The 116,866-nt window shown below is 53.3% G+C and overlaps 1 protein-coding gene and 1 long non-coding RNA gene across 16 annotated transcripts; one reads left to right on the forward strand and one right to left on the reverse strand.

Moving 5' to 3' along the window:
* Positions 1 to 9,480: 9,480 nt before the first annotated feature.
* PALD1 (phosphatase domain containing paladin 1) lies at positions 9,481 to 105,327 on the forward strand. Of its 15 annotated transcripts, none has more exons than XR_011437387.1 (22): positions 9,481 to 9,577; positions 65,885 to 66,098; positions 69,003 to 69,105; positions 70,379 to 70,558; positions 71,780 to 71,944; positions 72,768 to 72,928; positions 73,139 to 73,214; positions 74,904 to 75,055; positions 75,386 to 75,485; positions 75,697 to 75,801; positions 77,657 to 77,752; positions 78,168 to 78,296; positions 78,785 to 78,901; positions 78,989 to 79,144; positions 79,454 to 79,636; positions 80,765 to 80,905; positions 81,115 to 81,186; positions 83,255 to 83,395; positions 95,611 to 95,706; positions 95,981 to 96,034; positions 101,418 to 101,573; positions 103,523 to 105,327. XR_011437387.1 is itself a non-coding variant. In XM_070263091.1 (21 exons), the coding sequence occupies exons 3-21, from the start codon at positions 65,914 to 65,916 to the stop codon at positions 103,673 to 103,675; spliced, it is 2,571 nt and encodes an 856-aa protein (XP_070119192.1). In that variant the 5' UTR covers positions 42,515 to 42,604; positions 52,522 to 52,676; positions 65,885 to 65,913; the 3' UTR covers positions 103,676 to 105,327. The 15 variants fall into 15 exon arrangements, 9 of the variants coding, with proteins under 9 accessions (XP_023500071.1, XP_023500057.1, XP_023500020.1 ...); XR_011437388.1 differs by lacking the exon at positions 9,481 to 9,577 and adding an exon at positions 27,906 to 28,196 and having other exon boundaries at positions 95,586 to 95,706; XR_011437386.1 differs by lacking the exon at positions 9,481 to 9,577 and adding an exon at positions 27,906 to 28,196.
* Positions 23,268 to 26,265, reverse strand: LOC138923585 (uncharacterized). Its single transcript, XR_011437394.1, has 5 exons — positions 26,191 to 26,265; positions 25,622 to 25,914; positions 25,374 to 25,506; positions 24,720 to 24,847; positions 23,268 to 23,679 (listed from the first exon to the last, which is right to left on the reverse strand). It is a non-coding gene; the product is annotated as an uncharacterized lncRNA (long non-coding RNA).
* Positions 105,328 to 116,866: the final 11,539 nt, after the last annotated feature.

Here is a 116,866-nt window from a genome sequence, read left to right on the forward strand (position 1 = left end):
TTCCAGGACACTGTCCAGAAGGCCTCTGGGAGCACCCCTGGCCTTATCTGGCAAGGCCCGTCTGGAGGGCTGGCCTCTGGGAAACTACTGGGTACCAGGAGTTGCTGGAACAAAGGTGAGCTCTAGATGAAGCCACACGGACCCTGCTTCAAATATGGAAGTGCTCTCCCAGGGAAGACAGAGGGTCCCCGTGACCTGACCAGGATGAAATACGGACTTCTCCATCGGAAAAGCGAAGTATTCAGCAGAAGCTAGAGCCTGGGGTGTAGCTCCCCGGGTGACCCTGGCCCTCACGAAGGGGACACTTGCGTGTCGTCAGGCTCTTGTCTTCACAGGTGCACAGCACCCCGGTGATTTCAGGAAAAGTGTTGCCAGTGCTGTCCATGTCCTGCAGTCCCTGCCCGCCGGGCAGTTACTCCAGGAGACTCGGGTTTCCGCTCAGGACCTCCCACTTCCCTCTCTCCGGGCTCTGCTTTCCTCATCTGCACAACAGTGCTCCTGGCCTGGCCTCCCTTCCAGGTGCAGAATCAGGTCAAAGCTGGAATTACCTTTAAAGAAATGTAAATCCCAGTCCGTTGTCTGGCCGCAGCTGTCTTCCTCAGCTCAGGAGGGCTCTTTCTCCCCCACCCCTCTGCCCTTTCCAAGCCCTGACAAGCACATTAGCAGCTGGCTGGCATTTACTGCAACACTTACTCTGTGCCAGGCACGTCTCGGCTCCTTTCACAGGATGCTGCCAGCTCCAAAGAACCCCAGCCATGAGCAGGTGTTAGACAATGGAAGGAGGCCCAGCCAGCTCAGCCAGGAGCTCCGAACCGGTGTCGGGGGAAGCCATCCCACCCAGCAGGAAGGGACCTCTTCTAGGAGAGACCCGGGTTGCAGACCCACACCGGCCACGGGACCTAGACAGCCTGCTCACCCTGCCAACTGTTCGTTCCTTAAAGTTGGGGACTGTTTTGTTCATCGTGCTCTCCTCGCAGTGCATGTCTTGGTTGGGCCCCAAAGAATCTTAAGTAAATAAATCAATGAATGGCATGTGTCCGGACTGGCCCGAAGGTAAGTATCACCTGGGCTGTTTGTTAAACTGTTGATTCCCGAGTCCCAATCCGGACCTTTCAGAGTTAGAATTTGGAGAGAGGGTTAGGTAATCTGTGTGTTTAACACGCACCCCTGTGAGTCTTCCCAGACAACTTTGAAAACCTGGGTGGGCTGGGTTACAGATTGGCACCCAACTCTCTGCGTTCAGCTTCCTCATCTGTAAGACATGCCTGGAAATACCTCCTTCCATACGGAGTAAATTAAACGAATGCTAAAATGGTTTGCAAGCTCTAAAACCTGGTGTATTTGTAAAGCCTTATGCATATAGGTATTATTATGGGTGCACCGTGGTTCTCATCTGACTTCCCCAGTCTGGGGCTCGCTGGCTCTGGATTGTCAGCCCCGGCCCTCTGCATCAGAGCCCCCGCAGAGGCACAGGCACCTTCACACAGTGAGAGATCGCCGTCAGTGCTGTGGGAGCCCCTGACGAGGACACGGGAGCACGTGAATGAAGAACACGAAGAATGGCAACACGGGAGGTACAGACAGCTAGACAGAGGTATGGGAGTCAGCCCCCCCAAAACCCAGGTCTCCGCAGTCCCCACGTGTCCTGGAATCCAGGTGGTCCCAGTTTAAACAGGGACATTTGGCACAAGCAGTCTTATCCACCAAGATTGGAGAAGGAACAACAAAGACGATATATTTACTTCCCATACAGACCAGACGCTTCTTGAAATTGAGGGTACCGCTCTATCCATCCTGTGTCCCTAGCACTATGTGTCACATAGTAGATGCTCGATAAATGTTTCAGTTAAAATGAATGATAATAACAAGAGCTACCATTTATTGAGCACCTAAAGCAATAGGCACTCTGCTAATGATTGCATTGATTTTATCATCGTCTGTACTTCAGGGCTTAGAGAACAGAGGCTCAGAGGGAAGAAGGTAACTTGCTCAAGGCCGCAAATTTACAACTGGAAACAGCCAGTAAGTGAAAGGCCAGGTCTGCTCGTTACCCAAACCCATGCTTTTAGCCCTATTGCTTCCCTATCAATGAGAGGGTGAACATGTGCCCTGTACAAAGACCTTAAAAAACTCTCAGATAAAAGTCTGGGCTTTCCCAGGGTCTGTGAGCGCAGACAGCTCGTTTCTGATGTGTATTGGTCCAGAGCTGTGTCGGGGCCTGGAGGTGCTCTCTGACCAGCAAGAGCGACTCTGTCAAGGCCCGGCCATCACTGACCTTTCTCCAGCTCTGGCACCCTGGAAGAACTCGAGTCTCTGTCCCCTCCTCAAGACAGAGGCTGACAGCAACCCTTCTCATTTTTCAGGACATTCATTCATCCAGGATGCATTTCCGCAAGAAGGACCAGAAGTGTCCTCTACCCAGGAAGGGAGTGACACCTTCTCACTTCCCCTGCCCCAGACAGACTGACCGACAGATTACCTGACCTGGGAGATAACCTTTGAGGGCCATCCCGGCTGGCTGGAGGGTGGGGGGCAAAGTCCCTTGAAGTTCTCGAATGCTTTCCGTCAGGCTGTTCCGGACCCTCCTTCGACATGAGCAACGTTATGCGGCGTGGTTAAGTGCCAGGCTCAGTGAGGTCAGGCTGCCAGGAGGCAGAATCTGGATCCTTCTCTGTCACCACTTGGGCACATTAGACCGTCACTTATCATCTTGAATCTTCTGCTTCCTGGGCTGAAAAATGGAGATAAAGGGTACTATCTACCTGACAGAAATGTTGTAAGTAGTCAATGTGAGTAAAGCGCATAGTGCATAGACATCTGGTCGTTTGTTTATTCATTCGTTGAACAAACCTGCTTATGTGGTGAGTCTAAGGCAGGTGAACTCCAAGTGCTGGCTTCTCGGGGAGCCAAGGGAGGACGGCTGTTGAGTTCTGCACATATTCAATGAGCATTTTCTATGTCAGGGTGACACTGGCTGTCTTCCCATGTATGTCAGCCTATCGAAGCCTGTGTGATCCTGTTCAGCCCTTGCTGAAGCTCTGTGAGGCATGTAAGGCATTTCAGAGATGGGGACACTGAGGTAGGGAGGAATTAAATAGTGTAAGTTTTGTAAGGGTGAAGGGCATCTGCTTTTTCATGTCCCTTCAGTGCCCAGCAGAGCTCCTGGCACACAGGAACTCACTAAATACATGTCAAGTGGGTGAATGAATCCCGTATTCATTGAAGCAGGTGCCCCGCACACCTCTCCCTGCACGTGCTCCTTCTGCACACAGCCTCCCACTGTTGCCACTTTATCCGCCTGCTAAACTCCTACTCAGCTATCAAGACACAGCCTAAAACTCGCCTCCTCTGCAACCCTGTCACTAGCTCCCCAGCAAGTGGGCCAAGCCCTCTTCAAAGTAAAGCATTGTAGAGCAGTTGTCTAAGCCTCTTCTGTCGCCGCCAGCAGACCGTGAGCTCCCTGGAAGCAGGGACGGCTCCCAGCTCGTTCCTCTCCGAAGCCCAGCCCCTGATTCATAACTGACTGTCGCTTGCTGTCCTCGTCAGCCTAAACGAATGACTGCGATGATGGAGGCAGGTCGAAGCACAGGCTTCTTTCTGGCTTCCATCCTCGGCACTCGCCCACCCCTTCTGTTACCCCCGCTGCTGGGCTTGGAGGCCGACACCCAGGGCCGAGCTGTGCTGTGTCGGCACCTCTGCTGAGCACACGTGGCTCTCCGTGATCTGGAGATGGAGACCCCGTACGGCCCTCCCCCACCATCCCCTGGCACCCCAAGGGCACTCCAGGCCCATGGAAACGCCTACCCTTCCCCAGAGTTCAAAGCTGCTCCTCCTCTGCCCAGACGGTTCAGCCCCCTCTTCCTTCACACAGACCACTCCTGTTCACCCCACAGACTCCAGCTCAAGGGTCTCCTCTTCCAAGCCTTCCTCAGGTGCTCTCCCTCCGCCTTCAGGCACCCTCCCTGCCCCATTCAGGCTCTGACCCAGCTGCTTTTTGTTGACGGGTTGAGGTCCTTGAGCCCCTAGTTGTTTTCCGCCAGCAAGCCTGGAGTGCAGTTTGCTGGATATTCTTCAGAGTGCTCGGCGAGGGGCCTGGCAAGGTTGCAAACCCTGCACCTGCAGCCAGCCTCGGCTGATAGCAGGGTTTTGTCTGCCTCCAGCGGTATTTTGAAAGGCTTTTATTTAAATTGCCAACACTGAAAATTCTTAAGATTTTGCATGAAATAGGTTTTTCATCATTTGAGAAGTGGAAAGGTCTGGGCCCTCGTTTCAACATGGCAAACGGTCCCTAATGCTGAATGGCACCTGCTTCCTTTAGGCAAGGTCTCTTCTCTAAGGTGCAGCTTCTTATGCCCATTTGCCTGTCCCTGAAGACAAACGAGTTTGAGACCCTTGCATGTGCTGCATGAGAGAAAGACACTGGAATCAGTTAGGAAACGCAGGCTCAGGAGTGTTTGGGTTGGGCTGCCCCGTGTCCTCCTCCACAGGGACTAACCCATGGATTGTGAGTACCTGGCCCAGGCTGATGAGATGGAAATAACCTATTGTTTAGTAAGTGCTTGCATCATCTGGTTGACCCCTCCTTTCACCCCTAGGGAGGACATTGGGTATTTACTCCCATTTTACAGGTAAGGAAACTGAGGCTCGGGGCGTTTAGCAGCTTGCCTGAGATGGAAGACCTAGCCAGGGGTGAAGCCGTGATGGACCCTCAGTCATTCTGACTGGATACTACCACGTCCCAGCACAGTCATTTGTGGCCTCCCTTGCACAGAGAGGCCCTTCCCTCTGACCCTGTCTAAACTGACCTCCTGCACTCTGTCACCTCACCCTGTTCCTTCATTTCCTCCACAGCACTTTCACGGTCGGAAATCCGCTTGTTTGGTTTGGTGCTGTTGGTTTATTTTGTCTGTTCCCCTCCCCCAGCACTGGCCTAAACCAGATTGCCTGTCTGTTCAGTTCGCCACAGAACCCCCAGCACAGCTCTTGATACAAGCGCTCAGAACATATACGTTGAATGAATACATTTAACCCAGCCCCCGGACTGGGGGACACAGAGGTAAGACGGCGAGGCTAAGGGAGGCACGTCTTGATCTGGTGGCCACCAAAAGGACGTAAACCCCTGTAGGTCACTAGCTGCTTCTGGTTTCAAGTTCTTCCCCCTCACTCTCCTGAGCATGTGGTGGGGTAGACAGTAGATGCTCAATATATGCGCCTGTCTTGGCACACCGATGTCTTAATGTCAGCAGAATGCCTTCTTAGTGCTCCTGGCTCCTTATGAACACGATTCATGTTATTGCGCCTTCTCTGTGCATCACTTACGCCACCTCTCACCGCCATTCTCTCTCGTGATCCTTGCAGGAGCTGTGTGACCTGCAGGGCTGGGAGCACCCTCAGGGAGCTGGTAGGGGCCAGGGCTGTCTAACTGAGTCTCCTACTCCCTGCAGCCCCTCCTGGGTGGAGCCGAGGCCTCACTTGTGGTTCCCACAGGGTCAGGAGGTGAAGGCTTGGCCTGGCCTGGGAAACAAACAGAGAGACCACCAGGAGGATGCTCTCCTCCCACCCCGGAAGCTTCTCAGGGATTCCCACAGCGCAGCCAGCCACCCCTGCCTCCTGCCTCCCACGTCCCCGTCTCCCCTCCACTGAGAGGCATTGGTGCCGAAGCTGAGCTGGAGTTGGATGACCCAGCTGAGCCTGGGGCTGCCAGAAGCCTCCGTGCGCGCGTGTGTGTAGAGGGCGAGGAAAAGAATCTGCACTCAGAACGAAGTGCTTTCTGTGGGAGTAAGGCCTGCTAGGGAGCGCTCACGGTGTGCCAGCACCAACCGTGCCAAGGGCTTGATATACGCCAGTAGCTCGGTGTTTCCCCAAACTGCTTGATCATAATAATCCCCGGGGCACTTAGTAAAACTAAAGGGAGTCCCAAAAGTCATAGTGCGCTTTTTCCAGTGCTTTTTTAAGCTTTAATAGCTTCAAAAGTATAAATGATAGAAACTTACAAAAACCACCCTTTGATAGTTTAATTATTTAGTTTTGTGAATTTTTAATAATAGATTTTTAATTTTTTTATTTCAGTCAACATGGCTATCTTCAAAAAACATTAAAATTAAAATTTCATTTTTCAACATTCAAAACAACCCCAATGCCATCGGGGGTGACCGGATAAAGAAGTCGCGGTGTACCTAGACACTGGAGCACTCCTCGACAATAAAAAGGAACGAACTGGTGCTGGATGCAACAGGACGAATCTTAAAATGATGGTGCTGAGGTCAAGAAGCCAGACGAAAGGTAGTATCTACTGTGTGATTGAATTTATATAAAATTCTAGAAAATGCAAACTAATGTTTGCAGACAAGCACATCGGTTGCAGAATGCGGATCAAGGTTGTCTGGGGAGAGGGGTGAGGGAGGAATTACAGAGGGGCACAAGGAAGGTTGTAGGGGTGAGAAATATGTTCATTATCCTGATGTAGTGATGGTTGGACACATACGACAAAGCTTACCGGAAAGTAAATTTTAAATATTTGCAACTGTTGTGTGTCAATTACACCTTACTAAAGCTGTAAAAATGAATGTAAGTGTAATAAACTTTTAAATTATAAAAGTTATTATTCAAAATTTGTAAAACTAAATAAACAGGAGGTTTAGATAATCAAACGTTGATGTTCTTTGTCAATTTGAAGCATTCGTATTTCTGAAATAGAAGTATACTTGATAGAATATACGTCTACTAAAGCTTAGAAGTGCACTAAACCCTTGGGACACCGAAGTCTTGTAGGTCTAGAGACACGGGACAGGAGCCCCTGTCTTCCAGCGAGTCTTACTAGGTAAGCTGGGAAACAGCATCATCTCTTTCTCTTTCTCTCTCTGGCTTCCCACAAACCCATGAGGTAGCTGCTTCTGTTGGCTTCTTTCTAGAGATGAGGTGTCTGAGGCGCAGAGAGGCTAGGTGACTTGCCAAGGGTCAGGCAGTTAGTTAATGGCAGGGCTAGAATTTGGGCACAGGCCTTCTGGCTCCAAAGCCCACACTTGGGGTAACTCAGGCAGGGTGGGGGGACTTGCATCTCCAAAGTCCCCAAGCCCTGTGCCCTGTTAGCCACTGACCATGGGGCTGGCAGGATCCCAGGCTGGTGCACCCCCCCTCACATCAAAGGGCCCCAGACTTCAAAGGCAGCTGGAGGGGAGGTGCACATACCTGGCTGGCTGTGTAGGGAAGCGGGGGAGGCTAATGTGATTAACCCTGACCCAGTGGGGTGGGAAGTGTCTTCCTGGAGTGGATAATTCAATGGAAGCATCTTGAATACATTCTCACCCAATACCCACCCTCAGAGCTTTTCATTCCATGGCTACTAACAGAACCTCTAGACCTGGGAATTAGGGTGAGATGGGGGCTGTGCCAAATGGGTGTCCATTCCACAGATAGAAAACGGGTTGGAAGCCAGCTGTTACCAGTTGTGTGCCAGGCATAGCGCTGAGTGCCTTGGACACGTGCCTTGTGCACAGCTGCAGGGAGCTGCTTTTGCCTTGTCTTCGTTGATAGAATTACTCCCATTTTACTGATGAGCACACTGAGGCTTGGACCACTTGAATACCAGCCCCGGGTCAAGTAGGTACTAAGCAGCCAAGCTGGAATTGGAGCCCAGGTCTGTTTGACTCTAATCCTCAGTCTCCATCCCGTCATTCAAGAGTGGACAAACAGCTGGGACCCCAGGGTGTTCTGGTCTTTGCTTCACTCTGGCATGAGGGCAGCAGGTATGAGGTAGTGCTGTGCTTGTCTGCCCACTTACCATGCTCACATCTTTGGGGAACAGGGACCAGGCAATCCAATGCTGACACAATGTCCCCATGATGTGAGATGAGCCCCCATTCCCTCATCCCGTGGCTCCCACATCTGTCCCTCATGTCCCAATCATTGTCCCACTAATCCTCTGCCCCATCGCTCCCCTGACAGAGGCTGCCATCTCAGAGCCAGAGGACCAGGTTATGAAGTCTGAGGGAGGCTACGTCCGCCCGCCCCCCGCCCCCCCCCCCCCCCATCTCCAGCCTTGGCCACACTGGCTTCCTTCCCAGGGGACATCCTGGCTCAACCTCCTTTCCAGCCCCCTCCTGGCTCCCAGAACCCTTGCCTTCCCCCTCCCTCAGCTCCCCTTTTCTGTCCCCACTGCAGGCTGCCCCTCAGAACCTGTTCTTTCCCCACTGGTGAGATCTGAGATCAATGACCCTTTTTCTGCCTGTATCTGCCTCAGGTGCTGAGCTGCCCCAGCAGGGCGGCAGGGATGGTAACTGAGATTCAGAGAGGCCGGCCCTGCGGGGGGAGTCCAGCCAAGGAAACTCCCTGAGGGCAGAGGGGGGAGGAGGGGTTGGCTTCAATTAGTAGCAGTTAGACTGTGGTGTGTGGGGAGGGGGGTAGAGGGGGAGGGGGCTGGGAAAACTCCTCTCAGCTCAACCCTGACCAGTGGGTGACCTTGGCCAAGCCGCATGGTGGCCTCCTTGAGTCTTGGTCTCCGCATCTAGGATGGTTCCCAGCTCTGTCCCCATACTTGGTTGTCCTGGGCTTGCTGGAGATCCAAGACCACGGGGCAGAGTGCTTTCTGACACTCAGGTCCTGCACATGTGGGCCTGGCAGCTTCTTCCTCCTCTGCTCATCCCTACCAGCTGAGAAAATGCTACAAAAATTTCTCCCTTAATTTGTGTGTATTGCACTTTTCTGAGTACAAAATTAACCTACATTCTCTGTAGAAAATTTGCATAGTATGTAACAGTACATAGAGGAAGAGAAAAAACTCCTCCACTGATCCTGTGATCCAGATGTGACTGCGTTAATATTTTGGGGTATGTCTCCCATTTTTCCCCCTTAGGCATTTATGTGCTCGTACATCTTTTACTCAGAAGAATCACAATGTGTGAACTTTTCTGTAAACTGCTTCTTTCATGCAAACTGAACATCTTTCTATGCCAATAAGCATCCTTCTCCACTATCATCTAAAAATAAATGTTGCTTATTTCAAAGACTTCCTCCTCCTCCAGGAAGCCACCCTGGATTTCTCCAGCCCAAATTGCGTCTTTCTCAGGGCCCTTACATCATTCCCCCTATTACCCACCTCCTCTTAGACTATGAGCTTCCAGGGTGCAGAAGTCTCCTCTGGCCGCCTGCACTCAGTGCCCTGTGTACAATAGGTGCTAATAAATAAGGCTGAAAAGGTACTTGTATCATAGAGCTTGCTTTCCCCAGGAAGGTTCTTATCCAGAGGTGACGGAGGTAAAGGAGAGGAGCACTGGACTTGGAGTAAAAGTAAAGCCCTTCAGCGTGCGTGCCTGCCTCTGGCTTTGCCTTCTTGACTGGGGAGAAGGGTAGTAAAGGGATGTGTGTGGGGTGGTGCCCAGGCCCGCCTGGCGCGGCGCCCGGGTCCAGCGAGGCGCCCGGAGGCTTGCGGAATGGCAGACGCCAGGGGCCGGGGCGGTGAGCGCGCCTGGCCGACGCCCAGGCCCCCGCCCCGTGGGAAAGCGCGGAGGGCGACCCGAGACAACTCTGCCAGCGCGCAGAGCAGGCTGCGGCGCGAGAGGACCGCAGGCCGAAGGCGGCGGTGAGTGTCCCCGGGCCGGGCGGGCGGGGGGCGTTGTTGCGGGTCCCCAGCGCGGCAGGTGGTGCTGTCTTGTCTGCTGAGCCCTCCACCGGGCGCCGCCCCGCGGGGGGTCCCGCCGCCACCCCCGGGTCCCGGACGCGAGTCCCGCTGAACAGGGGCACTCTGGGTGAGTCCCCGCCGGGGCCTGGTGTTCAGGGCTCTGGGGTCAGCTGGCTGTGTCCCCCTCCCCACTCCGGGCCTCCGTCCAACAGCCTTTCTCCTGCCGCTGGCGGGGAGGGGTGGCACGTGCCACCTGGTAAACTGTGGCGGCCCGAGGGTGAAGTTATAGCTCAGGGCCATGTGCAGAGCCCCCGCTGGTGCCAGGCTGGCGCTGGGGTGGGGGGCAGGAGGGGCAGCGGTCACTCGCGCCTCCATCGCCTTTTTGTGCTCCTCCGTGCTTCCTACGCCCAGGCTGCGCTGGGCTCGGGGAGCAGAGACGCTGTTCCGACCCCGGCCCCAGGGGCCCCTCTACCGCGGCCACGGCCGCAGTTCCTCCGAGTCCACCCGGAGACACACCCGTCAGAACACTTTGCACAGTTATCTCCTTTACCGCTCACGGCTCTACAGGGTGCGTACTGACAGGTGATGTCACTTGCTTGAGGCGGAGGCAGCCAACAGGTGGATTACCTTGAGGAAGCTAAAGTTTCAGACCCTTCCGAGGTCCCCAGCCCGAATTTTGTATTTGTGTTTTCGTACTGTTTTCCTTTAAAAGTCCTCTCCCCCAACAATATGAGGCTCAGGCCCCCTAACAAGTGACCTCTCCGAAGCCCGGGTCTGTCTGCTGTCCTCCCCACGCTGCCCCGGGGCGGGGGTGCAGCAGGAGTACTGGGCCGGGCACTGCAGGCCTGGCTGGGAGGGAAGGGCACGCAGACCCGGTCGAGGGGTGTACCTCACCTCAGCGCGATTCTTGGCTTTCCACGACTCCAAGTGGCTTGGCACACCTCCCCACCGCGCCCCGCCCTTTGCCTGCTGTGGAAGGAGCAGGCTTCTGCAGAGCCCTCGTGTGACCCGGGCCCCTCCCCGGGGCTCGGTTTCCCTCATCAGAGGAAGGAGTGGTCATTCCAGGAGTGACGGCAGAGATCAGGGTGAAAGGGGAAGGAGCCCACGGGGCTATGGAGAGCTGCTGGGTCCCGCAGCCTCGCCCGTGTCCCTCATGCTTCCCCTGACGCCCCTCCCATCGCGCTCACCACCGCCACCGCAACCCCCTCCAGCTGCTGCGTCTCCTCCTCACAGCCACGTTGTGATGGGGCTGCCCCCACATTCCCCGCCTCCCTGTCCCTCTTCACCCCCAAAAGTGCTTCCCACCTCCACCCCCATGGAATCTATCCGCTTTGGGACACTTTGTGTTGCCAAATTGGTCTGGCTCTGCTTGGCCTTGCAGCAGCCTTTGACATGGCTGAAAGGCTCCCTTACCCCTTGGCTTCTGTGCCACCAAACTTCCTTCCCACTTCCCTGTTCCCTCCTGCTCAGTCCTCTTGGACTCCTCCAGCGACCCCCCCCCCCCACTCCCCGCTCTGATGGCTCCCTTCCCTCCCTACTACATGCTTCCTCTGGCAGGGGAGGGGGGGTGGGGTGGGGGGGGCGTCTTGCCTGATGCTATGGTCCCCTGCCTTTCTCTACCCTAGACCTCTCCTCTGAGCTCAGGACCCCTAATCCACCTGTCTGTCTGTGCATCCCCCTTGGGCTCCCTCATGGGCATCTTGAGCTCCCTGCTCCGAGCGAGACTGAGCCCTTGCTGTGCTCCTTGCCCACTGTTCCCACTTCACTCAAGCCCCTCCCTCTACCTAGTTACTCAGCCGGGTGTCCTGATCCCTTCCTCCCCCCACATCCAATCCAATACGGCCCTGGCCCTGCCGAGTCTGCTCCTCTCTATCTCCTCTGTCTCCCCTGGTCCCAGCCACCATCCTCTCTCGCCTGGACAACTGCAACGGCCTCCTCACTGGTCTCCCTGCCTCCGCCCTGGACCTTCTAATCCGCTCCTCGCAGGAGCTGCTGCGGCAGATGGAACTGCAGCTCTTCCCTTTGCATTCGGGTCAAATACAAGCTCTGGAAGCCCTGGCCCGAGTGCCTCGTTGCTCTCCAGCTGCAGCAGCCTTCTTTCAGTTTCTGGAATTTGATGGGCTTGTTCCCACCTCGGGGCCTTTGTCCTTGCCATCCCCTCTGCCTGGAATGCCCTTTCTCCCACTCTGCCTGGCAAACGCCTCTTCAGTCTTCAAGTCTTCGCTTAAACATGAGCTCCTTGGAGAGGCCTCCCGCAGCCACCCTGCCTAAAGACGACCCCCTGCACTCCCTCAGAGCACCCTGGAGTGTCCCTTCAGAGCACTCATGTCAGCTGTGGTTATGTCTTTACTTGGCACTATTGGTTCACGTCTGCGTCTTCCACCAGCCTGTAATCGCCATGAGGGCTGCTGGATTTACCATCTGTGTTGCTCTGCATCCCCTGCTCTTAGCTCGGTGCCCGGCATACAGTGGGCACCGGGAAATACCTGTGGCGAGGGAGAGGAGAGGCTGGCCGCCGAGGCTGCCCTGCCGCCATCTGCCCAGCAGGTGGCCTCCCAGGGCAGAGCTTCGCCTCCAGAGCTGGGTACCCACAGCAGTCCTCAGATTCCAGGACAGCTCCCATCCCAATCCCGGAGCCCCCAGTTGGAGATCCAAATGGCAGGTGCTGAAGCCAGGCTGCCCTCTTCTGCCTTCCTGTCCAGAGGGCCCTCTGCATTTCTCTTGCTTCTTGGAGACTGTGGCTCTGCCTCGTGGTTATTTTTACCGTCTCCAGCAGGGGGCTAGCAGCAACTTGAAGCCAGAGGCTGGATGGAACCCATGTCTTTTTCCTTGGTGCCTGTGCAGAGCTCAGAAAACAAACTGAATGACTAGAGGGAAAACGAAATGATGCTGCCGTGGTGAGGCTGTGCTCCTAGTGCTTGACCTTAAGTCTTTGGAGCCCAGCTACCTGGGTTCTAATCCTGGCTCTGTTGCTTCCTATCTGTGACTTAGGGGAAGTTACTTAACCAGTCTGTGCCTCGTTTTCCTCCTCTGTAGAGTGGGCATAGTACGTACCTCATAGGATTATTGTGAGACTAGAATGAAGACATATATGAAAAGTATTTAGAATGGTGCCTGGCATATTATAAATGCTCTGTGAATGACGCGTTTTTATTGGACAATTTTTTACCCCCTACTGGAACTCCCCAATCCCAGATGCAGGAGAGACTGCCCACCGTTGCACTGGGCACAACTATGCGTGCTTGTGCATGGCACACACATGCACACTTACACAGGAAAAAGTGTAGGAACGATACGCAACTCTCCCAGCTGCAGCTCGGGCAGGCCACGGGCCCTCCCTCACCAGAACAGGGGAGTCCGCAGGCGCCCTGTCGCCTTCCTGGCGATGTGCCTCCTGCACTCAGTGCCCTTAGCTTGGCAGGACAGGTTGCCATGGCAGCGGGTGACCAGGCCTGTAGGCGGGGACAGTGCTGGCCCTGGCTGAGCTCTCTGGCTTTTTAGAGGAGGATGGCTTCCTGCCAAGACACAGGCCCTCCTGCTGCCCAGGAGTTCAGCTGGCTTGGGCAGCCATGGCCACACCAGGAGCCCACCACAGTCTGCCTGCTTGGGAACTGGAGGCTGAGCCAGTTGCTCACTCCTGGGCATTCCCCAGCCCTGGGCACATGACGCTTTTTTTTTTTTTTTTTTGAGCGAGGTTAGCCCTGAGCTAACTAGTGCCAATCCTCCTCTTTTTGCTGAGGAAGACTGGCCCTGAGCTAACATCCGTGTCCATCTTCCTCTACTTTATTTGTAGGATGCCTACCGCAGCATGGCTTGACAAGCGGTGCCATGTCTGCACCCAGGATCCGAACTGGCAAGCCCCGGGCCACCGAAGCAGAACGTGCACACTTAATCACTGCACCACCGGGCCGGCCTCCACATGACACTTTTGCCTGTTCCTCACACTCCACTAGGAAGGTCTGGCACAGGCCTTTCTCCACTGCCCCACAGTGAGCCCCCAAGAGTTCAGGTTGTGCCCAGCACATAGTAGGCCTCTCTTGCCTGTTCGTGGGGTGAGTGAAAAAATAAAAAGTGAATTCCCTCTCACCACCTGGAAGAGAGTACAGTTGTGAGACATAATCTGACCTGCTCTAGAGACGGCCTGTTCATCACACAAATACTTATTTAGTACCTACTGTGTGCCAGCATTGCTCTAGGTGGAGCCAAGATTTGAACCCAGATAGAAACGTTCCTGCTCTCATGGAGCTGACATCCTAGGAGGGGGAGAAAGACGATAAAGAAACAAGCCAATGGGCCACGGAAGATATCAGATTAACGATGGGCGCTGTGCTGAGAATTCCAGCAGGTGATGCAACAGCGAGGGGGGCAGAGAGAGAGAGAGAGGGAGAAAGAGAGAGGAAGGAAGGGAGTGGCTGCTGCAGGTGGGGGCGGCAGGGAAGGCCTCTGCAAGGAGGCGACATCTGCATGAAGACCTAAGTGGAAGGAAGGAAGAACATTCTAGGAAGAGGGACCAGCAAGCGCAATGGCCCTGAGGAGGGACCACAGTTGGCCAGTTTGAGGGACTGAAAGAAGTTAGGCTGGAACATAGAGGGCGAAGGGGATGAGGAAAATAGTACCGCAAGGTGCACTGATCTTAAAGTCAAACCTGGTGAATTTTCGCAGGTGCACATGTCCGTGTAACCCCTCCCCAGGTCAAGATACAGAACATTGCCAGCTCCCTCCCACTCAGGGTCGCCCCTCACCTGGAGGCGCCCACTCTTCTGACCTCGGTCATCCTAGGCTAGGTTTGCCTGTCTTGGGACTTCGTCTACTTGATGGAATCTTACTCTCCACTCTCGTTTGCGTCCGGCTTCTTTCACTCGCCGAGTCCGTGACGTTCACCCGTGGTGTTGCGTGTAGGGGTAGCTTGTTCACTTTAGTTGCTGGGGAGAATTCCCCTGTGAGACGATGCCATACTCTATTTATCCATTCTTCTCTCGATGGGCATTTCAGTTGTTTTCAAGTTTTTGGCTGGTCTGAATAATGCCGCTAGGCACATTATTGTACATGGAATGCCCTACAAAGCATGTCTGTGCTTTTAGGTATGCTGTGTATGCTGGTGGGGGGTCAGCTAGTTCTCCCCTTTCATTTTACAGGTGGGGAGACAGCCCCAGAGAAGGGAATGGACTTACCCCAAATTACCCAGGCAATCAGCGGCTGAGAGGTGACACTGCTGACACTTTGTGCACAGCAGCTTATGCTAGGCAGAAGGGTCCCCGGAAGGGAAGAGGAGAGAGAGAATATCTTTTGAGCATCTTCTGCATTTCAGGTCCTCCCTAGGTGTTCTGTCCCTTGCTGTAATCCTTAAAAGAGCCCCACCGGTCAGGTGTTGTTCTGCCTGTTTTACAGATGACGGGCGTAGCCTAAGAGATGTATTTACAGGAGTGGAGTCGGAACTCGGCAGGCCTGTCTGATTCTGAAGCCGGACCCCTTCCGTGACACACTGCCACCCAGGGCTGCAAAGCCGGAGTACAGAGCCCTTGGGGAGAGAGGAAACCTGAGGGGCTCCTTGGATCTGGGGGGTCTCCAGGCGGGATGGGGTGCAGCAGGAAGAAATGGCCCAGGTGAGAACAGACCCCCACTGGCCTGTATTTCCCTTCTGGAGGAGGCTCAGGGTTGAGTCAGCTCACCAGGCCTCAAGCCCCAGCTTGGTGGTTAACTTGCTGTGTGACCTGGGGCCAGGCACTGCCTCTCTGTGCCTCTGGTACCTTCCAGCTCTGACTTTCTGAGTTGGGTTTGGGGCTGGGAGTCTCCAGGCCTTCATTGACCTGACAGGTGTTCCTTGCTCCAGGGCTGCGGCCCTGGAGGCTGGAGGGGAGAGGCGGCTGTGGGACTTCCAAGATCACCCTATGGGGCTGTGTGTGGTCTCCACCTCCCACACACTGGTCTTCCTAGTTAGAGCAGGACCTTGGCCCACTTGGGACTTCTTAGGAAGGATTTTTTGTGTGTGTGGCAATTATTTCCTCCATTCTGTGGGTTGTCTTTTTCTTTTTTTAGTTGTGGTAAAATATGCATAACATAAAATTGACCATTTTAAACCTTTTTTTTAATTGCTTTCTGGTGAGGAAGATTGGCCCCGAGCTAACATCTGTTGCCAATCTTCCTTTCTTTTTCTCCTTCCCAAAGGCCCAGCACATAGTTGTATATTCTAGTTCTTCTCTATGGGACGCTGCCACAGCATGGCATGGTGAGCGGCATGTAGGTCCACGCCCAGGATCTGAACCTGTGAACCCTGGGCTGCCAAAGCGGAGCACACCAACTTAACCACTATGTGCCACTGGGCCGGTGCATCCCCACTATAACCATTTTTAAGTGTACAGTTCACTGGGTAACTACATTCACACTGTTGCACGACCATCACCACCATCCATTGCCAGAACTTATTCCTCTGCCTCATCTCCAACAGTGACTGGGAGAGACTTTTTTTAATAGTGGCTTTGGGAGGGGAGGTGGGGGCATCCCTCCCCGGGTGACCTGGGGAAGCTGTGAGAGGAAGTGAGGGAATGTGGAACAATCTGGTGAGAAAAGGCAGGAATTTACGGGAGAAACCCGGGCCCCTCAGGGGAGATGGGCATGCTCACCTCTGAGCCCCTGCCCCCCCCAGGGCTTTCCTGACCCCCTGCTCTGGGCTCTTTATTTCCTTCCTTCGGCCTCCAACTGCCAGCTTCCCCTCGCCCCATCCTGGCTTCTCTTTCTTTCCCCTGCCAAACAGTGGGCATGTTAACCACTTCACTGACTCCTGCCCGCAGCGGGTCAGCGCTGCACCCCCTTCAGAGATTTGGAGTGGGGAGTGGTGGGGGACAGACTGGGAACTGTGTGGGGGGCCCCAGAAGGGGATTTGTCCACAAGTTTCTAAACGTCAAATGTCAGCTGGGTGTGAAGTCAGAGCCAGGAGACCAGCTTCCTGGGGGGTAGAGGGGTGCTGAGTGGTGGGAGAAAGAAAGAAGGGTTTCATCACCATCATCTTGGCCCCCTTGGGAAAGAGCCCCCGAGGGGCCTGGAGCTAGAATAACAATTAAGGCCTGTTCTGCTCCTGGAGGTTCCCAGCGGCCTTTGAAAGCCCCGGGATGTTCAGCTGGAGAAGTTTGGGTGCATGGGTGTGAGATGGAATTTCTCAAATATGTGAAAGGCAGTCCGCCCCCCCAGGAGGAGGTCCATGTGCTTTGGTGGTCCCAGGGTGGAGGGGAACAGGACCGTGTGGGGACTGAGGCGGGTGACTGGGAAGTGGATGTCAGATTCGTGTGAAGAGAAGGCCCAGCGTGGTTCTGCAGGGATGTCTCCCTAGGGAGACTTCCAGCCTGGTGCCTCAGTTTCCTCCCACGTAGAGGGACGACCTGACTGTCTTGCCCGGAAGAGGCAGGTGAGGGGCATAGGGCAAGGTTTTTAAGGAAGCTCCCCTGCTCCGGGGCCTGAGCGTGGAGCCCCCTCCCCTGTGCCCCCAGAGGGGCCCCTGCCCAGGACTTCTTGTGGCCGTACTGCAGTGGACAGAGCACAGTAGGCTTCAGGTCGGGGGGCCGCCCTCGGACGAGTGACAGCACCACTCCGAGCCACAGCACCTTGGGAGGTGGGAGCGGCACCGACTTCTCAGGTTGGCGGAGAAGAGCCAATGTGATAATTTTGAGAAAGCCCTTGTAGCCCAAAAAGCACTTTATGGACCTTGGCTCCATGCTTGGCATACAGTAGGTGCCCAGGGCTTGCTTCTGAACTTCTTCCTTGTTTCCTCTGCCCAGGACCACCTCTTCCAGTGGAAGTGGCTGCCCTGCAGTGGTTGTGGGCTTGGCCTGGCCAGTCATACAAGCATTTACTAAGCTCCTAGTATATGCCATGCCCTGGGCTGGAACACAGAGATGACAATGTGTATTCCCCTGCCCACTGTTGCCTAGTGGTGGAGGGGACAGGCAAGTCAATGGGTCCTGCCAGGGGTGGCAGCCTTGAGGTGTGCTGCTCTGAGCTCCCTTCCAGGGAACCTGCCTCAGGATGCATTAGCTGACTGCCCCGAGCCAGCACCTCAGAATTCACTGCTGCCTTCATAGAGGCCACCATCTCCCTGGGCTGCTTCTGGCCACTGGCTGAGCCTGGGGCCCTTCCTCCCAACCCTCCTTTCTGCTCCCGTCCTTGCACAGGTGTGGTCTGAAGGCCCTCACCACTCACCCCTGCCCCCTGGCCCCTCGTTTTCCACAGGCATTTCCTCCGATTAACCTCTGGCACTGCTAACCTTGCCTTGGTTCTGCTTTCCAGTGGATGGGAACTCATGCGCAGTGTAAAGTGGCACGTGCACTGACCGAGCGGCGCCAGTGATCCCGAGCGGAGCCTTGCAGGCCAGGCTCTGAGGGCAGGCCAGAGGGGACATCAGCTGTCTCGCTCGCTTGCTGGAGCATGTGGGCAGCCAAGTGTTGTGGGTAGGGAAAGGCGAGCTTTGAAGTCAGGCTGCCTGGTGTGAATCCCATCTCTGCCCCTTACCAGCTGTGCCCTGGGGCAGGTTGGTTCACGTCCCTGAGCCTCAGTTTCCTCATCTGCTCCAGGAGGATAAGGTGACTCCTGCCTCCTGGGGTGGGCATGAGGTTTCAGTGAGTTAATGCCCATTAACTGTGGCAGAGTAAAGGCTCAGGGTCTCTCCTTGCTCCTTTGCTGCCCCCTCCCCTGAGGAGAGAAGACCGTGCAGGGGAGGGGGCAAGATGCCATCTCGGAACCCACTGCCTCTAGCCCCAGAAGGCACCTTGGATGTGGGGGTGTATGTGCTCCAAGGAACCTTGGCCGGCACACTCTTAAGTGAAGAGGAGTTGGCCTCACCTGGGCCCCTGCCAGCTGCAGGTGGGTGGGGGCAGCCAGAATCTTGGTAGAAGGGCCAGCAGCTAAAAGTTGATTGGCCTGTTGCAGCCGGAAGAGGCCCTTGGAGACACTTGGCCCTGTGGCTCCCAAACACCAGACATTCGACTGCTGCCTTAGATCCAGCCGGGGGCTCTCCCAGGCTCCAGCCCTGGGGGTTCTGGCTTAGTGGGGCTGGAGTGGAGCCTGGGAATCTGTGGTCCACCCCCTCCCACTGGCGATTCAAATGTATACACAGACAGGCTGGGGAGCAACTGTCCAGTCCTGGCCCCAGTTTGACCTGTGACTGCCAGGACAGTGAATGCCTGTCTCAGATGGCCTGGGGGGTGCCTGCGGGGCCTTCCAAGCCAGAGCCCCAGAGGCCTGCTGTTGCTGTGAATGTGCCTGTATGCCGTCACGCTTCTGAGCTTGCTTTGCAGAGGAACGGACTCCGATGAGCTGGGCTGTTTCCCTGTGGCTTCGAGCTGCCCCTGCCGCGGCTGGGTGCCTCCAAGACAGCAAAGGGAGGGTGGGGTGGTGTCTGTCCCTTCTGAGAAGCTGAGCTCTAGGTCATTAGGACAAAGAAGGAGACTGGGTCAGGCAACGAGTTCCTTATCTCTGGGACAGTCAAGCAGAGGCAGGGACTGCCCCCCTGGAGGAGTTTGTATAAGGAATCCCTCTGGATCTGGCAGGGGCGCTGGCTGGGCTCTCAGACTTTGTTTCTTTAAACTGCATTTCTTGCATCTATGCTATTCTGATGTAGGTAGGGGTGAAGTGGTATGATGTCTGGGGGTTGCTTCAAAATACTCCAGCAAGAACAACCAAAGGAAGGAAAAAGATAGCGGTAGATGAAGGACGTGTGGCAAGATCTCGATGACTGTCACATCTAGACGATGGGTGTATAGAATCAGTTTTACTATTCTCTACTTTTGTGCATATATAAGATGTTAAAAATAAAAAGACTTAATTATTAGAATGTGTCATAGATGCACGGGGTGAGAAATCCAGCCGCACACAAGGACGGTGATGGGAAGGTGGGTCGCTTCCCTCCCCGGCCCCGGGGCCCTTGAGGACTAAGCCCTCTTCCCAGCATCTTCTGTAGCCTTCTGGGATTGACCATGTGTAGACAAGTCTATGAGTTAAGTTTTCTTTTTATTATTTAGAAATAGATAATACAGGGGCCACCCGGTGGCGCAGTGATTAAGTTCGCATGTTCTGCTGGGGTTTGCCGTTTTGGATCCCAGGCTCAGATCTATGCACCGCTCATCAAGCCATGCTGTGGCAGGCATCCCACATATAAAGTAGAGGAAGATGGGCACGATGTTAGCTCAGGGCCTGTCTTCCTCGGCAAAAAGAGGAGGATAGGCAGCGAATGTTAGCTCAGGGCTAATCTTCTTCAAAACAAAAAAAAAAGAAAAGAAAAAGAAAAAATAACACATCTGTATGGAGCAAAATTCAAACAGACAAGAAGGTATCCAGTGAAAAGTTTCCCTTCTGTCTGTGGCCCCAGCCGCCCAGGTCCCTGGAGGCAACGAAAGTGACAGTTTACCTGTCCTTCAGAGACCTTCTATGTGTGGTGTGTGTGAGCATGTGTATATAATATATAGACACCCTTTTTCAGCTTCTGAAGTGCTAGAATATTAGAGAGTCTGTCCTGCAGTTTCCTTTCCTGGATCCCCCCATCCTTCCTCCTTACCTCCGCTACAGGGTTGGGTAAACGATTTTCCTTAGTCCATAGCACATTATTTTATCATCCTTATATGTGAGGCCTTTCTTTTGCAGTGTTCTCTTTATTTTCCCTTCATCTAATTCTTTTTTCTCATAGGCACCCGTGGTAGCGTGTTTGATAAATGTTTTTACATAGTGGACATATCCTCATTTAAAAAAACATGGTGTTTTTCTGTGAATATGCATTGTGACTTTTCCTCAATGGTTTTATATGTTTACTCTAGCTCTGTTTACTACTTTTATCCCAGGCAACTGTTTTCAAGCTTGCTCTGCGTTTTTGTGTGTGCGCTGATGGTTGGGTGTAACTGTTGGGCAGGATTCTGTGGTTGGAATCACGTGACTTATCCACTCCCCTAGGATGGATGCTGAGGTGGCTCCAGCACCCGCTGTCCTGGACAACACTGCCCTGACCGTCCTTGTCCATGTCCATATCCGGACTTTGCGCCCAGCTCTAGCGATCATTTTCCAGCCCCCCACATACATCTGCCTCATTTTTTTTTTTTTGAGGAAGATTAGTCCTGAACTAACATCCGCCGCCGATCCTCCTCTTTTTTGCTGAGGAAGACTGGCCCTGAGCTAACATCTGTGCCCATCTTCCTCTACTTTATATGTGGGATGCCTACCACAGCATGGCTTGCCAAGCAGTGCCATGTCCACACCAGGAATCCGAACCAGCAAACCCTGGGCCACTGAAGCGTAACGTGTGCACTTAACCGCTGCGCCTCCAGGCTGGCCCCCTGCCTCGTGTTTTAAAATAGCTGCATGGTATTTCTAGTTTCTGGATGTTCCACAGTTTAGCCAATCGTCTCTCTGTCCACAGACTTTTCAGTTGTTTTCCATCTTTCACCATCACAAACCATGAATAATGTGTGCAGTTGTCCCTTTGTGCATGTGTGAGCACATCTCTAGGCTAAATTCCTAGAAATGGAATTGCTGAGGCAGAGTGTGCATTTGTCATTTGGAGCCATCCTGCCAAAAAGCATGAAAGTATCCCTTTCCCACCCCTCAGTGAAGCTATCTTCTAGCACTAAGGTTCTTCGAGGCTCAGAGAGGGTGGGTTTCCTGGCTGAGATGATACAGCCAGTGAGTGTTGGCACTGAGACTAGAACTCAGGAGGCTAAGCCTGGGGCCAGTGATCTTTCTAAGGCACTTTGCCAGCTCTTCTGTGTCCCAAGCTTCATGGGACCTTCCCTGTAAGTCTGGGGGGCCGCGGCCTCTCCTGGAATGTTTCTGGTAAGCAAGCACTCCCCGCTGCCCACTGGTCTGGTGAAGGGTCAATCCAGGAGCTCTGCGTCTGGGGACCGGGAGCCCGTGACGTGAAGGCCTGGGAAGCTGCCATGTCAGGCCTCTGTAGCTCCCTTGACCCCACCCCGCCCCCACCTCCCCTTCAGCATCTTCATAAATGGCTCTGTCAGAGCGAGACATCCTTGGGAGCCTGAGTGGTGTTGCTTGGAGACAACTGGGCAACAGATCTGGGTTATTTCAAGGAAAGAGAGGGTGGGAGGGGAGGGTGACAGCCTGTTTACTCAGGGATGGATGGGCTCCCTGCTACAGGGTTTGGCAGACCACCCCCCCCCCCCACCCCCATTATTCCCAGAGTCCGGGGCCTGGGATTCGGCAGTGAGACCCAGCAGAAGGCCCCTGGGAGACGCATTCTGACGGGCAGTACGGGGCAGGGGATTCTTGGCGAGTTCTCAGGAGGCACGTTAAACGTGCTGGCTGGGAGGGAGGGAGGAGGTGAGGGCAGAGGGAGGGTGCCATCTTCTCATGATCATAGCAGCCACAACTACTGTTGTATATTGAGCGTCCTCTGGAACAGCTGTCTGTTAAGGGCTTTACATTTATTAGTTCATTTAATCTCAAAACCCTGTCGAGGTGGGCATGACTATCCCCATTTTATAGATGTGGAAACACAGGCTCAGAGAGGCTCAGAGACTTGCCTGAGGTCATACAGCTACTAAATGGCAGAAACTGAATTAAAACTCAAGTCTGTCTGATGCCAAAGCTAGAAATCACTGTACATGTTGCTAGAGTTGGCAGAGCCCTGACAGGACATCCACTTTCACCCTGAGCTGACCAGGAAGGTCATGCTGAGTGCCTCCCCCTGTGCTGTGCTCACCCAGCACCCTGGTCCCTCCTCCTCCCTGCAAGAAACATATGTCTCTGAAATGATCAGTTTACTTGTGTGCCTCTCCTGCAGGTGTGTGAACACCTGGGTGAGGTCTTGCTCATCTCTGTGCCTTGAGCACAGGGTCAGGAGTGTGGTAGATTCTTAAAGAGCGTGGAGCTCAGATGCCTGAGCAGCTCTCCTTGAGACAGGGGTCGTCACTGTCTCCCCAACAGCCCTGCAGGGACCGAAGACAGTGTCCTGGCCCTGAGCCTCCTCTGCTCCTGTTGGACAGCCCCAGACCCGTCAGCATTCTCTGGGGCCAGGGTGGCGGCTCCCTACCCTCCTGCTGTCTTCTGGGGGATTCCAAACCCACCTTCCTGGGCAGGCAGGGTCTGACCAGCCGGGCGTGCTGATGAGGTGGTGAAGGGTGCTGGTGGGGGGCATGGGGTGTCTGTCCCTGTGTGGGCTGGCACACCCCACTAGAAGGACGTTAACTCTTCAGGGCCCTAGCTTTTAGAGAGGACAGCTCGAACTGGGCTGGGCTGAATTGTGGGGTGGGGTGGGAGTAGGGAGCTGAGGGCAGAACGGGGAGGGGCGAGTCAATACGTGTGTGGGTCCTGGGCTTGTGTTGTAGTCAGCATTGTCCCTCAGCCTCCTCTGGAACCCAGGGCAATCTTACACTTTGTGGAACTTACCGTGGCCCAGCTTCCACCATAGTTATCCGTGTAATAAGGGTGACGATAGAGGCCACTGTGTGCCGAGATGGTGCTGCATACTTTGAATTCATCACTCTGTTTAAGCCCCATGGCCACCTGCTCAGGTAAGTGTCATCGTCGCCCCTTTCTAGATGAGTTACCTGAGTCTCAGAGACCTCCTTCATTTCTAAGGTAGCCCCAACAGTACCTTTTCCTCTACCATTCTGTTGTGTTATTATCTTCATAGCATGAATCACTCAGAAATGATCTTGCTCCTGCTTTTGTTTACTTGTTTATTGTGTTGTCCCCCACCCCAACTCCACTGAAATGTCAGCTCCATGAAGGTGGGACCTTGTCTGCCTCATTCACTGCTCAGGGCCTAGAACAGGGCTTGGGATGTAGAAGGGAGCTCTGTAAATGTTTGTTGACTGACTGAAATATTTGTTGCATGATTGAGCCAGGATTCTTTCTCCCTTTTCTCTCTTCTTCTGATGGAGAACTCTCCCTGTAGTATTTGAGGAATATTCTGGAGACGTAATCACCCTCTTCTCACAATTTCTGGACACTCTTCAGTCAGGCACTGAGTGGTGCTGGGGAGGGAGGGGAGGTACCCCTGCCCTTGGGGACGTCGTCATTCTGCACAGCATTTTCACATAGCAGGTCACAGGTAAAATCAGTTTTGCGCGCTGCAATCAGCAAAAACAGAAAGAAATAGGATAGGACAGATAAGAAAGCATCAGAATGCCTCACAGACCGTAAGGCTAAGCATTTTTTGTGAAACACACACATATTCATGTCTCTGTGTAGCTGGTGGCCCTGGAATAAAATTTATTTCTTACTTTGAATCTCCGTCAAAAAAGTTTGAACCTAGCGTGTGAATTTGGGAAGTGGGAGATGTCCTCTGTGGACCTAGACCCAAAAGAAGGTACAACAAATAAAGTTAATAATCCTGCCGATAATTATGATGCCGGTTATTGAACATACCAGTTATTTCTGTGCCAGGCAGGGTGCTCAGGTCCCAGGCTCCGCACAGAGGTGAGGGGAAGGAGCCCAGGACAGACAGAGATCCTGTGAGCAGATAGGACTGCCTGGAGGAGGTAGGACCTGAACTCAGCCTTGAAGAACCTCTGCCCTGGCAGGTGCAGGGCTGGGTCAGAGTGAGAGCTCGGTGGCAACAATAGTAACAATAGCTGCTGTCAGTGAGCTCTGGCTGAGTGCCAGGCACCCCTTTAATCCTCCAGACATTCCTGGGAGGCAGGAACTGCTCTTTGCACCATTTTACAAATGAGAGAAATGAGACACAGAGAAGCGTGGTGACTCTCAGGTAGGAATCACACGGTGGTAAGGATGCTGAGGCTAGAGCCGAGGCAGGTCCGGCCTGCTCAAAGCCTATGTCTTTAAGCTCTGGACCACACACAGAAGGGGCCTGATGAACCAGGGATGCTAGGTTCTGGAGATGGGGCAGTGGGCCTGGAAGGGCAGATGGCCACGGCAGGACACCAAGGCAGCCAGGGCAGATGGCAACGGGTCTGTGTTGGGACCCAGGCAGCAGGCATGTGAGACCTGAGGCTAGAGACAGCTGGGCTTGGGGAAGATGCAGGCCCAGGACAGCCATCCTGGGGCCCACGCAGGTCATGGGTCCTGGCAATCACATGGCCACGGGCGCAAGACCTGGCCAGCTCCCTGCCCTGATCTTGTCCATTCCTCGGGCCCAGGGTCCCCCAACCTGTGGCAGGCTCAGAGGGAGTGAGGAGCAGAGCAGAGCAGTCAGTGGGCCCGTTTCTCTTCCTTTGTCGAGTCTCGTGTTTGCTGGGTTGATCCCAGCTCCTCCGCCTTCTGGCGAGTCATCTGTGCCTGTCGGGAGATAGTTCTTGGCTTGAGTGTTCCCACAAGGGAACTGGGGGGTGCTGAACTTGGGAGTTCTCCCCAGAGCACCAGCACCTTGCCTGTTTGGGCGGAGGGAGCTGTGGATGGCCACAGGAGAGTCCCCAGGACCCCGAGGAAGGGGGTTACTCACTAGTCGTGCAGCAGCAGCTGGCCTGGTTTTGGACTGTGGTGGATTGTTTGTGTGTGCGCTACACATACATATACACACATGCTCACTTGTATATCCACACGCATGCCCACTGGACACGCACAAACACGCACATCCTTATTCACATCCCTGCAAACGTGAGTTCACACGCGAGCAACACAAGCACATATGTGCGCGCACACGAGTGCACGTTTGTACGGGGCCACCCATGGGCACTGGTGTTCTTCAGATAATAAGGTGGTGTTTTGGGTGCTGTGCGTGTGGGATGTGGGGTGGCGGTAGTGCTGGTGGGATGCTGGCTAAGTGGGTCCCGAGCCCTCTGGTTTCTGCAACCTGTTCTGCAACCTGTTCTGTGACCATCGATTCTTCCTCGGGGACTTTTGGGCTTCTGCTCTGAGCTTCTGGACCTCTCAGGGAGCTTCTGCAGCAGCCTGGGCTGAGAGAACTGGCCCCGCTGATTCTTCCCTCCTGCCCGGGGCTGGGGAGAGAGGGCACAGTGCCTTTTCTTGGGTGTACCTTGGGCTGCTCCGTGTCCCTTCCTTCTTCCTCAGTATCCAGCCCCGTCCCTCTCCCAGGCCCAGGGTGGGGCAAACCTGGTCCTGAGGGCTTCCTTGTGGTTGGAGAGGACCTCCAGCCCCAGGGCCGGCAGGCAGCCAGGGATGCAGGACTTGCTGCTCCAAGCGGGGACTTGGCAGAGCCTAGGACTGGGTGGGCTGGTGAGGCTGGGCACTGTAGTCTGGATGCAGTCTATGGCCCGTCCCTTAGACACCTCCAAGACCCCGGCCCTCTGCTCCTGGGGCCCACCAGCCAGCCCTGAGGCTGTCTGGCGGAGCCAGGTGGGCTGTGATGGCTGGCTCTCCCGAGGACATCTCTGTTCTGGGCTTTTCTGCTCGATTCAACAAGAACACCTACTGTGGGCGTGGTGAATACGAATGAATGAATGATGATGTGCTGGGCACTGTGCTGGGACCAAAAGACAGGTCAGAGGTCAAGTGTCATCCTCTAGGGGCTCAGTCTGGAGAGACAGACAGGCTTGGACCCCAGCATTTGCTGGACAGTGAGGGAAGGGGAGCAGTGTGTGTGTATGTGTGTGTATATGTGTGAATGTGCATGCATGTTTGTGTATGTGTCTCTATGTGTGTGTGCACATGCGCATGCTTACCTTAGTCCTGGCCAAAAGGGGGCATTTTTTTGGAATGCAGCATCCTCAGGATGGGGGTTGCATCACTTCTGGAATCTGACAGGGGGTGAGGTGGGTTATGGGGTTGTGGTGAGAAAAGGAAGGAAGGGAACAGTGCCCAGGATGTGTCACATACTACACCTGGCATCACCTGTCTCAGCTCCCCGGCTCCTCAACACCTCTTTGAAGGAGGACAGTCCATCTTATAGAAGAGGAACTTGGGGATCAGAGAGCTTATGTCACTTGTCCCAGATCACACAGCCAGTAAACCATGAGCCAATTTGAGCTTAGCTCTGCTGAACTCTGAAGGTCAGGTCTGCTTCCCAAGGTCACTCCTGGACTTTCTCTACTCTCCTCCTCCTCATACACCTTGGGTGGGGCAGGAGGAGGCCTGGAGCTGAGTGCGTCTTCCTTGGCTTGTTTCCTCATCCACTAGAAAAGGGATAATACAAGCGCGGATCTCCTGAAATCATCCACGCGAAGCACCTGAGACCTAGGTGCTGGAGGCGGGAAAGAGCGCCACAGACGACAGCCATTCTTTCTGTCTTTATTTATTCTTAGGGCTCCTGCGGTGGGGATGGGGCCTGCGAGTCCTGCGTGCCCCTTTCCCAGCCCAGCGCCTTCTGGCGCGACCTTGGACAGAGGGGAGGCCCCCTCTGTCTTCCTCCTGGGGAGACCCGGCCTCCACTGACTCCGCTGCAGCCTGACTCGGGGCGAGGCAGGTAGCGACAGGTGAGGAAGCAGGATTTCCGAGTGCGGAGGGGAGAGAGGGAGGAAGTGACTCACCGGCCACGACAAAGCCCATCTCCCCAAGAGGAAGCAGCGGCGGGAGAGGGAACGCGCGTGGGGCCCGCGGGGGCGAGCGAGCTGAGGGCGGACGTGGGCTGCAGGGGAGTCCGCCGCGGCCTGGCTGGGCTGCCGCACAGTGCCAGCCCCGCGCTGCGCGGGAGGCCCGGGCAGGCCCCTGTGGGGGGCGAGGATTGTGCGTGTCACCGCCGGGAGCTGTGGGGTGGGGGCAGAGGGACCTCTCCCCTCTCGAAGTTTCTGCCACGCCCTCTCCCAGTCGCCTCCGGGTGCTGAGGGGCGCGTTTCCCTGTGCGTCCAGAACTTGGGAGAAGCCCAAGACCCAGCGGCCAGCCTGCTCTTTAAGGGTTCACCCGTTGTTACCTGGGGTGGCTGAGGCCCAGAGAGGACAGTCACCTAGCTCAGCTTGCACAGCACAGTGAGGTTTTTTTCCCGGCGCCCAGACGCTTATCTCGGTCCCGCCAAGGCTCGGCCTGGCTTTGAAAAGCAGAGAAGGGAGAGGAAGGCCAGACCCGCCGATCTCCCGGGGAGCTGTAGTCTGGGCGGGGGTGTGGCGCCGAGAGTGTTTGCTCCTTTCTCCAGCCGGAGAGGCTAGATGTAGGGTTTGGGCATCTTCTAGAACGAGCTGAGCTAATGACAAGGGAAGGGGAACTGGCTTTCCAGACAGTCTCCCCCGCCCCAAACTTTTCCTCCCGGCGGAAGGTGGAGGGAGGAAGCGGGGCCCTGGAGGGTGGGGCCAGCCGTCCCCCCTCTGCCCCGGAGCCGCGGCTTTGGGATGCCAATCGGGACGCGGCTGGAGTAAGTGTGTCTTTAAATCCGAGACCCCCGCCCCTCGGCGGCGGGGCCGGGGCTCGGGCTGGCGGGGCGGCGGCGGGAGAGGCGATTGGCGGCTCGGCCGGGTCCGCCCCTCGGTGTGGGGGGCGCAGGGCGGCGCGCTCGAGCTGGAGCGCGCAGCTCCCGCCGCCGGCGAACGCGGGCTCCTGCTCTCTTGGCCTCGCCTCGTCGCGCCCGGCCTGCCCGCCTCCGGAGCCGCCTCTGCCCATGGATGGGCTGGGGACGTTGGGAGGAGCGAGCCGGAGCCCGCGCCGGGCGCGCCCCGCCGCTGCCTGACTCGGCGCCCGCAGTCTGGGCGCAGCGCGCCGGCAGCAGGAGCGCGGATGCCCCTCGGAGCCGCGGGCTGGCAGGTACCGACGCACAGGGACCTGGGGCTGGCTAGGGGAGGATAGATCCGGAGTCCTCTGGGTACTCCTAGCCCCAGGCTGCTCAGACCACCCTCTCCCCATCTCCCGGAGCTCACGCCTCCCTGGCTCCCGGGAGAGGAGCGGTCCTGCGTCCCCACCCAAATGCGCACGGGGTTGGTGCGTGGAAGAGAAGTGGGAGCTCACATATGGAGCAGTGAACCGTTATGGAATCGTTCTGGATGTTCGGCTCTGGGCTGCACCCTCCCCCGAGGTTTCTAGCTGACCGGGACTGGGGTGGACGTGGGCTGGCGACATCTCCACTCTTCACGGCTAGGCCTGGGGGTATGGCCCAGGAGCCGGGCTTCCTGTAAGGTGGGGGGAGGGAAGCTGTCTTCTGATCCCAGGGGTCCCCCTGCTCATCTTTAGGAGGCTTGAGGCTCATGGAACGGGGAGAAGTCCAGAGGTCCTGGTGGGTGCAAGCTTTGATTCTGGGCCCCGTCTGGCCCTGTCTGTCTGTGGACCCAAGTCTCTCGGGGTAGCCCCCTTTTTATTTTCAGAGATTTTCCTGAAGGGGCAGTGGCCTGTCAGAAAGCCGAGTGTGGTGTGTGGGAGACCTGCTGTGCAGACTCTAAGGTGGCCAGGAGGATTGGAACGTGTTCTTATCTCTTGAAGAGTCAGCGAGCCAGAGATGGAAGAACAGCTTCCTGTCTGTAGGGAGCTTGGGGGCTACACTGCTCTGCCAGCCCAAGGTCCAGGCACCAACTCCTTGGCTTCTGTGCAGAGTCAACCTGGACCCAGTGACCAAGCACCTCTTAAATGCCAGGTGCTGGGCTCTGCCTGAGGCCAAGGGGAGTGGTGGGAGGAGTTGGAGTGTCCTGCCCTCAGGTGGTTCAGCCCCATAGCAGAAGGCAAGACATGAACACAGAGGAACGTCACTGATGCAGGATTTCCATACCAGTCTGGGTTAGTAATATTGGTGCAAATGCCAAGAGGCTACCCTGATAACTGCTAGATGAGTGCCATAGGCTGGGGGATCTGGGATCCAGTTCTCATGCAACCATGTAAATCTTTTTGAAATGGTCCAGCTCCATACCCATCCTTCCTTGTTACCCTGCTGGTAGTGAGAACCTGTCAGCACCTCCCCGGACAGGCAGCAGCAATCAGGAGGTTGTGCTGCTCTGTGTGCCCCCAGCCCCACTCCCAGGTGGTTTTTCCTGCTGGTAGATTTCTGTAGAAACCCATTTGGTTTCTGGGGTCAGGCTGAGCGCAGGATGCTCCCCACCAGCCCTAGAGCTCCTGAGGTTTGGGGTCTAGATCCAGCATTATTGAAGGATCAGAGGCCAGTGGGGAGGAAGTCCCTACTTCCTTTCTGAAGAGCCTTTGTCGCTGGGGATGAGGCTGGAGGCCCTTAGCCAGACACTGTTTCCTGTGAGTGCAGACAGGCGCTCTCCCCTTGGCTGGCTGTGCGGTGTTGAGTTGGGTTGTTGGATGTGGCTGGGCTGGGCAGCACTGGCTTGAGATGAGTGGTACCTGGGGCAGCACTGACCTCACCTCTGAGGTCCTGCTGTGTCTGGGGCTCTGCTCCCACCCCCATCATCTGTGGTAGGTTTCTGTTTTTCTGGAACACTGCAGGGGGGGCAGTGTGCCTTTGCCCTTGGCCTTGGGTGTTATTCTGAGAGTGGGAGTTGCTGAGCTCACCCTACAGCCCTTGGCCAGCACTATGAGCATTTGGGTGGACGCATCCACCTGCCTCCAAACAAGTGGGGTCACCCAGACATGGAGGGGGATGCTGGTGCAGGCTGAGACGTGTGTGCTTAGGTATATGGCCACTTGGGCAGAGGCAGAGAGGAACCGGATACAGACGTGCATGAAGACAGACACAGGAGGACAGTGAGATGGGCAAGCAACCCAGGGGCACAGACACATGCAGGGGGCAGACAATGTTAACTCATAAACATGGATCACACCTGGGCCACAGACACAAATAGACAGATCTACACCATCGCAGGGATTTGAACTTATCCACACAGCAGGCAGACGTGTCCATGGGCAGACATACGGGCAGACCTACAGGGTCACAGATGTGGATGTGAGCTGACATTCATGGACTAAAGACGTAGAGCCACACAGAAGTGGCTCGAGTGCCTGGGCAGATGTGGAGTTGGCTGTGGGCTCCCTGGGGACGCAGATGTGGACATCTGATGAGTCACCCAGCAGCAGAGGCAGGACATGGACAGAGGTGGGTACTGAGATGTAGTCTGAGGCACACGCTCCCAGTTGTCCCTGTGACCCCATGTGGCAGCAGTGCCTGGCACTTGTCCTGTTTGGGGTGGTGGTGATACAGGCACTCTGTGGTGTGGCTTCATTTTTTGACCCCCACTATGGAGTTTGAACACCCCGAAGGGCTCAGTATCCTCTGCTTTCCTCTGAGAGTTGTTTGGCCTCCCCACTCCCTAAGTTACAGGGCTGCGCACATGCCTTAAGCCCCAGCAGGGGCTCCTTGAGACTGCGAGTCTCATCTTGCCTGCGTCTCCTTCCTGCGGCAAGTCCACTGAGTGGCCAGGGCACAGGAGGGAGCCCAGGCCTCAGGGGTTCTGGCGGGGAAGGGACAATCCCTGGGCAAAGAGTGAATGTGCTATTGTGTCTTTGCTGAGACCGTTGTCCTCTGCTGTGGACTGCCCCTCCTCCAGACCCTGGGCTTGCACAGGGAAGGGGGTCCCCACCTTCTGGTGACAGTCACCTCTCCTCTGGCCAACCTGGAGATTGGGAGTTAGCCCAGAGACTAGATACAGCTTCACACTAATGCACTGTGTGAGCCTGGGCAAGTTGCTCAATGTCTCAATAAACTCATCTTTAAGATGAAACTCTTCATCTTAAGATGAGGCAGTAACGCCTAGCCCTTGGGGACGTTGTGGGGGTTAAATGGGAGATCATTGGTGGAAAGCACGTGGTACTCATTCAATGGGGCTTTGATGACAAGCCCTCCCCTGTGGCCAGGACTCTCCAGAGCTGACTCAGCAGCCAGGTGCCTGCCCCTGGCAAGGCTGGGCGGGCAGGCACCTCTCATTTTGAAAGCTAGAGGGTTTTGTCCTTACCCCCCTGCCCATTGGCCACTCCTTGGCCCTGTGGGACCCCCACATACGGGGTCAGGAAATGACAGGCAGGGTGTGTGGAAGCTTGGTCCTGTCGCCTGCCGGGCTTTGGGAGGGGAGCCAGTGGTTTGCTAAGAATAGCCCCAAATCGTGCCTCTGCCTCCCAGTGGGCAGTTGTGGGCCTCCTTGGTCCAGGCCTGTAACTGGCGCTCAGCATGGGGATGGGCCTGGGAGCAGCAGGCTGGCTCTGGGAGGGGGCCCTGCCGCTCTTCCTAGGTCTTTAAGTGGGATCTGGGGAAAGAGAAGGCCTGGGGAGCACTGGCCTTTAAAATCTCTGAGGTCCTCTTCCACTCAGAACTTGTCCTGATAACTGTCCCCTTGACCATCTTCCCATCCCCTAATGGACCTCTGGTGATTATGAACACAGGCTCTGGAACCAGACCACTAGGGGCTGAATTTCAGCTCTGTCCTTCACTAGCTGTGTGTCCCTGGGCAACTCACTTAACCTCTCTGTACCTGATTGCTTTGTCTAACAGGGTTAATGACAGCAAACTCCTTTATACGAATGCCACCAGGATGGAAGGAGGTGGTGCGTGGAGAGCCCTTGGGGAAGTGTGTGGCTCATAGTAAATGCTCAGTCAACGTTAGGTGCTGCTGAATATGATTATGTTCTCCCAGCAAAGGGAGAGACCCGTGAGGCCAGAGGCCAGGGTGCGTGCACAGTGCCTCTTGGTGGGAAGGCACCAGGATGCCTCTTGATGTGGGTCCCTTGCCATTCCTGGCCCCGGGTTCAGTATGAGATGCAAGGGACCGCAGGTGAGTGAGAGCCAGCCTCTGCCAGGTGAGAGAGGCTCATGTGTACATTACACCATACCCCACCGGGACCTTCCCGGTCTGTGCAGCTATGGTTGGAGCTGGAGGGAGGGAATGGCTTCCTGGGTCTGAGGGCCTGCTTCAGCTGGGCTTTGCAGGTTGGCCAAGAGTTTTCAGGGGTGAGGGAAGGCTTCCCAAGCAGAAAGAGCAGCCTGTGCAGAGGTGTGGCAGCTTGGTGTGTTTAGGGAACATGAGCGGATCCACGGATCTGGGGAGGGGACCCACGCTTAGCACTTCCGGCCTGTCAGGAAAGAGCTTGCATGCTGGGCCCTTCTGTCCCTCCCTCCCTGGGCTCTGGGGCAGCCCAGGTTTCCCTGTTAGGATGCAGAAATTGGAGGCCCATCAGAATTTTGGGCCTTCGCTTTCCTTTTAGGAATCACATTTGCTGTCCCCCCATCCTCCAGAGACTCCCCCACCCTCTTATAAAGGCCTGCCAGCCCTCCCTGGGCTCCTCATTTTTGAGCTGGGGCTCCAGACTGCTCCCATGCCCATATCAACATGCCTGTTTTTGCTCTTAGCTAAGATGCCCCTGGGTTCATAGGTCCTCCTCCTGGGGAATGAGCAGATGCCTTTGAAACCTCTCCATCTAACAGTAGAATTCCTGGACCTCAGAAGGTGTTTTACATATTTCCTGTAACTGACATGTGGACTGGCTTTAGCTCTGAGGGGTGCCCCTGCGTGGGCCCGGGCTGGGGTACTCTGATGAGAGGGACATGGGGCATCTGGGCTTGTCTACGTGCCCATGGCAGGCAGCAGGGAGCGTCTGGGAACTGGGTGTGTTGCTGCTGACCCTGTGGGCTCCCAAGGAGCTAGGCCTTTCGGAAATTCCAGGAGGAGGAGGGTGTGGTGCTGGGAGGGCTGTGGGTCCATGGCTGGGCTTCCCACCCTCACCCATGAGAAACAGCCCCACTGCCAGGAGGCTGGGTTGGGGCCATGCAGAGGGGGAGAGGTGGGTACCCTCAGATGACCTTGGACCTTGCCAGCCTCTGCAGCCTGCTGAGCGCCGGGCCCTGCCTGTCTGCAGGCTGTGTGGCCTTTGTCTGGGCCCTCCCCAGAGTGGAGCACAGGGACACTTGGGAGTTTTGAAGATTCTAGTTAGAAAGCACAGAGGGAACTTCTCCCCTTTTCTGTTCCTTTTCCTGGAACTGTAGACTCCATGAAGGAGTTAACCCCCCTCCTGCTGGGCACAAAGTGGCTGGTGGACAAGTCCTGTGTGACTGCTGCTCTGTGGTTACTGAGTCCTTCCTCCTGGGGTCCCTGAGGTCCTGGAGGGTCCCTGCTGACCCTCAACTCCCCAGAGTCAGCCTCCATCAGAGCCCAGGGTCCTGGCTGGCAGGGCCTGGAAAACCTCATCCAGCCTGGATCTGCATCCTTGCCCAGTGCTGCTCCAGCCTTCTTCGTTTGAGCACTGTCTTGATGGGTACTCATCCCCTGCCCCATGGCCGCCCCGCCTGGTGATGGCGCTCGCGGACTTTGGGAGTCTCGTGCAGGTGCCGCGTAGCCAGCTCACTCCAAGCCCTGCTGGGGAGCTCTGGTTTCCAAATGCCCCAGAGAGAAGGGCTGCCCTGGAGAGGGGGCCCCAGAGTTGCAGAGCCTTTGGGGGAGGTGCAGAGCAGGTCTCTCCTCTCCTGGGCTCTGGACCCCGCCCCAGGCAGAGGTGGATCAGCCCCAGACTAGCAGTTGACTGCTGCCTCTGAATCCAGTTTTCTCAGCTGCAAAATGGGCCTAATATATTTTTCCCCGTCTACCTTAAAAATTTTTTGGGGGGGGCTGGCCCTGTTGCCGAGTGGTTAAGTTTGCGCACTCCGCTGCGGCGGCCCAGGGTTTCGCCAGTTTGGATCCTGGGCGCGGACATGAGGTGGCATCCCACATGCCAAAACTAGAAGGACCTGCAGCTAAGATATACAACTATGTACCTGGGGGGATTTGGGGAGATAAAGCAGCAAAAAAAAAAAAAAAAAAAAAAGATTGGCAACAGTTGTTAGCTCAGGTGCCAATCTTTAGAAAAATTTTTTTTTATTGAGGTGAAATTCACTTAACATAACATTAACATTTTATTTTTTTGTTACTTATTTTTTATAAAATTAACCCATTTTAAAGCACACAATTCAGTGGCATTGAGTACATTGACCATGTTGTGCAACCATGGCCTCTGTCAAGTTCCCAAACATCTTTGTCACCCCAAGGGGAAACCGACATCCATTAACAGTTACTCCTCCTTCCCTCTTCTACCTTACTTTAAGAAAAAGTTTCAGAGGCTGACCTGGTGGCGTAATGGTTGGGTTCACATCCTCTGCTTGGTGGCTCGGGGTTTGTGGGTTTGGATCCCCAGCACGGACCTATCCACTGCTCATCAAGCCATGCTGTGGCGGCGTCCCCCACACAAAGTAGAGGAAGATGGGCACAGATGTTAGCTCAGTGACAATCTTCCTCACATGCACACACACATGAAAGTTTCATTGAGGTATACATACCCTAAAATTCACCCATCCTCAGGGTGCAGCTGGCGAGTGTTGGTAAATGTGCAGCTGCCGCCCCAGTCGGTCTGAGACACTTTCATCACCCAGGAGGTTCCTCGTGCTCCAGTGCTGTCTGTTGCCACTCCCACCCCGGTCCCAGGTGCACTTACCTCCTTTCTGTCACTGTGGATTGCTTCTTCCAGGATTTCACATAAATGGGCTCACATAGTAGGTCCTCTTCTGTGTCTGGCTTCTTGGCTCAACGTGGTGTTCTTGACACTCATCCACCTTGTGGCGTGTTTCAGGAGTGCATTCCTTTCCTACTGCCCAGTAGGATTCCAGTGTGGAGGGACCACAGCTTGCTGCTCGCATTTCCTGTTGATGTGCCTATCCAGCTTTTGAGAATGTTTTCAATTTAAAAAGTAATATAAAGCAAATTATCTTTGTGAAAGATTCAAGCACAGTCATGCGCCATATGCCGTTTCCGTCAATGACGGACCACATATGACGGTGGTCCCGTACGATTAGCGCCATATGGCCTGGGTGTGTAGAAGCCTATACTATCTGGGTTTGTGTAAGTGCACTCTGATGTTTACACAAGGAAGAAATCGTCTAACGACGCATTTCTCAGAACCTGTCCCTGTCATTAAGCGGCGCATGACTGTAGAAGCTTCAGAGAGAGCGAGTGAAGTGTGAAACTCCCCTTTCCCCTCCTCACTTCCTCTCGTCACCCGAGGGAACGCTGTCAGCGCTTTGCTGACTGTCCCTTGGTCTTTTTTCCTGTGCCTCTAGGCGAATTTGCGGCTTTCCATTTGGGGGTCTAGATGGGGTCACAGTGTCCGTGGCCCTGGGCCTTGCTGTTTCACTTAGCTGTCGGTCCCGGGGAGTGTCCCCAGCACCACCATCGGAGTTCCCTGCACATTCCCTGGGGGCTGTGTCCAGCTGAGGGCTCAGAGGTGGGGCCTGGGCTGTGGGCACAGCTGTCCGTCTCTCCTGCCCTGGGGCTCAGCGAGGCTTTGGGGACAGGGAAGGAAGGCCTCCTGGAGGTGGTCAGTTTAGAGCAGGTTTCGGGAGGAGGGAGGCAGTGGAACCAAAGGGAGCTGCTGTCCTGGGGGTAGGCGAGCTGGTGGCCGGCATCTGGGTGGATGTGCACCCCCTGGGTGCTTCACCACCACCTCGCAGCCGCTGGCAGGCAACAGGGGCTTCCTCCTCCTGCCTCTGTAAAGTTTCGCCGAAAGTAATAGGCCCAGAGAGAGGCAGACTCGTTGAGTTGGCACAAGGTGGACCTGAGGACGCCCTTCTTGTTGCAGCAGAGTTGCTCCTGGCTGAGGCCCACTCTTCTAGGCAGTGTGCTTTGGGTCTCCCGAATGAAAGCCTGTCCTGCACGGTGGGCTTTGTGTGGGTGCAGGGTGGGGCTGTCTGTGGCCTCTGAGAAGGGGGCTGCTGTGCTCAGGTCTGCGTGCTCCTGGCTCTGCCCTGACCCGGCCAGTGGCTTACTGGGGCTCTGAGTCTGTGTTGTCATCCTTCTTGCCTTGACGTATGAATGATGCCATCGATGTATAAATGAACCACATCTCCCGTGTTTTAAAGTTTTTCCTAATTTAATAATTCAAAGTAGTGCCTTAATCCTCTTGTATGAAGCGGGTTCCAGGGGATAGGAATCCTGTGTTGTAGTGTTACAGGGCAGCCAACTGTGCACTGGGGGGTTGGGGGGGGGGGCGCTGTCTTGTGACTTAGGGTTTCATCATAGACTAGGGTTTCATACTGAGCCCTTGGGGACAGTGTGGGGGAGGGCAGGAGAGGGAGCCTGGGAGGGACGCTATGAGGAGGTGGGTTTGTTGATTTCTCCAGCTTAGTGCTGCTCAAACCTGGATAATATATTGACTTAGCCTTTTAATAATAGCTTTATCGAGATAGAATTCACATGCCGTACAATTGACCCATTTAAAGTGTACAACTTAGTAGCTTTTAGTATATTCAGAGTTGGACATCTGTCACTGCAGTCTAATTTTACATTTTCATCAACCCCAGAAGATACCCTGTACCCATTGCTCATTACCTTCCACCCCAGCCCACTAATCCACTTTCTGTCTCCATGGATTTGCTTGTTCTGAACATTTCGTATAAATGGAATCACACAGTGTGTGGCTTTTTTGTGGACTCCCTTTTGAAGCCAAAAAAAAAAAGCTTCACTTATTGATTTAAATTTCCTTATTAGAATATAACTTATATGTGTACAAATATAAAACTAGATGTAAGTGCCTAGTTATAGGCTTACATAGTTTTGATATGACTATAAACAAACATGAAATAAAACCAGAAAAAAACTAACAGCACCAGAAAGCCAACCCATTTCAAGTGAACGATGTTAGTTTGGAGGGGAGGATGTCGCCTGTGCTGATGGCGGAGAGCTGGGCGTCCTCTCTTTCCCCTGGCTCTGTTGCTGGAGCCTGCTCTGCAGAGAGGCATTAATAACGCTGGGCTAGCTGGATGGTTTGGGGTAATTCTGATTACTCACATTTGAGCCCAAACTACCAGTGAATAATCCCCAAATCTCTGTTTTAATGGAGCATTGCTTGAGGCCTGGAAAGCAGGCTCGTTTGATTGGAGATAAGGGCGGAACAGTGGCGTTATTGAAATCTGCATATTGTGGCTCTTAAACCCGCTTCTGTGGGAATCAGGAATTTGGCACAAAGAGATGAGCTTGGCTCAGTTCACGCAGATGCTCTCAACCTGGACGTGGTCCCGACTGCTAAGAGGCCAGGCCTTTGAATGGGGCACATCCAGGCTGCCATGGGCTGTGGGATCGCTCAGTCCCCACCCCACCCCCTCTTCTCCTCTTTGAACCACCTTTGTTTGTGCTGTGTGCGGTGAGGTCACTTGGCCGTGGAGGAGGAACCAGATTGTAAACATGGGAGCCAACTTGAGCCCCAAGCTGCACGGCCGTGCCGGCTCATGAAGGTCGTTCAGGTGAACAGGTATATGCTCATTATTCCTTTTTTTAATTGAGGTGAAATTAATATGATGTAAATTTAACTGTTTTAAAGTGTGCAATTCAGTGGTATTTAGTACATTTACAAGGTTGTGTAACCATCGCCTCTATCTAATTCCAAACATTAAAAAATTTTATTTTATTGCGGTAAGAACACGTAACGTGAGATCTGCCCTCTTAACACGTGTTTAAGTGTACATCATTGCTGTTGACTGGAGGGACAGTGTTGCACAGCGGCTCTTAGAGCTTATTCATTGTGCTTAACTGAAACTTTGTGCCTTTGATTAGTAACTGCCCGTCTTCTGCTCCCCCAGCCCTGACAGCCACCATTCCACTCTCAGTCTATGGATTCCCCATGTAAGTGGAATCATGCAGTATTTGTCCTCCTGTCACTGACTTATTTCACTCAGTGGACAACTGTAATGTCCTCAAGGTTCATCCATGTTGTAGCATATTATAGAATATCTTTTTTTAAGGCTGAATAATATTCCATTGTATGTGTATATCACATTTTCTTTGTACAACCATCAGTGGACATTTGGGTTACTTCCACCTCTTGGCTCTTGTGAACAGTGCTGCGGTGAACATGGAAGTGCTAATATCTCGTTGAGATCCTGATTTCCATTCTTTTGGATAAATACCCAGAAGTGGGCTTGCTGGATCAGATGGTAGTTCTATTTTAAATTTTTTGAGGAACCCCCATACTGTTTTCCGTAACAGCTGCGCTGAGTTGCATTCCCACCGACAGTGTGCAAGGGTTCCAATTTCTTCACATCCTTGCCAGCACTTGTCTTTTGTTTTTTTGATAATAGCCATCCTGACAGGCATGAGGTGATATCTCACTGTGATTTTGATTTGCATTTCCTTGATGATTAGTGATGTCGAGCTTCTAAAACCTTTTCATCTCCCCAAAGGGAAACTCCGTATCTGTTAAGCAGTCGCTCCTGATGCCCACCCCCACCCAGCCCCTGGTAACCACTAATCTGCATTCTGTCTCTGTGGATTTGTCTGTTCTGGATATTTCACATAAATGGAATCATACAGCTTGTGACTTGTCGTTCTGGCTTCTTTCACTTGGCGTAATGTTTTCAAGGTCCATCCATGGTGTAGCATGCTTCATTCCTTTTTATAGCTGAATGATAATATATTGTATAGAGATACCACATATTGTTTATCCGTTTATCAGTTGATGGATGTGGATTGTTTCCACTTTATGGCTGTTGTGAATAATGCTGCTATGGACATTTGTGTACCAGTTTTTGTTTGGAACCCTGTTTTCAGTTCCCTTGGGTATATACCCAGGAATGTAATTGCTGGGTCATATGGTAATTCTGTGTTTAACTTTTTGGGTTTAATATTCTGGAATTAGATAGTGGTGATGATTGCACAACATTGTGAACGTACTAAATGCCACTGAATTACATATTTTAAAAGGATGAATTTTATGGTATGTGAATTAAATCCCAATTAAAAAAAAAAAAAGGAGCTCACAGATCCTGAAGTAACCGTCTGTGGAGTCTGGCTTGAGTCCCATTCTCGGCTCTGGAGAGCCCAGAGTCCTGCATGGCCTCGTGGAAGCCTACCGGCTTCTGGGGGGGTGGCACGCTGGGCCTCAGCGTCATCCTGGTTTGGGGTGGCAGGTGGGTGCTGCCTGCCCCCTGCCTTCGCTCATTCCAGCCCTTTCTGGCTTCTAGACAAGAGGTGCTCACTGTGGAACTTGGTACCCTGGTTTTCCCTCCCGTGAAGCGGGCCTGTGGGCAGCCAGCCGGTGCTGACCTGTGCACCGGACCTGCCTCCCCACGGGAGCCCTCCCCCATCCTACCTGGCGCCCTGGGCGCCACAGGGCTCAGCACCGTGTTCTCTGTCCTCGCAGGGCTGCAGGGCCTGCTGCTTCTGAGGTGGCTCGGGACCGAGCCCGGCTAATCTGTCTGCCTGTTCTCCGCGCCGCACACCCGCTTCCCCTCGGTCTGTGTGTCTCTGTCAGTGCCGATCGCATCCCTCTATCGTTCAGGCCCAGCACCTAAGGCGTCCAGGGGCCTCCGTTTCCCTCACGTTTCAGAAGCGACATGTCAGGTGGTCCTGTTGGCTCCACTTTCAGAGTGGGTCCAGGGTGAGCCCTTTTCCTCGCCTCCCCCCAGTGCTGGCCCCAGCCTCCCGTGTCACTTGCGCTGCCGCAGTGACTCCTGATGGGTCTGCTGGCTTCTGCCCTGTCCCTCGACAGATTCTTCTCACACAGCAGCCAGGGTGACCTTGTAAGAACATAAATGTCAGGTCAGGGCACTTCTCTGCCCAAGCCCCCAGTGGCTCCCCATTTACTCACAGTGAAAGCCAGAGTCCTTACAGTGGCCTCAGGACACCCCCATCCAATACTTACCCCCTCACTCACCTTGCTGCACCCAAAATGCCTGCCTCATGGCTCCTTCCACACACTGGGAACACCCCACCTCAGGGCCTTTGCACGGCTTTCCTCTCAACCTGGGATGCCTTTCCTCCACAGAACCACATAGCTTGCCATGTCGCTTCCTTCAGCTCTTTCCTCAAATGTGAAGCCTCCCTGGATACCCTGTCTAAAATGTCATGCCTCATCTCCATAGCCCTTTTCTTCCTTATCACCTCCTGCTATGCCATATATTTTACTAATTTGTATAGGTTATTTCTGTGTCTCCAGCTGCTGTGTACAAGGCAGGAATTTTTGTTCTGTGCTGTCAGTGCCTAGAACAGTGCCTCACACATAGCAGGTGAAATTTTGTGGAATAGCTGCATGAAGAGGGAATGATTCAGTCCATTTTATAGATGAGGAAACTGAGTCTCAGAAAGGCTGACTATGGGGGCCTGCCCAGAGGCGCAGCGGTTAAGTGCACACGTTCCGCTTCGGTGGCCCGGGGTTCACGGGTTCAGATCCCAGGTGCAGACATGGCACCGCTTGCCAAAAGCCATGCTGTGTTAGGCATCCCACATGTAAAGTAGAGGAAGATGGGCACGGATGTTGGCTCAGGGCCAGTCTTCCTCAGCAAAAGGAGGAGGATTGGCGGCAGTTAGCTCAGGGCTAATCTTCCTCAAAAAAAGAAAAAGGAAAAAAAAAGAAAGGCCAACTATGAACCTGGTCTCATGACTCCCAGGCCCAGTGCTGTTTGCTGAGCCATAGTTTCTACCTTCTTTTCCCTAATCCCTGTTTCCAGGGACAGCCATTCTAAACCTCGTGGGCTGGAGCATTCAGATTTCCCCTTAGGAAGTTCTCCTTGTTAGCTCGAGAGCTGTGGAATTGGTGGTTACCTCCTGGCATTTGTGTGGAAATGATGGTAAGAGCCTGCCCTCATTTGTTGAGCTCTCCTTCTGGTTTCTGTGCATAATGCTACAACCTTTGGAAAAGTAATCTACTGTAGTTTTAAAATGCGTTTGCCTTTTTATGTAAGCAGTCTGAATTTTGGTAGCCTGTCCTAAAGAAGTGCAACTACAGGATGTAAGGCTTTGTGTGCAAAGATTTTGTGGCAGAGACCACACTGTCTCCTTTCAGTTCCTTGTTCTTCCCCTCCTCAGGGCATTTTCACGTCCTGTCCCCTCTGCTTGCCATGCTTTTTCACATGGCTGAAACCTTCCTGTTTTTCAGATATATGGCATAGGCCTTCTGTGACTGTCTTATCTAAAATATGTCCTTTTCCTACCTTCCTCATTTTCTATCTCAGCATCTCAGCCCCTTGCAACCCACATCACAATGTATACAGTGTGTCATTATTGTATTTCTTTGTGGACTCCCTCCGTCCCTCCCTCTCCTTTTCTCTCTTTTGTTAGAATGTCTGCTCCACAGGCCCAGGACCTGCCAATCTGGTTGACATGGTTGATACTTAGTAGCTATGTGTTGAGCAAATAGTGATACAATGGAATGGCCACTATTGAACAGACAGGGGTGGAGTTATATGGAATTAACTGGGAGGGGTGTTTGTGGTGTTCTGTTAAGGGAAAAAAGCTTATTGTAGAAGGAAGCTTAGGGATAGGCTTGGAGGGGGATTGGAAGGGCATAAATATTTTCTTTATATGTCATTGTTTGACTTGTGACAGTAAGTACACCTTTTGTTATAAAATATGTGGTCAACCAAAAAGTCAAAAAAAACAAAAAATCATATCCAGTGAGAGGGAGCATCAGGATTTGAACCTGGTCCTTCTGACTCCCAGCCCATGTTCTTACCCAACACCCAACACTTCCCATGGCCTTTCCATGTCCAGCTTCACTCTCACCTCATTGTAGTCATCGGAGGAAGGCAAAGGATGGGTTATTAGCTGTTTGTATTTGTTTTGTAAATTGAGATATAATTTGCAGACAGTAAATCAGGGCATGGTCTGATGAATTGTTGCGGATCTATCACCTGTGTAACCCATACCCAGATCAAGATACAGAGCATTTCCAGGGCCTGGAAGGGTCCCTGGGGCCCCTTCCTGACCCTCCCACACTCTCAAGTGGCCACGCCTCTGAGTGCCTTCCCAAGGATCAGTCTTGCTTGTTGTTGAACTTTATGTAAGTGGAATGATACAATATGAGCTGTTTTTATATGGCTTCTTTCTCTCAGTGTAAACCCTGTAGGATTCACTCATGATGCGCGGGTCTCAGCAGTTTGTTCTTTTTTATTGCTCAGTAGTGTTCCGTTGTGTGGTCGTACCACAATGTGGTCCTTTTTTTCCTGTAGATGGACTTTTGCCTTGTTTCCAGTTGTTAGAGATTATGAAACAAGCTGCCCAACACTCCCCTGTCTTTTTTTTAATTGTAAAATATAGCTACCATAAAGTCTACCTTTTCAGTGATTTCAAATTGTACAGTTCAGTGGCTTTAAGTCCATTCACACTGTTGTACAACCGTCACCACCGTCCACCTCCAGAACTTTTTCATCTTCCCAAACGGAAGCTCTGCCCAGTGACCAGTAGCTGCCTGCTTCCCCTCCCCGGCCCTGGCAACCACCGTTCTACTTTCTGTCTCTGTGAATTGGACTGCTCTGGGTGCCTGCTGTAAGTGGAACCATACAATATTTGCCCTTTTGTATCTGGCTTGTTTAAACACTTAGCATAATGGCTTCAAGGTTCATCTATATTGTAGCATGTATCAGAATTTCATTCCTTTTTAAGACTATAATTGTTCTTTTGATCACATTTTAAAGGCACCTCAGAATTTTGGGAGTGAGTGAGTGGGTCAGCTTGATGGTGGTAGTGGAATAAGTAATATTTATTCACATTTGCTGGGTGCCAGCCCTTCCCCTGTGTTGTCTCATGTAATCCTTACCACATCCCTATGAAGCAGGTTCCAGTATTGTCCTCATTTTACAGATGAGTGAACTAGGTTCAGGGAAGTTCAGTAACTTGGCCAGGGTCATGCAGCGAGTCATTGGTCACCCCAGGTGGGGTGCCCACTCACCTGACCGCACCGCCGGTGCTCCGTGGTCCCGGCCCTGCGCAGTGCCCAGGCTGGGTGCCAGCTTTTCTTCCCTCAGCACCGGACTTAGAGCCGATTCCTCGAATCCTCCTCGTCACCTCTTGGCGGCTGATCGGAGCTGAGAGTGGAGCTGATCAGTGCCAGCTGGCCCTGGGGAGGCCGTGCAGGGGCCCTCCTCCCTGGTCCGGGTCCGCTCTGGGTCCTGGTTTCTGTTGAAAGCCCCTTTATGGTGCAGCTTCCCTAGCTGGGCAGGGGTGGGCCTGTGGGGACATGGGCCTCCGGGTCCCGCACAAGGCTGGCAGGGGCCGCCTGGTGCAAGGCTGCCAGGGCCGGATGTCGCTGTTGGCAGGACTTTCCCTGAACAAACGACTACCAGGAGCTTTGGGATCAAAAGGATAGATAAACAGGAAGAGGGAGAAACTTGAAAATATTTTCCTTCCCCTCCTGCGCCCCGGCGCTTTCTCCTGCTCTTCCCTCGGCCGCTGAAGGGTGGAGGTGGCACAGCCCTCCCCCTTCCAGAAGCCGCCCGGAGCCCTACGGAGCCACGGCTGTGGGCCTTCGGTTCTAGGGCTCAGGGTTTGCTTTGCCTGGTGGGTTGGGCTGAGCCTGGCGTTCAGGGCCCGAGTGTGAATCTTGGCTCCGCTGTTTCTGTGCCGTGTGGTCCAAGCTGATTCGCTCAGCCTGTCACCGGGTCAGAATGGCCGTGGTCCACAGCTGTAGGAGTGTTGGGGATAACACGGTGTGTGTTCGTTCGCTGCATACTGGCTGTGGGTGCTCAAGAGGCGTGTACGGGGTTGTCTCAGTTGAGCCTTGCAGCCCTTCGGAGTGGGCATGTTACTGTCTCCATTTGACAGACGGGCAGCGCAGAGACGTTAAGTGTTTCTGTCAAGGTTACACGCTAGTGGTGATAGAGCTGAGGCTCACACGCAGGTGGGGTGTACCCAGCGCCCTGCCAGTTCATCGTCTGGCGCTGGTACCCACCTCGGCATGTGGTACTGTTGGTACTGTGAATTCCTTTCCCTTCTCTTGTACAGAGAAACTAAGTTGGTTGGGGTGATGGGGCAGTAGGGCGAGGCCTGCAGAGCCTTGGGCCTTAGTGGTCCCAGAGCAATATCTAGCCCTTGCTGAGGTGCTCCCCGCATGATACCTCCTCCGTGCAGCCTTCTTAGGGTGACTCATGGCATCGTCCTGCCTCTCTCCTACTGCCCCAGCCTGGGCAGCACATCTCACCCTGCAGAGCAACATCCTAACTCTCTGGCAGGGCCCCAAGACACTCGGGGTTCAGGCCAACCTCACCCCGTCCTCTGTTCTGGCCTCACAGTAGCTTAATACTTCCTAAGAGCTCTGAACAGTGGCAAGCATTTCTCTCTCCATGCTGTTCCCTCTGCAGAATGCTTTTCTTGTCTGTCAAATGATGATCACCCTTCAGGGACCACCTCAGTAGCCTCCTCTTCCAGGAAGCCTTCCCTGACTTCCTGACCCTGAGTTAACATCTCTCTCCTTTGTGCAGCTCGGTGTAGCAGGAAAGTTCCTGCAGTTCCTGCCCTGTTGTCAGCCTCTCTGAGTCTCACTTTCCTCATCTGTGGACGGGGGATGATGGGAGTCAGGGAGAGGAGAAGGCCTGGATTCTCCTCCTCTGGCCTGTGTGGAGTTGGCCAGGGCCTGGTGAAGCATGGCCCTCTCAGGGTTAACTCCCTGCCTTGCCAGGGGCGGAAGTGAGGAGGACAGAGTGTGAAATGAAGTCACTTCCCCGCCTGGGGGTCTGCCGTGTGCCTGGCCTTCCGCAGTAAATCCTGTTTCCTCCTTGGCCTCTGCGTGCCCACCCACTTCTGGCTCCCATGACCCTGAAGGTCCCAGCAGGTGGGGCTCCCGATGGAATGTTGGCCTGTCACTCATCCGGCGAGGTCACTTCCTGTCTGGGTCAGCTGTCCTCCTTTCCTGCCACAGCCTTCCTCTCGGGGGTTTCATGGGAATGATGGGTGCGGGGTTCGAGGGAGGCTGCCCGAGCTCAAGCCCAGTGCCAGTGCCCAGCCTGCACTTCACTCTGGGGGCACTGAGGCCCAGGGAGGGCGGGCACTTCCCTCCAGGCCACGCTCCAGGTGTGGGGACTCTGGCTGTCCCCTGGGGTCGCAGCTCTGAAGTATGAGGTGCGGACGTCGCTCAGCCTTTCTGGGCCTCCATTTCTTCTTCTCTGGAACCTGGGGGAGCCTGTGTGTCACATGTGCCCCAAGCACTGACCCGCTCAGGGCGGGACATCCATGACCTTGTTTAGCCCTCATTCCACTGCAGGGAAACTGAGCCTCAGGAAGGGGCCCCGGCCTCGGGTGGGGACAGCGCCGGGAGTCTATCCAGGTCTTTCTGACTCCGATATCCTAGTTTTTCCACAGGAAGCTGTTTAGCTTTCCATCAGCGACAACTCAGGAATGGCATTGCTCCCCTGTCCTTTCCTGTGGGTCATGGTCTCCTTGGGCTGTCAGTTTGGTATGGAACCATGGGTACTGGCATCAGAGGCTGTCCTGTGTAGGTCTTTTTCTCCTCCTCGTTTTTCTATCAATAGTATATGTTCATTCTGGGAAAATCAGAGAAATTGCAGGTATGCAGGAAGATTAGAAACATCAGCTGTGATCCCCCTTCGCAGCAATAGCCACAGTTCACCATTAATGTTTGGAGATTTGTCCTCCCAGACATTTTTCACGTGTGGATGTGTGTGTGTGTCTGTGCTTGTATACAAGAGCCCGCCCTCCTATTTATGGAGACCAAACTCTAAAATACTATTTGGTGTCTTTTTTTTTTTTGATTAAACATACAGTAGGTATTTTCCTATGTCAGTCAAGAAACTGCCCCTTCTTTCTTGTGAAACTTTTAAGTTGACATTTAACGTTCACAGAAAAGTACACCCATCACAAGTGTACAACTTGATGACTGGCCCAGGGGAGCACAGCCTTTGGAGCCTCGCCCAGCTCAAGGAACAGACTCTTTCCAGCACCCGGGGCCCCTGGGCCCCATCACCAGCCCCATTCCTCCTCCAGAGTTGACTTCTTCCTGGACTCCCAGCGCCGTGGACCAGCTTGGCCTGTTTTTGAGTTTTAGATAAATACAGTCACACAGTATTCGCTTATGTTGGCCTCTTTCACTCCACATTCTGTTGGTGACATTCATCGGACCGTCCGTCCGTTTTAATGACTACAGGATGACGTCCATGGTACATTCGACTCTGACTACCGTTGATGTGAAAGATGTTTCCAGTCTTTGACTAATGTAAACAAAGCTGCAGCGACCACCTTTGTCGCCATATCTTTGATTATTTCCTTTGACTCAATTGATGAAAGAATTGCTGGGTCAAAGGGTTGCACATTTTTAAGGTATTTTAGAATTATTGCCAGATTGGCCTCCAGAGAGCCGTGCCAGCTGACATCCTGCCAGGTGCGTAGGAGGGCGCGGATGCCCCACCCGCCCTGACTCCGGGTGTTTCATCCTGCAGTACCTGTGATCTGATGATAGACAACACGTGGCGTCTCATTGTTTCCAGTTGTTAAATTACAAGTTAGAGTGAACATTTTTTCTTGGCCATTTGTATTTCTTGTCTCTTGGTTATTTTTTTGTTTGTTTTTGATCTGTTTTAGTCTCAAGATGTACTTGTTTTCTCATTTGTTTGAAAAAAACACTCTACATTGAATATGATAAATAATAAACCTATGTTGAGAATATTTTTATCCAGTTTGCCATTTGCCTCGTAACTGTGGTTTTGCTGTGTTGGTTAGAAGCTGACCATGTTTTTGTAGTGTCATCTACTGAGATTTAACTGCATGTCTTCTCAGGCATTTTGTGTAGAAATGTCCGCCCTGAGGTTATACAAATGTTTGCTTGTCTTCTCCTCCTTCACTTCTGTGGTTCCCTTTGTGGCACGCCATCGTTCCTCCTTCTGCGCTTCCCTGGGAGTGTGATGTCAGGTGAGGGACCGCTGGAGCTTAAGAGCGTGCGCTCGGAAGCTTTCGCCACCTGTGTACCCTTGGGCAAGTTGCCGGACTGTGTGCCTCAGTGTCTGTACCTGCAAAATGGGAACCATGCTAGTAAACACTAACCGCAGTGTTACTGCGAGGGTTAAATCATAGCTATTTGCAAACTTTTTAGTCTCTGGACTCTTCCCTTTACATTCTTAAAAATTGAAGACCCCGAAGAGCTTTTGTTTATGTGGGTTAGATATATAAATCAATATTTACCATATTAGAAATTAAAACAGTATATTTAAAAACACATTTATAAATTCATTTAAGAAATGCCAATAGTAAACCCATTATATGTTAACGAGAATAAAATATTTTTCTGAAAAATAACTGTTTTCCAAAACAAAAGCTAGAGTGAGAGGAGTGGTGTGGTTCTGCAGTCTCTGGAACGTCTGGCTCAATAGGAGACAGCTGCATCTCCCGTCTGCGCCTGCGGCCGTCTGCTGGGATGGGTTGTTTCCCTCGGAGTGTGTGAAGACAGTCCAGCCTCACACAGAGGTGGTTGGAGAAGGGAGGAGAGTTTTACTGGCCTGTGGATATTTTCCTTTGATACTACATAGAAATTCGACAAGTGATAGTTTCTTAAGGGTTAGTTGAGGGGCCGGCCCAGTGGCGCAGCGGTTAGGTGCGCACGTTCCGCTTTGGTGGCCTGGGGTTCACCGTTTCGGATCCTGGGTGTGGACATAGCGCCGCTTGGCACGCCATGCTGTGGCAGGCATCCAACATATAAAGTAGAGGAAGATGGGCACGATGTTAGCTCAGGGCCAGTCTTCCTCAGCAAAAAAGAGGAGGATTGGCGGCAGATGTTAGCTCAGGGCTAATCTTCCTCAAAAAAAAAAGAAAACTTAGTTGAAATGTAGAATCCGAAAGCATATCAATGAACTTTTCGTCTTTCGTAATGAAACTTTCATATTTCATATTGGACTATGTTGTGATATGAATGGATCTTTGATCCAGATGTGGTTTTGTGACATCACACATCAGTCCTTGGGAAAATACTGGCTCACTGAGCTGTACAGATCTTCCAAATGTGGACACATTTCATTTCCTCACACCCCAAAGTTACGTATGTTAACGTATCACCATATCACTGCCAAGTCTTTATGTTTTGAGAAGCGGTCAGACTCACAGTGGCTGATGTAAGTTTTCCAAAATTCTATTTTTTCCCTTGAAAGCTCAAACTTTATCATTGGCAACAAATGCTGCCCGTTGTTTTCTTGAAGAGACAGGCTCACTTTATTAATTTTTGAGAAAATTTCTGCCAGATATCCAGCTCTGAAAAACCATCATTTGTCCGTTGGCTGTTCTTTCAAGTAACAGTGGTGTCCCCTGGACAGAGTGGCTGGTTCAGCCCACAGCTCGGGAGGGTGTTTCCTCCAGACCCCTGTCGTATCCAGGAACCAGCCAAGGGCACGTCCCATGTCATCACACAGAATATTCAAAAGACGTGTGCTCAGGGGCTGAGATTCGGTGAAATTAATCAGTTTTACTGCTTAATCAAGGACATTGTTAAATGACACTGCCCTATTTTGTCACTGTGAGTGACGACCAGTCCATTTGGGGCCAATGCTGTGTCTCTGCTGAGCTCCCAGCAGTTTCCCCTGCTGCGGCTTTTGTTCCATCAGATGTCCTCACAGTGAGAAAAGCAATGATGTCTTAGTAAGTGCTGAGAATGGTTTGGACCTTGGGGACCCCTGGAAGGTGTTGGGGACCCTGGGGCTCTGCGGAGCATGCTGTCAGCACTGTGGATTAGATGATAGGCGAACGGCCTTAGCACGATGTCTGGCATCTCTTGGAGTCTGGGATGTTTCACCTGCTGCCGCGATTGCCTTCTTCCCCAGCATGCCTGAAGGAACACAGTGGGGGAAGTGGGGATGCAAACCATTTGGGGTTAAAAACTCATCCTTTGTGATTTCAAATCCTGTTCAAGGTGCTAACGTGTTTGGTCCTCAGGAGTGAGTGAGGGGCTTAGGGGACTTTATAGGTGCCCCATTTTTCTTGCCCTTTTGGGAGACAGGGAGGGCATGATTCAGTGGGAGAGACCCAGGGGTCTCAGCCAGGCAACCCTCCTGCATGGGTGGGGTCTGCTTCTCAGACAGGGGACCCCTCAGCGTCACCCTCCTCACTTCCTGGCCCGAAGGGGCCCCCACAGCCTCTGGCCTCCATGTCCCTTCCTCATTAACCTTGTCAGCTTCGTGGGACGCAGGGGTCAACGCTCCCCTCCTCATTTTCTATATAGCAATCAAAACAGGGCTGTATTTATGGAATGCCTATTGTATTCTGGGCCCTGGGCTAAAAGTCTGCTCGTATTTTCTCATTTATGCTCATGACATGGACACCCGCAGGGTTGATTTTTTTGTTGTTCTTGAAAAAAATCTTCCCAATTTTGTTCATTCATGTGGCTACTTTGTTCCAAGCACTGGGATGCCGTTGAAGGCCAGCCCCAGCCCCAGCCTGGTGGGCCTCGTGGGGGACGCCCGCGGTGGGATGTGGTCAGTGGGGAGGTTAAGGAAGCCTTCCTGGGGCAGGGAGTGGGCGTGAGGTGGGCAGAGGGAGCGAGCATGCCAGGAAGATGTGGGATGGATGATCTGAGGCTGCTGTGTGGTCCTCAACCTTCAGCTGCTGCCCGGCAGAAGAGACAGTGGCATCTGTTCTGTCGCTGGAGGAAACTGACTAGGTTGGACCAACTGAGCGATGGCCCAGCCTTGTCCTTTGAGCTATTGGAAGGATTTGCAAAGGTGTAATTTCTCCCATCCGTAGACTGCAGAACACTCCACGCCCACCTCCCTGGCCTGCTAAGATGTACCTCTGCTTTATTATTATTTTTGTTATTGTAAATTGTTTGCAAAGGCCCATTACTATTATTTGCAGAGGCCTGTCGAGATGTCTGTTCCAGGGACTGTAAGAAATTCCCTTTGGCTGGAGTGTGGAGCAAAGGTGGGAGCTGGGGAGCGATAGGCTGGAGAGGAAGGCTGAGCCCGCTTGTGGGAAGTTGTGTATTGCCGTGTGGTTCCTCCTGAGTCTAACTGAAGTCTCCTGTGCTGAACTCTGTCTCCTCTGCTTGGTGTGCTTCGTCCTCTGGGTCAGGAGGGCTCTTCCCCGTCAAGGTCTTCCGTGGCCCTGGAAGGACATGCTCAGTGAAGCGGATGAGTAGGGAGGTGCAGGGCAGAGGGGTAGGAGACCCGTGGCCCCAGCCCTGCCGTCCACTGGCTCTGTGACCATGGGCAGGTCTCTGGCCTACTCTGGACCTCAGTTTCCTCTTCTGTAAAGTGAGAGGAATAGGACTAGGGTCTCAAAGGTGCCTCTGAGTCTAACTCTAAGATCCATGTTGGTGCCTGAAGGGGACTGATGCTCTCTACCGTGTCTGTGTGTGTGTGTGTGTGTTGCCCAGGGCCGGTCGGGGGCTGGTCTGAGCCCCTACACTGGGTACGGACCTGTAGGTTTTATCCCCCACCCCCAGCTCTCCCCTGGCCCCGCAGCAGGGACCCTGCACCGTGCTGACTTCCTCCGTGTTTGTTCTGCAGCCGAGGCAGATGTTTCCTGCAGCTGGCTGCTCAGCCTCCTGCCCTATTTTTAGCTCTATTGTTACCCGCCCTGGGCATCTGGCTGCCAGGGGTGTGTGAGAGGCTGTGGCCCTGGAAAGGGTACTCTTCCCTGGGTCCAGCTTCTTCTCTGCCTTCTGGAGGTTGCTGGTTTAAGCTTCCCAGTGTCTGTTGGGACAGTGAGGGTGGCTTCAGGAGACGTGGGATAGTGATGGGTGGATGACGCCGTAGAAAGAGCCCAGGCTGCAGAACCGGAGGCCTGGCTCTGTCGTAGTGTCATGTAGTAAACTCTCTGAGCCTCCGTTTTTCCATCTGCTAAATGGCTCACTAGCCCCTGCTTCTGCCTTTCTCATAGGGTTGTTCTGAAGCTGAAATGAGGTAGTGAATGTGAACTTGATTTAGCAAAATGACATTTGGAACCTACAAATATTGTGGGTTCAACCCTGTGGGGGCCCCAGAGGAGCATGGGATCCAGAGTGGGGAGATGAGGCGTGTACTTACCAGACACCAGGCCAGTGGGCTCAAGGCCAGGGTCATGTGGGGCACAGGCTGCATGCTGGAAGGCTTGGAGGTAGAGGGAACATTTCCACTGGACATTGGTGGATGGGGTAAAGGAGGGAGGGAGGGGATAGGGTTCCTGGTGGTGGGACCAGGGAGGGGGGCGTGGAGGCAGGAAGGGCCAAATGTGTCCTGGGAGGTCCAAGAAGTAAAGGGCCATGAGCGTCTCTGGCTGACAATGATGGAGTGGCTCTTGCCTAGGAGGTGCCCCAGGGTGAGTCTGGGGGCTGGAGGCTCTGCAGCCCCTCCTGAGCCAGCAGCCAGCACAGTAGCTCTGCCTCTGGCTGTTTTACACGTTGGACTTTCATGAAAGATCCATTTTTCACAAAGGGTTCAGCTGCTAAAGTGTTTGAAAGCTGCACGTCTTGTCCAGCCTCCTCACTTTCCAGATGGAAATCAAGTGTGGCTGGAGAGGGCTGTGCTGGACTCAAGCCCCTCAGAAAGCCCGCGCTGGAAGGGAACGTCACCGGGGCTTTTCCTGCCCCGCACTGTTGGGCAGCTGGGACGTGGATTAGCCTGGAATGTTGGGCGTGTGGAGGGTACATAGCGGGTGGTGAGGATTGGAACAGGGGTCTTAAATGCCAGGCAAGGGAGTCTAGACTGGAGGCTGCAGACGTGGGAGGGATGGGGTCCGATCCCAGAACTGGGTCATGATCCTTCCCAGCTCCTCGAAATGATGCTTCAGGTCCCTGTGATGTTGCTGGGGGTCAGAAGCGGGGTTTAAGCATAAGTAGGTTCCTATTGGCCCTCTAGGGTGCAGTCCCTGCAAGCAGCCAGGATGGTGTCAGCGGAGTCAGGGCCCCGGGTGGGGTCTCAGGAGACTGAGTCTAGGTTTCTGCTCACCTTAAAATGCCCAAATGCCCAAGTCCTTGGAGCAACGTCACTGAGCATGTGAGCATGTCCAGGTGCTCTTCACTCTGTTCTCCGCAGGGTCCTCCCCGCAGTGTCCCGCCCTCCCCTCTGCCTAGTCCCCGGCTGCGTGGAACCTGGAGATGGACAGGAGCATCAGGCTCTTTCGGGAATAGAATGAACGCGCTTCCCGGAGTTGACTGGCACCCTCCCCAGGGACTTTTACATTCCCCTCCTGCTCCTCCCTGAGAGAAGCAGCAGGCAGGGTCCCTCCCATCCAGATGACGCTGTCTGTTTTCCAGGGAGTTCCCTTGCTCAGAAAGGCCCTGAGAGGGACCTGGAGAGACTGCAGGTAGGGAGACTCTTGTGGTCTCTCTCTGCCCTTTTGGAGCAAGGGAGGCCGAGCCTCTCCTTGTGGTGTGGAACAGACACTTAGCTGCTGGGAACTTCCTAAATTTCCGTAGCTGACTCTGGGAAAGCTGCTGGGCCACTCTGTCTAGGAGCCGATGGTTTGAGGATTCTCTTGTGTTCATGTCCTCACAGTGGCCAAGGGCGATCTGAACCCCCGTGGCCCCGGCATGGGCTGGGCTCACTGGGTCCTGTCGTGGCTCTGTGCGAATGTGGGACCGCCAGCCCACAGTGCAGCCTGACTTTCACCAGCGGGGAAACTCGACATTCTCCCGCAAGGGGGGAAAGAAGTAAGTTCTGTCCTGTTGGCGGGTGGTGTGGGGTCACTGAGGGTCAAACCTAAAAATAACGAGTGTATTAGTCAGGATTAGATTTGGTTGTGAGTAATAGGAAAAGCCAAATCACAGTGGTTTACACTAAATGGAAGTTTGTTTCTCTGTCCTGTCCAAGTCCAGAGCTTTGCGGTCCAGGCCTGGTGTGGGGGTTCCACTCTGCGGATTTCTTGGGGAACTTGATCTCCACCACTCCTAGGGTGTGGCTTCATGTGCTCATGGTTCAAGATGGCTGCGAAACTTCAGTCATCACATCTGTGTTCCACGGGGCAGGATGGAGGAAGGGAGGAAAGAGGACTTGTAAGGATGGATTCCAGAATTTTCCTTATGATACTGCCCCTTATTTTCCATTATCTGGAATTAGTCACATGGCCCCAGGTAGTTGCACCCGAGATGGGGAGTGTAGTCTTGGCTCTGGGCGGCTGTGTGCTCAGCCAGCTGTCTCTGTCCCTCATCTGGTTTGTTTAATGAGGCAGCAGGGAGGGAGGGGGATGAAGGCCTTGTGGACGTTTTGATCAAATCTGAGGATGTTCTCAGGCCGAGAAGCTGGACCAATGCTTCAGGGATGGCAGAGTCTCACTCAGGGAGATTTCCTGGGGGGAAGGTCAGTCCTGCCTTGGGACTAAAAGGCCACATGCCCCAGGCCAGGAGCGGGGAACAGAAAGGCTTTCGAGAGCTTAGGAGTCAGCTCAGTGGCAGCCATCAGGATAAGGAGGGGGTCACCCTCTACTCAGGCTCAGAGCACGCTGAGGACGTGTGGCCTGTGTCTGGGCTGCTGGGCCTGAGGGAGAGACAGGCTCACTCAAGGAGAGTGGCCAGGAGGCTAGGGACTCAGAGCTTGGGGAAAATGAAGAGGAGCCGTAGGTGCCGTGACACAAGTGGACAGGATGCGCGACTGCAATTCTGCCCAGGACAAGGGTTAGACCAGCAGCGCCCTCCTGCACCAGGCCTCGAGTCCGCCGCTCGCCTCCCTGCCGTGGCGCCCTGTCGTGGCACGTCTTCAGTTCTTCAAGACAAGACAGAGACCTGGAGTTGTTTGAAATCCCTTGATCTTTAAGTACGGGCAGGCACTGATGGTGGAAAGTAACAGAGCTGCGAGGATCCAGCACCTTGCCCGTGAGCCCTTTGGGCCTGTGGACTACGAGCTTTCTTTCTCCAGATGGCGGGGTGGGGGGGTGGGGGCGGTTCTCTGGGTCTTCGAAGGGGAGCATGAGGGGAGAGCTGTGGAAAACTAGCTTCTCATAGATAGCTGAGCATTTTCTTAAAAATTTTTATTTTAAAAATGTTTGTTTGGTCCGGCCCTGTGGCATAGTGGTTAAGTTTGCACACTCCACGTTGGTGGCCCAGGGTTCACCTGTTTGGATCCCGGGTGTGGACCTATGCACTGCTCTTCAAGCCATGGCTGTGGCGGCATCCCACATACAAAACAGAGGAAGACTAGCTCAGATGTTAGCTCAGCAACAATCTTCCTCAAGCAAAAAGAAGAAGATTGGCAACGGATGTTAGCTTAGGGCCAATCTTCCTCACCACAAAAAACCTTTGTAATTCCAATTTTTTTTTTAAAGATTTTATTTTTTTCCTTTTTCTCCCCAAAGCCCCCTGTACATAGTTGTATATTCTTAGTTGTGGGTTCTTCTAGCTGTGGCCTCAGCGTGGTTCAATGAGCAGTGCCATGTCCGCGCCTAGGATTCAAACAGATGAAACACTGGGCCGCCTGCAGCGGAACGTGCAAACTTAATCACTCGGCCACAGGGCCAGCCCCTGTAATTCCAATTTTTTATTTTGAAAATCTCAGGCCTACAGAAAGCTGGAAGAAGAGTAGAGTGAAGGCATGTCCCTCCTCACCAGGTGCTGACATTTGCTCCATTTCTACTCTCTCTTTCTGTCTCTCTAAACTGTGAGAAAGTCGCAGACATCAAGATGCTTTAGCCTGTGTCTCCTAAGAGCAGGGACATTCTTGTATTCCCAATATCATTGTCACACTGATGGAGGTTAACTTTATTTATCTAACACACAATTCATACTCACATTTTCCTGCTGGTCCTCAAAATGCCCGTTATAGCCTTTTCTCCCCTCCCCAATCCAAGATCCATATGTACAGAGCTTCCTGTCAGGCAGAGCTGGCTGCCCCACTATGGGGAGCTCCCGAAGGGGGGCCCCCTGCCTGGAAGGAGGCAATTAGGGGTGCTGGAAGGGGCCCTCTTCCTTCCTGAGGGTCCCAAATTCCAGGAGCCTCTGGGTTCATGCTGGAGCATCTGGTGACAAGTGCCCAGGTCTTTGCTGGCTACAGAGCAGGTCAGGGCCCCTTCTCTGCCCCCACTGTCGGTGGAGCTGAGAGGAGGCTGTGTGCCCCCGACCAAGGGCAGGGGCCTCTCCTGCTGCAGCTTCCCCCAGCTCAGGACATCCATCTGCAGTGTGATGCCCCGACTCTGCTGCCCGCCCCCCCCAACCCCGTGCTGGCCCCTGTCTGCCACAGCTCCTCAGCTGGCCGCCTTTGTCTGCTCCCGGCTCCAAGCCCACCTCAAGGTGTCATCTCAGTGGTCACCATGATGACACCTCCCTGCTGGAACTCAGACCTTCAGAGGCTCCATGAGGTCTGCAGGCAGAGGCCTGGAACTCGGGCCACCGCACAGGCAGCCCACCTGCTGAGCACATGGCCGTGTTTCCAGACGCTCCTCCACTGCCTGTTTCTAACTTCTAACTTTCTTTTTCGGTTTAGAAAAAATAAAAACATTTCAGAAACATATAACTTAGCAGATGAAGGCCTTCTGCCGTCCAGACCCCAGACAGCTCTACCTTATTTGTTAAATTGATCTCATCCTAGTTCTAAAGAGAAGGAGGCTCAGGGGTAGAGGTTGTGAAGGGACTGGTCTGAGTGACCCGTAGCGACGTGAGGTGACGGTCACACAGCAGAAACCAGACTCTGCCTCTGCTACGCTGTGTAGCCCGGGGAAATTCACATCGCGGGCCCTGCTCAGCTGGTTCCTCATCTGGAAAGTGGGGGTCGTAAACCCTGTCTCACCTCCCTTGAGAGCTGTTGTCGGTAGTAAAGACGCAAAAACCACAAAGCCACACCCCCCCCAGGCTGTATGAAAGGAATGATGACTGGGAACTGGGCCGACAGTGGGTGGAGGGCACAGGCACGGAGCTGGAGGCGCACAGGGGGCTTTGCAGTGGGGTGATGGGGATGCCCTCCGTGAGTAGCTGTGACCTTTGTCCACTTTGAAACTATTTAAAATAACTATACTTTTCTTTTGTTTTTTAACGTTTCTAACATAATCATGTTCATTGTAGGAAGTGTATAAGTGATGGAAAAGCAAAAAAGAAGAAAATAGATCCACGCTCAGGCCCCATCTGAGGAATAAGTACTGTAATGTTCAAGTAAACATCCTTCCCGTCTTTGGTGCCTAATTGTTGTGTGCAGTCCTTAGTCGATCAACAAGGACCCAGGCAGGGTGGGGAGGTAAAGGGATGGTGCCGATTTGTTCCATCAGCATTATCTGTCTAGCTCCTCCTTTGAGCCAGACAGCTGTACAGAGCCAGGAAGGACACAGAAGGGCCCCTGCCGGGAACAGCATGCAGCAGGAGGGAAACAGGCTGTGGGAGTTGAGAGGCGGGGGGTGGGTGTGTAGTCAGGGAGGGCTTCCTGGAAGAGGTGGGCTTTAACCTCCAAGGGTGGGTAGAATGTGAGAGGGTGGGGAGGAGAGTAGTCCAGGTGAGAGGGGAGTGAAGTGGGGAGGCTTCCCCCACTCCCTCCTACAGAGGGCTGAGACCTGCTCCCTGAGGCCGGATATTTGTTCCTCGGTGAGTCCTGACAGCTGCAGATGCCTAGAGGTGGGTCGTCTGTTCATCTCGTAAATATTTCCTGAGCCTTCATCTGCTGGGCCCTGGGTGCAGTTCTGGTGCTGGGCCGCGATGCCGACGAGTCAGGCGCTATCCTGCTCTGAGGGAGTCCAGGAGACTGATGGTATCCGTGATCCTGTTGGTGAGCGATTCAGAAACAAAAGGGGCTCGTAAGACGTATGAGGACTGTCGGGGTGGTGTGGGCAGACAGCATTGCAGGGGCTCCGAGAGGCCTTTCTGGGGAGGGGCGTTTGAGCCAAGACAACAGGAAGGGGCAGCCACGTGACCAAGCCGAAGAGTGTTCCAGGCAGGGGGTGGCGGGCACGAAGCCTTCATGATGAGGGGGCACATGGCAAGTGGCGGGAGCGCCGTGGCGGGGGGCGGGGGTGTGAGTGAGGTCAGAGAGGTGGGGCATGTGCCCAGGGTGAGGGGTTTGGATGTTATGGTGTGATGGAAGGAAAGGACGTGATCTCCGCCCAGTGTCCCATTGTCATCCATGTTCCTGTGATAACCATCCCATTCCTACAGACTGAGGGGAGGTTGTTTCTCTGCTGCTGACAATAACCCTTAAGGGAGGCAGACAGGGTTTATGACCCTGCTTCACGGAAGAGGCAGCAGCTGAGCAGGGCCAGAGATGTGCCTGAGAGTTTTAGAAGGTCCTTCTGGCTGCTGCGTGGAGGGTGGGTCGTGGGGGACAGTAGGGAAGGAGGGAGGCCACTGGAGGCTGTTGTGGTGGGTGCAGTCAGGCCGGGGGCCGGGGCCGGGAGAGCAGTTGGACCGACTTGGGGCGCACATGCGTCCCTCTGTGGGTAGGGTTTGAGAGCGGGTGGAGGACTTGCCCAAGGCCCCGGGGCAGAGCTGGGCTCCCCTGGTTCCTGATTAAGGCCGGGAGCAGACAGAAACCTCCCTAAGTGGCTAAGTGAACAGAGCAAAACGGGGCGGGCTGTGATTGTGTCACTAGAGCAGGAGAGCTGCTGCGGCCAGCCCCTCTGCCCTTTGGTTTGCCGGGATGAGAGCCAGGGGCCCCTGCGCCCGCTTGTTCCCACCGCTCCTTTTATGGGCGGTGTCTGGGCCAGGCCCCTGTCCTGGCCACGGAGGCTCACATCTGGTAGCGGGTACCAGCCAGCGGGGGCAGGGAGGGCTGTGGAGGAGGGCAGGGAGGCCGGGGTGGGGGTGAAAGGAGGGGCAGCTGAGTTTGCGCCCTTGCTGTGTGTCAGGCCAGGTGGGTGTAACTTTACACACATTTACTTGTTCCCTTGTCACATGATCCGGTTAGGGAGGTGCAGTTACAGTCCCCAGTGTATAGTCGGGGAAACTGAGACTCAGAGAAGTTAAGCCATGCGCCCAAGGCCACACAGCAAATAAGTGGGGGAGATGGGAATCAGCCAGTTTTCAGCCTCGGAGTCCATGCTTCACAGACTCACTGGGTCCCCCAGCTCGGTGTGAGCACGTTGGAGCGTCACTTACGGCTTCTACGAGTCCCTGCTTCTCTATGTGTTCAATGGCAGTGCTCGCTCCGGCTTCCCGGGGTGTCCTGCTGCCTCGGACAGCAGTGATTGAGTTCTCCCCTGGAGCAGGCGTTGGGCTCAGCGCTGAGGACCTCGAGCTGACCCAGGGATGCCCTTGAGGACCACGGAGGGCTTGAGACTCAGCAGCACTGTCCAACAGAAATATAATGTGAGCCACATGTGTCATTTTAAATCGCCACATTAAAAGTAAAAAGAAATAGATGAGAGGCCGGCCTGGTGGCGTAGTGGTTAAATTCGCATGCTCTGCTTCAACAGATCAGGGTTCGTGGGTTCAGATCCTGGATGTGGACGTACATACTGCTCATCAAGCCATGCTGTGGTGACATCTCACATACAAAATGGAGGAAGACTGGCACAGGTTTTAGCTCACGGACAATCTTCCTCAAGCAAAAAGAGGAAGATTGGCAACAGATGTTAGCTCACGGCCGATCGTCCTCACCAAAAAAGAAACAAAGAAAGAAATAGATGAGCTTAATTTTAATAACATATTATTTGATCCAATCTATTAAAATGTTATTTTGACTTATAATTAACATAATACATTGTTAATGAGATATTTTACTTTCTTTTGTACTTAGTCTTCGAAATCCAGTGTATACTTTACACCTGCAGCACATCCTGACGTGGGCCAGCCACGTTTCAAGAGCTCAGTAGCCACGTGCAGTAGGTGGTTACCGGCTTGCACGGTCTAGCTCCGGAGTCTAACTGGTTGGTGACCCCACCCCCCTGCAGTGTGTGTTAACAGCTGGCTTGTGTCACACTCACTGTTCTGAGGACTTTACATACGTTATATTATTTAACCGTCACAACAACCCCACGAGAGATATACTGCTATTGGCCCCATTTCAAGGGCCTGGCAACTCAGGCCCAGAGAGGTAGCTTGGCCAAGGTCGCACAGCAGGCGAGTTGTGGCACTGGGTAGGAGGGTGTCACTAGAGGAGTGAGCACACTGGGACAGAGGACAGGGAGCACCTCTTGTTTTTAACAGGTTTATTGAGGGAAATTTCATATGATAAAATTCACCCATTTTAAGTGTGTGGTTCAGTCAGTGTTGGCGAATGTATGTAGTCGTGTAACCACCACATTCAGTATATGGAGCAGTTCCCTCCCCCAAAAGGTGCCCTGGAGGCCCGGTGTGGTTGGCTCTCCCGCCCCGACAGCCATCCATCTGCTTTCTGCCCCTATAGTTTGCCTTTTCTATGATGTGATATGGAAGGAGCTGTACAGTTTGAAGTCCTTGGGGCCTGGCCTCTTTCTCCTAGTGTGCTGTGTTTGAGGTTCGTCCATGCTGTGTACATCAGTAGCTTGTTCCTTTTATTGTTGAGTAGTATTCCACTGTGTGAGTGTGCACGTTTTATTCCTCTGTCTGCCAGTTGATGGCCATGTGGGTTGACTTCAATTTTGACTGTAATGAACACTACTGTTTGTACAAGCCTTTCTCTGGGTGTGTTTTCATTTCTTGGGTGGTTATGGGAGAGTGGAATTTCTGGGTCCTATTGTAAATGTATGTTTAAGTTTGTAAGAAACTGCAAAGCTGTCTTCCAGAGTGGCTGGTGACCTCACACTTCAGCAGCCAGATCTGAGAGTTCCGGTTCCTCCACGTCCTCACTTGATGTTGTCAGTCTTTTAAAATTTGTCATTCTAGTGCGTTTCTCTGTGACAAATGATGCTGAACATCTTTTTATATGCTTATTTGGCATCCATATGTGCCTTCGAAGCTTTTGCCGTTTTTTTCTTTCTTTTTCTTTTCCCTCCCCAAAGCCCCAGTGCATGGTTGTATATCCTAGTTATAGGTCATTCTAATTCTTCTGTGTGAGATGCCACTACAGCATGGCCTGACAAACAGTGTTTAGGTCCGCGCCCAGGATCCGAACTGGAGAACCCTGGGCCTCCAAAGCAGAGTGCGCAAACTTAGCCACTTGGCCACAGGCCAGCCCCTCTTTTGCCATTTTTTTATTGGACTTTTTTTAACATTGTAAGAGTTGACACCTCTGTTTTTGGTTGGGACTAAATGAGAGAATATATGGCAAATGCTTTGCAGTCTAAGTTCAACCATTTGGCCTTCCTGGTGCCCCCATCTCTGCGCTCAGGATCTCTGGCTGTGTCAGGCGGGTATTTGGACCCCACCCCCTGCCCCACCCTGGCAGGCACACCAATCACACAGTCTTGGCCGGCAGACCCTCATCTGGCTAGTATAATTACATGCTGGTGCAGCTTCAGCTCGACATTCCCCTGTGCTTCCCCTTTGCCTCAGGCCAGAGTCATTGTGGCCCTGGGTTCCAATCTGTCCTTGTGGCCACTTCCCTTATGACCTGGGGTGCATCATTTTCCCTCTCTGGGCCTCAGTTCCTTCATGTGTTGAAAGAGAGGGTTGGACTGGCTGATCTCCAGGGCTGTAGCCAGCTCTGAATCTCCGCTTTTGGGGGCCTGTGGTGACAGCCATTTGTGGAGGTTCCTGTGGTCACATTTTTCCCTGAGGTGAGGCTTGGGATTTTGCAAGAGGGTCTGGAATCCTGGTGGCAGTGAGGGCAGGAGAAAGGACGAGGCGGGTGGTGGCTGGGGTTGGTAGCAGACGTCCAGCTTTCCGCTTCCTCCCAAGAGCCAGACTCTGCTTTGGAAAAGCTCACAGGGTTTGACGAGCCTGGAGCTCGTGGCTGCTGCCCCACAGCAAGGACAGAGAAGGGGGACTTGAGCACTTTGGATTAGAGATGGGGAAACTGGGACCAGAATGGTGACGAGTCACTTCTACCAAGAACCGTATGAGAAGAAAGGGACTTTGACTCTGAGATGTTCAAAGCTGGGGCCTTAGGAATCAGCTCTTGGACCTCTTGCCTGTCCTCCACTACTCCAGGACCCAGAATGGTCATCTGCAGCCTCCGCTTGGCTTGAATACTGCCACTGACGAGAAGCTCACCACTCTGGCAGGCTGGGCGTTTCTGCTGTAGCATCAGGAGGTTCGTTGAGTTGGAGCTAATACTCCAGCTCCTGAAGTCTGATTCTTCTCTGGGAAACAAGGTCACCTCTCTGCCGAGGACGCCACAGGGCAGTTCCTTTTCTCTGAGGACTGACTGCCGTGAGTTTCCCCAGAGGCAGGAGAATGGCCTGTCTGTGTGTGGAACTTTCTCAAATGCCGTTATAGCTGCAGCCCGCATGATTCCATGGCTTCTTGGGTGGTCACTGAGAGCTTCTGTGAAGCAGGGCCTGGAGTCCTCGATCCCTCCAGGGGAAATGTGCGTCTCTGGCACTCCAGGAGGCTGTGTCTGGGGTGTTCTGGCAGAGAGGACAGTGAATGGGGGTCCCTGGACCCTGAGTGGGGGCCGTCCAGATCCCAGAGGGAGGGGAGAGTGTGTGGGGTGCTCTGCTGTCAGGGTCAGCTATGGAGAGGCTGGAAGGCAGCCTGAGGAGGAGCAGCTCCCACTGCTACCGTGTGCCAAAGGCAGCTGTCCCCACCCCAAAATGGACACGTGGGGCTTGGACCTCACAGGGAGGCTGGGTGCTGGCACTCAGTGGGTGCCCTGACGTGTTAGAAGCAAAGCAAAGGAGAAGGTGGGAGAGGGCCTGTGTCCTGGGGAATGCTCTTCCCTTAAAGCAGGGGTTCCTCTCTTTTTATTGGCCACGAGCCCTCTAGCAATCTGGGAGGAGCTCCTGGACCTCTTCTCAGAATGTTTTTAAATATACAAAATATATGGGATTTCAGAGGAAGAAAATTTTATTGAGAAAGCTATCAAAATACCAAAAAACAAATTGGTGACGTAGTAATACATCTCCTTAGTTATTATTGCATTAGCAAGATCGTCCATTAGGTAAATTAAGGTTCAATTTTACTTTTTAAGGACACTTCAGTGACACGGCTGTTGTTCAGCTTTGGTGTGGACATTAAGCTGGGGCGTGCCTGGCATGACAGACTCCCAGGCGACTGTGATTGTTTGGATGGTCCCGGGTGTTGAGAGCCCCACTCTGCAGATGGAATGCAGTTTCCTTATAGCTGGCTCCATGCGGTGAGGATGGGCTGCTCCCTGGGATCATCAGACTTCTCCATGCTCATCGAGTTAAGCTCTGTTGTGAGAACCTGGGATCCTACCGTAGGGGCCCAACACCACCAGGCACAGAGTTGCTTGAAGTGGGCCAGTCGTGTCACTCCCGGTCTGTGGGCAGGGGACCGGGTCTGATAATTGCTGTGCTTTGAAAGGAGGGGTGATAGGAAGCCACGTTTCCAGATACCTGCACAGCTGCCCTGACATGTGAAACAGCGGGGAGCGCTATGGCGACCACGTCCCGGGTCTGCGACTCAGCAGGGCAGCCTTTGCTCGTGATTGAAGGGAATGCGAACTTTCGGTTAGAAGTTAGGACACTACGGGTATACCTATTTACAAACCCTCCAGGCTCGTGGACACCCCATCTTCCGGTCTAGTCTGATCCCAATCCACCCTCCCCACTCTCCCCCAGCAGGGGCTTGAGCACTAGGGACCCCACCACCACCCCCGCCCTTGCTGACCACCATCCCTGGTGGTGGATAGCAGTGATGTGACGACTAGGTTGCTAATCTTAGGAGCCAGATCCATTTGAAGCTGGAAGGGGCTTTCAGATCCAGAGAGGGGAAGGAAGTTGCCCCAGGCCCCACAGCATGTGGCCAGCAGGATGAAGGTCCCTGTGCTGGCGAGGCTCCCCCTGGGCGGAGTTGAGAGAAGTTTCAGGGGAGCTGCCGAGTGAGAAGCCTGGGGACGCTGGGGTCTTGCCCTCCTCTAGACATTTTGGAGGCAGGTCAACCTTCAAAGGGTTCTGTCCTCCCCTGCTGCAGCCTGCAGCTGTGCACATCTGTCCTGTCTCCCTGCTGCCCTCAGGGACCGGCTGGGGCCTGTCATCGCCTGTGGAGCCCGTGAGAGATGAGGGTGGTGGAGCTGGAGCTGTGGGGGAAGTGAGGGGGAGGAGAGTGGAGGTGTCAGGCCCAGCCCAGCCCAGTGGGAGCAGGGCTGGCCTTAGCCTGGCGGCTGGAGCCAGCTGTCGCCTCCTCAGGCCTTCCCATGTCTTGTTTGTCAGGCCTCCTTCGTGACACCCGAGCCCTGTTCTTGAGGAGGCTGTTCCACCCAGGCCTCCTGGGCCCAGACTGCTGCGAGAGGTCTGGGAACTTTGATGAGCTGGGTTGGGGGCCTGCCACAGCAGGTGAAGTGGAGAGAAGGTTCTGGCTCTGCTGTCGGAGCTCCACTGTGGAGCCCTCACCTTCTCTGAGCAGCCTGTTTCTGTTTAGGAACAGAGACCCATTCCTTCCGCCTTTGACCAAAAGAACAAGAGAGAGAGAAATTGGACTGGGTGTGGAAAGTTACGATGGGGCTATTATAAACACAAGGTATGCATGTTAACAAAGCTGTCACATGGCTACTGGGAGTTTTCAAGGGTGACAAGGCTGGACGGGAGGGAGTGAGGGAGCCCTTTCCAGATTGGAGAGGGAGAGGGATGGGTGGTGGTTTGGGAAGGTTCTGGGAGGTGTGGATGGGTCTAGTCATTCTGTCTAGGTGGCTCTGGGGAGGGGGAGCCTGAGGACACAACTGTCGGGGAGGCCTGGGGAGCCGCCTTGGGACCGGGAACTGACTCAGGGTCTGGGGGAGAGAGGATGCAGTGAGCTCAGCCTTCAGACTGACCTCTCACCCTGGCTTCGTGCTGAGCCCTGGCTCCACCGTCCCCTTCCTGAGCTGCTGCTGCTGGTTGTGAGAGAGCCGGGGCGTGGTGGGGGAGTGTGGATGTTTGGAGCAGAGTCCCCACTGACGTGGAGTAGCTCGTGCCCGGCTGGAGGCAGCTAGGGGAGTTGTCATGTTCTAAGGACTGCTTATGTCCCTGTGCTTCTGCAGAGCGCACCCATCTCAGGGTATGGGCAGAGTTGGGGCAGGCAGGGCAGGCTGCTCCCTCCCCGTCTTGATCCTGGACTGTCAGTGCCATATGGGGCCAGCAGTTACTGAGCTCTCAGAAGGTTCTGTGAGCCTCTGTCTTCCATGCCTTTCGCCCTTCTCTTGGGTCTGTGTGGAATTCCAGCCCCTTCCCTTCCCAGCAGCCCTGACTCTCGGACTCTTGAGCCAATCCTCCCCACACTCTCCAGCAGCTCTTAAAGGTCTCCTGCTTGCTTCCCAGCCATTTTCTTATTTGTTTTAAATAGGCCTTAACTGTATTACCCAGTGTTCAGAGGAGGAAAATAAGAAAATACCGATAAGCAAGTAGGAGAAAATAAAAATTATCTATAATCTCATCACTTGGTGGTAACTCACATTAGCATCTTGTTGCAGATGCTCTCGTACTTTTCTTCTGGTACACTCTCATGAATTAATGTGGGATTATAGCATGCACTTGTCTTGAAACCTGCTCCTTCCATTCCTATTTCCTAGATGTCTTTCCAATTCAGTCAATATGATATTTTTAATGGCTGTTTAATATTTCACCTTAGAGACATCCCATAATTTATTCAACAGATCCCCTGTTGTTAGCTGGAGGTTGTTTCCAGTGTTTTGTTATTATAAACAACACTTCGATCAACAAAATACCCTTGTAGTCTACTTTTTTGCATACATTCTTAAGTATTTCCTGAGGAGAGAGCCCTACAAGAGGAATTGCTGAGTCTACGAGGATGTCTAGCATGCCTCAAGAGGGGCAGAAGCTTTGGCTGTTGATGCTGTTGATGTTGGTGATGATGATGCTGATGTTGATGATGTTGATGGTGATGATGCTGATGAGGTTGATGTTGATGAAGTTGGTGATGATGATGATGAGGTTGATGAGGTTGATGTTGATGAGGTTGGTGATGATGATGATGAGGTTGATGTTGATGAGGTTGATGTTGATGATGAGGTTGATGAGGTTGATGTTGATGTTGATGAGGTTGGTGATGATGATGATGAAGTTGATGTTAGTGAGGTTGATGTTGATGAGGATGATGATGAAGTTGATGTTGATGAGGCTGAGGTTGATGAGGTTGATGTTGATGAGGTTGGTGATGATGATGAGGTTGATGTTGATGAGGTTGAGGTTGATGATGTTAATGTTGATGATGTTGATGGTGATGATGTTGATGAGGTTGATGAGGTTGATGATGATGATGATGAGATTGATGAGGTTGATGTTGATGAGGTTGAGGTTGATGATGATGATGTTGATGATGTTGATGATGATGATGTTGATGAGGTTGATGATGATGATGATGAGATTGATGAGGTTGATGTCGATAATGTTGATATCCAGTTTAGGGGCCGGTGCTTTCTTTGAAACCTTGATCTGCTGAGAGCTCACCCAATCTGGACTTCCCTGGCCTCATTTTGTGACATTCATGGCTAGAATGTCCTCCTGCATCCTATGCCCTTCCAGAGCCTTCAAATCCAAACCTGACTTCCCTCTGCATCTGCCCCTGGTTCCCACTCAGGTGACAGTCTCCCACTTCTCCAAGTCTGGAAGGCCTGGCCTCCATGTGGCTTGACCCAGTCGCTTAGAGCCCTAGGACTCAACCTGGTTTGGAGGGGTAACTCTTTCCTAACTGTCTTATTTTTGCCAGATGAGTATAAACTATAGGGGGTCAGGGGCTGTGTCTTCATGTCTGTGTCCATAACTCCCCCAAAGCATCAGTAGAGGGCCCGTGGTAGGCACACAGCAAACATGTGGTAGGTGGCAGACTTGCCCACTCTCTCCAGCTACAGGGCAGCTGGGCCTCTCTGGGCCTCAGACTTTGCATCTGTACAGTGGGAGTGAGGGGTGGGCTGGGTCCCTTCCTGCCATGGCTTTTCCCACCCCCTCCTTCACTGCATGCCTCTCACTCCACAGGTTGTGGGTCCTGAGGCTGCCGGCAGAATATGGGTACAACGGCCAGCACGGCCCAGCAGACGGTCTCAGCGGGTGCCCCCTTCGAGGGCCTCCAGGGTGGCAGCACGATGGATGGGCGGCACTCTCTCAGTGTCCACTCCTTCCAGACCACGGGCTTGCACAACAGTAAGGCCAAGTCCATCATCCCCAACAAGGTGGCCCCCGTCGTGATCACGTGAGTGGCAGGGGGTACGTGACCATGTCCTTGAAAGATAGGACTAGGGGAGCTGCCTGGAGGGTGGTGGCATCAGTACTTAATGTCTACAAACTGTTTTCATAGATGAAGACATTGAGGCCCAGAGAGGTTAAGCAGTTTGTCTGCAGTCACACAGACAAACTAAATGGGAATCTTAGCCAGTGTTACTTACCATGTCCACAGTGCTAAGGAGTGTGAAGATTGGGGGAGTGGCTGGGGGGACACCCTTTTGAAATAATTTTTGGCTGAACATTTTCAAAGGAAGTCTATATACTTAGAGGCATAAAATTTAGATTTTGTTTTTCACAACCAGTAATTATGGTTTGAAACAGAGGTTAACACCAGGCCGTTAAAGAGCCTTGGGCTGAAAAAGCTGGAAGCTGTTGGTGGACTATCCTGATTAGGTCCTTCAGGGACATCCCGAAGGAGGCCGTGGATTTATTCTGGCATCGTATTTTGAGAGACCTTGACACACTGTGTGCCCAGAGGAAGAGGGTCAGGAAGGGCCCTCAAAACCCTGTCTGCCCTGTGGGGCCAGTGAAGGAGCGGCTGCTGGGGAGCCTGAGGCCTGAAAGATGGAAGGCATGTGGGGTCCATCTCCTGGCAAGTCGGGAAGCCTCGTCTTTCATCTAATCGGCCCGCCACGCTCCCCTGCCTCTGGGCCCCTCCAGGGCGCAGGAAGTAGGACACGATGAGCCAAGAATTAAATATGTTCCACACATAGAAGTTTGGCAGAGACGTAGCAGATGGGACCTCTGTGTCAGGAGACCTGAGGGGTGGGAGTGATCAATCCGGCCTGCTGGCTTCGGGGCCTGGCGGGAAAACTGTAATCATGATACATCACTGTGCTCGTGATAAGTGGAGGCGAAGAGATCTTACATAAAAGGAACTTGATATGTAGACTGTCCACTAGCGATGACAGAACTAGGTTTGGACCTCGAGGGCAGCAGTGGAGACGCATGTCCCGGACCTGGCTCGGCCTCTCCCTTGCTCTGTGACCTTGGGCAAATCCTTTTCCCTCTCTGGGCCTCAGTCTCCTTATCTGGATATGTGGGGATGACATTCAAAATATCTAACTGTGGTGTGGCTCAGAACAGTCAGCAGCCTGCTGTGAAAATCTGCTGCGATGGTACTGTGCGTGCCTCCCGGGGCCAGCTGTGGGCGCAGTGCCCCTGTGCTGTAGTGTGCTTGGGGTGGAAGGGACCTTAGGGATCACCCAGCACAGAGACTGGCAAACTCTATCCTGCAGGCCAAATCCAGCCTGTCACGTTTTTGTAAGTAAAGTTTTATTGGAACACTGTCACTACCATTCATTTACATGTTGTCTGTGGACGCTTAACACTTCCAACTACAGAGTTGACTCATTGCGACAGAGACCGTATGGCCAACAAAAGCTTAAAATATTTACTATCTGGTCCTTTATATAGAGGTTTGCTGGGGCCACCCATGCAAAGTGGCATAGTGGTTAAGTTCACTGCAGTCTGCTTTGGCGGCCCGGTTTCACGGGTTTGGATCCTGAGCGTGGACATACACCACTCATCCAGCTATGCTGTGTGGGCGACCCACATATAAAACAGAGGAAGATCGGCACAGATGTTAGCTCAGAGCCAATCTTCCCCCCCTCCCCCCAAAAAAAAGAAAGAAAGAAAAGAAAACAAAAGAAAGAAAAGGTTTGCAGATTTCTGATCTAATACCTTGTAGATCAGATGTGAAAACTGATTTAGCTAAGTAAACTGAGTTTCACGGAGGTAGAAGGATTTGACGATCACAGTCCTGTGGTGAGAAGGAGGCAGAGCTGGCCGTGGGAACGCAGGCCTCTTGACTCCTTGTCTAGTGCTCTGCCCCACCATTTCACCACCCTGTCTTTCTTTTGTTAAGAGGATCAAGCATGAGATCAGGAGCTCTGGGAGCCTGTGTCTTATTTGCTGTTATAATCAACACAGTAGCTTTTTGTGTCAGGAGTGCACGGACCTCCCCCTGGTTTAGCATCTACAGAAGTCTGGAATTTTACCTGTGGGTTTTGTTTGAAATGGCCCCGTGTGAAGGTAGAACTCTGCTAGTCATAATAATTGCGTTAATAGATGCCCACCGTGCCCTGGGCCAAGGCACTGGGCTGTGCATGGATGTTCCTTAGCCCACTGAGTTCTCATGACAGCTCTAGGAGGGGAGACTCACTGGTAATGGAGCCACGGAGAAAGCGAGTGACTCCGAAGCCATGGCCGCCATGTGGTGGGGCTGGGCCTCATTCCTAGGCCATGCAGCCCTGTAGCCTGTTCTGATCACCTCCCTGTGCTGTGGGACTGTCATGTGGGGTTGTTCTCAGGGACAATCTGATGGAGGGATAATCCAGGACCAAAGTAACCCCTAAACAGGATGCCCTACACAAGACAGAAGCTTCTCTCCACATGAAAGTCCAGGAGGTGCCACGGGCTCAGCCCCCCATGATCAGCCCCGTGATCAGCCAGGCTCCTCCCCTCATGTTGCCCTGCCACCCACCAACATCTACTTCCTGCCATCACTTCTGGATGGTAGCCAGGGAGAAGAAGAAAAAATAACGACACACACCTTCCCTTAAGGGGAATGGCCCAGAAGTTGCACACATCACTTCTCCTCATGTCCCATTGGCCGGAACTTAATCACATGACCATGCTAACTACAAGGGAGGCTGGGAAATGTAGTCTTCAGCTGGATGGCTCATCAACATTCGGGGTTTTATTGCTGAGGAAGGAGTGGAGAGTGGATCCTGGGGGACAGTGAGCAGTCTCTGCCACAAATGGGTGGCTGCAAGGGCAGGGGTGGGGTGTCCCTGCTGTGGGTGTGGTGAGGTGGAGAGGACCGTGGCCGTGGAGGTTGCCTGACTGGGTCTCCATTCTGCCCCCGCAGCTACAACTGCAAGGAGGAGTTTCAGATCCACGATGAGCCGCTCAAGGCGCATTACACCCTGGGCCGGCTCTCGGACACCACGCCCGAGCACTACCTGGTGCAGGTGAGCTCAGGCCCAGCCTCTCCCCGGCCTCTCCTGCCCTCCTGCACTCCTGCACTCCTTCCTCACAGGGCCCCTCCCTTACCTCCTGCTCGCCCTGTCTGCTCCCTGGGCTCTCTCCTTTACAGCCTCACCCGATCCTCTGGGGTCCTGGCCCTGCTTCCTGTTGCCCCTGGTTCCCGGGGCCTCCTGTGGCGCGCCCTGCTCTTCTCTCCTCATGCAGCCCTGCCTGGCCCAGCCTCCCACACCTCCTCCGTCAGAGCAGCAAGCAGAGCAGAGACGGGGGCCTGAGGTCCCCAGGCCCCAAACTGCTTCCTCCAGGCTGGGAATCTCCATCTCATTCTTTTTTGAAGTTTCAGAACGTCTCTGGCTTAGCTAGTATTGGTATTTTTTTTTTTTTTTTGCCTTAAATATCCCCAAGGCAGTAAAGTCCACGAGGACAGATGACTTGGGTCCATTTTGCTCACTGCTGGGGTCCCAGGCCCTAGAGCATCACTTTGGCGCCATGTAGGTGCTCAGTAGGTGTTCACTGAATGGATAATCGTGAGGATTGAACTGTCCTTGTTGAAAGAGTGGCTGGGAATTTCTGGTGTCAGAAGAACTGGTCCCATTTGTCATCTGCCTGGCAGTGTAGGTGGCGGTGCTACTGGAGGCGTGGGGGCGGACAAGATGACTTTAGGGTTCCCCTTTGCCCAGAATGAACTCTTTTGGTTCCTCCTGCTCTCCCCTGATCCCTGAGTAGTGTTTTCCTCTTTTCTCGGTAGTTGTTGCATCTGCTCACCCCAGCTGGGAGGGCGGGACCTGCCCTTCCTCAGAACTGTGGCCCTAGGAAGTAGCTAGCACAGTTTTCCTCTGGTTCATTCCTGGTGCCCCAGCAGTGACTCCCTATTCCATGTGCTTCCTCTGGGGGCGAGAGACATTTGCTTCCTCCTGGGGGGGCTGTGGGCCCACCCTAGAGCCAGCTTCAGTTTCCTGCCCCTGGAGTGCTCCCTGCTCTCTTTCTTCAAGACCTGTCTCAGGTACCACCTCCTACGTGAAGCCTTCTCTGTTTCTCCGTTGGTAGGATTGTCTTTCCTTTTCCTGAACTCTGTGACATCCTTCCCAGGATCACAGATGGTCACATACTTTGTTTGTTTTTTTCCTTGAGCCTATGGACAACTTGGGGACCATGTCCCTGACCCACTCTCCCTGCTCCCTGGGACCTGGGATAGAGCCCTGCCGGTAGAAGGTGTCCCTGAGTCATCTAACTGAACCTCTGTGGCTCTTCCCCCACTAGGGACGCTATTTCCTGGTGCGGGATGTTGCTGAAAAGATGGACGTGCTGGGCACTTTGTGGAGCTGTGGGGCCCCCAACTTCCGGCAGGTGCAGGGTGGGCTAGCCGTGTTCGGCATGGGACAGCCCAGCCTCTCAGGGTTCAGGCGGGTCCTCCAGAAACTCCAGAAGGATGGACACAGGGTAAGCAGGCCACTTCCCAGCCCCCCAAATTTGGGAAAAGGGGCTCCTGGGAGGGACAACTTCAGAGGCTCTGCAGGGGCCTGGCCACATGCTGGGGAGGGCAGCTGGTGGCCTGGACCAGGCCTGCCAGGCCTTGAATGTGTGACGGTCATTGTGGTTGGCATGGCTGGGAAGTTCTGGGCAAACGTTTATTGCATAGTCCTGTGGGGACGTGGAAGCTCTGAGGTCAGAAGCCCCTTTTACATTGCACTCTGAGAATCTGGGAGGAAGTGAGGAGAGTGACAGGGTGACAAGAGGGGCCAGATCATAATGAGAGAGCCACAGGGTGATGATCACAGCCAACACTTATATCCTCACGTCAACCCTATAAGAGCGTGGCAATTATTCTCCCATTTTACAGAAGAAGAAACTGAGGCCCAGAGAGAATAAGTGACTTGCCAAAGGTCACACAGCTCATTTGTGGTGTCCCGAGACCTAAACCCAGGCAGCTGGACTTCAAGTGCCTGCTTCTAACCACTCCTCTTTCCTGCCCGTCGAGGATGTTGAGGCAGGATTTTGAGTGTTTGGGTGTCTCCAGGACAGAGGCTGAAGGCCCACTGTGATTGCAGGCTCATTGAGGGCAGCCTGCATCTGAGCTGGCCTGGGATTAAGGTGGCGAGGCCTTGAGTGAACCAGAGTCGGGTGGGGGTGTTAGCTGTGTGCAGGTCCCATCTTCCCAGCTCGACTGTGAGTCCCTCAAAGGTGGGATCTGCACACGTGTCTCCCTCTGTCTGTCTGGTGCTTAGTGAACAAATGATTGCATAGTGGTGGTGGGCATTCATTTCTTCAGATGATTTTTATCCAGCACCTAATTTATCCAGGGCTCCCTGCGAGGAATTGTGGGGACGTGAAAATGACCAGGAAATGATTCTGCCTGCCAGGACGCTGTAGTCCATGAGGGCAGAAAAGGTGTATTCATTGATAATGTTAATACAAAGCAGGAATTAACACTATGAGCTTCAGAGGAAGGACTGTTGGCCCTGAGAGGAGGGAGGGCCGGGAGCAGGTGGCATTTGGACTGAGCTCTCCTTCTTGGGTAGGATTCACATTGCAGGGACCGGGTCGGGTGGGGACGGCCTTGAGGAGGGGGAAACGGCCTGGGCAAAGGCCTGGAGGCGCAGTGGAGCGAGTGTCCATGCTGGAGAGTGGTGATGGCTTCCTTCCTCCTGGGGCTCCGGGCAGGAGTGTGTCATCTTCTGTGTGCGGGAGGAGCCCGTGCTGTTTCTGCGTGCTGGTGAGGACTTCGTGCCCTACACGCCTCGGGACAAGCAGAACCTTCGCGAGAACCTCCAGGGCCTCGGACCCAGGGTCCGGGCAGAGAGCTTGGAGCTGGCCATCCGGAAAGAGGTGAGGGCTCCTGCTGTGGGTGGAGGCCCCTCCCTGGTAGGCCTCTCCCAGCCGACAGCCCATCTGGCTCTCACCAGCCCACGCTCTCCCATCTTCTGCACTGCTTGGGCGAGTGGCCAGCTGTGAGGCCAGCTCACAGAGGCCGGAGGAAGGACCTCCCAATCCCGGCCCTGTTTGCCTCTGCCCCTTTCCCACCCTGCTTTTCTCCTCCACCTTCAGCATCCTTGCTTAGAAAGGAGTCTGGTGGAGGGAAGAGAGCTAGACTAGGCGTCCCAGGACTGGAGTGCAGTCCTCCGGGAGCTGTGAGGCCTGGGGTGAATCTGTTTCTGAGGTTCTGTCCTCCTCCTCCACAACATGGGGGCTTCTCAAGGTCTCTGAGGCTGTTGACAAGAGATAGAGGTGTGTAAGTGGAGTGTAGGGGTCATGGTGCCCCCAGAGACTCCCTGGGGCAGGACCTGAGGCTGTGTTGCTCACTGGTTGTCTCCCCATCTTCCTCCCAGGCCTCCTCTCTTCTAGCTCCTAGCTCCCCGAGCCTCACCCTGTCCTTCAGTCTGGCAGCTTAGCTAATTCCTGCTGCCCGCTGGGCAGAGCCCTTCCCACCTGGGCCCAGTGGAGACCATATCAGCCTGTGCATAGGTGGCTGCCCTGGGGCCAGTGGCCACCCCAATCCTGTCAGGGCATAGAGAGTGCCTCTGGCCACATGGTACTCCCTGGAGAACAAGCAGCCTACTCCGTGTAGCCTAGTCACTCCAGAGCTCAGCCAGGAAGGTCAGGAGGGACCTGAGGTCAGTCATGGCCCTTTGGCCCCCACACCTCCATCTAGATCCATGACTTTGCCCAGCTGAGTGAGAACACATACCATGTGTACCACAACACCGAGGACCTGCAGGGGGAGCCCCACACTGTGGCCGTCCGGGGTGAGGATGACGTGCATGTGACTGAGGAGGTGTACAAGCGGCCCCTCTTCCTGCAGCCCACCTACAGGTACTGAGGGTCAGTCCTGCTTGGGATTGCCGAATGGCCTGGGGCCGTGTGGGACCCCATGTGCTGGGCCTGCTCTTTAGCTGCAGCCTCAGTTTCACCAGCTGCAGGTTGGGCTGAGTTCCCCACAACCATCTCTCTCATGGGAATGCCAGGGTCGGGGGATGCCCAGGTGTGTGGACTGCGTGATGGACTGTTCCCCTCACCTGGCAGGTACCACCGCCTGCCCCTGCCGGAGCAAGGGGCCCCACTGGAAGCCCAGTTCGATGCCTTTGTCAGTGTCCTCCGGGTAAGTGGGGGCGGGAGGAGGTGGTGGGAGCTCGGGGTGGGGGCAGGTACCTGGAGAGTGGGTCTGTGTCTAGGCCCTGTCTCCGTGGAGATGCTCGGGGTGGGTGTAGCCTCTGGCTTTCCTCAGGGGAAGGCCTGGTTCTGTGTTGTGTATGGGCTCGAGTGTGTCAGGGGCTGTCTGTGTGGGGTGTGCATACATCTGCCTGTGTATGTGTAGGTTGTGTGTCTGTGTGAGGGTGTGTGCACACATCTGGCTGTGTATGTGTGGGTTGTGTCTGTGTGGGGGTGTGTGCACACATCTGGCTGTGTATTGTGGGTTGTGTGTGTGGGGGTGTGTGCACTCATCTGGCTGTGTATGTGTGGGTTGTGTGTCTGTGTGGGGGTGTGTGCAGACATCTGGCTGTGTTTTGTGGGTTGTGTATCTGTGTGGGTGTGTGTGTGTATGTCTGGCTGTGTTTGTGGTGGTTGTGTCTGTGTGGGGGTGTGTGCACACATGTGGCTGTGTATGTGTGGGTTGTGTGTCTGCATGGGGATGTGTGCACATCTGTCTGTGTATGTGTGGGTTGTGTGTGTCTGTGTGTGTGGGGTGTGCATGTCTGTGTATGTGTGGGTTGTGTGTGGGGGTGTGTGCACACATCTGGCTATGTATGTGTGAGTTGTGTGTCTGTGAGGAGGTGTGTGCACACATCTGGTTGTGTATGTGTGGGTTGTGTGTGTGGGTGTGTGCACACATCTGGTTGTGTATGTGTGGGTTGTGTGTCTGTGTTGGGGTATGTGAGCACACATCTGGCTGTGTTTGTTTGGGTTGTGTGTCTGTGGGGGGTATGTGAGCACACATCTGGCTGTGTATGTGTGGGTTGTGTCTCTGTGGGGGTGTGTACACACATCTGGCTATGTATGTGTGGGTTGTGTGTGTGCGTATATGTCTGTCTGTGTATGTGTGGGTTGTGTGTGTCTGTGTGAGGGTGTATTTGTACATGTCTGTGTATGTGTGGGTGTGTGTGTGTATGTGTGTATGTGTGGGTTGTGTGTGTGTGGGGGTGTGTGTACACATCTGTCTGTGTATGTGTGGGTTGTGTGTGTGTGTGTGTCTATGTCTGTGTATGTGTGTGTCTCTGTGCGGGTGTATTTGTGCATGTCTGTCTGTGTATGTGTGGGTTGTGTGTGTCTGTGTGGGGTGTGTTGGTACATTCTCCAAGGAGGGAGCCCAGCACTGACCGTCTGGAGGAGGACCCTGGCCGTGGCTCGGCTGCTAACTTGCTGTGTGATCTTGGACAAATCTCCTATCCTCTGTAGACCTCAAGTTCTCCTTTCTTTGCTGGAGCTAAACATTCTCACCCTCTGACTCTTCAGTGCTATTTCCTGAGACTGATGGTGTTTCCGTCCACGTCCACCCGCTTGGGAGGTCACTTGTTTAATTTGCATCTCACAGGGGGTGTTACAGAGGCCTGTACTCCCTACAGAGGGAGTAGTTCTCCCTTCCAGGGCTTCCCTGAGCTCGCCAGGGCCTGGGAAGGTGGAGCGGATCAGCTGTGGGGTTTGGTGAAAGAGTCTGAGTGGCCCGTCTGGCCCCCCTTGCCTCAGACTGCAGGGCGGGTGTGGCCAATGTCATGACCCCCTCCCCCGACTCAGCCCTCAGCCCAGGGGTTTTGGCTCACACTGTTGCCTGATGTTCACGGTCCTTCCCCAGGAGACCCCCAGCCTGCTGCTGCTCCGTGGTGTCCATGGGCCTCCCCCTGCTCTCCTCTTCAGCTGCCAGACGGGTGTGGGCAGGACCAACCTGGGCATGGTCCTGGCTACCCTCATCCTGTTCCACCACGGCGGGACTGCCTCCAGGCCAGAGTGAGTAGCCTGGGACCCAGTGTCCCAAGGGGCTGTGGGGTTGAGGAGAGGAGGGGTGGGACTGCCCCAGGATGCTGGGGACATGTCAGGAGTCCAGAGCTGGAAATTGGGCACCTGTGGTTCATTTCCTGGTTTGTCACAGACTTGCTGGGTGACCTGGAGAAAGTGTCTTCCTGGGCCTGTTTCCCCCTTGCCTCCCCCAGCGTGATTTGGAAGGGAGACTTGGAGCCTGTAGTCTGGTTCTTCCCAGCAGCCGGATGAGTGGGAGAGAGTTGACAATGGGGCTGTTGTAGAGGCCTCTGGGAGCACTGATTACTGCCCCCTTGTCAGGCCCGTCCCCTCGCAGACCAAGCCACTGCCCATGGAGCAACTCCAGGTGATCCAGAGCTTTCTCCACATGGTGCCCCAGGGAAGGAAGATGGTGGAGGAGGTGAGCAAGGGCTCTGGGCATGGAGCTGGGGCTGGGGGCAGTGGAGGGGCCACTCACTGCTCCCTGGTGGGGTCTCTCCCTCCCAGAACATCCCCATTCTCAGCCAGTCATTTCTCTTTCTCTCGCTCTCTTGCATCTCCCACCGTCTTTCCTGGGCCCTGCTCCCTCCCCACTGCTGTCCCTTCCTCCCTGCCCTGGTCCCTGGCACCAGGTGGACAGAGCCATCGCCGCCTGTGCAGAGTTGCATGACCTGAAGGAAGTAGTCTTGGAAAACCAGAGGAAGCTGGAAGGCGTCCGGCAGGAGACCCCCGCAGAGGTGAGGCCGAGAGCTGCTGCTTTTGCCCGAGCCCTGCAGCTGCACTCGTCAGGCCCCTCACCTGCCTTCGTTCAGACTGACTTTTCCTGGCTGCTGCTTCTCCCATGAGAGAGCGGATTCCAGAGGAAGGGGCGATAGGGGAGCTGGGCCTGCAGGAAGGACGGGGCAGGAAGAGGGAAGTTTACTTTCTGACAGGTCCCCTCATGCAGAATAAACAGGATGGAGGAAGGGGCTGCTGGCGGGGCTGGGAGCGCCTGGATCCAGACACTTCCCAGACTGCTCATGACTCCCTGTGCAAATAAAACCCATGGTGTTTCTTTGGGAAGGCCGGGTTTCATCCAGCCGGCTGCTTCGGGAAGGTGATGGGCTCTGCGCCCTCTCCGCAGGCCTGTCCCCACGTTCCGGGGAGAGGAGCTCAGCTTGACAATGTTTGCACACAGAAAGTGCACGGAAAGAATCTGAAGGCTGCTGTGGCTTTTTCTTCTTTAACACTTAAAAAATATCTTTTAAAAGCAATATTATATTATGGAAAATCGAGAAATTGGACAAGAAAAGAAAATAATCACCTAGAATCCCAGCACAGCTGCTGTGAGCCTTTTGGGCTGGTTTTCTTCCTTTTTCATTTCGTGTTCCTGTGTAGGCTGCCCCAAGCAGAGTTTGCGTCCTGATTATTTCATTTAACCACATCTTCCCTGGGCCGTTGCTGGTCGTCACGGGATTTTACTGGCTGGGTAACTTAACCCCATTGCGTGGCTCAGCCATCACTGGCCTGGTGGGCTGAGTGGGGGATCTGGCCTGACTGCCTCGGTTCCGGTCCTGGCTCTGCCACCTATGGCTGTGTGGATATGGGCAACCTGCTTAACTGCTCTGTGTCTCAGTTTCCCCACTTGTGAAATGGTGCCACTAATAGCTACCCCATACGGTTGTTGTGAGGAGTGGGTGAGCTAAGATCCATAAGCACTGGGAAGGTGTCCCTGGCATGTCACCTGCCGTGGTTTACTAAACAGGCCCCTCTTGTTGGAGACTTGAGTAGCTTCCAGTTCCTCATCAGTGTAAATACTTTTGCATCGAGCAGCTTCATAAAAATGAGACTTTTGTGCGTTTAGGATTTTTTCCTTTAGTCCAGATGAGGAGTTGGCTGACTATACTTCCTTTCTGGCCTATATGAATCTCACTTGCCCTCCAGAGGGTGGTACTGACCCAGCAGAGAGCCCTGAGGTCTGAAGGCTGAGAGGGACCCTTGAGATTAATCCTCTTTGACAGCCTCCTACCTGGAGGGTGCTGGGCTGGGGGTGGGACACTTGTTTGGGGACCCAGCTCTCTTTGCCATCAGCTATGTGACTTTGAGCAAGTCACTTCCTTTCTCTGAACCTCAGTTTCCCCTCTGTAAAGTAGGAGTAATAATGACAGCCCCCGTGGAGCCCTGTCGTGAGGGTCTTTCTGTTTTCTTGTGGGCGGGTCACAGCTCTTGAGCATTTAGGCCTCTGGCTCCGGGCAGGGTGTTTCTGCACCTGCTGCTCCAGCATGGATTGTGTGCCACCATGCAGGGTGAGTTGGGTTGGCGCAAAGGGCGGAGCCCCAGCCTGCCTCTGGGCATGAGCCTGTGGGGAGGCCGTCCCTGCACCCAGAGCTGTGGTCCTGCTGCTTTCCCTGCACCACGATTACGGCAGCAAATGGGTAGGGTTAGATGCTCGGAGGAACTTCCAGCCAGGCAGACCTGTGTTACGAAGGAGGATTAGATTGTCTTCGGAGGATTTCTGAGGCTTAAGTCCTGCCCTTCCAGGGGTGGGGGTGGGGTGGCCTGAGCAGCCCCATGCTTACTCCCCTCCCCTCCTCCCTGTTGCCCTCCTCTCAGGGAGGTGGCGGCCAGCACGGTGTCCGGCAGAGGGCGCTGCGGAGCCTGGAGCGGTACTTCTACCTGATCCTGTTTAACTACTATCTCCACGAGCAGGTGGGGCCGGGGGTGCGCAGACTCACGCCCCCTTCTCCTGGGGCCCCTGCTGCCCTCCCCACCACCGTGAATGACATGGGGTCCATGGGGACCCCCATGGGCCTGGGGAGAAGGGTGGGGACATGTGTGTTGGTTCTAGAGGAAGGTGGGTGTGGGGGAGACAAGGAGAGACCCAGATAGAAGGGTGGTCTCTGAGCAGGTCAGACAGAGGGAGGCCCCTCCTCTCTCCCTGGGTCACAGTTTCTGTGCCTTAGCCAGGGCATCAGGGCCTGGAAGGATCTCGCTTGGATGTCCTGGGCCTCCCCTGTCTCGGCTATCACGGATGACTCTTGGGCTCCCCCACCAAGGGGCAGGCAAGGAGAGCTTGGGGTGGCCCTGTGCCCCTGAACTTTCCTCTCTCTGCCTCGGGCTGCAGTACCCGCTGGCCTTTGCCCTCAGTTTCAGCCGCTGGCTGTGTGCCCACCCCGAGCTGTACCGCCTGCCTGTGACACTGAGCTCAGCGGGGCCCGTGGTCCTTGGGGACCTCATCACCGAGGGCTCCCTGGTGAGTGGGCTGGCTGTCTGGGGAAGTGTGCACGGGTGCGGGCTGTCCCTGGGGCCAGAGGGCCCTTGATTCCTTTGAGGTCGGGTTAAGCATTGCCCTTACAGGAGGTGAAGGTGCTGTGGCCTGTGGGGTGGTGGGCTCCTCTGAGTGAGACGGGATTGTTATGAGGCCCCAAGAAGCATTTGCAGATGTGGCCGCTGTGCTAGTGCCCTCTCCTCAGTCTCAACCCCAAGTGATCGGGCGGGGAGTCAGAAGCCCTGCTTCTAGTGTCTTTGCCCCTGGTTTCTCATCTTTGAGCCTCAACTTCCTCATCCAGAGAGTGGGTGCCAGTACTCTTCTCCTTGCCAGGGCCGTGATGAAGCTCCAAGTGTGCCAAATGCTTTGTAAACTGTAAAGCGCTGGTCCCGCCCCTCCTCAGCCCACCTTGGGCTGGGTTCTGAACCTCTCAGTGGCTGCTGCGGGTCCCAGGCTTGCTGCTCTCCCCACAGGGAGCCGATGATCTTGTCTCCCCGGATGCCCTCAGCACCGTCAGAGAGATGAATGTGGCGAACTTTCGGCGGGTGCCCCGTATGCCCATCTATGGCATGGCCCAGCCCAGCGCCAAGGTGACCACCCCAGGGGGCCTGGGTCCACTCCTGTGGTGGCGGAGGGGAGGGGAGAGCTCTTTCACCGACAGCCCTCCTGTTCCCCAGGCCCTGGGGAGTATCCTGGCCTACCTGACCGACACCAAGAGGAAGCTGCGGCAGGTCGTTTGGGTCAACCTGAGGGAGGAGGCTGTGCTGGAGTGTGACGGCCACACCCACAGCCTGCGGTGGCCTGGGCCCCCCATGGCTCCTGACCAGCTGGAGGTGAGGCCCTCCTGCCTTCTACACACCCCTCTCTACCTTGGAGGGCTTCTTGGGCGTTGGCCTGGAGGGTCTTCAGGAGGTCTTCTGCCCCTCTTATTCAGCGGGAGCGTCTCTGGGAGTGGCTGAATTGGGACTCCTTCTCTGGCCACCTGCTTGCCTCTGGGTCTCGTTATGACCCTCGGGGCTCGAGAAGGGGCAGGAGTGGGCCCGGAAGCCAGGACTGGGCCTGGCCATAGCTGGCTCTGGTCTTCCAGGGCTGTCCCGGCGGCTCCCTCAGTGGCCTGAGCCATCTGTCGCACCCTCCCCTAGAATCTGGAGACCCAGCTGAAGGCCCACCTGAGCATGCCTCCCTCAGCCACAGAGGGCCCGCGGGCCCACAGGTTCCAGACGTGCCTCACCACGCAGGAGGTCTTCAGCCAGCACCGCGCGGCCTACCCCAGCCTCACCTACCACCGCATCCCCGTGCCAGACTTCTGCGCCCCCCGCGAGGAGGTGAGGGGGCCGGGCAGGCCAGCCCTCTGGGGGGGGGGCGGAGGCTCCCCTCACCTCCCCTCTGGCCTGGGCCTCGGCTGTGGGCCTGGCTCAGGGAGGAGAAGACCATCCCGACTGCTCTGAGGGACGCATGGGGAGCTTCTTCTACAAGGTGTCAGACTTGGGGGTTTATCCACATTCCCTCCGAGCTTGGTGTGTGTACATAGGTGTTTATTATGTGTGGTAGGTGTGTGTGGGGGTGAGCATGTCCATAGGGAATGTGTCTGTGGGGGGAATGTGTTTGGAGTGGGTGTGGGTGTTGTGGAGTGTGTAAGTGTGTAACATGTGTATTTTTATGGAGTCTGTGATGTACATCTTGTCTTTACCAGGGGACCTGTGGGGAGTTGTGTGGGGTGGTACATGTATGGGGTTTGTGGAGGAGGGTGTTGTGGAGTGCTTATGTGTGACAAGGGCTTGTCTTTGTGGGTGTTTGTATATAGTCTGTGTGTCTTTAAGGTATGTGGATACATCTGTGTGGAGTGTGTACCTGGCATGTATTGTGTGGGGTCACTGTGTGCCTGTGTGATATGTAGGTTGTGTGGGTGACGTGTCTGTGTGGGTGTGTGTGGGGAGTGTGGTGTGCTCTAAGTGACACAGAGTGACGGCTTGTCACCTGTGTTTCCTGCCTTGCTTTGCCCTGTGGGTCTCGTTCATAGTTTGTCACCCCCCTGGTGGCCGAGAGCGGCAGTGGTCAGTTGAAGTGGGGCCCCTGCCCTCAGGCTGGGACCTGGGTTAGGTCCAGCTCAGGCGGGCAGCAGGGCCGGGGGATCCCTGTGCAGCCCAGGGGCGCAGCACAGGAGAGTGGTGTACACATGTGCGTGTCCTGCCTGGAGGATGGGGGAGCAACAGGAGCCCCAGGTGTGGTCGTGTGTCTGCCCACATCTGGTCCTCGTGCCTGGGGTGGGGGTTATGGCTGTGCATGGGGGTGTGGCTGTTTAGTGAATTGAGTGACCATACGAGGTTGTGAGCCTGGGGACACAAAGCCTGGCAGGGGACAAGCACTCCCAGGGCCGCTGCCAGGGTTGCCATTTGGCGGGGTGGGCCACACTGGCAGCACCCGCTGACTCAGACCTTGGTCTCCCCTCCCAGGATTTTGACCGGCTGCTGGAGGCCCTGCAGGCTGCCCTCGCCAAGGACGCAGGCACGGGCTTTGTATTCAGCTGCCTCAGCGGTCAGGGCCGGACCACGACTGCCATGGTGGTGGCTGTGCTCGCCTTCTGGCACATCCAGGTATGTGTGGCCTGTTGTGTGAGGACAGGGGTCTGCCCAGGCAGGCTGGGCCCTTGGTCCCTGGGGACGCTGCTAGGGCAGGAGGGTGTGGGGGGCAGAGACGGTGCCTGTTGTGCTCCTGGAGCCCCTCCCATCAGTCCTGGGCAGTGGGCAAGTAGGGCTGGCGTAGGGGACAGAGGGACCTCTGTCCCAGCACTGTCCTCCCTCAGGGCTTCCCCGAGGTGGGCGAGGAGGAGCTCGTGAGCGTGCCTGATGCCAAGTTCACCAAGGGCGAGTTTGAGGTGAGCACACCCGGTGGGGTGCCCAGGGGACACCTAGGGGAGGGGAGAGGGCGAGTCTTGCTGGCAGGTCACTGGGGATCATCAGAGCTCTTCTCCATGCTGTCACCTTCTGCCTCCTCATCCTGTCAGTGCTTCCCTGTTCCCATTTCACAGGTGAGCAAACCAAGGCGCACAGGCTCGGCTGTGGGCCCTGGCAGATGGCCATGGGAGAAAGGGGGGCTGGACCCCCGCACCCTGCCTAGCCCTGCTGCTGGGCTGCTGTGTGCCCTGGGGGAGGCCTCTGGCCACCATCTTATCTGGATAACATTGATGACTGCCTCATAGGCACCTGGGACCCAGCTGTGGTTGGTGACCTTCATGTGGGACCTGGCCTGCCCCACCCCATTTCAGTCCAGGGCACTGTATGGACAGCCACCAACATTTCTGATTTAGTCACCCATGTGTCACGTACCTGCCATGCATCATCTTCTCAGACACCCTGCAAGTAGGTGGCAGTGTCCCCATCTCACAGAATGGGAATGTGGAACTCAGAGTGGCTGCCTGGCGTCCGCGTTGTGGTCGGCTCCTGTCTACCTGGCCAACCTCATCAACTGCCCCTCCCCTGCCCTCCCTTCTGTCCTGCCTCCCTGGCCTCCTTGCTGTTCCTCAGACTCACCAAACTCTTTCAGCTTCTGGGCCTTTGCGTGTGCTGCTCCCTTGCCCTGGACCTCTTCTCTCTTCCTTCTCCTGGCTGATTCTCTGCTTCTTTTCTTTTTTCTCTTTTTTATTCTAGTAAACTACATATAACATAAAATTTACCACTTTAACCATTTTTAGGTATACAGTTCAATGGCATTAAGTCCATTCACATTGTTGTGCAACCATCACCACCATCCACCTCCAGAACTTGTTTGTCTTCCGAAACTGGCTGTACCCATTAAACGCTAACTCCCTGTCCTCCACCCCCCAGCCCCTGGTAACCACCGTTGTACGTTCTATCTCTATGAATTTGGCTTCTCTGGGTCCCTCATATTAGTGGAATCGTACAGTATTTGTCCTTTTGTGTCTGGCTCATTTCACTTAGCATAGTGTCTTCGAGGTTCATCCATGTTGTAGCAGGTGTCAGAATTCTCTTCCTTTTTAAGGCTGAATAACATTCCATTGTGTGTACACAGCACATTATGTTTCTCCACTCATCTGTCGATGGACACGGGTTATTTCCACCTCTGGGCTACTGTGAGTAGTGCTGCTGTGAACATGGGTGTGCAAATATCTGTTTGAGTGCCTGCTTGCAATCCCAGAAGTAGACCTGCTGGACCATGTGGTCACTCGGTTTCATTTTGAGGAGCTCCCATACTGGTTTCCACAGCGGCTGCACCATTTCGCAGTTCTACCAGCAAAGCACGAGGGTTTCAGTTTCTCCACAAGTCCTTGCTGGCACTTGTTTTCTGTTTTTTGACAGTAGTCCTCCTAGTGGGTGTGAAGTGGCATCTGCTTGTGGTTTTGATTTGCATTTCCCTGACGATGAGTGCTGCTGAGCATCTTTTCATGTGCTCACTGGCCATTTGTATGTCTTCTTTGGAGAAATGTCTATTCAAGGTCTTTGCTTATTTTTGATTTGGGTTGTTTTGTTGTTATTGAATTATAGGAATTCTTTATATATTCTGGATATCAATTTCTGATCAGATATGTGATTTGCAAATATTTTCTCCCATTCTGTAGGTTGTCCTTTTACACTGTCGATAGTATCCTTTCAAACAAAAGGTTTTAATTTTTACGTTCAGTTCATCTATCTTTTGTTGCCTGTGCTTTTGATGTCATATTGAAGAAGTCATTGCCAGATGCAATTTCATGAAGCTTTTCCTCTATGTTTTCTTCTAAGAGTTGTACAGGTTTAGCTCTTACATCTAGGTCTTTGATCCATTTTGAGTTAATTCTGCATGGGGATATCCAGTTTTACCAGCACCGTTTGTTGAAATGGGCGTTGTTGAAATGTGGCCCTCGGTATGGGCTGAGCCTATTGCTGGGGCTGGAGGCCCCACCTGCCCCCTTGGTCTTCTCCCTGCTCATCCACCTCCTGTGGCTCCAGGTGGTGATGAAGGTAGTGCAGCTGCTCCCCGATGGGCACCGCGTGAAGAAGGAGGTGGATGCGGCCCTGGACACGGTCAGCGAGACCATGACACCCATGCACTACCACCTGCGGGAAATCATCATCTGCACCTACCGCCAGGTGAGCCCCCGTGCGCAGCCCAGGCCGGGCTGACTGGCTGTGTGGTGGCCCGGGGTCCTGTGGCACCCTCGTTGGTTCTCAGTTACTCCTTCACCTCCCGGAAGTGGAGGTCATCCCTGGAACGGAGACACGCCAGCTTCTGGAGTGCCTGGTGGGGTGTGTGCAGGGGTGATGTTCAGAGTATTTGACAGCTGCTGTCCCAGTCAAGGATGTGGTCAGTCAGAACGAACACCCTGTCTAGACCCTGTGGTGCCAGGCTTTGACCCTCCACTGAGTTTCTGGGCGGTGGGGGCAGGAGTTGGGTGATGGGGGCCCTCTGAGGTCCTGGAGAGCGGCTCTTTAACAGCCTACAGGGAAGCAGCTCAGCGTTTTAGCAGCTGGTGTGGCCTGACTGCCAGCTCAGGACCTATGTATGTCTGCACTGCCCGGGGACTGGGGCTGGCCCCCAGATCGACCTGCTCAGTTAAAAACTGTCTTTGAATGACTCATTAGATTATAAAAATCAGAAGGTTCCCATGAAAGTCCGGATTTCATATAAAAACCTGGATTTTCTACCTATCTAGAAAAAATATGCCCTCCAATTGCTGATGGTCCCCAGGGCTCTGGTCCAGTCATGTGACCCACTGGGCCACTCTGGGTATTGGACTTAGTGGCCTCTGGTCTCTGTGGAGCATGTGACCTGCCTAATTCTGTTCTTCTCTGGCCCAGTGAATTTGATTGGCTGCTGGGACAGAGGAGGGTGCTGGAGTGGGAGGGCGCAGCCGCGGGGGGAGAGGGGAGCTTCAAGAAGGCTGCTACTGAAGTAAGTGTCCCCATGGGGTCAACCTTGTGTTCTCTGCTGTGACCAGCAGTTCCCAATGCCCCTGCAGAGAGGGGGGGCTGCTCCAAGCCAGCCACATGCTCAGCCCGTAGCCGTCTACAAGTAATCCAGGCCAGCCTTTGCTCAGGGTCCTGGATCAGACCATGACTGGGGCAAAGGGTGGGTGCTTGGCTGGAAGCAGGGCATCTAGAGTCAGGCTGTGCCCAAGGTCAGAAGTTAGTTGGAAGGGCAGTTTGCAGAGATTAGGAGGCTGAGTAATGTAGGGTGGGGAAGATGGTTAAGGAGTTTCAGAAAATGAACTTTGCTGAACTTTTGGAAGATAGACCAATTTTCCCAGGGCCAACAGTTAGATCTAGTATCCCCTTTTGAGGTACCTTTGGGTCCCATTCACAGTGGTCTCATATGCTGCCACCAGGTGGCAGCAATGAACTGAAGGACTGAGCTCTTCCCGCTTTCGGAGGGCATTGAGAGGGCAGAGAACTGAGGCTTCCAGTTGTCTCTGTAGCTGGAGGCCCAAGTTGTTGAGAAAGGACCTGGCCCTGCTTCAGAGCACCATAGGTCCCCAGCCCACAATGGCCACGCTGTCAGAGTCCCCTCCCCATCCCCTTCCTTCCAGCCTTGCTAGCTGTTGACTGCCTTCAGGCATTACCTGAAGGTATCCCACCACTACTCCCAAAGCTGATTGTCCCTCCCGGCTCTGCAGCCGTGGATGTCCACTGTGAGGCACCCAGAGAGTAGAGCAGGGAGCATTAAGGGACGTGAGCTGTGGGGAGGGAAGAGAGGTCTCACAGAGCTGGCCTTGAACATCCCAATATAACAAGAACCAGGGGAAGACATCCTGTCAGGAGGGCCTGCATGGGCAGAGGCCAGGAGGCCGGAAGGTGTAAAGTGAGTTTAGAGGCAGGGAAGGTGATGTGGTGCCATGAACACTGTTGTGTTGGAAGCCGTAGAGATGAAGTCGGGTGGGCAAGTTGGCTGCATGCCGCTGGCAATGGGGAGAGTGGGGGTGTCGTCGGGGCTGTGTCTAGCAGTGGTTATTCTGACTGCCTTTGGGGTGTGGGCTATTTTAATGAGGAGGGAGGAAGCAGAGCCAGTGGAGGACTCTCACCACTCCCCACCAGGCCCACCCACCCCCATTCCAAAGCCCAGGATGGTGCTGACCTCTGCAGTGGGAGGACGGGGATCCCTGACCCCCATCCCTGGGCTCACAGGAGGTGGTAAGGGGTGGGGGGCCTGGTGCAGAAGCAAGATGTAATGCCATTATCATTCCCCAGTATGGCCATCAGGAGGTCCCAGTGAGCTGAGCTGGGGCTGAACTCTTATAGGGACTGAAGAGCAGAGGGACCTGACACCCCCCCCGCCCCCCCCCCCCCCCATCCAGTCCTTCTCACATGTGCTGCATCATAGATTCACCAGGGAGCTTGGAAGCATACCCGTGCGTGAGCTCCATCCCCAGAGAGTCTGATTTAGCTGGTCTGCTGGGAGGCTAGGGTGTGGGTCTGTTTTTCAAGTCCCCGGTGATTCCAATGTGTAGTCAAGAGTGAGAAGCACATACTCTAAGCAGAATCCCCAACTTCAGTGAGCTTCAGGACCACCTGGAGGGCTGGTCACAATGCAGACTGCTGCCCCCCTTGAGTTTCTGATCCGTAGGTCGAGGTGTCTAACGAGCTCCTGGGTGATGCTGATGCTCCCGGCCGGGCCATGCTGGGGATTCTGCCGCTATAGGGTCTTGTTCTCTCACTCTCTCTTTTTTATAAAACAGCTTTGTTGAGAGTTGTATCTCAACATACCATACAATTCACTTGTTTTCAGTATGCAGTTCAGTGCCTTTTAGTACATGCGCAGAGTTGTGTAGCCATCCCCACCATCAAGTTTAGAGCATCTCATCACCCTAGGAAGAAACTCCAGGCCCATTAGCAGTCAGTCCCCATTGCCGCTTCCTCTGGTCCTAAACAACCACTGGTCTACTTCTGCCTCCATAGATGTGCCTATTCTGGATGTTTCCTGTACATGGAATCATACAATGTTTTGTCCTTTGTGACTGGCTCCTGTCACTTAGCATATTTTCAAGGTTTGTCCACGTTGTAGCGTGTATCAGTGCTTCATTCCCTTTGATGACTGAATCCTATTCTACTGTATGTATATATCATGTTTTGCATATCCGTTCATCGGTTGATGGACTTTTGGGTTGTTTCTACTTTATGACTATTATGAATATAATGCTGCTGTGCACATTTGTGTACAAGTTTTTGTGTGGGCGTGTTTTCATTTCTCTTGGGTCTATTCCCAGGAGTGGAATTGCTGAGTCATATGATAACTCTAGGTTAACCTTTTGAGGAATTGCTGGGCTGTTTCCCAAAGTGGCTGCACCATTTTACATTCCCATCCGCAGTGTACGAGGGTTCCAGTTTCTCCCCACCCTCGCCAGCTCTGGTGATTGTCCTTCTTGATTCCAGCCATCCTACTGAGTGTGAAGTGGTATTTCCTCCTGGTTCTGATTTGCATTTCCCTATGGCTAATGATGTCGAGCATCTTTTTATGAGCTTATTGGCCATTTGTATATCTTCCTTGGAGAACTGTTTGTTCAGACCCTTTACTCATTTTTAAATTGGCTTTTTATCTTTTTATTATTTAGTAGGATTTCTTTATATATTCTAAATATTCATATATGTTCTAGGTACAAGTCTCTCATCAGGTATGTAATTTGTAAAGTTTTTTCCCTGTTCTTTAGGTTGTCTTCATTTTCTTGATGGTGTCCTTGGAAGCTTGTAAGTTTTTAATTTTGATGGTGTCCAACTTATTTTTTCTTTTGTTGCTTGTGCTTTTGGTGTCATGCTTAATCTAAGATTATAGGGATTTACCCCGGTTCTCTTCTGAGAGCTTTATAGTTATAACTCTTACATTTAGTCTTTGATCAATTTTGAGTAAATTTTTATATATGGCATGAGGCAGGGTTTAACGTCATTCTTTTGCATGTAGATGTTCAGTTGCTGCACAATGTTTGTTGGAAAGACGATTCTTTCCCCATTGAATTGTCTTGACACTCTTAAAGAATATCAATTGACTATAAATGTGAAGGTTTTATTTCTGGACTCTTCATATATATATGTATGTATATATGTTCTGAGTTGATGTATTTCTCTAGCCTATGCCAATCTAGACTGTCTTAATTGCTGTAGTTTTGTAGTAAATTTTGAAATTAGGAAGTGTGTGTTCTCCAACTATAATCTTCTTTTCCAGATTTTTTTTTTGGCTTCTGGGTTCCTTTCCTTTCCATGTGAATTTTAGAATCAGCTTGTCAATTTCTGCAAAGAAGCCAGCTGAGATTTTGATAAGAATTGTGTTGAATGTGTATATCGGTTTGGGGAGTGTTGCCATCTTAACAGTAGTCACTCTTCTGATGTGTGAACATGAGATGTCCTTCCATTTATTTAGGTCTTCTTTAATTTCTTACATGATGTTTTATAGTTTCCAGAGTGTAAGTTTTATGCTCTTTTGTTAAATTTATTCCTAAGTCTTATTTTTATACTATTGTAAATAGAATTGATTGCTTTTCTTTTCTTTCTTTTTTTTTTTTTGGGAAAGATTAGCCCTGAGCTAACATCTGCTGCCAATCCTCCTCTTTTTGCTGAGGAAGACTGGCCCTGAGCTAACATCCGTGCCCATCTGCCTCTATTTTATATGTGGGATGCCTGCCACAGCATGGCTTGCCAAGCGGTGCCATGTCTGCACCCAGAATCCGAACCAGTGAACCCCAGGCCACTGAAGCAGAACGTGCGCGCTTAACTGCTGCACCGCCAGGCCAGCCCCTAGAATTGATTTCTTAATTGCATTTTTTACTTTGTTCATTGCTACTGTATAAAAACACAACTGATATTTATATATTGATCTTCTTTCTTGCAACCTTGCTAAACTCACTTATTAGTTCTAGTAGTGTTTTTTTAGTGAATTCCTTGGAATTTTCTATATACAAGATCATGTCATCTGCCAGCAGAGTTTTACTTCTTTCTTTCCAATCTGGATGCCTTTTATTTAATTTTATTGTCTAATTGCTCTGGCAAGATCTTCTGGTACAGTGTTGAATAGAAGTGGCAAGAGCAGATGTCTTTGTCTTGTTCCTGATCTCGGGGGAAAACTTTCAGTCTTTCCCCATTAAGGATGATGCTAACTATGGTTTCATAGATGCCCTTTGTCAGGTTGAGGAAATTCCCTTCCATTTCTAGTTTATTGAGAGTTTTTCTCGAGAGATGTGGATCGTCAAATGTTTTTTCATTGTCTATCGAGCTGATTATGTGGTTTTGCCCTTTATTCTATTGGTGTAATATATTATGTGAATTGATTTTTGGATATTAAATTGCCCTTGCCTTCTGGAATAAACCCTGCTTGGTCATGGAGGATAATCTTCTTTATATGTCACTGCATGTGCTTTGTTCGGGGTTTTTATGTCAGATTCATAAGAGATGTTGATCTGCAGTTTCCTGTTTTTATGTTGTCTTTGGTTTGGGCTCTGGGGTCGCAGTGGCCTCACACAGTGGCCCTCTCTCTCTTTGACAGATAGGGAGGCTGAAGCCTAGAGAGGGAGGGTTTCACACGTGTATTATTCTGCTCAAAATACCACAGACGGTGTGGCTTAAACAACAGAAGTTTATTTTCTCACAGTTCTGGAGGCTGGAAAGTCCAAGATCAAGGTTCTGGCCGCTTCAGTTTCTAGCGAAGGCTCTCACCTGGCTTGAATGCGGCCGCTTTCTCGCTGTGTCCTCACATGGCCTGTCCTTGGTGTGCGTGTGGGGACTCTCTGGAGTCCCTTTCTTATAAGGACACTAGTCTGAGAGGTCATCTAATCATAGACTCCTGGAAGTCCTGATAGAGATCAAAGAAAGAGCTAAAAGAGGTCTTAATCCCAGCCGTTGGGATTTCACAGAACAGTTTCAAAAAAGGGAAGGACCTTTCTAGGGTTGCCAATGTGTAATTTTGTTAAATCTGTCCATTTTAAAGAAAGCAGGAAGAGAAGAAAGATACAAAAATTTAAAGACCCAACTACTGTCTAATATGGTTGGCATTTCATTAAGAAAAAGGATATTTTATTACTAGAAATGTAGAATGGACGTGATCTTAGACTAGAGGACAGTCCTTGAAAAGATCTATGTTTCTAAGTTCTGGTGGACTTGTGAAACTGGTTGTGGACCTGGATTTGGGAATCACACTTTTGGTGACCAGAGGACAGTCTCCTTTAGCCAGAAAGGCAGAATGCCTCCTCCAGGGTCGCCCTGTGCTGCCCTGCCCTACCTGGGCTGCAGCCCGTGTCCTGCCTGAGGTCAGGATGGTCTGAGCTGTTTCAGCTGCCTCCAGGGTAGAAGGGGCCTCAGGCCAGCCTGCCATCTGTGTGTGTGGACCCTGGAATGGACTTCATTATGGTCGACACGGCCCAACCTCAATCCCAGTGTATCTGGGAAGGAAGTAGTTAGATTGTTCCAGGCTGATTGGCGGAAGGAATGGATGTGGGAGTTGGAGGGAGCTGGGTTCCGACAGGGCCATCTCCATCCTCTCTGACCACCTGTGTCCCCACTGCCAGGCTGGACTAATGCTGTTTGCTGGCAGGGCTGTGTGGGGGACGTGCATGAAGGACTGGAAGCACGGGGCTCGGCTGGCGCACATAAGTGCTCAACTAACAGGAGGGCTCTGAGGATCATTGTAGGGCCAGGGTGTCCTGTGATGTCCCTATAGCTTCAAAACCCCCATATAGACCCTCAGATTTTTGTGCTGAAGTGTCTTAGCATCTGGCCTCTCTGTTTACAGATGAGGAAGCAGGGCCCACATGAGTTGATGGCAGAGCGGGGATGAGAGGCAAAGATCCTTACTCCCAGCCCCCAGCCCCTCCCTGACATTGTCCTGGATGGAGGGTCTTGGTCCATGTTGCCCTGGTGGGCTTCAGGGGCTTGCTGAGTCTCCAGAAGGGCCGCTGCCTCCTCTCCCCTTTCCCTCTGAATGGCTGCCTCCTCTGCAGATTCTCAGCTGTGTCTCACCCTCGGTATGTGTCTGTGTACTTAAACCCCTGCCCTCTGGTTTCAAACCGAAAGTCCCCAGGAGAGGCCGGCCCCGTGGCAGAGTGGTTAAGTTCTTGCACTCCGCTGTGCTGGCCCAGGGTTTCACCGATTCAGATCTTGGGCGCGGACATGGCACCGCTCGTCAGGCCACATTGAGGCGGCGTCCCACATGCCAAAACTAGAAGGACCTGCAACTAAGATACACAACTATGTACTGAGGGGATTTGGGGGAGAAAAAGCAGAAAAAAAAAAAAAGACTGGCAACAGTTGTTAGCTCAGGTACCAATCTTTAAAAAAAAAAAAAAAAAAGACAGTCCCCGGGAGATCTCCGGGGAGCCTGCAGGGGCTGTGCTATGAGCACACGTGGTGCTCGTTAGCCTGGTCAGGGCCCCAGCGCCTTAAATGGAGTGGTACCAGAGCCCAGGCTCGGGTGGGGTTTATCAGTACTTGGGCTCCATTTGCCTGGGAACATTCCGGGTCCGGTCCACGTTCTGCTCTTCTGAAGTTTTCCTCCCAGGAGTCCACTGCCTTGGGATTCTAAAACCCTCATATCACATGGTTCCTCGGCTTCCTGCCCCGCACCCCCCCAGAGCTCCCAGACAGTGAATTTCCCTTCCCTGGCCCCTGCCAGGCCCAGCAGTCAACTTACTTTAATAATAAGCAACTAAGAAAACAGCTCCTGGAACTTGGCGTTTGTGCTTCTTCCAGCAATAAAACTATTTCCGGGCCCCTGGCAGAGAAGAGAGGGAGAATTTCGAGGTCGTGTCTCTGCTGTGGATCAGAAGGAAGGCTCAGAATGTGCACACATCTCCGTCTGCATGCAGAGGTTACACAACACGGCTGAGGACTGTTGGTAGCCTGTGTCATTAAAAGACTGTTACCCAGTACCTAAACTGAGTCCAGGGCGAGAAGAAGTCTCCCAGACTCCCGCTAACCAGGCCATGGTTTCATTTTTGTCTTTTTCTTTCTGATCTCTGTGCACTCACATGCACTTTCTCTCACAGGTGTGATCACAGTCCACGCTTGGCATGTCCTGCTTGTTCACCTTGGTGACGTTCAGGCATTAGACATGAGCTCAGCCAGCACGTGCTGGCTGAGCGCCTGTCCTGTGCTGGCCGTGTCTGGGGGTGGACAGTGGGTGAAGCCTCACTGAGCTTACATTCCAGTAGAACGAGGAGAGGAAGTAACTAAATAGTTTCAGCTCGCGGACATTTTATCCTGTTTGTTGAAGAGCCTTTATATGCGTTTGAGTGGAAGTGCCTGGTGTCAAATGCTGCTCCTTTATAAGGGTGGCCCGTGAAATTAATTCCTGTCGTTTCCAGGCTGGGTTATGCTACAGTAAAGGTCATAGTGCACGTTGCTCTTTCATCTGTGTGGCTTTTTTTTCTGTAGGCTGATTCTTAGAAGTAGAATTATTGAGTTGAAAAGTAGGAACTTATTTAAAAAAATTATTTTGGAAAATTTTAAACAGAAAATTTCGAAGTAGGGAGAATAATTTCATGAACCTTGTGTGCCCACCTCCCAGTTGCAGGAATGACCAATCAGGGCCGATCTTATTTCATCTAAAGCCCCTCCAGCCCCCACACCCCTAAGGCATTATTTTGAAGCAAGTCCCGAATTCGTATTGTTTCCTCTGTAACTATTTCAGCGCATACCTTAAAGGGGGATCTTTTAAAAAAGATCATCGTAAGGGGCTGGCCCCGTGGCCAAGCGGTTAAGTTCGCAGGCTCCGCTGCAGGCAGCCCAGTGTTTCGTTGGTTCGAATCCTGGGCGGGGACATGGCACTGCTCATCAAACCTCGCTGAGGCGGCGTCCCACATGCCACAACTAGAACAACCCGCAACGAAGAATATACAACTATGTACCGGGGGGCTTTGGGGAGAAAAAGGAAAAAAATAAAATCTTTAAAAAGAAAAAAAAAAAGATCATCGTAACGCCATTATCACACCTAAAACAACAGTGACTTCTCAACATCCAATACCTGCTCACTGTTGAGATTTTCCCACTGGTCTCTTGAAGTCTTTTTGCAGTTGGATCCGGATCCAAACCAGATCCATGAATCTTGTTGATTTGATTGATGTGGCCCTTAAGTCCCGTTGAATCCAGAACAGCTCTTTCCGCCCTAAAGTGTATTTGCTAAGGTGACCAGGCTGTCTTCCTGGGTGCCCCACAGTCTGGATCTTGCTCGTGGTACCCTGGGTTTGGTTTAGCCTGCGTCCCGGTCCCTGGGCTTCCTGTAAGCGGGTGGAGACCACAGAGGCTTGATCACATTTAGCTCGGTTTTGGCCGGCATAGTCGGGTGGTGCTGTGTGCTGCACAGGGGCACGGAAGGTCCTGTGGTCTCTCCTGTGACCTGGCAGTGGCTGGTACTAGTCCCCTGGATTCCTTATCTCACTGGGGCCTGCAAAACAGTGATATACCGACTCTCTCATTTCCTCTGCATTAATGAACTGCAATACTTCCAGAGAGAACTTCCCCGAGGTGCCGCGGGGGCAGGTGGCAGGTCCAGTGCTTGCTTTGCCTGGCTTTCCCTGTCTTCAGAGGAGGTTCGGGGTGCTTCTCTAAAGCTGGGGGGAGGGATGTTGGATTTGGTGACCCCACTGTAACGTTCCTGCAGACGAGGAACCGGAGCAGACCGGATGAAGATCTGGGTGACAGGGGTGGGAGCTGGCTAGGAGAAGGAAGATGGAGAGGCTCATGAGTGGAGGGTAGGAGTCACTGGAGGCCAGTGCTGGAGGACAGGGGCCCCAACCCCCATATGTCCTGACCTCTCAGCTAACTCAGAACCAGCCTGCCAGCTGCCCACACCAGGCTGACTGTACTTTTTCACACCTGCAGTCCTGCTCAGTCCTCACCGTGTGCCTGTGCCTGAGGGAGGGCGGGCTGCAATGTTACCTCACTTCTGCATTTGAGGAAGGGAGGCACTGGGCTTGCCCGAGAACACACAGTGGTGGATGGCAGGAGGAGAGCGAGGCCCCGGGTCAGGCCCTCTCCACCAAGCCACCCTGCCTTCAAGGAAAGGAGGCGCAGTTTTACCTCCCCTGCACACCCCAAGCCCCGCTGGGGGGAAAAATAAGAGTTAGAAGCCGTGATCCTTGCCCTTGTATTCTGGGCCTGAGTAGGGGAGAGAGAGCCAGAAGAGAAGCACACACCCCAGCCATGGGTCATGGTACAGAGGGGATGGTACCAAAGCTGCACACACATTTTCCATGGAGACAGACCTTTGCTGGTGTAACAGTCTCGGCTCCTCTCTCTGCACAGGCCTGTCTCCGACTGCTCAGCCTCTGGGGGCTGCAGCTGGTGATGCCTCTGTTCTCTGGAGCGTTGGTGACATGGGGTCAGGCCTGGTCTCCTGATGTGTGTGAGGGGGCCAGAGTACTCAGGGCATTTAAAAAACCAGAGAAAGAGAAGCCCTTTGAACTAAGCCACTCCGTGGGGCTGTGGTAGAGGTGAGAAGGCTGGACCCCAGGCTGAGGAGAGTCCAAGATGGCCACCAGCCCACCGTGGTGACACCATCTGGTGGATTAGTTGTTTCCTGCTGGGCCTTGAGAGGGAAAATATTTGTGAAAGAAACCAAGGTCAGGGCTCCTGGAGGAAGCCCTGCTGGAATCATTAATGCCAGGGGCCCTTCTCCTTAGCCTTGGCTGGTGACGTCAATTCTGTATTCTGTATTTCAAACAAGCTGATGTGTGCCCCGCTGTCCCTGAGAAAGAGTCTGAAGAAAAGCTGAAGTGAAGGTAGCCACAGAGAGAAGCAAAATGTCCTTTGTTCTCAAATTGAGATTTATTTTAAAAAGACTCTAGTGCTTTGACTTTGAGCAGTGCTTTTTGAGTTTTCTAAGAACTTGCCTTTTGTCTCCTCTGGTCCTCAGAGCAGCTGCTGAGGAGATGAGGGCAGGTTTTATTCGATCCATTTTACTGGGGAAGACGCTGAGGCCTCAGGAAGTTTCATGACCAGCCGGAGGCAGAGCCAGAGCCTGGCCTCCGGCCACTCTGCCAGCATTCCTTTCCCTCCTCTGTGGCAGCCACACCCAGGGGGCAGTTTTGTTGTGGCAGAAAAAGGAAGGGTTGGCAAGGGAGCCACCAGCCCCTACTGCGCGCACTGCCCGGGTTGGTGCAGAGTTGCCGGGAGGGTAAAAAGATCCGTTCAGTGCCCCAAGCACTAAGGTTGTTTCTTAAGAGAAATATAAAGTGAGACAGTTCTGGCTCTGAGCCCCAGGTGGAGTCTCTCTAGGACACTGGCTTGGCCAAAGTTGTTCCCTGGAGACCACATTCCAGGAGGTAATGTGTCTCCAGGGCCCCAGGCCGTCCGATTAGAGCAGCCCTGGGATGCTACGAGCTGTCACATAAAATATGACGGAAGGAAAGGGTTGCTTCCCAAGGCTTTTTCACACCCGGCCCAAAATAGAGCCAGTGGTTGGCGAGTGGATGCACAAAAAGTGTGTGTATGTGCATGTGTGTGTGTGTGCACACATGCATGTATGTGAGGGGTTGCAGTCTCGCCTCCAGCATCCCCCCAGCGCACGCCCCATCTGCAGAGACCCTGCCTCTGCTTACTGCTCTCTTTGTCCGGGTTGTTGTTGTCACCAGAGGTGCCTCTTTCTGCTGCTCATCTCTGCTATGCTGTGCAAAGGCTCATCTCTGAAACCCTGACTCTCAGACCCTGCCTGGCACAAATAAGGGCTCCACAAATGTCTGTCTGCTGAGTGGCTGGACAGGTGGAAGTTTGAATAAATCATCATATGATTAAGTGGAAACCCGACCCCCTCCTTCAGGATACCTTTGGGTTCTTGTCCGCATTGTTGGTCTTCCAGGAGAGGGTGCTCTTCTGCAGCACCCTAAAGAGCCTGGGCGGGTGGTTGGAAACCCCAGGTTCTGGCCCTGGCTCTGCCAGTAACTGCCCGCACAACCTTGGGCGAATCACTTTGGCCTGTCTGGGCCTCTCCTTTTCTATCTGTCACCTGGGGTCATGACTGCTGTTCCGCCTGCCTTGAAGGGTGGTGGTGAGGACCAGCCTGGGTATGGTGTGAGGTGGGAGTGCGTATGTGGGATGTGTTGAGCAGGGGGCTGGGACACCAGGCCAACTCACTGGCTTATGTGCAAGGACAGTGGGCTCCTGAGGGCCAGGACTGTGTCTTGTTAGCGCTGAATCCCAGTGCCTGGCCCAGGGATGAGTAACGTTTGTTGAATGGCTGCCGCACAGAGAAGCCCACGGCACCAGGTTTAGCCCCGTCAGGCTTTGAAAGTGCTGCACAAAATATGACGTCTTTGGAAAAGCAATTACCTACGGATGGGCCCAAGGCCATTTTCTCCCTTCCGGGAATTAGGTACAAAAGCTTCCTTGTGCTCCAGGCGCCACTGCTACATCCTGAGGATGGAGTTTGCAGGGACTCATGGAAACCCCCGGAAGCAGCTGGCGCTGATTGCTTGGGGGCCAGTGTCTGCAAGGTGAGAGGTAGTGTTGAACTGTGAGAAGAAGGGCGGGGTCTGAGCTCTGGGACCCCACCCCTTAAGGGGCTGGCCATCTTTGAGGGCTGTCAGCTGCCCGCCCAGCCTGGGCCGCTCCAGGTGGAGGGCAGAGGTCACCAGACCATACTTGTTCCTGTTGAGAGGGTGCAGGAGAGGGCCGCAGGGAGCTCCAGTAATGGGGGGCGGGGGGTCGTCTGGCTTGCGTTGACACAGGCCGTGAGGCTGGCCTGGCTCCTCTTGTTTCTCCTCTCAGGCTCTGTTCTCCTGGAGCCTGTGCTGTGTCTGGCTCTCCATGTGACCTTGGCAGGTGAGTTCGCCTCTTTGACCTCAGTCTCCCTTCCTGGAAAGCAGAGGGATTGATATAGGTAACCCCAGGCATTCTGTGATGCAGGACTTAATGACAATGCAAGGTGCGAGGACCAGTCATTTCCTGATTCGGCCAACACTTGCTGTGTACCTGCTGAGGGCAGACACAGTGCAGGTGCTCGAGATGCCTCAGGGACAGAGCCAGGAGTCCCCGCCCTCATGGAGCCTGCACTCCAGTGAGGGAGACACACAGTGAACAAGCCACAAGTGAAGGTCACGGTGTGTCGGGTAGTGATATGTCTGTCAGGGGAGGGGGTTGCAGTTTTATAAAGGGTCTGGGTCAGGAAGGGACTCATGAGAGGGTGGCATTCGAACATAGACCTGAAGTGGGTGAGGGAGGGAGCCATGCCAACATCCAGGCAGAGGATACAGCAAGTGCAAAGGCCCTGAGATGGGAGCTGCCTGGTGTGTTTGAGGAGTAGAGGGAGGGAGAGGGGGCAGGAGAGGAGGTCAGAGGTTATGGGGGATGGGGGCAGACTGCAGCGGCCTTGTCTGGGATTGCACAGAAGGATTACACAGACTTCGGTTTCTACTCTGGGTGCCGGGGGCCAGTGCAGGGTGTTGTGTAGAGGAACCGCCTTAATGTTCTGGTAGAGTCACTCTGGTGCTGTGTTGAGAATAAACAGCGGGTGGGGTGCCGGTGGTGGCAAGAAGGCCAGTCAGGGGCTGTCACTCAGATGAAGTGGCTTGGACCAGGGTGGTGAGGGGTGGGCAGCTTCTGGGAGCCTTTTGAAGTAGAATCAATGGGATTCCTAGTTGGTTGGGTGTGGGGTTGAGAAGGGAGAAGTCAAGGAGGAATGTCAGGTTCGGGCTGAGCAGCAGGAAGGATGGAGTGGCCCCTCAGATGGGATGAGATGACCCAGGCAGTGGGTACTCATTGACCAAGCAGGGACCGCTGCACACCAAGTCCTAGCCAGACCCTTGGGCCATGAGGAGGAGGGGGGGTAGAGACCTGGTTGTCATCTGGTGCCTGCCCCTGGGCTTATCACTGTCAAGACTGATCATGCCTTGGTGAGGCAATTAGAAACCCTCAAGATGGAATGTATCGCATATTTAATGAAATGGTTCAGACTGAGAGCAGAGGCAGGAAGGGTGGGGCTGTGGGGCGCAGCACTCAGAGCCCTCGCTGGGAGAGTTGGGCTTATCCTGGGCCTGGAGGGCCAAGCTGAAGAGGGCCAGGCCCAGAGGAGAGAGGGTTCGGGCAGGAGGAGGGGCGAGGTACCAGCACAGAGGCAGGGGTGAGGCGGGACTGTGGTGAAGGGGCTATGGAGGTAGGAGAGCTGGGATTTGGGAGTTCATGTCGCAGCTTGGAACGCTGTGACCTTGAGTGGTTACTTAACCTTGCAGAGCCTCATCTACAAAATGGGATGTCCCTGTTCCTTCACGGGGGCGCTGGGAGAGCATATTAGAATCTAAGAATCAGATCTGGATGTGACGTGTTCAGCCCGGCACGTGGCATGCTGTGGGCCCTGGACACACCTGGGGCGGCCTCCATGGGCCTCTCCCAGGTGGCCCAGCAAAGAGCAGAGCTTCAAGACAGCCACTGCTGACAACGCTGGGCCCGTGTTGATGCCGGCAGACCGCAGGTTTGAGAGGCCTGAAATGCCCAGTGCCCTGGCCACCTTTCCCGGGCCCTTCTATTTTAGGGCTCAGTCCCAATGGACGAGGAAGTGTGTCCAGCTCTGCCGCAGCTAATGACAGCCTGCCAGGCATTTAAAAGCAGCTCCACTATTTTTATCGACAGGAGGTGGCTGGCCTGTCCTCCTCCCCAGACAGTGCCAAGATGGGTGACTTTAAGGAAACCAGGGCCTTGATGGGAAGATAGGTCATTGTCTCAAATCATAGACTGTCGTCGGGCAGGATGTGCCCACGGAACTGTCTGGGGGTGTCGGGCGTTACCTTTGCCCGGTGGTCTGAATTTAGAGAGAATTCTACCCTGCCTTACCAGTAGGGCTCTGTTTTCAGTATTCCTCAGAGTCAGTCCTCGGTGTGTCTCTGGGGGCAGCAGGTCTCTGTCCCCATAGGAGCAGGGGCACGGAGAGGAGAGGGCTGGTGAGTCCGTGTCCCCAGGCCAAGCCCAGAGCTGAGGGCTTTCCATGCCCACTGGACATTTCTCTGAGCTCTTTAGTAGAAGGTCGTTTACAAGGCTCTTGCCTGGTGGGACCGTGGGTGATTTCCTTTCCTTCTTTCTAAGAAAATGCTTTTAAATAGGCTCCGGGCCTTTGGGTGGAGATTGGGGAGCAGAGTAAGGGATGGGGCGGTGAATGCCCAGTGTCGTACAACGTGAAATAGCTGTCCTTAGAGATAGGCGGAGTCGTGTGGTATTGGCCACAGTTTGTATTTAGGTAAAATCTTTTTTGGTTCACTACCTAATTTCTAAACAAAAATGCATTTTTTCGAGCACTTGGTTAGTTGATCCTGACAGCAGTGGGCATCCTGCCCCCACCCCGCCCCAGTCATCTTCCTGCAGCAGCCATGGGGCCATTCCCAGCCTCAAATCCCTGGAAGCCTTCACTGGCCCCTTTGCCTGTAGGGTCAGGATGTGGCTGGGCTTCCACACCCGGCTCTGAGCCCCGCCTTGCACCGTCACCCCTCCCCTGCTGCCACAAGCGTCGCTCTTTGACTCCTTTCTCCCCCTCTCAGGGCACCTTTCTGCCCCCTTCCTCCTAACCCACCGCAGGTTTCACCTCCTCTTTGATGCCCTCCCTAGTCCAGCTACACGCCCTGCCTGGACCCCATGGGCCAGCTGCTCTGGGTGCCCTAGTGGCCTTCTGCCTGCCTGCCAGACTGCGAGTGTCTCTGTGGGCGGGGCCTGTGTGGGCTTCTCCCTCAAGCTGTAGCCCTCCCTCCTGTTCTGTGAGCGAGTGGACCACGTGGCTCTTCGTGGCTTACAGGTGCTTCCCCATACCTTACTTTACTGAGCAGTCCTGCCTCCAGAAATGTAGGGGCTGAGATTTAGACAGCAGATCCAGGACCAGCACCCATTTGTGTCTCTCAGGGAGTCAGAGCACTGGATGGGGGCCCTCAGCTCTCCTGGGCCCTGACCACTCTCTGTCTTCCACCCTTGCCCCATCCCCAAGGGACCAGAGCTCCTCTGAATGGTGTGGGTAGGCTGGCTGTGCAAGTTACTGTCCACTCATGTGACCCCAGGAGCAAAGACAGCAGAGACATCAGAGGCTGAGTTACCTGAGCAGAAGTGGGAGGTGGGGGACCACGGGCCCTGCAGGCAGGCCCACTCCAGCTCCTGGTTCTTGGGGCTGTGGGTCATGCATGTCTGGGGCGGGGGGCCCATCTGGGAGCCTTCCTGCAACAGCCTGGAGGAGACACACGTAGTCTGACTCTGGGTGCCTGAGCATGAAGGCTTCCAGCTGTGGCCCAGCTGTTGGGAGATTGCCCATCCTGGTTCCCAGAGGCCTGGGACTGGCTGTGCCCTCCCACAGATGTTCTGGACACTTGGGGGAATAGCCCCTGTGCCACATCCTCTTCCTGGAGCAGAGGGAGCTTCTGTGGGCCCTGGGTGGAGGCCGGGGTCGGGGTGGGTGCCAAAGGTTCACTCCCCTGAGTGGGCAGCACATAGGTAGTGGTTAGAGAGCTCAGGTTGGCACTGTGGCAGAGACATCCCACAGTGGGAGAGCTGGCTCTGTGTCCTGGGCATTGTCCCCCACCTGACCCTAGCCCCTACACTGAGGAGAACCTCCAGAGGACCCCTTGAGTCCCCTTCCTCCTGAGCGTTAGTCTCCCATGAGACTTCTGCTAACAGGTCACTCCTACCCCCAAACCTGCAATGGCTCCCAGTGCTAAGGCCCAGGTGCTCAGCCTTGGCCACAGAGAGTCACTGGGAGCTTTTCACGGTCCTGATGCCCAGGCCCACCCCACACAGATTCTTGTTTGATTGGTCTGGGGTGGGACCCAGGCACCTGCATGTCAGGGTTGGGAAGCTGGCCTCTGGAATGGACTTCCCAGGTGTCAGGAGCGGCTTCCATAATTGGGTGGCAGACTAGTTCCCCTTCCTGTTGCTTCGCATCCTCCTTGCAGCCAGGCCAGCCGCTTCCCAACTGCCCTGCTGGGCACCATCCTCACCTCCATGCTGCCTCCACTTGGTGCTTGCTCTCTCCATCCAAATCCAGCCAGGCCAGGCCCTCCCGGCCCAGCTGAATCCCATGCTGTCTGGGAAACCTATCATTTTCCTGGCTGTCCCTGCCCTCCCCAGCACGTGGTCTGGTGCCATCCTCTTAGAAGGTGCTCAAGATTGCTTGTTAAAAACATCACTGCCCCCACAACCCCCCATCTGCCCCCACAGCACACACCTGAGCGCTCTCCCCTCCCTGAGGTGCTGCCTCTCTGGCTGATCCTCACCCCTCACCCCTGGTGGCCTTTCTGTGATCTGTCCCCAGCCTTGGGGAGGGTGAGGGCTGGATTGAGGGCCATAGGCTCACCCTTCTGCCTCTGCTCCCGAGCCATTTGAGAAACAGGCAAGAAATCAGTTAGGGACCAGTCAGGATCAGAGTCCGAGCTGGGGTTTCTCCCCCTTCCCAGGCAGGGATGACCTCACCCCTGTGAGCAGCTGGAGGCCTCAGAGCCCAGGCCGAGGGAGGGGAGAGCCCACGCTGCACCCAGTGGTAACCCCAAGAGCTCAGCCCTCCTGACCACTGCCCTGGCCCCCTCCCCATCACTGAGCGGAGCCCTTGTACCCACCCCTCCCTGAGGGCGGCCTGAGGGCTTGGGAGAGGGAGGAACCAAGAGTCTTTCCTCTAGTCCTGGGAGGTTCGGGAGGTGGGGGAGGAGATGTCCCCTCTCAGGGCTGACAGGAGCTGGCAGTAAGGGTCCTTCCTGGTGGTTGGAGCTGGGTGTCCAGTCTCAGGGCCTGTGGGGCCTGCCACCTGGGGGGCCTCTCCACATTTCAGGGGTGAGGAGGATGCCTGCACAGAGCTTTCCTGGGGCAGCCTGTCCTTGTCTGGTGGCCCTTCAGAACAGGACGGTGGTTATGATTTCACCATGAGGAAATGGGGGTTCGGGGAGGCCGGGTGACCTGTTCACGGCTCTCAGCTAGGAAGTGGGTTTCTGACTCCTGAACGGGGCAACCCCCTTGGCGTTGCTGTTTGAATCCCTTCCTCCCGTCCTACCCTGGTACTGAGGGCTGTAGGGGGTGTAAGTGTGTGTGTGGGGTGTGGGGGGTGTGTGTGGTGCATGTGTGTGTAGATATGTGAGTGTGTGGGGTGTGTGTGTGGTGTGTGTGTGCAGGTATGCGAGTGTGGGGGGTGTGTGGTGTGTGGCGCGTCCGTGTGTTGCGGGTGACCCCATGCTGACCTGTCCCGCGTCCCCAGGCGAAGGCTGCGCGGTCGCAGCAGGAGGCCGGGAGGCTGCGCCTGCGGAGCCTGCAGTACCTGGAGCGCTACGTCTGCCTGGTGCTCTTCAACGCTTACCTCCACCTGGAGAAAGCCGGCTCCTGGCAGAGGCCCTTCAGCGCCTGGATGCGGGAGGTGAGACTGCCGAGGCCACCCAGAGCCTCACCTGCGGGGCCCTGGGGACTGGGTGGGGGTGGGGAGACAGGCCTGTCAAGCAGGAAGCGTTCTTGTCTCCCCCTCTTCCATTTGGCTGAGATTTGAGTCCCCAGCCAGGTGTCTGTGCTTGGCAGCAGTCAGTGAAAGTTGACGAGTGAGTCAATGAGTGAGTGAGGAGAAGGGGGAGACAGGCAGGTGGGGACAGAACAGGGCGGTGTGCAGGCGGGCCCTGCTCTGCGTCCCCAAGGCCCCAGGGCCTGGATGCTTCAGGCCCATTATGTGCTCAGCCCTCACCTGCTCTGCAGGGCACGATGGCATGGTGGCCCAGCCCTGCCACCTTCCAGCTGTGACCTTGGGCAGTTTAGTTCTGCTCTAGCCCACTGCCCTCAACATGAACATGGAAACAATGTCGATTGTGTCCCCGCTGCCTCAGAAGGCTGTTGGGGGAGTCCAGACCCTGCGCTAGGCTGGTCTGCCTTAAATGGCCACTGTTACTCTCCAGTTCTGTGGAGAAAGACCCTGAGCACACAGAGGTTACGGACCTCGTCACGGTCAGCCTTAGAGCCAGTGGTTGGTTCTAAGGCCACTGTGTCGGCTTAAAACCTCCCCTCACGTTCCCCCTCCTCCGTCCCTCTCTGCCTGGCTGGGCCGTTCTTCTGGCTCAGCTGGTTTTAGAGGCAGAGCTGCCGCCTCGGCACCTCTAGGTCGGGAGAGAGGCCTCCTGCCCTCCTCGGTGAAGTGGCCTATAATTCCCTCTCCGCCAGGAAGCCGCCCTCCTGACCTCACCAGTGCTGGCGGCTCTAATCTGGACTCAAGGCTAGCATTAGCTCCGATGACGTGGGTGGGCGGGAGGACAGGAGGCCACTGCCCCCCACCAGAGTGGGTCTGGGGAGGTTCTGGGGCTTAGGCAGGTGTGATGGGCTCAGAGCTGTGAGGGGATGGAGGCTCGGAGGCTGCTGCAGTGCCCTTCCTGGGGCAGGAAGGGTGCTGCTGGGCGGCTGGGCTGAAGATGAGCCTTGAGAGTGGTCCTCAGGTTCATGAGTGTGAGTCAGGACCTGATGGGGTAGGTCACACCAAGGCCATGGCAGGGCCACCCTCTGAAGCAGGCCCTGGTTCAGCTTCCTCTTTGAGCCCCTGGGTGGGATGGAGAGTGGAAACTGAGGGAGCCAGGGCCTGGGGAGGAGCTTGACTCCCTCCCCTGCTGAACCTGGGTGGTGGGTGTTGGATGGGTGTCAAGGAAGGAGAGAACTGTGGTCCAGGCAGGACTGTGGGTTCCAGCCTCGGGGGCCCTCAGCCCCTCTCTCCCCGGGATGACTGGAGGGTGGGGATGAGAGTTGCCTCCGGTCCTTTGTTCTGAGTGGAACCTGCCTCCTCCCCAACCCCCGGGATGGTGTGGAGAGAAGGGGGCTGGTTGTTGGATGGTTTGAATCTGGCGCCAGGGCCTGGATGACAGGGCTGCATGGAGAGTATCCAGGAAGACCCACCTGGGGCTGGGGCCCACAGTGGACCTGCACGGCCCCCAGCCGGAACTCGCAGCCCAGGGGCTCTCGTTGGCTCCTGCATCCACACTGCGGGCCCCAGCTGTGATGCCCTGTGCTCCTGAGCGTCCCCATGGAGTGTCGAGGCTGCACAGGCACAGGGGGTGCTTCGCCGCCCACCCGGCTCCCGACTTGCTGTCTGCTGAGTGTTCTCTGTGCTTCTGTAGCCTCCATGACGGTCCCTCCAGGGTATAAGGAAACTGAAGCTCAGAGCAGTTAATAGAAGTCAACACACAACTCGCTCAGGTCACTGAGCTGGCCTGAGGCCCAGCCCTGCCTGTGTGCTTTTAGTTCAGTGAGGGGAGGACGGTGTGGCAGAGGTGGGCAGGGTGACCTGAATGACACCCCTCCTCACCTGGAACACGGCCTCTGTCTCTGCTTTCCACCCAGGTGGCATCGAAGGCCGGAGTCTATGAGATCCTCAACCAGCTGGGCTTCCCTGAGCTCGACGATGTGGAGGACCAGCCCTTCTCGAGACTGCGCTGCCGGTGGCAGGAGCAGAGCCACAGCCCCGAGCCTTCCGCTGCCGGGGACTTCCTGTAGGACATGCTCCCCCTGGCCCTGCCCGCTCCTTCCCACAGGACCCCATGCAGGCTGGAGTGTGTGAGGTGCTCTTCACTGGGAGTGGCCCTGGGACACAATTCCCCAGCTTCCCAGAGAGACTGGGGTGGGATCGGGACCCCTGTTTTGAAAGAGCTTTTTATAGGACAGTCAGCACACAGCCATGCCTTGGAACTACCCCCCAGGGAGGCCTGGGGTGCGCCTTGCAGACTAGCTGGCCTGGCATCAGCCCTCCAAGGAGCTCACTCCTCAAGGTGCGAAACCAAGCTGCTGGCCACTTCCGCGCCCTTCCCCCAGTGTGGCTCTGACAGCCATGGCGCCTGTTGGACCGCACGGCCAGCCTGGTGCCCTTCTCTTTCTTCCCCTGGCTGCTGCTCTCCGGCCAGGCGGCTCTCCTTTGGCTGCCTGAGTGCTGCCCTGGGGCCCCTGGTGTCCTGGGGAGTGGACGGCGCTCTGGGTGGATTTGTTACTTTGAAGGCAGCTTTACCCAGGTTTCCTGCCTCTCATGCCCCATCTCCAACCTGGAGACTCCAGGAAGGACAGCCACATGGTCCAGTGGGTCCCGTCAAGGCCGCTGCCTTGCCCTCTGTCCCCTCCCCGGGGCTGGCAGGACTGTGGAGGTTTCCAAGGAGCGGGAAACATCAGAGATCCCCTCTTGGGGAGGAGAGAGCTTCCAGAAGTGGTGCAGCGCTGTGGAAGAGGCCTGCTCCATTTCCCCGGAGCCTGGGCTGAGGAGGCCCAAGCCCCCAGCTGCAGGTGCCTCTGCACGTCCTCCCTGCCCCACCAGCCCATGGTGGCCCCGTGTCCCCACCTGCTGCAGCAGGAGCCCCGAGGATGGCCCGGCACCCTGAGGGAGCCGTGGAGTGTGTGACGGTGGGCTGAGGATGGCGTGAGGCATCTCCTGGATTCCAGGCCATCCTTGCTGAGCACTATCGAGCTGCCTTCCAGTGGCAGCAGCAGGGGCTGAGCGCGGCTGAGTCCGCTCGGGACCAGCTCTGTGCAGACGGCGGGAAGGCTACTCGGAGAGGCGGGAGAGGCGGTGGTGTTGAGTGAGTCTTGCAGCTCTGCCTCTGGGGACTGGTGTCTGCTGAAACCAGGGGCTGAGCAGCGCAGAGGCTGGCCTCTGGCCTGGCTCGTTGGAGGCCTTTCTGGTTGGGCGTATGCACTTCTGCAGAAAAACAGGCAGGTGTGTCACTGGTCATGGTATTTGAAAAGGGGAGAAGAGGCCGAAGTTGTTCCTGTCTACCTAGTATTGGAAAATATTTGACCATCTTGGCTGAATTCTTTTGCAAAACTACTGTATGTCTGTTCACTACCTTCTCAGATTTGTTGTTGTTCTCGTTTTTATTTTTGCATGTATTAAAAAGTTTTAATTTCTTTGCAGACAACGTCTAGATGAAGGATCAGAGGTCAGGGCTGACTTGGGAGGGCTTTTTCGTAGTCTTAGGGTTGACCCTGACTTTGAGCTGTGCTGCGACCACTGACCGGTCACGTCACCTCTCTGCCTCAGTTTCCCCATCTGTAAAATGGGAGAATAATACTTGCTTACCTACCTCACAGGGGTGTTGTGAGGATTCATTTGTGGGTTTTTTTTTGTACAGAGCTTTTGAGCATTAAAAATGGCTAAATATGAAGTGTGCCTGCCTGCTGATGTCTGCAGTGTGGGGCAGATGGTACGGTGCAGGCTGGGGTTCCTGCTCCTTCAGAGAAATGGCAGGTGGGCAGGGTGGGTTGAGAGCACCTGCCCTTAGTACTTCTGATTCTCAAAGAAGGTAGATTTTTCCAGACATCCCTCTCCTTCATATCCCCAACTATGCCTTACCATCTCACTCTGGATGCCCAGGGCTGTCATGCTGAACCCCTCCTTGAAGAAAGCAACATAGGCTAATTCATACTGAAGTGTGAAGGGCTGCTGTATCCAGGAAAATGGAACAAAGTGGCATTTCAGAGCCTATGAAGGAGGGTGGACCTCAGCCTCTGCTTCTTCCCCCCGCCTCCACAGGCTCTGCTTGGCCCCTTCAGGTCTCCGGATGCTTGAACACACTCGCGTTGAGAGATTGGTGTGTAAAGAAGCTGTGGGGAGAGTAAGGCAGAGAGAGCACTGACCCCAGACTTCTCCCCAAGCTCTTCCAGGATTAGAGGAACAACCACAGGGTTGTAGTTTTGAAGTCAGCTGGGGTCAGAATGGAACCCAGAGCCCCCACTGTGGTAGGGTCAGTGGGAGGGAGGGCCTCCTGGGTTATTCCCAGCACAGCAGGGTCCAAAGATGCTCCATGTGGCTTCTGAGTGTAGGGGTGTGTGCATCAGGGTGTGTGTGTGTGCGCACGCACACGCGTTTCTGCAGTTCTCTGCCTGGGGTGAGGGTGTCTAGGTGAGGAGACACAGAAGTGGGTGGGTGTGTTCACATGTGTGTCCTCAAGTTCCCCAGGCCTGCTGCAGCTGTGGGAGGACATCTAGCAGTGACACGGACGGTACTGGCTCACATTTCGGTAGCTCCTCTGCTCAATGGTTTCTGAAGCCTCTGATTAAAGTAGCGATATGGTCAGACTTTGGACCAGCACCTGACGTGGAATAAGTGCGCAATTGGTTTTAACTGACTTGGCAAAGGCTCTCTCCAAGTCCTCTGGGGGTGCTCAGGCATAGTCCCCCACTTTCTTGCCCCATGTCTGGTCACTGTCAGGTGGGCTTCAGGCCTCACAGATGCCCCAGCCCCAGGTGCCCAGGCTGGGAGGCGTCCTCTGGAACGAGCCCTTGGGTCTATGCTTACTGTGGCTGAGAGTCCCCACCAGGGCACCTGGTTGAGCTGCTCTGAGGACCTGGCGCCCCTGGCCAGTGGCCTCCATATGCCTGGCTCCCACTCCTTTATGATTCGTTCTCTCCTGGATGCTCCTGATCTTCTGGGGTTTGGCCACACCGGTTTGCCACTGTGCCCAGACCAGATGGACCTTAGCTGGGTCCAGCTGGGACCCCACCTGGCTTAGGGGTGTACCTATGCAGGGTAATGAGTGCACACAGAGTTCTGTATATAAGGGTAGTGTGCAAGGTGGAGATACTGGCACATGGGCTGTGGGCAGTGATTCAACAAATAAATATTGGGCTTTGTACAGAGACAGCCCTGCCTTCCTGGAGCCTGTGGCATTTCAGGGAAGAGAGAGTGAATGCATCATTCCCACTGGGTGTGGCGAGAGCTAGGATGACGCGGCCGCTGCACAGGGGCGGTGAGGTTCATGAGCAGAAATCAGCCTGGGGCCCGGCTTCCACTGCTCTCTTCTTACAGAGCTCCTAGAACAAGGAAACATTGATGTCATGGACCTGGGGTCAGGGGACTAGGGGGCACACTGTACCTGGGATTGGGCCACCACATCCCAGGAAAATCCTACCGCACAGATGGTTTGAACTCTTCTTGACATTTGCCCTCCCATCCGTTGCCCGGACTCCAGGCAGTGGCCATACTCCACAAGCGCATCCTCCCAGGGGGCCCTGGGTTTCTTGGCTCCTCACAAGACCAGTTGAGGATTAGCTGGAAGAATGCAGTGCCCACCCAGAGGCTGCCTGCCCCATCCTTTCCTGTGGTATCCAGTATGGGGACCCCCAAATGCACCTGCAGAGTCAGCACAGTCATTGGTTTTATTTCACAAAAAGCTGTTCATCTTTTATTCACCTGAGTGGAGAATGATCACATGCTGGTTGTGAAAATTCAAGCAATACCTTTATGCTCCCAGTTGCTGCTCCACTCCCCGCCCTCTGGTTATAGAAGGTGCCCTCTCAACCAGAGCACCCCCGGGGGGTGTTTGGGCTTTTCTCCAGGCTGCACTGTCCCTGGCTGTGGCAGCCCAGCCTGCTTCTCTGGCCTCCTGCTGTGTGACACACACGCTGCTTTCTGCTCAGGCAGTAAGAGTGGTTTCAGCATCCATCCGCCGCCACTTCAGACTGTGGGTGAGCCAGCCTGCCTCACCGAGTCTTAACTTCCTCAACGGTCAGTAGGATTAAGATGCTGATTTTGTAGGTGAGACCAGAGTTACTGTGGGTGAAGAGCAGAGCGCCATACCTTACACACAGCAGGATTCCTGCAGGAATTGCCTTCTTCTGTGGAGTTTATTATGAAACCTGGAGCAAAGGAGTCCAGCTGAGGTGTCACTGAAGTAGTGACCTGGAGACAGGAGGCTCCTTAAAAGTCGGGGAAGCGTGAATGAGTAGCTGTGTGATGGCAGGGGTCAGGCGGTGCCCTCAGCTCTCAGGGATGCACGAGCTTGCCCAGGGCTCCTCTGCCCCAGAGGAGCCAGTATGAGGGGACAGAGGCACTCCTTCTGTCCCATGCAGCGTTCTCTTGGGGAAGCTCGGTGACTTCTTTAACAACCAGAGCAGGGGTGGGGCGGCCTGGGGCGCAGGGTGGTGGCTGGCGGGAGAGGCCGTGGGAAGGGCTGACTTGGCGTCCCTGAGGAAGCCAGTGGTGGGCGAACCCTCAGTGAGCCTGACGGGAGAGTGTTACTGTGAGTTTGTTGCACTTGAATTAGGGTGAGCAGCCCAGCTTCCAGAAATCCTCCCTGTCTGCGTGGCCCAGGACAGAGCAGGCTGGGGTCAGGAAGCTCAAGTCACTGAGTTGCTGGAGTTTGCTGGGAGCCTTCCTGTGAAATATCAGAATGCTCCTGCCCCTTACCTTGAGGTGGGCTGAGGGAAAACGAGAAGAAGCCATTCTCCGTCTGCACCTTGGCCTGAAGGAGGGCGGACAGGACAGACGCTAAGGGCTGCTGGGCACCTCCACGTCCCGGGCTCTGTGTTGGTTCTTTACACACACGATCGTGTTCACAATGAGGAGCAAGTGTGGCATTATGACATTTACAGATGAGGAAACGGAGGCTGGAGTCGAAGGCGGGAGATTCATTCAAATCAGAGGGAGCGTGGAAAACAAAGAAGGAAACAAGAAAATAACAATCACTTGCAATCTCACAAGCCAAACAAAACCACGTCCGACATCTCAGTCTGGCTTTAGTCTATGAATATACGTGTAATGTGTGTGCCATGTCTTAGACACGCACGTGCACTTCATTCATGTGTGCTTTAGGAAATTAGGACCAGGAAGCTTTATCACCCTATCTTTTCATTAACCATATTGTGATGGTTAATCCTATGTTTGAACTTGCTTGGGCCACAGGAGCTCACATACTTGATCAAACATTATTCTGGGTGTTGCTGTGAGGGTGTTTTTGAATGAGATTAACATTTAAATCGGTAGACTGAGTAAGAGGGATTGCCTTCCCTAGAGTGGGTGGGCCTCATCCAACCGGTTGACGGCCTGAAGAGAACAATAGCCTGACCTTTCCCTGAGTAAGAGAGAATTCCCTGCCCAGTGGCCTTCAGACTTGAACTGGGACGTTGGCTCCACAGATTTTGGACTTGCCAGCCTCCAGAATTGCGTCAGTCAATTTCTTCTAATAAATGAATGAATAAATAAACCTATCGGTTCTATTTCTCCAGAGAACCCTGACTAGTACACGTATTAACAAGAACGTATCCCTCTTGCTTTAGCCTTTGAAACATTTTAATGGCTGCACAACATTTCATTGCATGAATACTTAATAGTTTTTTTAACCAATTCCTTCATTCTAGGGCATCTAGGGTAACTTGTTTTGTTGGTGAGTTCTTTTTTTTCTTCTTTTGAGGTAAAATTGCACAAATCTTAAGTGTACGATTTAATGAGTTTTTACAAATGCATGCAGCTGTGTAACCCAAACCCCTAACAAGATATGCAACCTTACATTTGAGTTATTTTATTTTATTTTATTTGTGAGGAAGATTGGCTCTGAGCTAATGTCTGTGCCACTCTTCCTCTATTTTATAGGGGATGCCACCACAACGTGGCTTGATGAGTGGTGTGTAGGTCCACATTTGGGATCCAAACCTGCGAACCTGGAGCCGCCAAAGCAGAGTGCATGAACTTAACCACTATGCCAGCCCCCAATTTGGGTTACTTTTTAATGTTAAAATTTGTAAACAGTACTTCAGAGGACATCTTCAAACACAAGTCTTGGCACAGGTTAACAGTTAGAGCTCCTTGGTTTGCCTGTTACTGAAAGCGGCCCCAGCTAGCTTGTGGCAAAAAGGGGCCTGGAAACACATGGTCATAGCAGGATCTCAGGGACTCCCTGTAGGAATGTGGCAGGGCCTGGGGAGGACCACCACTGGGAACTGGAAAACTGCCCAGAAAGCCCAGAAGCTCCTGAGGCACCCACGGGGGTACACCGCTCTGATGTCCCCCAGGAGAACCGACTTCAGAGAACAGCTGACACACCTCCACTGACTGCAGCTTCAGATCTAGCCTGTGCCAAGGCCGCGCTCCCCTCTCCAGCAGTCTCCCACCTTGGGCTGCTCCCAGACAACGGCTGGGCACCAGGGCTCCTGGAGCCCCTAGTGCAGGCTGTGTGCCCACTGTGGTGCTCTGCCACCCAGAGCCCTGCCTGTGCCCCGCTGACCCACCAAGAGTTCCTCAGAGCTACCCAGCCATGTGGCCCCTTCCTTCCCTCTCCTTTCACGGGTGTCAGATGCCAGCGTGGTCTGAAGTCCCCTCCTGCCTGCTGCTTCCTCCTTTATCCTTCACAGGAGCTTCCCCAAATAAGTCTCTTGCCCGTCTGATCCCAGCCCGGTGTCTGCCGCTCCGAGGACCTGAACCACACAGCCTCACGCTTGTCCGGCTTCTCCGGGAAGCCGCTCTGTCCTTCTTTCTGGTGAACGTCAGGCTTCTCTGGTGCTGCTTGGGGAAAACCGCCACCCTGGTTTGCAGCATCAGACCTTACAGCTCCAGCCAGGCTCAGTTGTCTTCCTCTCTCTGGCGCTGCCCTGCCCTCCCGTCTCCAGTGAGGGGCCGCCGGTCCTGTGACTGTGGCCGGGAAATTGTTGCTCAATCTTCTCTGTGGCGGGGGTGGGGGGGAGGAGGAGGACTGAGGGGGTGGTAGTGATCTGGTTGATACCCCCAAAGCACTGATTATTTCCTAAATAAAGAGAATGCCCATTTTAAAGGTTTTTGAGAGGCACCTTCAATTTGTCCTCCAGAAATGTCCCATTTTGCAGTCTCAAAGCGCAGTGAAGGAGCACATTGTTTCCCAGCCGTCGCCAACACTGCCTATGACATTTTTAAAAAGTTCTTGTCAGTTGTGTGGTTCAAAATAGAATCTCATACTCGTTTAATTTTATGTTTCTTTTAAACTGATGGTGAGGTTGAACGTTTTTCATGTTTACCGGCCGTTTACATTTTCTCTGTTCCAAATCGTCTGTCTTTTGTGGGCTTTTTCTTTGGGGTGTTTTGTCTTTTTCTAATTGATTTGTAAAGATGGCAACACTTTATTTTGCATGTACATTGCGTTATTTTTAGCTTTAAAATATCGTCAGACACACATGTTCCCTTAAAGCCTGTCCCCTCCATTCCTCTGCTCCCTCCCTCAGTCGACACCGCAGCTGACCGATTCCGGATCAATGACCTTCGCTTGTTTTATTATGATCTTTAGAGTGCTCGCTTGGTCAGACACTCTGGCTGTGTTTACAGTCATCATCACCTTCGGAACTCCTAAACACCACGAGGCGGCGTTATGATCCCCACTTTACGGACGGGGCCCTGAGGCCCAGAGAGCGTCTGATCCCAAGCCCTTGCTCATTTCAGAGGGGGATTTTGGAGCCACCTCTGGGGTTCTGGAATCCTCGCTGACATTTTCAATGATGGGAAGAGAAATATCGATCCTTGTGGAACTGTGCCCTAGTTGGGTGGGTTAGGGGTGTTGGGGGGAAAGAATGATTGCTTTGAAAACCCTCCCTCAAGGTCTTGCGGTTCTCAGACTCAAAGCTGTTCAAACCCCGGTGTACTTTCAAGAGGTTCCCCTCAACGGCCACAAGCAAATGCTGTTTCCTATGAGTCACACTGATAGATTATGTATGACACGGTCTTTTAAGTTTCACTTTGCGCTTCCTCTGAGCTTATTCTTTCCTTTTCCCATCATCCGCCCACCTCATCCATCAACAAACTCTAGAAGACGTTGTGTCTCTGCTGTCCGAAAGTAATTTTCATTCTTTCTTTGAACTGAAAGAGGCCATCTTCTGGGCTGAATTAAACACCAGCACTTGATGAAAATACTCATTTTCCCATTCCCACCCCAACATTTGAGGTCACCAGTCTTTTAAATTTTTGCCAATCTGATAAGGGAAAAAAATAGTCTTTATTTTTATCTTAATATGGCTTTCCCGATTACTAATGAGACGGAGCATCTTTTCATATGTTTACTGGCCATTTGGATTTACTATCTTGTGTGCTGGTTTATTTTTCTACTGGGTTGTCTTTTTAAAATTAACTGGCGAATTTTAGTACAACCTATTTCATTCATAGATAGATATACAGCCAATTCCTTCACCTAGTTTATCTCTTTTAGAGTGGATTTTGTCATAGGGAACTTATAGGTTATGATGTAGTCAAATGTATGCATTTTGTATTTTGTGTTTTGTGTAAGCAGACTTTCCCTACCCAAGGTTAGGTACCTATGTCCTATGTTTTCTTTGATTACTTGTATGATGTTGTCTTTTATGTTTAGTTCTTTAATTCACCTGGAATAAATTTTTGTGAATGACATGAGGTAGAGAATATAATTTGTTTTTCCAAATGGGTATCCATTTGGCCCCGTATTTTTTATTGAGTAGCCCAGTTTCTCTTCTCCTTGAACTACAGCTTTCATCATCCTTTAGGTCCCCATATACACGTGGGTCCGTAGGGTAGACATGTGGTTGTCATTGCCTCTACCATTCATTCATCTTCCAGTAACTTTCCATCCTCAGGAGGGACCAAGGCTCGAGCCAGCCTGTCCACCCGTTGTCCTGAGCACTGCAAGTGACTCCGAGCTGGACATGTGGCTCAGCTGATTAATTAGGTCCAACCAGAGATTATCCTGAGCACTTGCCTGAGTGACCAGAAGAATCTTAAGTATTCTTGTTGAACCTGTTGAAAAAGAAAGGCTGGAAGTGGCTACAGTTGTCACACAGCCAGGAGGTGAAAATAAATGTGAGAATGAAACCAACACACGAAGGCCAACGGAATTGAGCTGAGATGTTGTCTGTGAGTTTCTACATCATATCATGCCTGGAGCCAGGGATCTTTCTCCCCCAAGAAATTTTAATTAACAAGCAAATTCCCTTTGTGCTTAAATGAGTTGGATTGTGTTTTCTGTCATTTTGTTGGTGTCATATTCTACATCTGTATTCTTTATTCTCTTCCATGGATCTTTTTTGGTCTTTTCAAGTTCTCACTCATTTTCTTTTCTTCTTCCTTCATTTCCTACTTTCATTTCCAAAGGAATTTTAGAATCAACATGTCAAGTTTTATTTTAAAATTCCATTGATATTTTGGTTGGGATTACATTTAATTCCTTAGCTGACTCAGGGAGAATGGGCTCTTTTACTATGTTGGGTCTTCCTACTCAGGAGTATGTTTTTTGTTATGTTTATTAAGGTTTCTTCTGTGTCCTTCCGTAGAATTTATTAGTACTCTTATAAGTCATGCCTGTTTCTCATGGAGTTCAATAGTTTTTTAATAGTTTTTTTTTTCAATTATGAATATCTTTTCCTATTATAGTTTCAAATTTGTTATTGCTGATGTAGAAAAAAATAAATATATATTTTTTTGCTTGAATTTGGCCACATTCCTGAACTCACTTTACATCTCTGATAGCTTTTTATTTTCTTGGATTTTGGAGATAGGTGGTTATATTATCTGAAAATAATAACTGCTTAATTTCTTTCTGATATTTATAATTAATGTTTCCTCTTGTTGTCTTATTGTGTGGGCTAGACCCCCCTGTACAATGTTTAGACTGGTGACAATCCTTACTTCTTTCTGAATCTAATGGGAATATTTCACCACTAAAAGTAATCCTTGATCTAGGTTCAAAATAAACACCCTTTATCATGTTAAAGAAATTTCCTTTTATTCCTGGTTTGCTAATTTTTAAAAATCTTGAATGGATTTTTAATTAAAAAATTTTTTTTGCATCTATCAATTTATTAATGTAAAATCATATATAATATCCTCTTAAACACTTAAAAGCCTTCTGTGCATGTATAATTATCTCCTTTCTCAATTTTAATGTTTATGAATATCTGACATGTTTTTCTTGGTCACATTTGCAAGATTTTCTATCAAGACAGTCGTATATTTTCTCTTTTAATGTATTAATATTGAAAAGTACATTAACAGATCTTTCCATGTTGAATAATCCCTGTATTCCTAAATAAATGTTTCTTGGTCATGATGTTTTATTCTTGCTGAATTTAAATTCCTAACATTTTACTTAGGATTTTTGCATCTATGTTTATAACTGGTTTTTTTCTCGTGTTACTCTTTTTGGTGGTGTTGTCAGAGTGGTGATAACCTTAAAAATGTGTTAGGCAGTTTTCTACCTTTTTCAACATCTTGGAAGGGTCCATGTAACTCCTGGATTGTCCTCTCCTTGGAGTTTTCGTAGAACTCAACACTGGACAGGGATTTTTTTAGGGACGATTCTTTCATAACCTTTTCTATATTTATTAGTCTTCTCAGGCTTTTTACTTTTCTTTGGGTCAATTTTGGTAAAATACCAACATTTTCCCAGAATAACACACAGAAAATCTTCAGTCAAGATTTTAAAATTTATTAATGTAAAATCATATATAATATCCTCTTAAACACTTAAAAGCCTTCTGTGCATGTATAATTATCTCCTTTCTCAATTTTAATGTTTATGAATATCTGACATGTTTTTCTTGGTCACATTTGCAAGATTTTCTATTTTATTATTATTTTTAAGTAATCTATTTTCATTCTTATAAATGTGATCACTGAGGATTTGTAATCACATAAACTAGAAGATGGAGGAGAATTTTTGCTATTGTAACGCCTCTCGATTCTATGAACCTCTTCCGAATAATATGCCAAAATCACATCACGGTCTCTCATCAAAACATTAAATTCCTTTTGCATTAGCTGTCAGTTCAATGAGGCACTCCTGCAATTTTGTTATAAGCAGAGAATTGGAAAGACTTGAATTGCAAAAGTATTTATTACCTATATTGGAGTCATTAACACTCTTATTTTCTGGACAATATGCCCCAAAAAGTTTACTAAGACTTGTCGAATGACCACTAATTGTATCTCCTACTCTCTTGCTCAGAGGTACCCTATATAACCCAACATACTCAAAAATGGGTGAGAAAAATATTGTTCATTTTAACACTCCTTTTCCAATACAAACTTTTTTTTTCTTACAGTTCCATGACGTTTCTAAAAACAACTTTATTGAGGTATAATTGACACACAATAAACTGCATATATTTAAAGTATATAATTTGATTGTTTTGACATATGTATACATCTGTTAAATTAACATAATAAGTAACATAACGAACATATCCGTCATCTCCACCGTTTCCTCGTGTCGCTCTGTAATTCCTTCCTCGCCTTCCCTGCCCCACCCCTCTCCACAACCATTGATCCACTTTCTATCACCATAGGTTCATTTGCATTTCCTAGGGTTTTATATAAATGGAATCATCAGTATGTGCTCTTTTTTATCTGACTTCTTCCATTCAGCAAAATTATTTTGAAATCATCCATACTTAACGCACATCAGCTGTTCATTGCTTTTTATTGCTGTGTTGCTTTCCACTGAACGGCTGTTCCTCAGCTGGTTAATCCAATTGTTGTTGGCTATTTGGGTTGTTTCCAAGTTTTGGCTATTTTGAATAAAGCTATCATGAACGTCCAGTTATAAGTCTTTCTAGGGACATATGCTTTCGTTTCTCTTGGGTAAATACCTAGAAGAGTGGCTGAATCATATGGTCTGTGTGTTTGTTTAACATTTTAAGAAATTGCCAAACTGATTTCCAAACAGCTTCATCCCCATCAGCAACGTGCGAGAGTTCCAGTGCCTCCGTGTCATTACCCACGTGGTGCTGTCTTTCACGTGGCTGGTTTTCCTCAATGCTTGGTGAGTTTGGGTGTGCGCTCACCTTTGGCTTGAGAGTTCAGGTGATCCCGTGTCTAATTAGCACAGCCTGATCTGGCAGCTACGGGGGAGGGGTGAGACATGCTGACGATGGTGTGTGCCAGTGGCTGCCCTTCTGGACATGGCGCCCCATTACTGCGAGGCGTATGTCAGCCCTAGGCGGCTGTGCTAAGTGCCTTGCTTGCTGCGGCCACCTGGGCAGACTCCACCACTACCCTGACTTGCCCACGCTACTGAGGCGGCACAGGGAGACGGAAGTCTCCAGCTGCCCCTGCTGGAATGCTCCGACCCATGTCCTGAAGGGGGCCCAGGCTTCGTCCTGCTCCCTGGTTTGGCATCTCTGAGCTGGAAGCTTCCTTGAAGCTGGTCCCTCCTCTCACAGAGACATTCTCCTGCACGGCTTTTGGGCTGCTATCTCCCCTGCCTGTCCCATCCCAGCAGCCTTCTTTGGGGATTCCTGACAATGTCTGACCTCTTCTTATTCCAGCACTGGCATAGAATTGTAAAAATATATACTTTTTATGACGTTTTGAGGACTTTGGGTTGGGAAAGGGAAACTAGAGCCCACATTTAATCATAATTTTTAAATACAAACAGCTTACACTGTGTGCCAGGCACTGCAGCAATTAGGGGCCTAGCAAAGAATGGATGGCAAGCTTAGCTTGGACTGTGAAGAGAATTTAATGAAATGACCGTTTACAGAGGTGTGGCAGGGTGAGGGGACCCAGCTTGGCATGGTGAGGCATCCAGGAACTAATTACATGGGGAAGTGGTAACCGTCCCTGGACCCAAAAGGGCAAGGGGACAGCACAGTATTACCTGAGCCTGCCACACGTATCTTCAGGGGACTCAGGGGACCATCGAACAGGCACTGAGCTGTGGAGGGGCACCCTAGACAGCAGCATCACTGAGCACAGAGCCAAGGGAGCTGAGGTAGATGCCCTGACTTCTCTCTTGTCTCATCCTCTGTTCTCCCCTCATGCTTTCCTTTGATTGCAGGGGGTCCCACGATGTGGTCCATGGGGTCATCCTCCAGAGATGGGGAGTGGGGAGAGAGACAGAGAATGAGCAGCACAGTCCTTTTCCAAGCATCCCATGTGTGTCATCACCTCCAGGAGTTCCCCGACAGCCAGAGGAGGGGACCGTATTAGCATCCTCACGT

This window comes from Equus caballus, chromosome 1 (assembly GCF_041296265.1).
Source record: "Equus caballus isolate H_3958 breed thoroughbred chromosome 1, TB-T2T, whole genome shotgun sequence".
Classification (NCBI taxonomy): domain Eukaryota; kingdom Metazoa; phylum Chordata; class Mammalia; order Perissodactyla; family Equidae; genus Equus; species Equus caballus.

Bases quoted from the DNA above. Each gene is read 5' to 3' on its own strand.
- PALD1 (XM_023644303.2), top strand. From the start codon at position 65,914: ATGGGTACAACGGCCAGCACGGCCCAGCAGACGGTCTCAGCGGGTGCC. The intron at 70,559-71,779 runs GTAAGCAGGCCA...GGCTCCGGGCAG, and splicing joins TCCAGAAGGATGGACACAGG to GAGTGTGTCATCTTCTGTGT. The intron at 73,215-74,903 runs GTAAGTGGGGGC...GTCCTTCCCCAG, and splicing joins CCTTTGTCAGTGTCCTCCGG to GAGACCCCCAGCCTGCTGCT.